Source organism: Hordeum vulgare, chromosome 6H (assembly GCF_904849725.1).
Source record: "Hordeum vulgare subsp. vulgare chromosome 6H, MorexV3_pseudomolecules_assembly, whole genome shotgun sequence".
NCBI lineage: Eukaryota > Viridiplantae > Streptophyta > Magnoliopsida > Poales > Poaceae > Hordeum > Hordeum vulgare.
The window spans coordinates 385295063-385439241 of NC_058523.1; positions in this window are offsets into that span (position 1 = coordinate 385295063).

Sequence of the window (144179 nt, forward strand, 5' to 3'; positions counted from 1 at the left end):
GTTTTGTCTATGTATCCACACATGTATCTATGTTTTCATTCAATACAATTATAGCATGGATAATAAACGATTATCTTGAAACAGGAAATATAATAACAACTATTTTATCATTGCCTCTAGGGAATATTTCAAACATCCAAAAGTCCAGCAGCATTGAGTTTCTTCATGCCCTTTACACCAATATGACCTAAGCGTAACTGGCACAAGAAAGTGGTGTTATTATTGTTAACTGTACATCTTTTGGTCTCTATGTTATGCACATGAGTGTCATCACAATCAAGATTCAATATGAACAAACCCCTCACATTGGATGCATGACCATAAAAGATATTACTCATATAAATAGAACAACCATTATTCTCTCACTTAAATGAGTAACCGTCTCGCAATAAACAAGATCGAGATATAATGTTCATGCATAATGCAGGCACTAAATAACAATTATTTAAGTTCATCACTAATCCCTATGGTAACTGAAGGGAGAGCGTGCCGATGGCGATCACATCAACCTTGGAACCATTTCCCACGCCCATGTTCACTTCATCCTTCACCAACCTTCGTTTATTCCGCAGTTCCTGTTTCGAGTAGCAAATGTGAGCAACAGAACCGGTATCAAATAATTAGGCATTACTACGAGAGCTGGTGAGGTACACATCAATAACATGTATATCAAATATGCCTTGTTTAGTGCTGGCCGCCTTCTTATCAGCAAGATAGTTGGGGCAGTTTCGCTTCCAGTGACCAGTTCCCTTGCAACAATAACACTCAGTATCTGGCTTAGGTCCAGCCGTGGGTTTCTTAGTCGGAGGGGCAACAGATTTGCCACTCTTCTTGGAGTTACCCTTTTTTCCTTTGCCGTTTTTCTTGAAACTAGTGGTCTTATTGACCATCAACACTGGATGCTCTTTCTGGATTTCTGACTCTGCGACTTTCAGCATTGCAAACAGCTTAGCGAGTGACTTATTCATCCCTTGCATGTTATAGTTCGACACGAAGCTCTTATAGCTAGGTGCCAGTGATTGAAGAACTCTGTCAGTGATAGCCTCTGGCAGGAGTTCAATCCCCAATGCAGCTATACGGTTAGAGTACCCAGACATTCTGAGTATATGTTCACTGACGGACCCATTCTCCTCCATTTTGCAACCATAGAACTTATCAGAGGTATCATACCTCTTGATCCGGGCATTCTTCTCAAAGATAAACTTCAAGTCCTGGAACATCTCATATGCTCCATGACATTCAAAACGTCTTTGAAGTCCCGGTTCTAAGCGATACAAAACTGCACATTGAACCAATGAGTAGTCATCCTTACGCAACTGCCAAGCGTTCAAAACATCTTGGGTCGCTGTAGCGGGTGGTGCATCACCTTGCGTAGCATCAAGGACATATTTCTTTTGGCCAGCCATGAGGATAAGCCTCAGATTACGAGCCCAGTCACCAAAGTTGCTTCCATCATCTTTCAACTTAGCTTTCTCTAGGAACATATTAAAATTCAGGGTTGCTATTGCGCGAGTCATTGATCTACAACATAACATTTTGTAAAGATTACTTAGACTATGTTCAAGACAATTGAGTTTAGCTAATCATATTACTAATAAACTCCCACTCAAATAGACACCCCTCTAGTCATTCGAGTGCCGCATGATCGAAATCCACTAACTCAAGTCCGATCATCACGTGAGTTGAGATTAGTTTCAATGGTGAACATCTCCATGTTGATCATATCAACCATATGATTCATGCTTGACCTTTAGGTCTCTTGTGTTCCGAGGCCATGTATGTACATACTAGGCTCGTCAAGTTTACCCCAAGTATTCCGCGTGTGCAACTGTTTTGCACCCATTGTATGTGAACGTTGAGTCTATCACACCCGATCATGACGTGGTGTCTCGAAAAGACGAACTGTCGCAAAGGTGCGTAGTCGGGGAGAACACAATTTTATCTTGAAATTTTAGTGAGGGATCACCTCATAACGCTACCGTCGTCCAAAGCAAAATAAGGTGCATGAAAGGATTAACATCAGATGCAAATAAAAAGTGACATGATATGGCCATGAACTTGTTCTTCTTGTTCTCCATCACGAAAGCATCGGCATGATCTCCATCATCACCGGCACCACACCATGATCTCCATCATTGTGCTGCCATCGAGGTTGTCGCGCTAACTATGTTGTTACTTGATACGTCCCCGTCGTATCTACGTTTCCGAACTCTTTTGCCCTTGTTTTGGACTCTAATTTGCATGATTTGAATGGAACTAACCCGGACTAACGTTGTTTTCAGCAGAATTGCCATGGTGTTGTTTTTGTGCAGAAATAAAAGTTCTCGTAATGTCCTGAAAATTTACAAAGATTTTTTCTGGAATAAAAGAAAAATACATGCGCAAAGATCCGCCGTAGGGGCTGTGCCGGTGGGCTACAAGCCCATAGGCCGTGGCCACCCCCTATGGCCGCGCCGTGCAGGCTTGTGGGGCCCACGTGGCACCACCACCCCCAATCTCTGCTCTATATCTTCCGTTTTGCCTGGAAAAAAATCAGAGAGAAGGTTTCATCGTGTTTTGCGATACGGAGGCGCCGCCACATCCTGTTCTTCATCTGGAGGGCAGATCTGGAGTCCGTTCCGGGCTCCGGAGTGGGGAAATCGTCGCCATCGTCATCATCAACCTTTCTCCATCGACAATTCCATGATGCTCTTCGTCGTTCATGAGTAATCTCATCGTAGGCTTGCTGGACGGTGATAAGTTGGATGAGATCTATCATGTAATCGAGTTAGTTCTCGACGGGGATTGATCCCTAGTATCCACTATGTTCTAGATTGTTGTTGCTACTACTTGGCTATCCTTAATGCTTGTCACTAGGGCCCGAGTGCCATGATTTCAGATCTGAACCTATTATGTTGTCGCCAATATTTGTGTGTTTTAGATCCTATCTTGCAAGTTGTAGTCACCTACTATGTGTTATGACCCGACAACCCCGGAGTGACAATAGCCGGAACCACTCCCGGAGATGACCATAGTATGAGGAGTTCATGTATTCACCGAGTGTTAATGTGTTGGTCCAGTTCTTTATTAAAAGGAGAACCTTAATATCCCATAGTTTCCATTAGGACCCCGCTGCTACGGGAGGGATGGACAATAGATGTCATGCAAGTTCTTTTCCCTAAGCAAGTATGACTACATACGGAATACATGCCTACATTAGATTGACGAACGGGAGCTAGTTACTTATCTCTCCGTGTTATAGCTGTTACATGATGAATCACATCCGTTATACTCATCCATCACTGATCCACTTCCTACGAGTCTTTTACTACTGGTTCTCGCTAGGTTACTTTGTCTAGGCTTGTCCCTTGCTACAAAAGGGATTGGGCCACTTTGCTGCTATTGTTACTTGTTACTTTGCTGCTGCTGCTACTGTTGTTCCTTGCTACTTCTCTGTTTCTTGTTGCTAGACTTTTGTTGGAGCCGTAGCTGGGGAAGCATTCTTCTCAAGAATAATCCCCCGTCAACGTGCTAGCGCCATTGATACAATAGTTAGGAATAGTCTGCCTTGTCAACAGATCGTTTCTCGCACCGTTGCTATCATACTACCTTGCTACTGATACTTTGCTTGTGGGCACTAATCTTTCAGGTGTGGTTGAATCTGACACATTCAGCTGCTAATACTTGAGAATATTCTTTCGCTTCCCGTCTTGGCGAATCAACAAATTTGGGTTGAATACTCTACCCTCAAAAACTGCTGCGATCCCATACGCTTGTGGGACATCAAGGCTTTTTCTGGCGCCATTGCCGGGGAGGCACACCTATATTCTCTGAGTCACTTGGGATTGACGTCTGCTGATCACTATGAGGAATCCAAAAGATCCAAGAACTAAAATCCCGCCTTCCACTACGAGGAGAGCTAAGGAACTGCCATCTAGCTCTGCACTTGATTCACCTTCAGTTTTGAGTAAGTTTGCGACTTCGCCTCCTGCTAGAAATCTTGATATGTCGCATGTGCTTGATGATGCTACTTCTGCTACTCATGATGCTATGCTTGATACTATGCCTGATGATGCTATGCTTGATACTATGCCTGATGATGCCATGCTTGATACTGCTTTGCCACTTGGTGCCCTTGATGCACGTATTGCTAGAGTTGCTGCTAGATGTGATGATACTTCTAAAACTGCTGATACTATCGAAGTAGAACCTGCTACTATGCCTGAATTGCATGTTATGCCTGATATGCGCTATGTTATGGAGGGAGAGATAGCTGAGGACTTTATTGCGTGTAAGGATAGCTATGATGCTGAGAAACTTCCGGCAAGTGGAAATAAAAATCTTTGAATGCTAGGATGAAATACGACCCGAAGTTTGCCACTTCGCCTATCTATGTGACCGATAAGGATTATGAATTCTCTGTCGACCCTGAGTTAATCACTCTAGTCGAATCTGATCCGTTTCACAGTTATGAGTCTGAAACGGTTGTAGCCCATCTTACCAAACTGCACGATATAGCCACCCTATTCACTAGTGAGGAAAAGATTGCCACCACTATATGCTCAAGCTGTTTCCTTTCTCGCTAAAGGATGATGCTAAGACCTTGTTCACTTCTCTTGCTCCTGGTTGTGTTCGTAGCCCCCAGGATATGGTCTACTACTTCTCTGAAAAATATTTCCATGCCCATAAGAAGCAAGCTGCCTTGCAGCAAATATACAACTTTGCTCAAGTTGAGGAAGAGAGTCTCCCACAAGCTTGGGGGAGGCTCATCCAGCTACTGAATGCTTTGCGTGATCACCCTCTTGAGAAGAATGAAATACTTGATATCTTCTATAATGGACTTACCAATGCTTCAAAAGACCACCTAGATAGTTGTGCTGGTAGTGTTTTTTAGGCAATGAACTGTAGAACAAGCTGAGATTCTACTGAATAACATCTTGTGCAATGAGAATGCTTGGACTATTCCCGAACCACCTCCTAAGCCAACTCCGAAGAAAAGAGGTATTCTATTTCTCAGTCCTGAAGATATGCTAGAAGCCATGAAACCTATGCGAGAGAAAGGCATTAAATCTGAAGATGTCAAAAATCTACCACCTATCGAAGAGATCCATGGTCTCGATAACCCAATACAGGTAGTAGAAGTAAATTCTCTACGTAGGTTTGATGAGAGTGATATTCCTTTTGATAAACCTGCTAGCTTATGCATGGATGAATTTGATAACTTTGTTGCCAAACAACAAAGTTTCAATGATTATGTTAGCAGACAATTGGAAAAGAATGCTGGTATGCTTAGTCACTTAAGTGCTTGTGTGGACAGAAATGTTAATGATCTTAAACTTCTGAGTAAACATGCTTCTATGGTTACTACTCAGGTAGAACAAGTACTTAAAGCTCAAAATGATTTGCTCAATGAGTTGACTGACAATGCTGTCAGAGTCGTTACTAGAGGTGGTAGAATGACCCAGGAACCTCTGTATCCTGAGGGTCATCCGAAGAGAGTTGAACAAGATTCGCAAGGAATTAGCACTGATGCACCTAGTCATCCTAGAATGAAGAAGAAAGATGATAGGAACCTGCACGCTAGCAACCCTGTTGCTGCTACCCCTGAGAGTCCAAACGATGCCTCTATCTCTGATGCTGAAACACAATCTCGTGATGAACATGAGCCTAATGATAATATCAATACTGATGTTCATGAAGATGCTCAACCTAGCAACGATAAGGATGTGGAGATTGAACCTGTTGATCTTGATAACCCATAGCCTAAGAATAGAAGATACGGTAAGAATGACTTCACTGCTAGGAAGCATGGTAAAGAAAGGGAACCATGGGTTCAGAAGCCCATGCCCTTTCCTCCCAAACCATCCAAGAAAAAGGATGATGAGGATTTTGAGCGCTTTGTTGAGATAATCAAACCTGTCTTTCTACAAATGCGTTTGACAGATATGCTCAAGATGTCTCCGTATGCTAAGTACATGAAAGGTATTGTGACTAATAAGAGGAGGATACCTGATCTTGAGATCTCCGCCATGCTTGCCAATTACACTTTCAAGGGTGGAACTCCTAAGAAACTAGGTGATCCCGGTGTGCCCACTGTACCTTGCTCCATTAAAGGCAACTACGTTAGAACTGCATTGTGCGACCTTGGAGCCGGTGTTAGTGTTATGCCTCTCTCTCTTTATCGTAGACTTGAACTGGATAAGTGGACACCCACTGAAATCTCTCTGCAAATGGCCGACAAATCAACTGCTTTCCCTATCGGCATTAGCGTGGATGTGCCTGTTGTGGTTGCTAACACCACTATCTTAACATACTTTGTGATCTTGGATATTCCCGAGGACGATGCCATGGCTGTCATCCTCGGAAGACCCTTTTTAAACACTTCAGGGGCTGTTATAGATTGCAACAAAGGCAATGTCACTTTCCATGTCAACGGTAATGAGCATACGATGCACTTTTCGAAGAAACAATATCGAGTACATTGCATCAATGCTATCGAAAAAACTTCATCGATTCTTATTGGGAGCTTTGAATGCCCTATTCCTCGTGTCAAGATGAAGTATGATTTGCTTGTTTGGGAGATACACATCCCCATTGAGGTAACTAGTGACTATTCAAAAATTCTCCGTTCTCTTTTGCGATTCGAAAAGGTTTGTCAAAGAGGCTTGATCAACCTCACTGACGGATTTCTTTCAATGACCATGAGATGGATGAATCGAGGAGTCACAAACCTCTGTTCCAAGCTTTCACTTTAGGTTGCTTAGAAGAAAAATGATAGATTTAGTTTAGTTTTCCCTGTTTTCTGTTTTAGCGTCCGGTAGAAAAGTACCCCGAAAATAGAAGTTCTCCGAACGTCCTGAAAATCAAGTATGATTTTTTCTAGATTTTTTGAAAAATACTGGGACAAAGAGTCTGTCTGGGGGCAACACCAGTGGGCCACTAGCCCTAGGGGCGCGGGCACCCCCCTGGCCGCGCCACCCAGGCTTGTGGGGCCCACAGGTACCCCCTCCACTCATTCTTGCTCTCATCCGCTTCTCCTCCCTCCAGAAAAATTTGTTTCGCAGCCCAAACTCGTGTTCTTGCTCCTCTTGCTGGGATTTTCAATCTCTTTGCTCAAATCACCGTTCTCCGAACTGTTTTGGGGAAATTACTCCTTGGTAATTGACTCCTCCATTGGTCCAATTAGTTTTTGCTCTAGTGCCTTATACTCCGCGTATTTTTGCTGCCTTGGTGACCATGTTCTTGAGCTTTGCATGCTGATTCTAGCTGGTCCCAAGTAGTTTTGATGCGTAATATGGTCTCTAGGCACTTGTGTGAGTAGTTGCTACGAGTTTAGTTGAACCTTGTTCACCCTTCCTTTGGGTCACTGAAAATTTCAGAAAAGGAAGATGTTCAGGAGAAACTTTCATGGTGGTTCCTCAAGCAAGAGAGGTCCCCGTCTTGCGATTCGGGAGCCTGATCCTTACCAACCAAGGGACGCGCAGGTACAACCATGTGAATGGCCTTCTGATGAATTTATGATTGAGGCAGGTTTCAAAGATGAGTTTGATGCACTTGTTCACAATGTCGGACTCGAAGAATTCATCTCCGATAAATGTGAACAGTATGTTGCTCTCACTGCCTCTTTTGTTCGTAGATACAAATTTTCAGTTGGCCGTGAGCCATCGGTACTATTTGATCTCTATGATAAATCGTATACCATGGATTTAGAGGATTTCAGTAGAATTTGCAAAATACCTATTTGGGGTAACCTCAATGATCCTCCTAAATCTTCGGTTAGAGATTTTTGCGTTGGTATTACGGTTGGAGAAACTAGAGACATTACGCAAGCTACCATGGGGACTATTCATTTTCCTGCCTTGCATTACTTTGCCCTCTTCAGAGGCAGATGCATTAATGTCAAGATTGAGCATTGTCAACTCTGCGGACCCGACCTTAGTATCCTTAAGAGTGCAGTGACGGGTGACAAAAGCTTCAACATGGGAGCTATTATAGCAAGGAGGCTGAATAAGAATGCTATTGAAGGGGATTTCTTTGGTGGGATCTATGCCAGTCGCATAGCAAATTTCCTTGGAGTACCCATCCGCGAAGGAGATCCCCCGCTTCATACAGCTTTCCTTGACCGCGTCGCTTTGACACGCTACCAGTTCCTTGAGAGGGATGATGAATCCCTCCTATACCGGTTGATATTTAACCGGCAACATGTTTTCCATATTACCCTTCCTACTCCTGCTCTCTTTGACTTTTAGGTAAAACAGAGATATTACATAACTAGAGGAGAGGCAGAGGAGTATGAGAGGGAGGTGAAGGCTGGTCGTCTCCGTGAGGCAGCTATTCAGGCAGTGGCTGCAGCGCTCCCGTATAACCTCGATTATGATTTTGGGTTTCGCCCGGACCATCCTTGGGAGTAGACCAAGTTAGGCCAAAAGCCTAAGCTTGGGGGAGTACGTGTTCTCACCGACTTTACATTCTTGCTTATGCTTTCACTTTGTTAGCCGGTGTTCACACTTTGCCAGTGTATCATCCATGCTAGTTTATTTTCTTTTTCTCGTTTTCTTTTTGTGTGTCTGTCTAGTTTGAGAAAACCCAAAAATATTTTCTTTTTCTTCTTTAGCTTGTTGGGAGCTTTCCCGTGTAGATAATTTTCTTTTTCTTTGGGTCAAGGTAGAAGATCATGGTTACAATGTTTAGTGGCTCTTGCATGCATACCTGTTTAGCTTTCAAAGAGCCATATTACTTTGTCTTCTCCTTTTTGTTTGTCTGCAGATTCCAGCTTCAGTCCATTGCACGAGCAGTCTTATTATTGTTCACATCGTTCGGTCGTGCAAGTGAAAGGCAGTAATGACGATATATGATGAAGTGACTGAGCCTGGAAAAGCTGGTATGAACTCGATCTATTTTGTTTTTGTAAATATGACTAGCTCATCATGCCTGATTCAGCTTTATTGTGAGAGAAACATGTTTGCAATGACAACTTAGAGATCATAGTTGCTTATGCCATGCTTACTTAGCTAGGATCCTATAATGGTTTGTCTTGGATGCCCACATGAATGTTGAGATGACTGTGCCATAGTATTATACGATAGTATCCTCCTTTGAATGTTTCAAGTGGCTTGACTTGGCGCATGTTCACGTATGTAGTTCAAAAAAAATGAACATAGCATCTATGATGTTCATGTTCATGGTGATTTATGTCCTACTCATGATTGCACTCAATGTTAGTTACTCTCAATGCATTTTGATGACTATTGTCGCTCTCTAGTTGGTCGCTTCCCAGTCTTTTGCTAGCCTTCACTCTTACTAAGCAGGAATACTGCTTGTGCATCCACTTCCATAAACCCAAAGTTGTTCCATATGAGTCCACCATACCTACCTATGTGCGGTATCTACCTGCCGTTCCAAGTAAATTTGCATGTGCCACTCTCTAAATCTTCAAGAAATAATTTGTTTTGCATGCCCGAACCGCTCATGTGGTGACATGGGGCTATTGGTATCTCCATGCTAGGCGTGTTATCCTCGATATGTGTTTATTCACTATCATTCACGAGAAAGGGGCCGGTAATTGGAATTCCCAGTTCCATGCTCAAATCGAAAAGATAATTGCAAACAAAACTCCCCCAAGATTGATGTTGGTATGGACGGTGCCCAAGGATTCGGCTAGCTGTGGAGTGTGATTGTTTTGTGGTGGGGGAGTCAAAACTTTACTTTTCTGTTTGGGATCAGCCTATAGCATGTGTAGCATGGAAGATGTTGAGAACTCCTAGTCATTGCATTGATAATGAAAGCATGCCACCGAAAATTATTATATCTATTTTCAAAGCTTGAGCTCTGGCACCTCTGCAAATCAATGCTTCCCTCTGCGAAGGGCCTGTCTATTTATGTTCCTGTTGAGTCATCCTCCTCTTACAAAAGCACCAATTAGAGAGCACCTCTGTCATTTTCATGTTTTGCTTTTAACTATGTTGAGTATGACTATGACTGGATCTTCATTGCCTTGAATTACAATTTTTAGTCAGCCCTTGGTCTTTTAAGGTGCTGTGAATTTATGTTTTGCGGTCTCAGAAAGAGCTAGCGAGATACCATCTATTCGTATTGCTTCATGTTCTTTTAATTGAAGTGTTGACATTTGAGGCTTATTATTATTTGCTCGCTAGTTGATTATGCCATTGATATGAGTTTACCGTGAGACCTAGATGTCATTTGCTTTTATGGTTTGCTTGTGATGTTGCTGAAATTATGGTTATGAGTTAGACATAGTTGCAACAACAAGATCAAACAAAGTTCGTCAAAGTTTTTCTTTTGTCTCTCTTAGTTTGTCAACTGAGTTGCTTGAGGACAAGCAAGGTTTAAGCTTGGGGGAGTTGATACGTCTCTGTCATATCTACTTTTCCGAACTCTTTTGCCCTTGTTTTGGACTCTAATTTGGATGATTTGAATGGAGCTAACCCGGACTAACGTTGTTTTCAGCAGAATTGCCGTGGTGTTGTTTTTGTGCAGAAATAAAAGTTCTCGGAATGTCCTGAAAATTTGCGGAGATTTTTTCTGGAATAAAAGAAAAATACCTGCGCAAAGATCCACCGGAGGGGGCGTGCCGGTGGGCCCCAAGCCCACAGGCCGCAGCCACCCCCTATGGTCGTGCCGTGCAGGCTTGTGGGGCCCACGTGGCACCACCGCCCCCAATCTCAGCTCTATATCTTCCGTTTCACCTAGAAAAAAATTCAGAGAGAATGTTTCATCGCGTTTTGCGATACGGAGGCGCCACCACATCCTGTTCTTCATCTGGAGGGAAGATCTAGAGTCCGTTTCGGGCTCCAGAGAGGGGAAATCGTCGCCATCGTCATAATCAACCTTTCTCCATCGACAATTTGATGATGCTCTTCATCGTTCATGAGTAATCTCATCGTAGGCTTGCTGGATGATGATGAGTTGGATGAGATCTATCATGTAATCAAGTTAGTTCTTGACGGGGCCCGAGTGCCATGATTTCAGATCTGAACCTATTATGTTGTCGCCAATATATGTGTGTTTTAGATCCTATATTGCAAGTTGTAGTCACCTACTATGTGTTATGACCCGGCAACCCCGGAGTGACAATAACCGGAACCACTCCCGGAGATGACCATAGTATGAGGAGTTCATGTATTCACCGCGTGTTAATGCGTTGGTCCGGTTCTTTATTAAAAGGAGAACCTTAATATCCCGTAGATTCCATTAGGACCCCGCTGCCATGGGAGGGATGGACAATATATGTCATGCAAGTTCTTTTCCCTAAGCACGTATGACTACATACGGAATACATGCCTACATTAGATTGACGAACGGGAACTAGTTACTTATCTCTCTGTGTTATAGCTGTTACATGATGAATCACATCCGTAATACTCATCCATCACCGATCCACTGCCTACGAGTCTTTTACTACTGGTCCTCGCTACGTTACTTTGTCTAGGCTTGTCCCTTGCTACAAAAGGGATTGGGCCACTTTGTTGTTGTTGTTACTTCTTACTTTGCTGCTGCTGCTACTGTTGTTCCTTGCTACTTCTTTGTTACTTGTTGCAAGACTTTTGTTGGAGCCATAGCCAGGGAAGCATTCTTATCAATAATAATCCCCCGTCAACGTGCTGGTGCCATTGATACAACAGTTAGGAATAGTCTGGCTTGTCAACAGATCGTTTCTGGCACCATTGCTATCATACTACATTGCTACTGATACTTTGCTTGCAGACACTAATCTTTCAGGTGTGGTTGAATCTGACACATTCAGCTGCTAATACTTGAGAATATTCTTTCGCTTCCCGTCTTGGCGAATCAACAAATTTGGGTTGAATACTCTACCCTCGAAAACTGTTGTGATCCCATACGCTTGTGGGACATCATTACTACTAAAGCTACTGCCTAGCGATATAGCAAGAGCATATGCAAGTGCAAAATAAATTTAAAGACAACCCTATGGCTCCTACTGGTTGCCGTAGCATTGACATGCAATTCGATATTTAACTACTACAACATGATCATCTTATACATTTAGTATATCATATCATGTCATTGTCCATATCACATCACAAGCATACCCTGCAAAAACAAGTTAGACATCCTCTAATTTGTTGTTGCATGTTTTACGTGGCTGCTATGGGTATCTAGTATGATCGCATCTTACTTGCACAAAGCCACAACGGTGATATGCAAATTGCTATTTCACCTTCTCCAAGGACCTCCTTGGTCAAATCCGATTCAACTAAAGTTGAAGAAACAACACATGCCGGTCATCTTTATGCAACAAGTTGCATGTTAGTCGATGAAACCGATCTCTCATAAGCGTACGAGTAAAGTTAGTCTGGGCCGCTTCAATCCAACAATGCCGCCGAATCAAGAAAAGACTACGGAAGGCAGCAAATTGAACATCAACACCCATTAACTCTTTGGTGTTCTACTCGAGATATCATCTACGCATGAACCTAGCTCTCATACCACTGTTGGGGAATGTTGCATGGGAAACAAAAAATTACCTACGCACATGAAGACCTATCATGGTGATGATCATCTACGAGAGGGAGATCAGATCCACATACCCTTTAAGACCACTAAGAGGGAAGCGTTTAAGAAACACGGTTGATGTAGTGGAACGTCCTCGCGATCCAAATCATCGTCGTTCCATGATCTGTCCCAATCTAGCGCCGAACGGACAACACCTCCGCGTTCAGCACACGTACAGCTCGATGATGATCTCCACCTTCTTGATCCAACAAGAGGGGGCAGAGAGGTAGATGAGTTCTCTGGCAGCGCGACGGCGTGACGGCGATGGTGGTGGAGCTATTCTAGCTGGGCTTCGCCTAAGCACTGCTGAAACTAGACTAGAGGAGAAACGGATCTAGAGAGAGGGCAGCACGTGGCTGATTGTTGTGTCAAAAACCCTGAAAAACCTCTAGTATATATAGGAGGAGAGGAGGCAGCCTTGACCCCTACTCCAAGGAGAAGGGGTCGTCCGAACCAAAGGAAGAGTCCACCTTCCCTTGTGGGAAGGTGGACTACTTTGGGTGGACTCTTCCTTCCCTTCCTTTTAAAAGTCATTTACCTTTCATCTCGTCTCCTAGCCACATGGGACTTTGAGAGAGGCTTTGGCTAGCCCACCAGGGGCTCCTCCACCTCTTATCACAACCCACAATGCTCTTGGGTCGTCACACCCCTCCCGGTGGTCCCCCGACACCCTCCCGGCACTCCCGGTACACTACCGATGAGCCCGAAACTTTTCCGGTGACCAAAAGAGGACTTCCTATATATCAATCTTTACCTCCGGACCATTTCGAGCTTTTCGTGATGTCTAGGATCTCATCCGGGAATCCGAACAACCTTCGGTCACCAACACCTATAACTCAACTATACTGAAACGTCATCGAACCTTAAGTGTGCACACCCTGCGGGTTCGAGAACTATGTAGACATGACCGAGACACTTTCCGGTCAATATCCTATAGCAGGACCTGGACATCCATATTGGATCCTACATATTCTACGAAGATCTTACTGGTGAACCTCTATGTCAAGGATTCATACAATCCCGTATGTCATTCCCTTTGTGCTTTGGTATGTTACTTGCCTGAGATTCGATCGTCGGTATCGACATACCTATTTCAATCTCGTTATCGGCAAGTCTCTTTACTCGTTGCGTAATACAAGATCCCGTGGTTAACTCTTTAGTCACATTGCTTGCAAGGCTTATTTGTGATGTTGTATTACCGACTCGGCCTGGAGATACCTCTCCATCACACGGAGTGACAAATCCCAGTCTTGATCCATGCTAACTCAACGTACACCTTCGGAGATACCTGTAGAGCACCTTTATAGTCACCCAGTAACATTGCGATGTTTGATACACACAAGGCATTCCTCCGATGTTAGTGAGTTACATGATCTCATGGTCATAGGAATGTATACTTGACATGCAGAAAACAATAGCAACAAAATAACACGATCATATGCTACGTTTATAGTTTGGGTCTTGTCCATCACATAATTCTCCTAATGATGCGATCCTGTCATCAAGTGACAACACTTGTCTATGGCCAGGAAACCTTAACCATCCTTGATCAACGAGCTAGTCAACTAGAGGATCACTAGGGACATTGTTTTGTCTATATATCCACACATGCATTTATGTTTCCATTCAATACAATTATAGCATCGATTATAAACGATTATCTCGAAACAGGAAATATAATAATAACTATTTTGTTATTGGCTCTAGGGAATATTTCCAACAAGGCCTCCTCCCTAGGAACCTCCTAAACCACTCCTGGTCGTCAGCGGCCTGCGCGTAGTAGTAGGCACCATAGGGGATAGGAGTCGTCATCGGCGTGATACGCCATCTCCTGGGCTCCATCATCTGGTCGCAACAACGTATCAGGGGAAAAGGAGGAGCAAAGCAACGGTGAGTACTCATCCAAAGTACTCGCAAGACTGACATCAGAACTATGCTAAGTATGCAGAAGTATCAAAGGAAAGGGTATTATGTGGAATGACTGCAGCAATGTGAGAATACAGAGAGGGGACTAGTCCTATCGAAGACTAGCATCTTCAGTGTCTTGCAGCAATAGACGCGAGTAGAGCAAGTAGCACAATAATAGTCATATTGTTGCAGCAATATTAATATGAGGTCACGCTTAAAGATTCTTCCCCGACTCTCTCGAGGAAGCAACCTCGGAGCAAACATTCAAGTTAAGTAACAGTTCTAGTTGACTCCCTCGAGGAAGCAATCATCGAGAGGCAAGGATAGTATTTCTCATCATGCATTCGATTGATACCCTGAAGGAGCTCAGAATGCTGATGATCATGATCATGACACATTTGTCGAGAAGTTTAATGAAGATGTAATCGTTTAGCGACGACATCAAGAAGGGAATGATGCAGCAAAAGGTTGTCGAAATCATAGATAAGACCGCTAGCTCCGAATCAAGATTTAGTTTCTAGACAACCAACATGATATTGGAAACCCGATGTAAGCTTTATGCACAGTCGGAAATGTGTTCTAGAGATGGAGGACACAGATAGCATGGTCATGCTCGAACGTGACGATGATGATGTAGCTTAACAGCTTGGAATGACATGATCGAGTACAAACTTGTAAGCAAAGAATATTATTAAGAGTTGTTGGATCTCAATTTCTACTCGGTTTAGTTATCGGTATCCTTGAGTGTCCAATAACTCAAAACACAAGGAAAACTGGAATTAATGAAAACATCATAGTTGATGAGGAGCTCACAAGAAGTTATGTAGCTCTGTGATATCCTCGAGCTACAAGGGATAATACTCGGAGGTAGATCAACATTAAGGCTTTGGCCGATGTATTGATCTGAAGAAGGCAAGTACTTTAACTCGTCTGAGAATGAAATCTAGGTAGGACAACATGGTCAGAACCATGATTGCAAAGTACCAAAACACAGATACCAGATCACATCATATAATGAATGCTTATTGATATGAGAATCTTCTATGATAGGATCAACATCGTTTCCATGGGCATGAACACAAAGTTCAAGGTCAATTCCCACTTCATCAATTCATCACCTTCCATTTACTCCTCGCCTTTGATCAGGTTGTAGCTTTGAAAGAATATCTGGCAAAACAATAGAAGAGTAAGACTCATGAAAACTCGTTGGATCATATTGTTTTAGGAAGGCATAGGTTCAACGCATCGGGGCATCTTAGGAACATATACTGCAAACTTCAAGAGTAATTAACACATGCTTGAAGAGCATGCTGACAAGTGCATAGTATACAACTCATCAGAAGGAGAAGACACAATTTACTAATAGCATTATGTATGAGGGGAACAATATCACAAGATTTTTTTTGAATGTAAAGGATGTCGTCGGATAATAACCCAGCAATGGGTCTGGCAATCCACAAAGGACCTGGTGTGAATATCGGTACTCAATCAGAGGAAGATAGGATGCAATGCATCGGGTTATAGAACATCTGAAAAATATAAATACTTAATTGCCAAAGGAATTTATGATTTCTAGGTTGGTGTATCAGATTCAGACGCTCTGATCAAATACAAGTAAGTTGAATCGACTTACATGGACAACCAACCAAAGTTGATTTGTCGAGAACTAGCTCATGTATGGAAGGACGTATGAGCCGGAAAAATAATTTATGAGCATCAACAGATGATTGTGTGCATTCACACAAAGGTTGAATCAACAGGATCAAATGAAAATCACAAAGTATTTCAAAGAATGCGGCTAGACATATGGATTTAACCATAATGCAAGCAGGTGACAAAGCTCATGAACAATAGGCTACTGAGGATTCCGGAAGATCGAATAGTAATTCGAAGAACTTTTGAAACCCATGACAACTGAGGATGAACGAATCCCCGGTGAGATAATTTGATGCACCTTGTAATAACAGGAGCACTTGGAAAAGTAAGTATGACCGACATTTGTATGCAGTCATCCATAAGGGTTGACGAGGAAGGGAAATCGCAGAAGAAGTGAGCACCAGCTCTTGAGAGAACATCTTTGAGTATCTTTGGAGTCTTTTGAGGAATCAAGCCATCTTCTGGAATTGCAGGGTTCTCCGGGAGGAAGTATTTACGAGAACCTAGAGTTAGAGTTCGCAAAATCTTTAACCCGAAAGAGAAGAGAGAGTAGAACCCAAAGTATAGGAAAGGAGTAAAAGATACTAATACCACCCAACTGAGATGTGGGCCCATAAGCCACAACATCAAAGTTACTGAGTTTTTCAAGTACTACACTCAACTTCGGCCAAGGAGTTGGAATGGGGGCTAAATACAGCTAGTCGGCTCTGATACGAACTTGTGACGCCCTCGATTTGACCATACGCTAATCATACACGCAAATGCGTACGAGCAAGCTCAAGGACTCACGGGAAGATATAACAACACAACTCTAGACACAAATAAAACATACAAGCTTCATATTACAAGCCAGGGGCCTCGAGGGCTAGAACACATAAGCTCGATAAGCACACGAGTTAGCGGAAGCAACAAATATCTGGGTACAGACATTAAGCATGAGGTGACTTAGAGAAGGCTAGCACAAAAGATACAATGATCGAAACAAGCGAGGCCTCCTGCCTGGGAGCCTCCTAACAACTCCTCGTCTTCAGCAGCCTCCACGTAGTAGTAGTAGGCACCGTTGGGGTAGCAGTCGTCATCGGTGGGATACTCCATCTCCTGGGCTCCATCATCTGGCCGCAGCAACGGATCAAGGGGACAAAGGGGGAGCAATGCAATGATGAGTACTCATCAAAAGTACTCGCAAGACTGACATCAGAACTATGCTAAGTATGTATCAGTATCAAAGGAATGAGTTTATATATGTGGACTGACTGCAGCAATGCAAGAATTGAGAGAGAAGGCCTAGTCCTACCGAAGACTACCATCTTCACGGGTCTTGCAGCAATAGACGAGAGTAGAACAGGTAACACAATTAATAGTCATATTGTTGAAGCAATAATTAATATGAGGTCACGCCCAGAGATTCTCCCTCAACTCCCTGCGAGGAAACAATCCCGGAGCAAACAATCCAGTTAAGTAAGAGTTGTAGTTGTATAAGATCGGGGCACAACTCCAAGTCGTCCTATAACCATGGACACGGCTATCCGAATAGTTAATTTTCATCCCTGCAGGGTGCACAAAGTTTGCCATCATGCTCGATAACACTCTGGCCGGACACACTTTTCTGGGTCATGCCCGGCCTTGGAATATCGACACGTCGCAGCCCCACCTAGACTCAACAAAGAGGCCAGCCCGCCAGTCTAAATCCTAAGCACGCATGGGTCATGGGCCCATCACCCTTTGCACTCCTGAATGATGCGAGAGCGGCCGATGTCAGTCCTAGCACCCCTTATTACAAGCACGATGCATATCGGGACCACTCGAGCATGCGCCGCTCCATTGCTGACGTCTGAAGAGCTTCGGCTGGTACCACGACGCCGAGTACCCATAACTTCTCCTGCGTAGACGGTTAGTGCGAAAAGGTCTCACACCAACCTAGCTCAAATATCCAAATCCATTAACATTTTAATTAACTCATCGACACATCCACGTGGGAAACCACCTGCCTAACATTTATTCATCAAAGATCCCAGTAACATGGTCAAGTAACTGTGTGGTTGTAACATCTGGGGGATCCAAGGTATCACCCTCATTGGATCCCGAACAATGTAAACGTCAAGGTGGACTTAGAGGAATCACCCTCGAGGGTATCACACTTGAGGGATTGCACGACAGAGTCGTCGTCGGGAGTGGTGAAGGAGGAATCACCCTCGATAACCATGACCGACTAGCTGCACTATAGAGATATCATCATGAGTACTTGGCAACGTGTCACCCTCTGTACCCGATAGTAGCTCTGCAGCATCATGCAAATAAGGGGGGTATAAGTGCTATGTCGGGTATTGGCTCGTTGATCAGGTACCGAGACTCGACAATAAAGCGGGGCAACTGGACTAAGGGGTCAGAGGGGATGACTGCTCCACCTATACTAAACAGTTTTAAAGTGCAATACTGAAAGTAGTAGTTCATCAAAATTAAGCTATGCATTAGATATAGGAGCTAACTACAAGAGTAGCAAAATTCTAATGCAAGCATGAGGGAGAAAGAAATGGGCGATATAAGAATGATCAAGGGGGGTTTGCTTGCCTTGTTGCTCTACAGCAAATGGCTGGTCGTCGGGAGGGTAGGTTTACCCGACAGCAGTGCTACTTCTCAAACAACAGCGCGAGAAATTGACACATTGACGGAGACTTGCTTGCGTTGGTTTTTCCCTTGAAGAGGAAAGGGTGATGCAGCACAGGAACAGTAAGTATTTCCCTCAGTTTGAGAACCAAGGTACTCAATCCAGTAGGAGAATCTCGTCAAGTCGAGAGTACCTGCGCAAACACAAAAGAGCTTGCACCCAACGCTATAAAGGGTTGTCAATCCCTTCAAGATTGATTGCAAAGTCAGATCTGAAGGCGGAAAGTGCAACGAAGTAAAAGAGTAAGGCTGGAAATATGGTGTGAAGTAGACCCGGGGGCCATAGTGTTCACTAGAGGCTTCTCCCAAAATAGCAAATATTATGGTGGGTGAAGAAATTACTGTCGAGCAATTGATAGAACATCGCAAAGTCATGACGATATCTAAGGCGATGATCATACATATAGGCATCACGTCCGAGACAAGTAGACCGATACTTTCTTCATCTACTACTATTACTCCACACATCAACCGCTATCCAGCATGCATCTAGTGTATTGAGTTCATGACGAACAGAGTAACACCTTAAGCAAGATGACATGATGTAGAGGGATAATCTCAAACCAATGATCAACACCCCATATTTTTACCCTTGATGGAAACACCACGATGCGTGCCTCGCTAACCCTTCTGTCACTTGGTGAGGTCACCACACGGTATGAACCCAAAACCAAGCACTTCTCCCATTGCAAGAATCATAGATCAAGCTGGCCAAACAAAACCCACAACTCGAAGAGAATTACAAGGATAGGAAATCATGCATATAAGAGATCAGAAGAAACTCAAATAAGATTCATAGATAATCTGATCATAAATCCACAATTCATCGTATCTCGACAAACACACCGCAAAAGAAGATTACATCGGATAGATCTCCATGAAGATCATGGAGAACTTTGTATTGAAGATCCAAGAGAGAGAAGAAGCCATCTAGCTACTAGCTATGGACTCGTAGGTCTATGGTGAACTACTCACGCATCATCGGAGAGGTCATGGTGTTGATGAATAAGCCCTCCGTATCCGAATCCCTCCTTTGGCAGGGCACCCGAACGTGCCCCAGATGGGATCTGGCGGAGACAGAAGATTGCGGCGACGGAAAAGTACTTTCAATGATCTCCTGATTTTTTCTGGAATTTTTGGGAATATATAGGCGAAAGACCTAGGGCAGAGGTGGCCCAGGGAGCCCACAAGCCTGGGAGGCACGATCCCCTTGGCCGCGGCTAGGGGGCTTGTGGGGTCCCTCGCGGCCCCCTGATAACCCACAAGTATAGGGGATCGCAACAGTTTTCGAGGGTAGAGTATTCAACCCAAATTTCTTGATTCGACTCAAGGGGAAGCCAAAGAATATTCTCATGTATTAGCAGTTGAGTTGTCAATTCAACCACACCTGAAAGACTTAGTGTCTGCAGCAAAGTATCAGTAGCAAATTAGTATGATAGCAGCAGTAGCAACAGTAACCAGTAGCAGCAAAGTGACAACACTAGCAGCAAAGTAACAACAGTAGCAACAGAGTAACAGTACCAGCAGTAGAGGCAAAGTAACATAGCAAGGACCAGTAGGAAAAGACTCGTAGGCATTGGATCGGTGATGGATAATTATGCCAGATGACATTCATCATGCAACAGTTATAAGACGGAGAGATATGTAACTAGCTCCGGTTCGTCAATCTAATGTAGGCATGTATTCCGTATGTAGTCATACGTGCTTAGGGAAAAGAACTTGCATGACATCTATTGTCCATCCCTCCCGTGGCAGCGGGGTCCTAATGGAAACTATGGGATATTAAGGTTCTCCTTTTAATAAAGAATCGGACCAACGCATTAACACTTGGTGAATACATGAACTCCTCATACTATGGTCATCTTCGGGAGTGGTTCCGGCTATTGTCACTCAGGGGTTGCCGGGTCATAACGCATAGTAGGTGACTACAACTTGCAAGATAGGATCAAGAACACACATATATTGGCGACACAATAATAGGTTCAGATCTGAAATCATGGCACTCGGGCCCTAGTGACAAGCATTAAGCATGGCAAAGTAGTACCAACATCAATCTCAGAACATAGTGGATACTAGGGATCAATCCTCGTCAAAACTAACTCGATTAGATGATAGATCTCATCCAACCCATCACCGTCCAGCAAGCCTACGATGAGATTACTCATGAATGGTGAAGAGCATCATGGAATTGGCGATGAAGGAAGGTTGGTGATGACGATGGCGACGATCTCCCCTCTCCAGAGCCTAGAACAGACTCTAGATATGCTCTCCAGAGGAAGAACACGAGATGGCGGCGCCTCCGTATCGTAAAACGCGATGAACTCTTCTCCTTGATTTTTTTCCGGACGAAATGGACTAAATAGAGCTAGATTTGGAGGCAGTGGAGCATTGTGGGCCCCACAAGCCTGCGAGGCGCGGCCAGGGGGCCCGTGCCTGGTGGGCTTGTGGGCTCCACGCTCCACTTCCTCGGCTGATTCTTACGCCAATATTTATTAAATATTCCACAAATAGTCTCCATGAATTTTCAGGTTATTCCGAGAACTTTTATTTCTGCGCAAAAACAACACCATGGCAATTGTGCTGAAAACAACGTTAGTCCGGGTTAGTTCCATTCAAATCATGCAAATTAGAGTCCAAAACAAGGGCAAAAGAGTTTGGAAAAGTAGATACAATGGAGACGTATCAACTCCCCAAAGGTTAAAACCTTGCTTGTCCTCAAGCAATTTAGTTGACAAACTGAAAGAGACAAAAGAAAAACTTTTACGAACTCTGTTTGATCTTGTTGTTGCAACTATGTCTAACTCATATCCAGAATTTCAGCAAGATCACAAGCAAACCACATAAGCAAATGACATCTAGGTCTCACGGTAAACTCATATCAATGGCATAATCAACTAGCGAGCAAATAATAAAAAGTCTCAAACATTAACACTTCAATCAAAACAATCATGAAGCAGTACGAACAGATGGTATCTCGCTAGCTCATTCTGATACCACAAAACATTGTAATTCATGGCAAAGAAGATCCAGTCACAGTCATACTCAACATAGTTAAAAGCAAAGCATAAAAATGACAGAGGTGCTCCGTAATTGGTGCTTTTATAAGAGGAGGATGACTCAACAGGAACATAAATAGATAGGCCCTTCGCAGGGGGAAGCATTGATTTGTAGAGGTGCCAGAGCTCAAGCTTTGAAAACAGAGATAATAATTTTGGGTGGCAAGCTTTAATTTTCAACACAGTGACCAAGAGTTTTCACCATCTTCCACGCTACACATGCTATAGGCGGTTCCCAAACAGAAAAGTAAAATTTTGACTCCCCCACCACTGATCAATCACACTCCACGACTAGCGAAATACTCGGGTGCCGTCCATACCAACATCAATCTAGGGGGAGTTTTGTTTGCAATTATCTTTTCGACTTGAGCATGGAACTGGGAATTCCAATTACCGGCCCCTTTCTCGTGAATGATAGTGAATAAACACATATCGAGGATAACACGCGTAGCATGGAAGATACTGATAGCCCCCTTTCACCACATGAGCGGTTCGGGTGTGCAAAACAGATTATTTCTTGAAGGTTTAGAGAGTGGCACATGAAAATTTACTTGGAATGGCAGGTAGATACCACATATAGGTAGGTATGGTGGACTCATATGGAACAACTTTGGGTTTATGGAAGTGGATGCACAAGCAGTATTCCCTCTTAGTACAAGTGAAGGCTAGCAAAAGACTAGGAAGCGACTAACTAGAGAGCGACAACAGGCATCAAAATGCATTGAGATTAACCAACATTGAATGCAAGCATGAGTAGGACATAAATCACCATGAACATTAATATCATATAGGCTATGTTGATTTTGTTTCAACTACATGCATGAACATGTGCCAAGTCAAGCCACTTGAATTGTTCAAAGGAGGATACCATCCTATCATACCACATCATAGTCATCTCAAAATTCATGTTGGCATCCAAGATAAACCATTATAAGCTCCTAGATAATTAAGCATGGCATCAGAAACTATGATCTCTAAGTTGTCATTGCAAACATGTTTCTCTCACAACAAAGCTGAATCAGGAACAATGAGCTAGTCATATTTACAAAAACAAAATAGATCGAGTTCATACCAGCTTTTCCAGGCTCAGTCACTTCATCATATAACTTCACTATTGCCTTTCACTTGCACGACCGAACGATGTGAACAATAATAAGAGTGCTCGTGCATTGGAATAAGCTAGAATTTGCAGGCAAACACAAAGGAGAAGACAAAGTAATACGGCTCTTTAACAGATAAACATATATGCATGTGAGAGCCACTAAACATTATAACCACTAGTCGTCAAACCGTGCATTCGCACGGCCTAGCCTACAATGATGAGTGAGAGTGAGAATTTTATGTCCTCAGAAATTTAATTCATTAAGTTGCGTGCTTGTAGGGCCTAGTTTTTATACTTCCGCTGTTTCAATTTACATTCATATTAGATTTTTCCTAAGTCAAAAATTTATACAGAACAATCTGAATGTTTTAAAAAGATATGTATAGATGATTTGAAATTATATTCAATGAGGAATCTAAATATTGATATGGTATTGCAGATGATATTATTATTTATATTCTTTGATAAATATTCTAGCAATAGTACAAATACATAATTGTGTGGTAATATTAAAAATTATACAAAGAAATTAATATTCAAAATTTGATAATAATAATAATAACATACTTTGTTAAATACGGAAACTGTACAATTTAGCTTTCTAGAAATTTTCAATTGCAAAATCTGTTTTTCTTCTCCAACCCTATGCAAGTTGTGGTGCACATCACTTCGCTCTGCTTTGTATATATAAAAAATATTTATACATGCAACAAAATAAGAAAGGTGACTGCAATTGTAATGAATACATAACATCTATTTTGGATTTCCAAGGTTCGAGGGATGTCCAAATTCCTCATTAACATGAAAAAATTAAAATCATCTTAAATGATACTATACATGGTATATTTTTCTACCATCGACAATTAATGTTCATCTACCGAAATTGTGACAAAATCTTCACCAAATTGGTTAGTCTAATCTTCTCCGTACAAAAGATTCAAAACTTAATGCCTCAAATCATGTAAATTCCATGACTTATAATTGAAGATTTGTTAATCTATTACCAAAGGTGTAAATCATGTTGAAAATTATAATGTATGAATTTTCACCATCCGAAGAACCATGATGCTTACCTCAAACTTTGACCGCCAACCAAAATATGTAGTATGCATTCACTTTTGAACAGAAAGAAAGTAGTTGCCAATAAAATCAAAATATTTTCAATCATGTATACCATGCATTATTCGTGCACATTTGTCCTAAACATGTCTATCTTCTGCTTTTTAAAATGTCATATATTATATATATATAATGGTGTCTAGTACTCTTGTGATAGTCGTATGACGAACCAAGAATATATATGTTTAACTATATATACTAAAGTTTAGAAACCTTAAATAGACTACTTGTGGTGTAGTTGTCAAGTTGTGTTCTCACTTACCTTGTACAAAACATGAAATAGAAGAACACATAACTTCAATGGCGTACATCTATTTCACTGGTATCTTTTATTCATCTAGTTAAAAAATACATATGATTTTTTTTGTCAAAATGTAATACCCCCTGGATCAAATTTAGTGTATGCAATTGGACAAGCTCCTTATAGACTCTAACCCATGACTTGATGCACATTGGCTATGACCGGGCATTAGAACAGGATGCCTGAAACAACTGCTTGTGTGTCTGTCGGTCATGATCATAGAAGATCCGGTCATGATCATGCTAGCAAATCAATTGTATGGGGTAGTATCGTAGAAGACTGCATAAGAATTCTGCAAGGTTCAAACATTCGACATGAGAAGAGGAAATAACTTGCGGTAGATCGAATACCTTTTAATCATACCAAGTCCAAAGGAGAACATATCATGTTCAAATACTACTTTCCATATTTGGATTTTTGATTTAGACAATTATTTGTGGAAGGAGAAGTACTATGAAGGTAGATTATAGAGATTTTTTAGTTTGATGGAAAGATTGCGATAATTTAATCTGAAAATTGTACTGTATTTTTTTTAAATGTACCTATTGTAGCCTATCCTTCACAGATCAACCGATACATACTTCGGTGCATGCATACATACATGCTTGCAGAAGTGCATGTATGATTGCATACGTCGAAATTGATATGTACTTCGATCCATGCATACATACATGCTTGCAGAAGTGCGTGTATGATTGCATACCTCATGTGCATGTATGAAGTCCTGATTTTTCTGGTCTATTCAACTGGATGGCGACAATTGTGGCTTGAGAAACAACGCGTCTGACAACGCTGCCCTGAACAATCCCATGTTCTCTCACTCTACTGACGTCTAGACCGCTCGGTCTTCGATGCTATTGCTTTCTCGGGCTATAAATTTTTTTATAATGTATATACATTCTGTAAAAAAGGAAGAAATGAAACTACCACTAATTAAAACACGGAGAAAATAGAATAGTAAGCATGTGAAGTGAAACATCTCATACCATCTTGAGCGGTCTCAGTTTTCAAAGCAGTTTTTCTCCTCTCACACGATAGCATAGCTTGGACGTACAACTGTTTTGAGGATTTTTCTTTGGACTCCATCATAGGCTACTCCTGTCCATTACTGATGTGTAGAACGTAGAACCAAAGCATGCACACCTAGAAATTGGATTCCATAACATGCTCTGTTAGCCAACCATAACAGTGATCCTCTCGTTGAGTCATTCTGTCATGCAACGACATATAGGCTATAATCTAATCATGTGGACCTTAGCTAAGCCTCCGTCTATGTGTATGTGGTAATGGCCTGCTGTTGGGGCACTTCGACTGAGTTGAACATGTCCGTGTATGTTTGATTGATCATGGCCACTGGTATCGTCAATGCAATTCCGCGTTAGCCTCCCAGCCTCAATCTGATCAGCCATTTGTGTGCTCATGGAATAAATTTATAGAGGTAATGAATTCCCGTGTATTGCACATATAACTGATGAAACCAACTCGGTTCAATTACCTTGATTTTTTACAGATGAAGGAAAGTAAAGCACAACAACTTATCTCCCAGCAGCTCTCCTTAGATTAAGTTAAATACGTCATGCATGAATGCTTTTATCCATCTGATCATCATAGGGAGAGTAAGCTGGGTATAAAGGGGAGGTAAGGATGTGTGGGGGAGGAATTGAGGAAACCTTGCTCCTGCTGCCGGCAAACCATGGTGTCATGGGTCTGAACGTCCTCTATGTTGCGGCATGCAGAACACCATGACCCGCTAACATGGATTAGACAGGGAATAGCCGGCCGTCAGTGGACACGACGGCGTCATGCATGACGCTTGAGGCGAAGAGCATCTATATGAGGCCATCATCTCATATATAAATCATACATTGTAATAATACTTACTAATTAGTACAGACATGCGTATGGCATGATGCATACTACGTATTTATACCAGAACATATTTATACGATGTATCTGGCTGGCTAGCTAGCTAGATGAAAAAAGAAAGAAGATGTGCATCCATCCATGCCATGGTCTACCTTGATCGATCAATTTTGATGTGTACCTGGCTGGCTAGCTATCTAGATGAAAGAAGAAAGAAGATAGGAGGTAAAAGAAGGCTCATCCATCCATGCCATGGCCTACCCTTGACCGATCAAATTTGGTTGGCTGATTGAGATAGAAGGCTTGGGGCGGCCATGACCGCAGCGTACATGGGCGTGAGGAGGAGAAGAGCCCCTCTAGAACGATCTATTTCATTTGGCTGATTGATATAGAAAAGCTGCGTTGAAACTCAACATATCGTTTATGAGATTGGAATTGTTTTTTCTTTTCTTTTGGTGACATAGAGATATTCAGAAAGGGGAGTCGTGAGAGATTAGGAGATATTGAGTGAGAGATTAGGAGAGAAGGAGAGTGCATACTCAATTTTTATTAACATCATTTTGTAGGATTAATCTACACCGTAATAACTCGGCCCCACGAGATTAACGGCTCCTAATTACTGATTAATGTCAAAATTTGTAGGATTAATCTACACCGTAATAACTCGGCCCGACAAGATTAACGGTTCCTAATTACTGATTAATGTGAGAATTCCTAGAGAGTCCCTAATTAGTATAGTAATAGATGGTCTTCTGCCTTGACCCGAAGAAAAAGAAAACTATTTACACGGGAAAGCTCCCAACAAGCAAAAGAAGAACAAGAAAATATTTTTGGGTTTTCTCATACTAGACAGACACACAAAAAGAAAACGAGAAAAAGAAATAAACTAGCATGGATGATACAGTGGCAAAGCGTGAACACCGGCTAACAAAGTGAAAGCATAAGCAAGAATATAAAGTCGATGAGAAACACGTACTCCCCCAAGCTTAGGCTTTTGGCCTAAGTTGGTCTACTCCCAAGGAGGGAAATAACCAGCTCCGAGGTACTCCGGAGTGGACGGAGGATGCCACTGTCGTGTGAGCTCCTGTGTCTCCCACTGATAAACTGGCGTCTGGTACTCGATTGGTGGCTCGGGCACGGGCACCTGTGGTTGGGCTATGCCCCAATATGCATAGATGTCCGAGGGCATAATAATGTACTTGCCTGCATGAAGATTGAACATAGAAGGAGAAGGCAAAGTAATAGTCTGACGAGTACCCTGACTAAATACCAGGTTATAAATCATCCTTCTATTTATATCTCTATCAAGGAAGTCATGGCGAACCATGCTATCATAATCTAGATATATCTCGGGAAGAAGAATCTCTTCTTCCTCGTCCAGTCTAATGGGTATCTCAAAATGTCTAGCAAGACGAGTAGCATAGATACCTCCATAGACAACTCCTTTAGAACGGTTCATGTTCAACCGTTGAGCTACTATAGCGCCCAAGCTATAAGTTTTGTCATTATAAAGGGCTTCGCGCAAGACCGCAAGATCTGGGGAACTAAGGGACCCAGCTTTCCCACGGACAATCAAATATTTTCCCACAAATAATGAGAAATACCGAAGCACGGGAAAATGTATACTAGCAGCTCTAGCGCAAGACACTCCTCTCTCTCTTCTCCTACAACAATAGTATCGATGAAAGCTTCCAAGTCCCGTGGACGAGGTTCATGAACATCCCCAACATAAGGTAATTCGCAAACATTGCAAAAATCCTGGTGTGACATGCACTGGGGCATATCATATAATTTGAACTCAACCATAGGAGGATTCTTCCTTGGAAAGAAGTTAAAGCTTCGTATGAAGATATTAGTGAGGAGGAGGTATTGCGGACACTTATCTTCAACGAAGGCGGTAAGGCCTGCGTTCTCCACCAAGTAATAAAAGTCCTCATAAAGTCCGGCGACGCGTAAGAACACATTGCTTGGCCACTCGCATGCTCGAACTTCTGCAACTCGAGGTACCGGATACTTGGGCTTCTTCTCACTTCCATCATTCTTGGGGTCACGGCTTGAAGAGCCTCTTAAGAACCTCCTCATCTTTTCCCTTTTCTATCTCTGAAAATTTCTGAAATTTTAGTGATTCTAAGGAAAAGTGAACAAGGTTCAACGAAACTCGTAGCAATTACTCCCACAAGTGCCTAGAGGCCATATTACGCATCAAAACTACTTGGGACCAGCTAAAATTAGCATGCAAAGCTCAAGAACATGGTCACCAAGGGAGCAAAAATACGCGAAGTATAAGGCACTAGAGCAAAAACTAATTGGACCAATGGAGGAGCCACTTACTAAGGAGTAATTTCCCCAAAACAGTTCGGAGATTGGTGGTTTGAGCAAGGAGATCGAAAATCCCAGCAAGAAGAGCAAGAACACGGGTTTGAGCTGCGAAACGATTTTTTTCTGGAGGTAGGAGAAGGAGATGGGAGCTAGAATGAGTGGAGGGGGTGCACGTGGGCCCCACAAGCCTGGTAGGCGTGGCCAGGGAGGTGCCCGCGCCTCCAGGGCTTGTGGCCGACTGGTGCAGCCCACAGACTAGCTCTTTGTCTCAGTATTTTTCAAAAATTCTAGAAGAAATCATACTTGATTTTAAGGACGTTCGGAGAACTTTTATTTTCGGGGTACTTTTCTACGGGATGCTAAAACAGAAAACAGGGAAAACTAAACTAAACCTATCATTTTTCTTCTAAGCAACCGATGGTGAAAGCTTGGAACAGAGGTTTGGGACTCCTCGATTCATCCATCTCATGGTCATCGAAAGAATTCCGTCAATGAGGTTGATCAAGTCTCCTTGACAAACTTTTTGAATCGTAAAAGAAGACAGAGAATTTTCGAATAGTCACTAGGTCACCTCAATGGGGATATGTATCTCCCCAACAAGAAAATCATACTTCATTTTAACAGGAGGTATAGGGCATTCAAAGCTCCCATTAAGAATCGATGAAGTCTTTTCGATAGCATTGACGCAATGTACTCGATATTGTTTCTTCGGAAAGTGCATCGTATGCTCATTACTGTTGACATGGAAAGTGACATTGCAAACATTGCCTTTGTTGCAATCTATAACAGCCCCTGCAGTGTATAAAAAGGGTCTTCCGAGGATGACCGCCATGGCATCGTCCTCAGGAATATCCAGGATAGCAAAGTCTGTTAATATAGTGACGTTCGCAACCACAACAGGGACATCCTCGCAAATGCCGATAGGGAAAGCAGTTGATTTCTCGGCCATTTGCAGAGAGATTTCAGTGGGTGTCAACTTATCGAGTTGAAGTCTACGATAAGGAGAGAGAGGCATGACACTAACACCGGCTCCATGGCCGCATAAAGCAGTTCTAACGTAGTTGCCTTTAATGGAGCAAGATATAGTGGGCACTCCGGGATCACCTAGTTTCTTGGGAGTTCCACCCTTGAAGGTATAGTTAGCAAGCATGGTGGAAATCTCAACCTCAGGTATCCTCCTCTTATTTGTCACAATATCCTTCATGTACTTAGCATACAGAGACATTTTGAGCATATCTGTCAAACGCATTTGCAGAAATACAGATCTAATCATTTCAACAAACCGCTCAAAATCCTCATCATCCTTTTTCTTGGATGGTTTGGGAGGAAAGGGCATGGGTTTCTGAACCCATGGTTCCCTTTCTTTACCATGCTTCCTAGCAGTGAAGTCATTCTTATCGTATCTTCTATTCTTAGGCTGTGGGTTATCAAGATCAATAGGTTCAATCTCCACATCCTTATCATTTCTAGGTTGAGCATCTTCATGAACATCACTATTGATATTATCATTAGGCTCATGTTCATCACCAGATTGTGTTTCAGCATGAGAGACAGAGACATCGTTTGGACTCTCAGGTGTAGCAGCAATAGGGTTGCTAGCGTGCATATTCCTATCATCTTTCTTCTTCTTTGTAGGATGACTAGGTGCATTAGTGCTAACTCCTTGAGAATCTTGTTCAATTCTCTTAGGATGACCCTTAGGATACAAAGGTTCCTGGGTCATTCTACCGCCTCTAGTCACGACTCTAACGGAATTGTCATTCAGCTCATTGAACAAGTCATTCTAAGCCTTAAGTACTTGTTCTACGTGAGTAGTAACCATAGAGGCATGTTTACTTAGAAGCTTAAGATCATTGACATTTCTGTCCACACAAGTACTTAAATGACTAAGCATACGAGCATTCTATTCCAATTGTCTGCTAACATAATCAGTGAAACTTTGTTTTTTGGCAACAACGTTATCAAATTCATCTAAGCATAGGCTAGCAGGTTTATCAAAAGGAATATCACTCTCATCAAACTTACGCAGAGAATTTACTTCTACTACCTGTATTGGGTTATCAAGACCATGGATCTCTTCGATAGGTGGTAGATTTTTGACATCTTCAGATTTAATGCCTTTCTCTCGCATAGATTTCTTAGCTTCTTGCATATCTTCAGGACTGAGGAATAGAATACCTATTTTCTTTAGAGTTGGCTTAGGAGGTGGTTCAGGTGCACAAGATGTTATTCAATAGTATCTCAGCTTGTTGTACGGTTCGTTCCCTAAAAACACAACCATCACAACTATCTAGGTAGTCTCTAGAAGTATCGGTAAGTCCATTATAGAAGATATCAAGTATTTCATTCTTCTCAAGAGGGTGATCAGGCAAAGCATTCAGTAGCTCGACGATCCTCCCCCAAGCTTGTGGGAGACTCTCTTCTTCAACTTTTACAAAGTTGTATATTTCCTGCAAGGTAGCTTGGGTGCAGGGAAGTATTTTTCAGAGAAGTAGTAGGCCATATCTTGGGGGCTACGCACACAACCAGGAGGAAGAGAAGTGAACCAAGTCTTAGCATCATCCTTTAGCGAGAAAGGAAACAACTTGAGGATATAGTAGTGGCGGATCTTTTCCCCACTCGTGAATAGGGTGGCTATATCGTGCAGTTTGGTACGATGGGCTACAACCGTTTCAAACTCATAACCGTGAAAAGGATCAGATTCGACCAGAGTGATTAACTCAGGGTCGACAGAGAATTCATAATCCTTATCGGTCACAAAGTTAGGCGAAGTAGCAAACTTCGGGTCGTATTTCATCTTAGCGTTAAAAGATTTTTCTTTCCACTTGAGCAGTAAGTTCTCAACATCATAGCTATCCTTACAAGCAAGAAAGTCCTCAGCTATCTCTCCCTCCATAACATAACACTTAGGCATATCAGGCAATTCATATCTAGGAGAGCTAGTTCTAGCAGGCAAAATAGCAGGTTGTACTTCAATAGTATCAGCAGTTTCAGAAGTATCATCACATCTAGCAGCAACTCTAGCAATTTGTGCATCAAGGAATGCACCAAGTGGCAAAGCAGTATCAAGCATAGCATCATCATAAGCATCATGGGAAGCAGAAGTAGCATCATCAAGCACAGGCGACATATCAAGATTTCTAGCAGGAGGCAGTTCCTTACCTGTCCTCGTAGTTGAGGGCAAGACTTTGGTTTTTGGATCTATCGGATTCCTCATAGTGACCAGCAGACGTAAATCTCAAGTGGCTCAGAGAATATAGCTGTGCTTCCCCGGCAACGGCGCCAGAAAAAGGTCTTGATAACCCACAAGTATAGGGGATCACAACAGTTTTCGAGGGTAGAGTATTCAACCCAAATTTATTGATTCGACTCAAGGGGAAGCCAAAGAATATTCTCAAGTATTAGCAGTTGAGTTGTAAATTCAACAACACCTGAAAGATTTAGTGTCTGTAGCAAACTATTAGTAGCAAAGTAGTATGATAGAAGCAGTAGCAACAGTAACCAGTAGCAGAAAAGTGACAGCAGTAGCGGCACAATAACAACAGTCGCAACAGAGTAACAGTAGCAGTAGTGACAGCAGTAGCGGCGAAGTATCGTAGCAAGGACCAGTCGGAAAAGAGTCGTAGGCATTGGATCGATGATGGATGATTATGCCGGATGCTATTCATCATGCAACAGTTATAACACAGAGAGATATGTAACTAGCTCCAGTTCGTCAATCTAATGTAGGCATGTATTCCGTATGTAGTCATACATGCTTAGGGAAAAGAACTTGCATGAAATCTGTTGTCCATCCCTCCCATGGCAGCGGGGTCCTAATGGAAACTACGGGATATTAAGGTTCTCCTTTTAATAAAGAACCGGACCAACGCATTAACACTTGGTGAATACATGAACTCCTCATACTATGGTCATCTCCGGGAGTGGTTCCGGCTATTGTCACTCCAGCGTTGCCGGGTCATAACACATAGTAGGTGACTTCAACTTGCAAGATAGGATCAAGAACACACATATATTGGCGACAACATAATAGGTTCAGATCTGAAATCATGGCACTCGGGCCCTAGTGACAAGCATTAAGCATGGCAAAGTAGTACCAACATCAAGCTTCCATCAAAACTGACTCGATTACGTGATAGATCTCATTCAACCCATCACCTTCCAGCAAGCCTATGATGAGATTACTCACGAACGGTGAAGAGCATCATGGGATTGGCGATGAAGGAAGGTTGGTGATGACGATGGCGACGATCTCCCCTCTCTGGAGCGAGAACGGACTCCAAATCTGCCCTCCAGAGGAAGAACATGAGATGGCCGCGCCTCCGTATCGTAAAACGCGATGAACTCTTCTCCTTGATTTTGTTCCGGATGAAACGGACTAAATAGAGCTGGATTTGGAGGTGATGGAGCGTTGTGGGCCCCACAAGCCTGCCAGGCGCGGCCAGGGGGGCCCACGCCTGGTGGGCTTGTGGGATCCACGCACCACTTCCTCCGCTGATTTTTGCGCCAATATTGTTTATATATTCCACAAAAATTCTCTGTAAATTTTCAGGTCATTCCGAGAACTCTTATTTCTGCGCAAAAACAACACCATGGCAATTCTGCTGAAAACAACGTTAGTCCAGGTTAGTTCCATTCAAATGATGCAAATTAGAGTCGAAAACAAGGGAAAAGAGTTTGGAAAAGTAGATACGATGGAGACGTATCACCCCGTGCCTTGGTTCTCAAGTTCCCCGATCGTCTTCTGTTTCAGTAAAAATCTTTTTGGAAGTTTCGTTCCATTTGGACTCCGTTTAAAATCCTCCTCTGAAAAGGGTCAAAAACATGGAAAAACAGGATCTGGCACTTGGCACTGAGTTAATAAGTTAGTCCCAAAAACTATATAAAAGGCATACAAAACATCCAAAGTTTGACAAGATAATAGCATGAAACCATAAAAAATTATAGATACGTTGGAGACGTATCAAGCATCCCTAAGCTTAACTCCTGCTCGTCCTCGAGTAGGGAAGTGATAAAGACTGAATTTTTGATGTGGGATGCTACCTAGCATAGTTGTTCTTTGTAACTTTTTTCATGTGACATGAATGTTCAGATCCGTAAGATTCAAAACAATAGTCTGCTATTGACACGAAAACAATAATACTTCAAGCAAACTAGCAAGGTAACATGAACTTTCGAAATAACGAGGCCAAAGGAGGTTATCCCTACAAAATCATATAGTCTAGCTATGCTCCATCATCCGCACACAACTAATGTAAATCATGCACAACCCCGGTATTGGCCAAGTAATTGTTTTCACACTCTTACTTTCTCAAACTTTTTTTTGACCGGCTAGTGTAGGGAAACACTCCACAGTATTTTCTCTCTATTTATAAAGCAGTAATTATGTACAAAGGAGGGGAAGAATGTACAAGAGATGTAGGGTGTGGGGGTGTGGGGGGGATATAAAAACCTCGAGGAGGTAAAAATGCTATCCATCTAAGGAGATCATCCCTAAAACTAGGTTTAATCCTATGTGCTAGAAGTGACATATCCTGAATAAAACCAGCCCTCCATTTTCTGAACCTTGGTTGCTGATGATGAAAGACCTTTGCATTTCTGATAGTCCATATGTTCCAGCAAGCAATGAAGACCACTTCAGTGAAGAAAGGGTGGTGAAAGTCTCTTCTTGCAGCTACAGAAGTACTCCACATAGAATTCCCCTGCCATGAGATCTCGAGATAATTCCAGATCCTAGTATTGAAGAGACAGTTGAAAAACAAGTGGTCTCTGTCCTCCGTGATCCTGGCATGGCAAAGAACGCAAAGATTTGAATCAGATAGCTTCCAGTGACGCCTCTCAAGCATGTCTTGAGTGTTGTGTCTATCCATAATCATCAGCCAGGCAAACATCTTGATTTTCATGGTGCAGCAGCTCTTCCAGATCCAGGTAAGCAATGGGTTTGGTGTGATGGGTTGGTGGATATGGACATAATACTTCTTGGCAGTGTATGGTTTAGAGTTTTTACTCCAGAGCCAGATATCATCAGCATTCTAGTTTATATGAATATTCTGAAGCATAGAGTTTACACAAGCCAGCTTGTTGTAGACTTGTTCAGAGAGAGGTAAGTGGAACATGGATAGCATATTGTTGTCATGAAAAGCTTGGAAAACTTCCTCAGCAGTGCAAAAAGAATCCACCACGAAAGAGAATAGTCTCTGGAACCTAGCAGCCAGTGGTCTAATAGAATCTCCAATCATCCAAAAATCAGACCAAAACAAGAATGTATCACCTCTATTTGGTTGAACATAAGTCAGACCTCTGAACATATCCAGACGTTTGCAGATGTCCTTCCACAAAAATGAACCACAAAGTGAGGTACCTTGGGGAACTGTGTTATGATAATATGTGTTCCAAATCAGTTTGACCCAAGGAATATCAGCTATATTCAAAAACTTGTCTGCATGTTTTAGGAGCAGGGCCTCATTCTGGATAGCAAGATTCATAATCCCCAATCCACCTTCATCTTAGGTTTGCATACAAGGTCCCAGGCAGCAAGAGAGGGGGCATGATCTTAACCATTCTCTCTCCATAAACATTGACGTTGGATTCTTTCTAACTGCTTAAGGATCCCTGGAGGAACATCTAAACTGCAGAGAAAGAAGATAGGAACTGATGACAGAGCTGAGTTCAGATATTGTAAACGCCCCCCTGGGCCAGGAAGGAAGAACTGGCACTAAGTCTTCTTTCCATGTTATCCACTAATGGCATTAGATCAATTATCCTTGGTTTAGTTGTTCCCACAGGTAAACCAAGGTAGGTGAACGACAAGGAACCCACCTTGCAACCAATAGCATATGCCTATCTTTTCAGCTGATCTTGACATATATTGATGGGGAGCAGGGCAGACTTGTGATAGTTCACCTGGAGAGCAGTGGATTGAGAGAACAGAAGTAGCATACTTTTGAACTCAAGCAACTGAGATTCTTCTGCAGGTAGAATTATGAGAGTATCAGCAGCATATTATACTATGGGGAAGTCTCTGTCATGACAAAGAATTGGCAATTGAATGAGACCATCCTCTAATAGCCTGTTGACCAAAGTTTGCAACAAATATGCAGCAATTGCAAACAGGAGAGGGGACATAGGGTCTCCCTGTCTGACCCCTTTCCTGCACATGAATTTTCTAACAGGAACTCCATTGAGAAGAACAGAGGAGGAGCCAAAAGTGAGCAGCTGTTGCACCCATAGGATGCATCTATCATTAAACCCCTTATGTCTTAGAATCTTAAAGATGAAGTCATGTTCCACAGAGTCAAAAGCTTTTCCAAAATCTAGCTTGAGGATGACAATAGGTTTCTTGGACTGGTGACATTGATGTAAGTATTCTAGTGTCCATCCCACACAATCTTGGATGGTTCTCGATTTGATAAAGCCATACTGATTTTTGTGTATACATTTCATAACTTGTAGTTGCAGTCTATTGGCCACCATTTTAGACAAAAACTTAAGTCCCATTCCTGTGACAGAGATAGGCCTAAAGTCACCAACCTGCTCAGGGGAGCTCTTTTTGGGAATCAGAGTTATATATGATGAGTTCATGTTTTCTAGCTTGGCAATGCCACCATGGAAATCAGCTGCAAGTTGATAAAACTCAGGGAAGATAATAGACCAGCATTTCTTGAAGAAAATCCCATTGAAACCATCAAGACCAGGGGCCTTATCAGTGGGCATTTCCTTCACTGTCTGATCCATTTCAGCCTTAGTAAAAGGTTTTGTGAGCACATCGAGCCCCTCCACCTTATGAATTAGGGACTGTAGGTCAAATGCCATATTAATACCTTGGGAGGAGCCCATCCTATCCTTGAGACAGGTCTAGAAACAGCTAGCAATTTGCTCATGATCAAAGATAAGAGAACCATCATTCAACTTAAGAGATGAAATGGAATTTTTCCTATATCTTTCAGTTGCCATGGCATGGAAAAATTTTGTGTTCTCTTCTCCAACTTTGATGAAACGAATTGTAGCTCTTTTTCCAGTAAAGGAACTGTAGATGATCCAAATGCAACCTGACAATCACTCTGAAATTAGCTTCAGGCCTATACAGGGGTCTTAACTCCTCTAGATCATCAAGACAGAGAACAACCAGGTTGCACCTACCAATGAGAAGCTTGAGCTGAGAGAGGTTAGTTTGCCATTTCTTTAGGGCCTATATTAGGTGTTTGAACTTAACCACGATGATGGAAGTAATATGCCCTTTCCTGGATGGAATCTTCCAAGAGTCCTTGACACAATCCATGAAGCCATCCATTTCAACCCAATAGTTTTCAAAACGAAAGAGATTGCATTTAGGGATGGAAGTGTTAATATGACTACACAGGGGACATGATCAGATGCAGTTTTACCCAAAGGGAGGACTTGTGTGAGAGGATATGTTGAGATCCAAGAAGCAGATGTAAAAAACCAATCCAGTTGCTCTAGCAGGGGTGAATCTTGCATACTGGACCAGGTGAAAGATCTGCCCTTAATAGGCAATTCTAGTAGCCGAAGGTGGCCAATGATCTCATTGAAGATGAACATGTCATTTACATCAGCCCCAGGAAGGTTTCTATTTGATGGAGATCTAATAAAGTTAAAATCCCCAAGGAGTAACCAGTTGTCATCAGCAGGGATGTTGAGATTATATAACCAGCAGACAAAAAGGCCTCAAGCCTCACCCTGACAAGGTCCATATACATTGACCAGGGTCCAAGTTTCTACAGATTGATTGGTAGTAAAGGAGATGACAAGGCCAAAAGGCTGACACTCAATTAAGGTTCAAGTAAGAACAGAGGAGTTCCATAAAGTAATCAGACCCCCAGAGGTACCACGGGATGGCGAATATGCAAATTGATCAAATCTTTTAGGACAAAAACTTCTTACTGATCTAAAATCAATCTGTTGCATTTTTGTTTCCTGTAAGCATACTACAGCGGCCAAACTCTCATCTATTTTGTTGCGAACAGCTCTCTGACGATGATCAGAATTGAGGCCACGCAGATTCCAGCAGTGGACACGCCAACTTCGCGTAGATCTACTATCCATAATAACTAATAGATATTGGAAATGTGGAGTTACATAATAACTCACACAACCAAGGTTCAGAACACTTTAACAAAAGATAAGCAGTAGTCTGACAGACCGCAAAACCAGCAAAACAGGGCAATAACAACATAGTTTTAAACATCAGAAGATGGGGTCTTTGATTCGACAGGATCCTCCATAAGACGATCCACCGAGAGCTTCTCCGCAGCAATTCCAAGCTTCTGGCCAGTTGCTTGCAGAACCGGGATTGGTGTTGCTGGCGGAGCCTGTTCTTCCTCCCGATTGTCCATAGGTTTGGCCTTGGGCTTCCTATTCTTGGGAGCGTGCATTGGAAGTTCCTGCAACACTGGTTTGAAGCCGCACACTTGATTGAGCCTCTCGTGCAGCGGCGAACCGAGGAGTCGACAATGGGAGTGGCCTGCTTGCGAGAACCTTTCTTTCTAACAGTAGGTGATGTAAAACCGAACTCCCCTGATGCTGGAAGAGAGTCATCATGTGTTACCTCAGTAGTCGAAGCAGTGATGGTCTCGATGGGCACCAAGCTTGAACCCGCAGACTCAACATCAAAAGCATACGACCATGATCGCTTGGGGATCATGATCGGCAGCACTGGCGGTTTCTAGACATGGTGAGGGACATGCATAGTACATGTCGCGCCCATAAGAGATTCAAAAGACCTGGCCCAACATAGCACAGGTGGCAGTGGTGGACCGAAGAAAACCCTTGCTGCGCCAACCACCAGGTTTGATTGCTGCATCACAGTGTGATTGTATGGGCCGATCGCCAAGGGATTGAACAGAGGTGCCTCCTCAGCATGATCTGCTTCTGCGTGCTCTTCGTCAGCGAAAACTTCAGCGGCTGCAGCTGCAGCGGCATTGGGAGGTGCAGCTTCAGGAGCAGCCTCGTCAACCGCAAGTTGGACAATGGGCATGTCCATAACAACATCATTAGCAGCAGCCGACTGAGGGTCAAGAATCACCAACTCCTGAACAGAATCCGAGGATGTTGGTTGATCAATGACCATGGATTCCTGATTTTGTACATGTGCATCAGGTTGTGGCTCTGGTTCTGCTGCTTCTGGTTGCCAACCCCACCCTCCACTGACTGGTGCTTGTGGCTCTGGCTCTGGGGGAGGTTCTGGCACCGCGTTCCATCCCAAAGCTGGGTATGGTGGCAGTGCAAATAACAGATTATCATTGATCAGTTGACGAGGAAGAGGGTGCGGGTTGCCATTGAGGGGCATGGGATCCTCGTCATTAGGCATCTGTTCACCAAAATTTGCGCCCAAGATGTAAACTGGCGTAGACCAGGAGACCTTGGCCCCTCCCCATGCAGCATATTTAGAGAAAGTGACACTCCGTGGGACCAGATTATCTTCAGGAAAAGAAGCAAAAACAATGGAGCGAACCAAATATGGGTCATCGCTGACCCAATGATGGAACTCTCCAATAGTGTTAACGGCAGCCCGAAGATCATTAGTATTGCGGAAATCTAGCGGAACTCCAAGTAGCATCAGGCATCCTTGGCGGAAACCTGTTTGTCCTCTAAAACCTGCACCATCACTATGACACATGAAGCGAACAAAGGTATCATTCCCTATTGCTTGAGGAACCATCTGAAAGGTAGCAAAGCTTTCCGCAGCATCCCTAAGCTCGAACAGCCCAACCCCCTCAATCCACGGCTATGCCGAGCGAACATGAAAACCCCTATTGAGAAGTAGGGCGGTGACTTCCTGCCGTACCTCGGCCACCAACTTGGCAGGAGGGGCGGGCATAACTTCGGCGATGATGAACTATTCATGCCTGCGGTTGATGGGGTTGGTAGGCGTGATGAAGGTCCTTGGGAGGCGATCAGGGCCATCGTCAATGATGTTGTGACCCTGCGGAAGGAAGCGCTGGGGATCAAGCTCGAAGTTGGCCATTGCAGTCAAAGAAGGGGGAGGCAGTGGCGTCGATGGCTGCGTCTGAGAGGGAGTCCGGAGAGACGGTGGGCTTGACAAGACCGGGAGGAAGAACTGCTCGGCAGGCTTTGCGGTTTCCCCAAGAATAGCAGAGGTTCCCAAGATATCTGCAACAGGGGAGATGGTGGGGCTCTTGCGTTTCCAAGTAAGACAATTATCTCGCATAAAGGAAGTGTAGTCAGAATTGGCATGGCCCGCATTGCCGCACGCAGGTCAAATCAATGTGGTGGTGCAGTTGGAAGCGAGGTGCCCTTGAGACAAACAAATCATGCAAGAATAAATCTCTTTAACCATGCTATTAATCAATTCATCGAAGAGCTGGTGGGCCTCCTGCAAAGATGGAATATCAGGCTGATGACAAGATTCTGGCCCGACAGAAGATGTCGTTGCCGAAGACCCATTAATGGTTTGGGAGAGAGGCCCAGTGTCGGGGCAATCCATCGAAATAGATTCAAACTGATTTGAAACCCCGCCTAGCGGGGTGGGATTAGCCGATACTGCGCCATCGGAGGAGGAGATCGCATTAATTTCACCACCTTCCATTGGGGTACCGGATGATCCGGGACGAGAAACATGCTGATGAACTGAACCGAAAGTGATGTGCGGCGAGGCTGACGTCCACTGGAGCTCTGCCATAGGTGGAGCACTAATAATAACACGTTCCTGTGGAGGGATCGAATAACCCGCCTTGGATAGAGTAATAAGCTCATCTTGAGAAACAGGGCACCGATAACCTTTGCAAACATCATATTGTTGCAATGCAGCAAAGGTTAGTTTTTTGCGAGCAGAAGATCCCGACTTAAGAGATGACTTAAGAGGTCTGGAATGCATTGCCATCAGACCTAGGGTTGCTCTATGTTTGGTCGGGCTAACAATGATCCATTCAGCATCACATTGCTTCTTCCATAACTTAAATTCCCGCCGCCAATTAGGGCCACCATACCCCCAAAGATGAAAGTAACACTTAAAACTTGAGCATTTGTACGAGCGTAAATCAAGAATGTAAAAGCCAACTTGCTGGCAAGAGACTTTGAAAGAGAAAACCGAGTCCACAACTTGGGAAACCCTAAGTTCAATGGCGGAACCTCCAATAGCAGATTCAATCACAGCACCAACAGACTCTTCAGAGAGGCGGAAGGCATGACGGCCAAAAGAGGCTTCCATTGTGAAAGAGCGACGGTGTTTCAATGGATACACCGGAAAGCCAGAGATGCGATACACCTCATCCGCGAAGGACAAACCAGGAGAAAAATCCAGATCCAACGTAGAACCAGCCATGCAAGCCATGCAGAACCACATAAAGGTGGGGTGTTAAGGTTCACCTGAGATGATGAGCGGAGGACGAGGGTCAAACTTTGGCTAGAGGTCCAGATCGCCATGGGGTCGCCCAGGTGGGAGGTGGGAGGAGGTGGGAGTAGCCATGGTTTTTTGGAAAGATTGTTAAGATGCTAGTCTTCGATAGGACTAGTCCCCTCTCTATATCTTTCTCAAACTTTTTATAACTATCACGCAATACATGAGCGTGAGCCATGGATATAGCACTAGGTGGAATAGAGTGTGGTGGTGGTTGTGAGACAAAAAATAGGAGATGGTAACATTGACTCGGCGTATCAAAGGGCTATGGAGATGCCCATTAATAGATATCAATGTGAATGAGTAGGGATTGCCATACATAGGATGCACTAGAGCTATAAGTATGTGAAAGCTCAAAAGGAGAACTAGTGGGTGTGCATCCAACTTGCTTGCTCACGAAGACCTAGGGCAATTTTGAGGAAGCCCATCATTGGAATATACAAGACAAGTTATATAATAAATATTCCCACTAGTATATGGTGGTGAAAAAAGGAGAAGCTCTCAATCATGAAGAACATGGTGCTATTATGAAGCACAAGTGTGGAAAAAGATAGTAGCATTGTCTCTTCTCTCTTTTTCTCTCTTTTTTTATTTGGGCTCATGGGCCTCTTCTTTTCTCTCCTTTTTTTTATTTGATCTCTTTGGCCTCTTATTTTTATTTCCTCACATGGGACAGTGCTCTAATAATGATGATCATCACACTTTTATTTACTCACAGCTCAAAGCTCAGAACGATGATGACTCTATAGGAAATGCCTCTGGCAGTGTATCGGGATGTGCAACGATCTAGCTTGGCGTATGACGTTGAAACATCTCGCTAGCTATCTTACGATCATGCAATGGCAATATGAGAGTGACGTCACAAGTCATGAGACGGAACGGTGGGAGTTGCATGGCAATATATCTAGGAATGGCTATGAAAATGGCATAGTAGGTAGGTATGGTGGCTGTTTTGAGGAAGGCATATGGTGAGTTTGTGCACCAGCGAAAATTGCACGGCACTAGAGAGGTTAACAATGGTGGAAGGTGAAAGTGCATCTATACCATGGACTAACATTAGTCATCAAGAACTCACATACTTGTTGCGAAAGTTTTTATTAGTAATCGAAACAAAGTGCTAAACGCATACTTCTAGGGGAAGGGTTGGTAGGTGTTAACCATCGCGCGATCCCGACCGCAACACAAAGGATGATAATCAATAGATAAATTATGCTCTGACTTCCTAACATAGCGGTTCACCATACGTGCATGCTACGGGAATCACTAATTTCAACACAAGTATTTCTAGATTCACAACACCCTACTAACATAACTCTTAATATTACCAAATCCACGTCTCAAAACTAATTGAGAGGAATCAAAAGTTCTCTCTCTACTCAATGCACATGAAGATGGAGGTTTTTGTATCCTCTTTGGGTACCTATCACCTTTTTTGACTACTTTCATAGCACAAGACAACTACCAGGTCACGCACCGCCGTGCTCTAAAAGATCTAAGTGAAGCACATAGAGCAAAATTATCTAGCTCAAAAGATATAAGTGAAGTATGATGAGCATTCTAGCAAAATCACGATGAGTGCATGTCTCTCTCAAAAGGTGTGCAACAAGGATGATTGTGACACATCAAAAAGAAAAGACTTCTACGATACAAGACGCTCCAAGAAAACACATATCATGTGGTGAATAAAAATATAGCTCCAACTAAGGCTATCGATGGATTGAAGACAAAAGAGGGCATGCCTTCCCGGTGCATCCCCAAGCTTAGGCTTTTTGGTGTCCTTGGCTTGGGATGCCTTGGGCATCCCCAAGCTTGAGCTCTTTCCACTCCTTATATCTTTGTCCATGAGAACATCACCCAAAACTTGAAAACTTCACAACACAAGACTTAAACAGAAACTCGTGATATCATTAGCACAAGAAAACAAACTAACACCTCTTTAGGTACCATAGCAATCTTGATTTATATTTATATTGGTGTTAGATTACTGTATTCTCACTTTTACATGGCTAGTACCCCCCGATACTATCCATAGTTTCATTAAAGCAAGAAACCAACTCAACAAAAACAGAATCTGTCAAATACAGACCAGCCTGTAGCAATTTGTATACTTCGTATACTTCTGGTACCTCAAAAATTCTGAAACATTACGAATCCGTGGGGAAAAGGCATATCAACCAGCAGCAAAAAGAATCAACTCAAAATCTCTTTCTGAATAAAAATTAAAAATAATCTCGTGAGCGAAAAGTTTCTGTCTTTTTCCAGCTGCATCAAACAACCATCACCAAGACTAGTCATAAAGGTTTTGCTTGGCTCAAACACAAAAAGAAACACAAAATACACTATCGTAAAAGAATTACGATGGTGTGGACGCAACAAAACAGAAAGAAAAAGATAAATTCATTGGGTTGCCTCCCAACAAGCGCTATTGTTTAACGCCCTTAGCTAGGCATAAAGCGATAGAATCATGTATCGTCGTCTTTGGTGCTCAAACCATAAGTAGCCCTCATCATGGATTCATAAGGAAATCTTATTTTTTTTCTAGGAAAGTGCTCCATGCCCTTTTTAAAGGAAATTGAAATCTAATATTCCCTTCCTTCATATCGATGATAGAACCGATAGTCCTTAGGAAAGGTCTACCAAGAATAATAGGGCATGTAGGATTGCAATCAATGTCAAGCACAATGAAATCCACGGGTACATAGTTCCTATTCGCAATAATAAGAACATCATTGATCCTTCCCATGGGTTTCTTGACAGTAGAATCCGCAAGATGCAAATTAAGAGAACACTCCTCAATCTCATTAAAATCCAGAACATCACATAAAGACTTTGGAATCGCGGAAACACTAGCACCCAAATCACACAAAGCATTGCATTTATAGTTTTTGATTTTGATTTTGATAGTAGGTTCCCACTCATCATGAAGCTTTCTAGGGACAGAGACTTCCAATTCAAGTTTCTCTTCAAACGATTTCATCATAGCATCGACGATATGATCGGTAAAGGCCTTGTTTTGGCTATAAGTGTGTGGAGAGTTTAGCATGGATTGCATCAAGGAAATGCATTTAATCAAGGAGCAACTATCATAATTGAATTCCTTGGAATCCAAGGTAGTAATTTCATTACTACTCAAAGTTTTAATATCTTCTACTCCACTTTCAATGCTTTTAGCATCAAGATAGATGGACTCCGAATCATTGGGGTGTTTTTCAACCAAAGTGGATTCATATCCAGCCCCATCATCATTAGGTTTGACACAAGAGAAAAAAAGATTCAATGGGAGTCACACCAAGCACTTTAAGATCTTCGTGATTCTTATCACGAGAACATGCCTTTTTAAGCCTTTCATGTCTAGCACGAATTTGGCCGGTTCTTTCTTTGCTCTCATTCATGGAAACACGCATAGATTTCAAAGTTTCATCCATGTTGATCTTGGGAGGAGCACATCTAACTTTCAAAGCATCAATATCACTACACATTCTATCAACGCTCCTAGCCAAATCGACAATTTTGAGTAGTTTTTCCTCTATGGACGCATTGAAAATATTTTGTGAGTTGATAAACTCTTTGATATTACTCTCTAGATCAGAGGGTAATCTATTGTAATTTCCATGAGTATTGTTGTAGGAGTTGCCAAAGTTATTAGAGGGGCTACTAGGAAAAGGCCTAGGAACGTAGTTTCCTCTAAAAGCATTGTTGTTGCCAAAATTATTCCTACCAACAAAATTAACGTCCAAGCTAGCGTTGCTACTCTCAGTCAAGGAAGACAAGAGCATATCATTAGGATCTAAAGGAGCACTTGTACTAGCAACCAAATTCATTAACTCATCGATCTTAGCACTCAACGAGTTAATTTCTTCTATAGCGTGTACCTTCTTACTAGTAGGTGACCTTTCAGTGTTCCACTGAGAGTAGTTCGTCATGATATTGTCTAGGAGTTTTGTGGCTTCTCCTAACGTGATTTCCATGAACGTTCCACCTGAGGCGGAGTCCAATATATTTCTAGAAGCGAAATTCAAGCCAGCGTAGAAGATTTGTATAATCATCCAAAGATTCAAGCCATGAGCGGGACAATTTCTAATCATCAATTTCATTCTCTCCCAAGATTGTGCAACATGTTCATGATCAAGTTGCTAAAAATTCATGATATCATTACGGAGAGAGATAATCTTAGCCGGCGGAAAATACTTGGATATGTAAGCATCTTTGCACTTATTCCAAGAATCAATACTATTTTTGGGCAAAGACGAAAACCAAGTTTTTGCTCGATCTCGCAACAAGAAAGGAAAAAGCTTCAACTTAATCACATCATTATCCACATCTTTCTTCTTTTGCATATCGCAAAGCTCAATGAAGGTGTTAAGATGGGATGCGGCATCTTCACTAGGAAGGCCGGAGAATTGCTCTTTCATAACAAGATTCAGCAAAGCAGCATTCATTTTGTATGATTCCGCACTAGTGGCGGGAGTAATCGGAGTTCTAATAAAATCATTTTTATTAGTATTCGAGAAGTCACAAAGTTTGGTGTTTTCAGTCATGGTGACTTCAGCAAGCAAGCAAGCAAGCACACAAGCGAACAAAGAGCAAGCGAGAGAAAAGGGCGAACGAAAAAGGCAAATATTTTTGTAAATTTTTGTTTTTTCAGAAGTGGGGGAGAGGAAAACGAGAGGCAAAAAAGTAAATGGAAGAGATGAGTTTGCGACACTTACTTGGATGAGTTCTTGACTTGATCCTCCGCGGCAATGGCGCCAGAAATCCTTCTGGTACTTCTCAAACAACAGCACCAGAAATTGACACATTGACGGAGACTTGCTTGTGTTGGTTTTTCCCTTGAAGAGGAAAGGGTGATGAAGCACAGGAGGAGTAAGTATTTCCCTCAGTTTGAGAACAAAGGTATCAATCCAGTAGGAGAATCTCCTCAAGTCCAGAGTACCTGCGCAAACTCAAAAGAGCTTGCACCCAACGCTATAAAGGGGTTGTCAATCCCTTCAATATTGATCGCAAAGTGAGATCTGAAGGCGGAAAGTGCAAAGAAGTAAAAGATTAAGGCCGAAAATATGGTGTGAAGTAGTCCCCGGGGCCATAGTGTTCACTAGAGGCTTCTCTCAAAATAGCAAATATTATGGTGGGTGAACAAATTACTGTCGAGCAATTGATAGAACCTCGCAAAGTCATGACGATATCTAAGGCAATAATCATACATATAGGCATCACGTCCAAGACAAGTACACCGATACTTTCTGCATCTACTACTATTACTCCACACATCAACCGCTATCCAGCATGAATCTAGTGTATTGAGTTCATGACGAACAGAGTAACGCCTTAAGCAAGATGACATGATGTAGAGGGATAATCTCAAACCAAAGATGAAAACCCCAGCTTTTTACCCTTGATGGCAACAACACGATGCGTGCGTTGCTACCCCTTCTGTCACTGGGTGAGGTCACTACACGGTATGAACCCAAAACCAAGCACTTCTCCCATTGCAAGAATCATAGATCAAGCTGGCCAAACAAAACCCACAACTCGAAAAGAATTACAAGGATATGAAATCATGCTTATAAGAGATCAGATGAAACTCAAATAAGATTCATAGATAATATGATCATAAATCCACAATTCATCGGATCTCGACAAACACACCGCAAAAGAAGATTACATTGGATAGATCTCCATGAAGATCATGGAGAACTTTGTATTGAATATCCAAGAGAGAGAAGAAGTCATCTACCTACTAGCTATGGACCCGTAGGTCTATGGTGAACTACTCACGCATCCTCGGAGAGGTCGTGGTGTTGATGAAGAAGCCATTCGTATCCGAATCCCTCCTTTGGCAGGGCACCAGATAGTGCCCCTGTTTGTATCTTGCGGAGACAGAAGCTTGCGGTGGAGGAAAAGTACTTTCGATGATCTCCTGATTTTTTTTGGAATTTTTGGGAATATATAGGGGAAATACCTAGGGCAGAGGTGGCCCAGGGAGCCCACAAGCCTGGGAGGCGCGGGCCACAAATCTTTTTGGAAGTTTCGTTCCATTTGGACTCCGTTTAAAATCCTCCTCTGAAAAGGGTCTAAAACACGGAAAAGGCAGGAACTAGCACTCGGCACTGAGTTAATAAGCTAGTCCCAAAAAAGATATAAAAGGCATACAAAACATCCAAAGAGTGACAAGATAATAGCATGAAAGCATCAAAAATTATAGATACGTTGGAGACGTATCAAGCAACGTCAGTCTTAGGGTCTACCGGTAAGAAGAGGGGGGGAACCAATAAAGATAAACACAGATGAAACACTATGCATGACAAGTCAAAGAAGGGTTATGCATGAGCTAACGTAGTGATATCCGCCATTGACGGGTCGGAAGAATATCTCACGATATTTCCCGGGTCTTGGCTACTACCGGTCAGATGAAAAATGGTGGAAAGGTTCCATGTTTGCTATGCTAAGGACGCGTGACAAACGAGCGGATAGTGTACCCCGGTTCGTCTCGTTTTGCAGATGAACTTTCATGTTTAAAATATTTTCATGTGACTTACGGTTTATTTTATATTAATTTTTAAAGTTTTAATTCAATATTAGGTATTAAACACATTTAAACAATTTACATAATTAAATATGACAGTGTGGTGATGTCAGCATGACATCAGCAGTCAACACGGGTGGACTCGTCAAACATGACCATTGGGTCCGAGATGTCATAGGCACAATTATTATTAGAGTTAAATAATTATTTAATCAAATTAATTACTGGGGTGGCACCCAGCTATTATACACTACCTAGGATATTTTATTTATCTTAGTACACAGATTTAGCAAATAGTTTAAGTAATTAATCTACCTAATCTTACAAATTAGAATTAGCTAAATACTTATTTATCTATTATTATTTTTATTAGTAAATCCTAATTATCCAAAAGAGTAATTACTACTTAACTAATTAATTAACCCAATTAATTAATTTATTTATATTAAATATTTATGAAACTATTTTTACTTTTTATTTTGCATGTTTTTAGGAGGGACCCCACGTGTCATTTGGTGGGAGTTGTGGGGCCCAACTGTCATTTAGACAACAAAACATACCTACACTACGCACACACACTTTTGTACACACATTTTTATACCTACATACATATGTGCATAATTTCATACATATGCATCTTTGTACATCCATATATCTACACATATACATACATTCATTCATTTTTACATACACACATATCTTCGCTCACACATACACACACAAGCATATTTACCTACATACATAAATACATTGTTTTTTTAAACAAATCACATGGCTAATCCCCTCCTCCTCCTGCTAGCTCCTGCCTAGCAGGAGGGAAAACGAAGGCGTAGGGGCGGCGTGGAGGATGGAGCTGCTGCGGGTGACGGGGCGCGCGGGCCGATGGAGCAAGGGGAGAAGGGGGTGCCCGGAGCCCGGGGGAGGGCTCACCCATGTTGTAGTCGAGCAGCAGCTCGGGGAAGATCCGGTTGGGGCCGACATCGCCGTGGTGGGGAGGACACCGACGGATCTAGCGAGGAGGAGGTGCAGGGGCACCGGATACGGTGCGGGACGGCTCTGGTGCGGCCCTAGGCGGTGCGCGATGGCGCGGGGGCGGCGGATCGGACGCGCGATGGCGAGGGGGCGACGGATCGGAAGCGTGCCAGTGCGGTGGGACAGCATGGTGGCCGAGGTGCGCAGGTAGAGGAGGAGGAGGCCGGCGGGGCTGATGGCGCCAGTGGGGAGAGGCGGTGCGGGGCCGGCGCGGGGCTAGCCCGTGCGAGGCCAAAGGTGGTCGGACCAGAGATTCTTCGGTGGGTGACGATGGGATTGGTCGGTTTGACGGGAGAGGCTGTAGCGAGGGGAGTGGCTCGATGGGTGCGGCCTCGGTTGAGCTAGGGCGAGCGAGTGGTGAGGTGGAGGTGTACGAGGGAGTGAGGGGAGGGAACGAGGGAGCCTGGCCCGGTTCTCTCGTGGGTTTTCCTGGCGGCGGGGTTGGAATGGGGAGTAGGAGAGGTAGGAGTAAGGCTAGGGTTTAGTGGCAGGGGTTATATACCCATGGGGGGTGGGCCGGTTGGGGCTGGGCTCGCCGGCTGGGCTGGTTGGCCCAGTTGGCCAGGGGGGTTTTCTTTTTCTTTTTCTTTTTTTCTTTTCGTATTTTGTTTTATTTTATCTTTTATTCTAATTATTTATTTTCTATTTTGTTTTAGTTTCTTTCTAATTTTGTTTTATAAAATATGCAACTAGTTCCTAATGTAGTTTTAATAATTATGCCAGAACCCCAAAAAGTTTGGCACAAGAATAAATTAGTTTGTTTTATTTTGTTAATTAAAAGCATTTAATTAATTGTTTTAGCTGATGTTTTATTTATTTTAGGGTTTTTAACCACTTAATAAAAATGTGGTTTCAACATGACAAATATCTAGAGAATATTTGCCACACTTTGAACATTTTTTGTTTACAGGTTTGACAAAGTTGAATCTTGACTTTAAATTTGAAATTGAATTTGAATAGGGTTGGATTAATGCATGATTAACAAGAGTAACTCTGGTGACATGGCATCATTAGCATGGGATTACTATAGCTTATTTACAGAGATCACTATAGCAAAAGATGAGGATGTCATAGTGTCACACTTTAACTCTCAGTGCCCACTTCAACTCCTCGTCTCTAAGAAGTTGTTTGAGCTTTTGCTCCGCCTCCATTTTAGATGCCCTCTCATTTGCATCTAGGAGTGAGGATTCAGGTTTTACATCTAACTCGTTTGTAATGTTAAGAAGCCTTTTTCCACCTTATAAATTCCACTCCATTTCATTGCCCAACCCCTTAGGAACTGCCTCAACTGCCTAATCTTATTTTGTCATTTATCCACATTCGATCTCCCGCCAGTGGCCCTAGCCCATTCTCTAGCTATGATGTCTATAAAGCCTTCTCTCTCGAATGAGACTAATTCGAAAGAGAAAATTTCCTTGTTGCCCATGTGTGTTGCTTCCTCGGAGTCAACGAGTAGTGGGGTATGATCTGAGATCGCTCTTTGCAATGCTTGGACAGTCACGAGAGGGAATTCTTGTGCCCGTTCCACACTAGTGAGAACCCGATCCAATCAGTAGTTGGGTTGGGTAGCATGTTTTCCTGAGTAAAATTTCCGCTCCAGAGTTCAATCTCGCGCAAGTCCAAACTTTCAATGATAGTGTTAAACATAAATGACCGAATGGCATCAAAGTTATCATTATTTTTTTCATCTCTCCTTATGACATTAAATACCCCCCCTCACCTAAAACTGATAATCATTCATCTCCACAAACACTGACCATGTCAGCGAGGAAGTCCATCTTGAGCTCAGGTTGGGCGGCTCTGTAAAAGGCCACAAGCGCCCACTAAAACCCATCCCTCTTCGAGCGTACCCTAAACTTGACAGCGAAGTCCCCAAACGACAGGTTTCGGACTTCGAGAATCTCGCACTTAACCCGAAGTAAGATCCCAACAGACCTACCTCTTAGTGGTAAACAGTGCCAATCAAAATCAATTGTACATATAGGGCGCTAAGAAATTCTAAAGTAAAATTATCCCTACCGTTCTCCATTAGGGAAATACAATCAAGTTTGTCCTCCAAAGATGCTTTCGTGAGAAACCTTCTTATAGTCAAGTCCGCTAGACCTCGGATATTCCAAAAGATTCCTATCATCCTTCATCATAGAATTTGTTTTCGAGTTTTAAATCTTACACTTTTGCATGTCGTAGATATAGGAAAAACCTTCCTCTTCGAGGTTGGTTTCGGTTTATCCTAGCGAGCCGCCCGCTCCATACAACCGATCTTAGACTGAATGCCAGCCTATGGTTGTGTAGGGGCCATATACCCATCCGAACTAATGGAATCATCCTCATCTGATATCACAGACGGTGATACTAGCTCCTCACATAGGCTCTCTAATGCCTGTGTTGCAGGAGCATTAGTTTCATCATCATACATAGGTTTAGCTGCTGCGATATTCGTAACCATTCCCATTGCCCTCTCCGCCTCTAAGTCTAGCAGAGCATTCACAGATCTAGAGATTTCTTCCCATTATGACGCAACAATACTCCTAGCGTATTCGCATTTAAAATAATATCCTCCTCGGGGAAATGCAAAATAGAAAATCTAGTGTTGACCAACAAACCTGTACTTGCCTCGACGTCCTGAAGCTTAGCCACCCTCATGGCATGGCCCAACTGCATGTCATCGATGCCCGACTAGGCTTGGAGACGAAGGTTTGGCAGTCTATCTCCAGTCACCTGGTCCGAGATCCCTACGAAAGAAATGCCATCATTAGTGGTGCCTCTTGTAAGGTTTTGGCCGCATAGAATGTGTAGGATCCGTAGTATGTCTAGAGGGCAGTTATTGGACTACTTGACCAAATAAATATTTAGCCTTTTCTATATTTTTGTTATGGGCCAGTTTTAGCAATTATGACTAGTCAAGTTCACCCTACACATGCAGATATAAAAGTATAGTAGCAGAAAGTAAAGACATGCAAGTGTAAGTAGAGGGTAGGGAAAGAAGATCAAAGGCAAAGGCTGACCCGGAGATTTTTGGCGTGGATCCGATAGGTTGTGCTATCGTACGTCCACATTATTGGAGACTTCAACCCACAAAGGGTAATGGACGCGACAGTTCATGAAAGGCTCCACCCACAAGGGGTCCACAAAGAAGAGGACTTGTCTAGTACACCATGTCTTACGTCCATGCAAGACTAGCCTCACTCAAGGTAGATCTTCACAAAGTAGGCGATCTGCTTACCCGTACAAACTTATTGGTTTCAACTCCACAACACGAAGTAGGAGGATCCCAAGTGACACCTAACCAATCTATGAGGCACCACCCTCCAAGAAGTAATATTTGTTATAGAACGATGAAATCCTTGCTCTTGTGCTTCAAAAGGTAGTCTCCTAAACACTCAATCACTCTCTCATAGATTTTCCATGGGTAGGACAGATTGATTTGGTGGAAAGCAACTTGGGGGGGCTAGAGATCAAGTTTTAAATGGATGGATTGGAATCTCTTGATCTCAACATATGAGTAGGTGGCTATATCTTAGAAAAATGAATATGGCAAGTGGGTGTGTGTGTGTGTGTTCTCAGTGCTTCCTCTGTGAATGAGAGGTGGTGGAGGGGTATATATAGGCATCTCCCAAAATCCAACTGTTACAACATTATTGCCCAACTCGGTGACACCGAAATGAATATCGGTGGTACTGAGTTGCAATAATGTGGCAACTTTTGAATTCTCGGTGAGACCGATATATGAATGTTGGTGGTACTGATTCGGTGACCTATGGCAGTTTCCAATTCTCCGTGAGACTGATTGAAAAACTCACAATTTTAGATTCTTGAAATTGACATACCAGAAAATTGGTCACTGTCTTTCGGTGGCACCGATATGAAAGTTGGTGGTACTGAGAGGTTAGGGTTTGGGAAAGGTTTTGTCAATAGGAAAATCGGTAGGGCCGAAATGGAATTCTTGCTGGCACCGATTCTTATGTGTAGGCTTTGGACAAATATTTTTGTGAGAGAATTGCTGGGTATTTTTGGTGGCTATCTCTAAGCACTTAAGCAACCAAGTCATCATAAATACCTCACCCCTTTTAATAGTATTCCCTTTTCTATGGACTCAAAAGTGATTTCTCACAAATATAAAATTTAGAGTCATCTTGCTTGAAGCTTGGCCAATCCTATTTGTTTCATTGCATCAAGCGGTTTCTCCTCACAATCCTTTAGAAAATTAATCTTTGAACTTTTCTGAAATATACTCGGATAGAATGATTAGTTCAATGATACATATGTTATTATTATTTACCAAAACCACCTTTGGGAGCAATTGTGCTTTCAATCTCCCCCTTTTTGGTAATTGATGACAATATATAGATCAAAGCTTCGACAAAATATATAATCAATGATTAGCATCGTCGCTTTGAGGAGTATGTGAAAAGCAAGTGCTCCCCCTAAATTTGTGTGTTATTTTAAATTTGCGTTGGAATGCAAATGCATAATCGATTAGGATCACGGGTCACTCTTCCATGTTACATACATCTTGGTGGTGGGCATAAATGATATGAATGAATATTAATGCACATGACACCAAACAAATGAGTGAATGAGCATCATGTAGATAACTCAAAGGTATAACGTGGTAGCATCAACAATCAAAGTCTATGATCAAACACAAAAGTTTAAATCATCCATGTAAAACCAAACGAGAGCAAATAAAAAAGCAAAGCTCCCTCTCTCTCTCCAAGCTCTAATTGATCTATACACATCTCTCTCTTTGGCAACAACTTACCAAAAAGTTCATAGGTCTAGAACTAAGCTTCACTTTGGGCTCGATCTCCTCCATTAGCAGTCAATGGAGTAGACACGAGAGCGTTAGTGAAGGCTTCTGTGGATGTCCCTGGAGGAGGCGTAGACACTAGAGGTGCAGGAGGTAGAGCTGGAGCTGGAGTTGAAGGCATTGATGCTTGAGCTGATGAAGTTGGTCTTGAATCCGTCACTCACACACTTGTATACCTAGACTGGGTCCTAAACGGAGTAGTTGTTGTAAGAGGCGAATCTTCATGATCACTCCTAGAGCGAGGAATATGCACTACGTCAACCTCATGGTGGAGCCGCTCAATAGTTGCAGCCAACTCTATCACTTTGACATACAGGTCATGGAATTTAGCCTCCATGATCCTCTCAAAGCTGTTCTGGTTCAGCAAGATCTCCGAAATACTCTTCTCCATCCCTTGGATGGTGCTGACAAGAAATGACATTGGATCCTCTCTAGATCTGAGCCGTGGAACTGGAGCATCTCTGGTTGCCTCTGTCTCTGCTGCCTCTGCGTGCTGTCATGGTGTACCTAAGCTGGGATGGCTGGGGTCCATCACAACTTCATTGTCCTTGAACTCTGGTTGTAGTGGCAGGTGTGGATGATGAAGTTGATATGCATACTTGCCAATCTTGGCATTGATGAGCATCTGAATATATGGTGCATACCCACAAGATCTCTTCTGGTCTGAAGTAGTCCTCCTGATAGTCTCAACTATGAGATCCATCACGTTGATCCTGGTGTGGTTGTCTAAATGGTGCAACATGTTGATGGAATACCCTGTGATCATATTGTCATCTCCTGATTGAGGCACTAGGGTGTATCTCATAATGGTTTTCATAGTAGGTATTCTGGCTTGCAGAAAATAGACAGAGCCAAACTTCTGTGTCTTCCGATACTGATGGGGAACTCGATTGTACATGTTTTCCATACTGTTATGATTTATCTTGGACTCTCAATACAAATCCAAATCTCCCTCTTGAGTCTCAGGGGCACCAATGATAGTGGCCCATTCATCTATGGTAAACTCATACCGGTGACCTTCCAGCATCCACACTATCCTTCCATGTGGATAGAAATGAGCAGTTGAATGGAATTGCATAATCATTTCATCATTCCAAGCTGTCATCTATCTTCAAACAATATATTCAATGTCAATCAGCCTGAAGTTCTCTCTCACATGATCTAAGTAATCCTCATGTTCCTTGATGTAATCCGAGTCAACATATCTCATGTCACTCACTGCAGGACTCTTATCTAGCAACATTTTCTCATAAAAGCTTTGCTGCTCCTTAGTATGTAAACAAGGATCAATAGCAGTTCTCCTCCTGACAACATATGGATCAATAGACCTCCACTGTCTCAAACCTTCATCCCTCCTTTTCTTCTTATCTTCAGCAACAGGATAAGCAGCATTGTGCAATGGCAAGTGAAATCTCAATTTTCTCATCATAGATGCATCTTCTTCCTCTTGTGCAGCAGCATCTCTCGATGCAGAGCTCCTATTCTTCTATGTTGCAGGTATGTCCCTAGTAGTCTTCTTGGGAGCTACTATCTTATTGGGCTTGGGTGCTGAAGTTTGAGGTGCAGATCTGCTAGGCATAGCATCTGCCATGAGCTTCTTCTTCTTAGATGGAGGTGCATTAGCAGCAACCTCATCTTCATCTTCGTCAGCAGCTTCTGTTGGATCTTCATACATGGATGTATGCCTTCCACCAATGTGCACCACTCTATTCTTGGCTCTTTTCTGCCCTGGCTTCTTAGCCTGCTTGGAAGATGGGTTCTCAAGTGTAAGCTTCATTCCTTTCTGAGCAGCCTGCGGAACTCTAATAGAATCTCGTGTGGCATACTCTTTTCTCATAGTCTTCTTGACACTCACTCTCTCCTTTTGGTTTCAGGGGATGCGCTCCTCTAGTTTAAAATCATCATCCTCCTCATCAGAATTAAGCTTCTTCTTAGATCTGGTAGTTCCCTTTGGCAAATCAATGGAACTAGGAGTACCTAGGTCAGAAGCAGTCCTCATTGGACTAGTGCCTCAATCCATCTCAACACTTTGCTCTCTGAAGTCACTCTGACTGCTCTATGAACCTAACATGCTCATAATCAACCAAGCAAACAAGCTGACCTTGTGAAAAGAATTAGAAGAGCTGGAGTGGATGAACATCACAAAATTCAAAACTTTTTGCAAGTTTGAACTCTTGAAATCTTAAGTTTAACTTTGTGCAAAAAGGGATATCAGTTCGACCAAGACAAAAAATTCAGAGCCATCGATACTTTTCTCACTGGCCCAAAACGAAAATCAATTGGACCGATTTTTCTGACTCAGTGACACCAAGATTCGGTTTTGTGGAGAGTTAACCCTAAATTTTTCTTTATTCTCTAATCTACTCGAGGCGACTTCTGGATAGGAAGAGTGCACATGTGGACTAAAGATGGGAAATCCTAATTGTGCAAGATTCAGACTTGGGAGCGCAAGAAGGGGTCGAAACCTTACCAAATGTGGTGAAGGTCTCACTACAGCAACAACGGCAGCCATGATTCTCATCGGCGACGATTATTCTTGCGGCTAGGGTGCACTGTAGATAAAGTGGATGTCCTGAAGACTAGGGGTCGACACCGAGGAGGTTCGGGGAGGCGAAGTTTCAGTGGTTATTTCAAATGTCGCGTCCGCGAGGAATATATACCCCTGGCTCTCGGTGACACCGAGTTAGATTTTTCGGTGCCACCGAGTTCCGTAACTGTTAGGTGACAGTGAAACTCGGTGTGGCCGAAAACTTCCTATCGGTGGTACCGAGATTGAAAAACCACATCAACCCTAGGCTTTGTTGGGACCATGTTTTTTGAGGATGGTCACACCGAGATGCACTTAGGATGTTTTGGAAGTCATCCCTTGTCGAGAAGGATCTCCGAGTGCTCTTCACATAGAGTGTCCTTAAATTGCTTGCCCAAATTTTCTGTTGTAGCATGAATAGAATTTGAGACGAGAAAGAATAGATAGCTAGAGAGAGGTACTTAGGCATTCTAGTATATCCAATTGACCAAATAAAATAGAAAGCCAAATAACAACAATTGCATATCCTCGAATGAGAAATTATATGCATACCAACATGCTTACGCAATAAGATGTCAAATAAAAACATGGTGAAACATGCACAAACGCTCTAGTATCTACCAAGCACTTTGGCAATGATGAATTCATCTATATATGAGTATATTGACATAGGAGCCAAGCAAGAATACTTGATCATAGGTCATACTCATCGTTTAAGCACAAGTGGGGTTACCACTTTTACATAAAGCTTTCAATGTGTTTACATCTTAAGAGATGCTTATACTCAAGTCTTAGAGTAAAGATCCCCCTTAATGTGACATCCCCCCATACAGGGATAAACAAACCTAGGGTTTTGTCGTAAAAGACTTCATGTAGGTGTAGTAGTGATGGATGCTCATTATTGATGAAGATCATCTTGAGTTGGCAGCAATCCTTATTGTTTCTTACTCTTCTGCTACATGTGTTAGTACCAAAGCACAAGGAACATATACTAGGATATCTAGGGACATGGAGTGAAGTGTATGTGAGATGATGTCCAAAGATACATTAGTTACCTTGTCGATTGCTTACCTTTTAGGGAATGTGTGGCTCCTTGAACTAATGCATAAGGCTGGAGTTGGTTGCATATAGTTCTTGCCAAACTGAATAAGAGTGAATTTCATTGGAGGAGTCACCACTCAAGAACTTGTCTAGTTCTTCTTCTTAGGGAAACATATCAACTTGATGGGGATCCTTGGAGTTGTGGTAGCACTAGATACAGTAGAGCTAGTAGTGTCCATGGGAATCCACTTGACCTTGGCTTAGGGTTCTTCCTCAAATGAGTTAATCTCTTCTTGAAGCTTGCCCTTGCTCTTGTGGTCTTGTGGTAGAAGTTCATCTTGAGAGCTTGCTCCCTTGGGGAGAGTATGATCAAACTTCTCCTTTTGGGGAACAAACTTCGGGATGGGGTATTGACCTTCTTCCCATTCAACTCCGTTGGCATTCAAGTAGCCAACACATTGCTTCTTCCGATCTCCTCCTTGATTGGGTACAATTTTCTCGAATTGCTTAATTCGTGCAAAACTCTTGTAGACACCTCTCTCTATTATTCCTTTCAATAAATTGTTTTCTTGCTCAAGTATAACTTGGATAAGAGAATCATTAGTGGAATCAAGACATCTACTGGAAACAACATCATTTGATTTAACTTTAGAATTGTTGTTACTAGATGAAGAAACTTTCTTTCCTTTGTTACTAGGGTTTTTAGATTTAACTTGTGGAACAAAAGTATACAAGAGTAATTGTTTGGCTAGATAAGAAGAACTCTTCTTTCTAAGATCATCATTGATTGCTTTTAGAAACTCATGCTCTTGCTCCAAATTTAGCTTCTCGAAGCATAGCTTCTCATGAGTTCATGCAAGCTCTCTATGATCTTCTAGAGTAGTTTCATGAGCTAACTTAAGAGTGTTTAATTTTTTAGTTAGCAGTTCAATCTCTTACTTATCATCATCACTCGACTTCTCTTGACTAGCATGATTATTATCAAGTTCATTTTTATCATTGTCACTTGCTTTATCAAAGAGCAACTCATCTTCTCCTAACAAGTCATCCTCATCACTATCAAAGTCAAAGTACTCGGGATGTGATACCTTGGAGCCTTTTGCCATGAAGCAGTTTCCAATCCCTTCATTTGGTGAATCAAATATGACATAGGAGTTGGTGGAAACGAGCGCAAGACTGGAAACACCTTCATCTTGACTATAGTTGGAGTTGGAGTGGTCACTTCTTTCGGTTTGGTTGTCGGACTCGGAGCCGAATACCCATTCACCAACATGAGCTTGATGTCTTCTTCTTGAGTGGATATTGGTGTACTTGTCCTTCTTCTCTGATTCCTTACTTCTCCAGGAGTGTTTATTCCTTCTCTCTCTGCGAGGTGACTCGTCTCTTGAGCTTCGTCTTCTAGGTGACTCTTCTCTTCGTTTGTGGTGATCCGAGCACTCATTGGAATAGTGTCCAGGATTTCCACAATTGTAGGAGTTTCTGTAATGAATAGATGAATGCTTCTCTTCATATCTTGAGCTAGAGCTTGTCTCTTTGCCTTTATTCTTGTAGAACTTGTTCACTTTTGTGACCATGAGGCTTATCTCTTCATTATTAAGAAGGTTGTCATTTTTAGTAGGAGGAGTATCACTTGAAGCATTGTAAGCACCGCTTGACTTATTGTGCTACTCATATTTTTCCTTAAGTGACATTTCATGAGCGACAATCCTTCCAATGACTTCTGTTGGCTTGAGATCCTTGTAGTTTGTCATCATTTGGATAAATGTCTACACGGTGTCGTATCTTCCATCCAAGTCTCTAAGTATCTCCTTCACGATGAATTTTTTGGTCATCTCTTCACTTCCTAAGCCAACAATCTCATTTGTGATGAGAGCTATCCTAGAGTACATCTCAGCGACTCCTTCATCATCCTTCGTCTTGAACTTGTCAAGCTGACTTTATAGCACATCCAACTTAGATTCCCTGACAGATCCTACATATCATCAATGTATCACAAATTTCCTCTGCATTCTCAAGGAAGCTGATTTTGTTGAATTCTTTGGGACACATGCAATTGAATAGAATGTCACAGGCCTCAGCATTGTATTGCAACATCTTCAATTCTTCTGCAGTCGCATTGTGATCCGGTTGCCTTCCATCACCGAAGAAATCACCTTGCACACCAACACGAACAACAGCCCAAACGGCAGGGTTATGACCAAGAGTATGCATTTTCATCTTATGCTTCCAACTATCAAATTTTGTACCATTAAAATATGGACCTCTGATATTCCCCAAGTGCAAGGAATCATCGTAGCACTTTCCAAAGATGGAAGTGGTAAGTATCGAGCATCGAACCCATAAGGAGCTAAAGGTAAGGTCAATATTCTCTCAAGTCCTATCTGCCACCGATACGACTCTACGTACACCAAGTGTTTGCTTCTATCTAGTAACGAGGCATAAAATTGCGTTATGGATATAAATATGATAGCTTTGCCTGATATTGGAGAACTAAATGTCACACCCTGTTTTTACTATCACTTATCTGCATTGTGAAAATCTGAGCTTGTTAAAACTTTTTCAAGACTAAAGTTGTGAGTGCCATGATTGTCATTGTATGCTTGTGTGTTTGATCATGTGACGATAAATCCCCATTTCACAAACATTGGATTATTTTCAAAACTTTCTTTTTGTTTGTGATCAAGGAAAAACCCTACCTTGAGTTTCACTACATGCCCTTGATAGCAAGCAGTGCTTCTACTCAAACTTGGTGATATGATTTCAACCTATTCCCCGACAACCTCTCTGCATCGAGCAACCCTCAGGCCCCCTCCTCTCCCACACTAGAGCTCGTGCGACGCGTGCCCGCGCACACTAGAACCGGCCAAGGTTGCGTGGCCACGGATGCTCGACTCCTCCCTCTCTCCCTCTCTAGCAGATGGCTTTCGTAGTCCGAAACCATGTCGTGAGACCGTAGTTTTGGCCCCATCCCCTCTCTGCACCACCATATGTGCCACGGTGAGTCACCGGCGCTCCCGAAAGGCTCACTGTCGTGGGCCTATAAATAGCCCTCCCCCTCGGTCTACCACCCCTCATATAGGTTCACCACGATCACTAGTACCTCCCTAGCCACCCCAGGAACCCAGCAGAGCCCCGGTGCTCGAGATTGACTGAGGCCCCTCCGCCTCGGAGCTCTAGTCGATCTCCGGCTACACGACAGCTCTTGCGCCCCTCTACCCACCAAACTGATCCTCTCAACCCCAGGAATCTTTCCCCCAACTCGCCCGAGCATTTCCGTGTCTCTAGCCACCTCCTCGACCACCTCCCGAAACTCCTCCGCCACGGCCTCCTCGTCCCCGGCGAACCCCTGCCTCTCTGACGTTGTTCCGACCACCAACAGGTAGGCGACAGCAAGGCGAACCCATTCCAGTCCTTGTTGGGGCTTGAGAGCATCGGCAGCCTCGCCGACGTGCTCCCCTTATCTCTGGCCAGAGGTAGTAGACGACCCTGACAGGTGTACCCCACCTGTTGTTGGCCCAACCTCCTCCCCCGCGCTGTCCACAGCCACTGACCGCAGGGCCCCGCTCGTCAGGTTCAAACCTGACGGCGCATGCGCCTGGGCAGGCTGTCGGATGGCCATGGGCTGGCCCAGCTCCAGACCGAGCCCGACCAGGAGTTAGCTATTTTTTATTTTTATTTTAAAAATGTGGTTTCTAAGATTTTTATAAAAACATTTAACCAGTGTAAAAATATAATTTTTCCACTATTATTTTTCTAACAATATGTAGTATTTAATAATATGATTGGATGAATTTTTCTACAAATATTCTGTTTTACAATAATAAAAAGTACTAAATTGGAATAGTTTTGCTTCTGTTTAGTTCATTTCAAAATGTTCCTTCAAGGAAAATTAAGCAAATATTTTTCAAAATGATAACTTAGAATTATCAGTAATAAAGGACATTTTTAAAATGACTTTGTGATATGTTTCTGTGTGAGCTATTTCTTATTTATTGTTTTATCGATGATAGAAAACCCGTGTGACGAGGGAATCGGAGCGGAAGACCTCGAAGACCCCGGATACCTAGCTCACCAAGGCAAGCAGCCCTTTGACCATGACTGAACATATGTTACTTTGCATGATTAAAATAGCAAGTATTTTCGTTGCATATGATCATAAGTGCCGGTAATCATTTGATATTATTTTACCGATGGCTCCCCCAGAGCACCTGGATTGAGCTTGATCCTACCCCTTGAGGGTCATGCTAATATCATGTTGACAAGTAAAGGTAGAAGGTAAAGGTAGAAGTAGCATTATCATGAGCATGCTGATCACATAAAGCAAGAGTTTATGAAAACCCCGTCTGGTGCCACTAATGCCCGAGTGTGATGATGAGATAGGTGGTCACTTTTGGTGAAGTGATGCACCCGGTATTTGTGTGAGTATGGTTTCGGAAATGGGATTATATTTATGATGTGTCGACCGCCACAACCTTACCAGTACGACCACGTTACCGCTTATGGACGGGGCTATGTTTATTACTCTGGTGGGTGGTAGCAAAGAGCCACATTACTAGTGGCGGGAATGATGTGTGGTCACTCTTGTGATGGGGTCGTGCCAGGTAGGACGACTATGCCATTTTTATGAGTTCCAGTCACACCATTGGTCCCCGCATGGTTGGTACTATCCAGAGTCGATGCTCGTAAGACGTACAACATGTGGGCTGGGTACCAATCGAGTGGACCTCTTTGTCTAGTATCATCAGGGGAAAGGCATTGATCGGGTACTTACCTCGGGTATGTTATATACCGCGAGCCGTGGATGACATAGAAGTTTCCGGATCTCATGGGTCCAACGTACTACCTCTGCAGAGTGTAGAACTATTCGAATAGCCATGTCCCCGGTCAAGGATAGTTTGGTAATCCTGCTTAAACTATGTCCAGTTATTTCCGCATAAACCAAGTGTGTGTGTGTGTGAGGTGATGAAAAAGGTGTTGTTATGAAATTAATAATACGACCAAGTTTGGAGACTTGGCATATGCGGTGAGCCCGGATGGCTCAGCCCTCGGCAGATATATTTATATCTGTAACCTGTTCTTCAAAAGTAATTCTTTAACTTGATGCATATTCATGATCACTCCACCAAGATGAGTTACACCAAAGATGCATGATATTGTTATCCTCCACTTTCATTGTTCATATGATGGGCTGTTTGCGAGTACATTAAACGTACTCATTGTCTTGCCACTGGTTATGTCATTGACCATACATGGAAGGACCGGAGTTTGGAGATGAGTACGTCTTCGGAGATGCCCCTGCGAACTAGGACGCTTCCGAGTTAGAATGCCTGTCGGTGTAGGCTTGATGGCATGGGCGCCCGCTTAGCCCTATGATGTCCGCCACTAGTTGTATTAGAGTGATTTGGCCTTAGGCCCTGCTTTGTAAACTTGACTATGCGGTCATGTGATGTAATAATCGGTACTTGGATGTAAGACTCTTTTATTCGGTATCTGTGTTCGGTGAGCATTGATCTCTGGGATCACTGAGCACGGCGATCTCGACTTGTAATTCGGGGTCCCCACAATAAAATATGAAAATAGTTGCTACATTATATAGAGCTAGAATATATTAAAAATAGCGAGTGTGGAATAATTATGGTATGGTGTACGGAATCATTCTAGGAAATTGATGACGAGATCGGCAGTTTTATATGAGGGAGATGCATGAGCTAACATACTTTTTGTACTTGCATCAAACAAACTTATGATTGGACCTCTAGCAAGCGTCCGCAACTACTAGAAGTCATTAAGTTAAAATCCAACTATAGCCTTAACTACCAAGTCCTCTTTACTCCCATACGCGCATAACTCACTTACTCTGATGTAAATTTCTGTCACTCTCGCCACCCACTATAAGAGATTCATGAACATATTAAACACCCTCCAATGTGGATCTTTTACGTGTGCGCCTCATGGAAAGCACCTTAGGACAACACCAAAATAAAACATACACTCCAACCGATCAAGATCATCAATCAACCCAAAGGACAAAATTGATCTACTCAAACATCATAGGATAGCAATAAATCATTGATTAATACTATGTGTCATGAAACACCATGTTCGAGTAGGGGATTACAGCGGGGTGCGGGAGAGTGGACTGCCGAAAATACATGAGGAAGGCGATGAACACAATGATGTTGATGAAGCTGATCATCGTCGCGATGGTTCCCCCGGCGGCACTCTGGTGCCACCGGAAAATAGGGGGAGAGAGTCTCCTTCCTTAGGCCTCCTCCTCTATGGCCTCTCCCGAGATGGGGTGAGAGCCCCTCCGGGATTGGATTCCTCTCTCTGTCTATCTCTTGTTTTTGCTACTGTTTTCTCTCTGGATTGGTTTTTTGTCGATACAGAGAGCTACGGCAGAGGAACCTCATATCTAGGTTAATTTCTAGAGGTTTCTATATTTATAGGATTTCTGGGTGGTGAAATCACGTCAAGATGGGCAACGAGGTGCCCACTAGACATAAGCTCGCCAGAGGGGGCCTGGCGCGGCCTAGTGTCTAGTGGGCACCAGGCCCCCCTCTAGTAGTTATTTGCTCAAGTACTGCTCTTTTTCTCCAAAAAAAATCATCAAAAAGTTTCGTCCAATTCTGAGAACTTTTATTTCTGCAGAAAAAAGAACAACACGGTAGTTCTGCTGAAAACAACGTGAGTTCGAGTTAGTTCTAAATAAATCTTGTAAAGTGCAGTAAAACCATATAAAAAATTAAAACATTTTTTTGAAAGAAAAATATTTTAAACATAGGCAAACATGGCATGAATACTTCATAAATTATTGATACAATGGAGACGTATCAACATCCCAAAGCTTAATTCCTACTCGTCTTGGAGTAGGTATAAACAATAAAAGAAATAATATATGAAGTGTGAATGCTATCATAGTGGATAAGTTTGATCAATGATAATTTCAATGACTTCTCCTAGCATAATAACATCAACTTTTCTCAGAAAACTCATCATGATAAAGTAGCAACCAATTCACATGTTGTGGTTCAAACAATAAACTGTCTTAAAACTTAACACAACCCATGTTCTTAGTCACCAAACAATTGCAATTCAACTTATTCTTAAGAAATTCTAAGTAAGAGCTCTACATACTCAATCATCTTATAGTTTTCTATGATTGCTAGTACTCAACGCATATTTTTAGAACAAATGGCATCCATCAAACATAGCGAAAGATAGGGGCTTAATGTTTCGCCTCCCAACTCATTTATCATAGAGATAATTGTCAACAATAATAAGTCATCATCAAATATATTTGACTCGCCATATGTGCCTAGATCTTTCCCCACCACATGATGCTTGCCAACTAGAGAATAATTGAGGTTGAAATGAAAATGCATACTATTCAATCTTGCATAAAAGTAAATACTGAAAGGTAAAAGAGCTTGTCATGCGCTTTTTGGTTTTGTATGCACAATCCCTTAATGCAAAAGAACGTCACGTTATATTGCTCCTTATGATAGCAACCTTTATTATGCAGTCTGCCGCTTTTATTACTTTTCCATTACAAGTTTGTACAAAGCTCAATTTTCTCTTACACTAAATGATCACACACATTTAGAAGAAATTTTTATTTCCTTTTGCACCGATGTCAACTTACTTGAAGGATCTTATTCAATCCAAAGGTATGTATGGTATACAATCATGGGAGGAAACGGGGTTTAAGGATTTTTGGATGCACAAGTAGTATCTCTACTTTGAACAACTTTTTGGCTAACAAAAGATCCTAAGCAAACGCCACATGTTGGAGGATCCATAACAATATAATTTCTATGTAAATATACACAACCATAACTCATTACGTTATCTTCCTTGCCCAACTTCAACTAATTTGCTCAAGTTTGAAAATTATTATTGGGTATACAAAATCATAGAAAATGTCCAAGATAATATATTTATGTCTGAAAAATCTCTTCCTTATACCAATCATTCATGAATTGCTTGTATGACCAATATTGTGATTGTCAAGCTTCAAAAGATTTCATTTTCTAAACCCAGTGTGACGCTATTACAAGGCATGACATGCACATGTGATTGTCAAGCACAAGAGCAAACAATCAAACTACTATCAAAAGATATAAGTGAAGATCAATGAGTAGTTAAACAATCTAGTAGCTATGTGAGGAATCTCTCTCAATAAAGATTTTCAGATCTGCTAATTTTATTCAAACAACAAACGAAACAAATATGCATTTCAAGAATAGAACATATCATGTGTAAAAATAAAAACTTAGGCTCAACATAGGCTAACCGATAGTTGTTGATGAAGAGAGGTGGGATGCATAGCATCCCTAAACTTAGATGCTTAAGACTTACTGAAATAATTACTTGGGTGCCTTGGACATCCCTAAGCTTGAGATTTTTTGTCTCCTTAATTCCTCTCATGTCATAGTTTCACCTACGTCTCAAAAACTTCATTCACGCAAAACTTGAAAAGAACTCGTGAGATAGGTTAGTGCACATAAAAGTAAATTAACTCTTTATGTACTGCTAAGACAAGTTTCATAATAATTTTCGAACATTAGGTACTATATACTATCATTTCCACAATTTATATCTACCAATATAAGCCATGGAAACTATAGGATAAGTACATGACGAAACTATGAGAACAATCTGTCCAAACAGAATAGTCTGTAGTAATCTATATAAAATGTGTACTAGTTGATCTCCAACAATTCTGAAACTTTAGAAAGTTATAAATAAATTGTATGAAAGTACAGCATAAAAATTTCAGAAACTTTCCGTGTTCTAGTAAAATATGACAATTAAAATACTACATCGTAAGTTTCTATCTTTGTACCGCACATATCACTGATGGAATTTAAGCATTCTAAAGGCAATTCTTGGAACTTTTTATTGCAAAACATGACTATAAATAACATCCAATAGAGAACAACAAAACAAAATTATGCTCCAAGAAAAACACATACATGTGATGAATAAAAATATAACTCCAAGTAAGATATACTGATAATGTTGGAGATGAAAGATGGGATGCCTACCAGGCATCCCCAAGCTTAGACGCTTGAGTATTCCTTGGATATGACCTTAGGTGCCTTGGGGATCCCCAAGATTAGGTTATATATGCTCCTTATTCTTCTCATATTTGTATCTCACCCAAAACAAGAAACCTTCAATCACACGAAACTTAACGGAACTTCGTGAGATGGGTTAGTTTGATAAATATGGATCATTCACTTAGGTACTGCCAAGACAAGATTCATAATTGTTCTCACATAATACCTACTGTATTATATCATTCCCATAATTTATATCACTCAGTATAAGTGATGGAAACACTAATCCAAGCAAACTATGCACGCAAAAAATCTATCAAAAACAGAATAGTCTATGAAGATCTGCATTAGAACCATACTTCCCTCACACAATAGATCCTGAAAGATTAGAACAACGCATAGAATTCACATAGTAATTTTTTGTAAAAAATCCAGATTCATTTCACGCTCCAGTAAAATAACATGATTCATGTACTGGATGCAAAGTTTTTATTTTGCACGGAATCAAAAAAACAAATATCAACACTACCCCAAAGGCTAAAGCATGATTCTGAAATTATAAAACATTATTGAAATAAAAGTTATATAACAGGATAATGCATCAGATCAATCAAGTGAACACTCAAAAACTAAAAGCATAAATATTGGATTGTCTCCCAACAACCACTTTTCTTTAATGCCTTTTAGCTAGGCATGATGATTTCATTGATGCTCACATAAAGCTTGTAGACGAATCATGCAAAAGAGCATAATGAACATTATTTTTATGGTTCAGTGATATTTACAAAAAGATAATTATTTTTATGATAAAATTCCAAGAAAAGTTTTACATTTTTTCCATGAGATGAACACAAGTGTTCAAGGCCGACTCTCACTTCTCCAATGCATAACTTTCCAATCGCTTCTCTTAGGAAAGGCAAGTATTTTTTGTGTTTTTAATTCTTCAATTTTTTTGTTTGTTTCACCCACAAATAAAGGAATAAAACAAGAAATAAAAAACAAAACAAAAACAAAATGTACTCTGTTATAGAATCAAACAATCATACACTAAAATATTAACCCCACACTATTGCTCCCTCGCAACGGCGCGAGAAAAGAGCTTGATATTCCCCAAGTGCAAGGAATCATCATAGCACTTTCCAAAGATGGAAGCGGTAAGTATGGAGTGTAGAACCCACAAGGAGCTAAACATAAGGTCAATATTTTCTCAAGTCATATCTGCCACCGATACGACTCTACGTACACCAAGTAACGAGAAATAAAATTGTGGTGTGGGTATAAAAAGGATAGCTTTGCAAGATATTGAAGAACTAAAATAAGAAAATAGTTGCTGAATTATATAGAATTAGAATATATTACAATATATTACAAATAGCGAGTGTGTAATAATGATGGTATGGTGTGTGGACTCATCCTAGGAAACTGATGACCAGATTGGTAATCATTCTTGCAGTTTTATATGAGGGAGAGGCATGAGCTAACATACTTTCCGTACTTGTATCATATGAACTTATGATTGGACCTCTAGAAAGCATTCACAACTACTATAAGTCATTAAGGTAAAAGCCAACAATAGCCTTAAGTATCAAGTCCTCTTTACTCCCATACTCGCACAACTCTCTTACTCGGGTGTAAGTTTCTGTCACTCTCGCCACCCATTATAAGAGATTAACGAACATATTGCAACAACCTCCAGTGTGGATCTTTCATGTGTGTGCCTCTCAGAAAGCACCTTAGGACAACACCAAAATGAAACATACATTCAAACCGATCAAGATCATCAATCAACCCAAAGGACAACATCGATCTACTCAAACATCATAGGATAGTAATCAATCATTGATTAATACTATGTGGCATGGAACACCATGTTCAAGTAGCAGATTATAGCGGGCTGCAGGAGAGTGGAGCTCTGAAAATACATGAGGAAGCGATGAAGATGGTGATGTTGATGAAGATGATCACCTCGGCGATTGTTCCCCCCGCGGTACCCGGCACCACCAAAAGAGAGGGGGAGAGAGTCTCCCCCATTAGGCTTCCTACTCCATGGCTTCTACCAAGATGAGGAGAGATTCTCCCCTCTGGTCCTTGGCCTCCATGGCTCCCGGAGGGGCGAGAGCCCTTCCGGGATTGGATACCTTTCTGTGTTTCTCTCCTATTTTTGCTACTATTTTCTCTCCAGATTGGTTTTTCGTCGATACAAAGAGATGAGGTGGAGGAACTTATGATCTAGAGTAATTTCTGGAGGTTTCTATATTTATAGAATTTTTGTGCGTTGGAATCACACCAAGATGGGCCACGAGATGCCCACTAGACATCAGCCCACCAAATGGGGGCGGGGGGCTGGCACGGCCTGGTGACTAGTGGGCACCAGGGGGACCCTCTAGTGGTTCTTTGCTCGAGTACTTCTATTTTCCTCAGAAAAGTCTTCAAAAAGTTTCGTCGAATTCCGAGAACTTTTATTTCTGCACAAAAAACAACACCACAGTAGTTATGCTAAAAACATCGTCAGTCCGGGTTAGTTCTAAATAATTCATATAAAGTGTAGAAAAACATATAAAAGTATTGTAAACATAGGCAAACATGGCATGAATGCTTCATAAATTATCGATACGTTGGAGACATATCAAGCTCTACGGTTGTAATTTCCCTCACTAGACGCCATACTCTCCTAGGTTGTAAGACCAATGCAATGGAGACCAAAGCTCTGATAGTACTTGTAGGATCCGAAGTATGTCTAGAGAGGGGTGATTAGACTATTTGAACAAATAAAAGCTTAGCATTTTTGAAATTTTAATTGTGGGCCAGTTTTAGTAATTATGACTAGTCAAGTTAACCCTACACGTGCATATCTAAGAGTATAGTAGCAGAAAGTAATGACATGCAAGTGTAAGTAGAGGGTAGGGAAGGAAGATCAAATGCAAAGTTCATGCGATGATTTCTGGCATGGTTCTGATACATGGTGCTATCGTAAGTCCATATTAGTGGAGATTCCAACCACAGAGGGTAATGACTGCAAGAGTCCATGGAGGCCAACGCCCACAAAGGGTCCACGAAGAAGCGGCCTTGTTACATCCACCATGGCTTACATCCACACAGGACTAGCCTAACTCACGTTAGATCTTCCCGAAGTAGACAATCTCCTTGCCCGTACGAACTTCTTGGTTTAACTCCACAACATGAAGTAGGAGGCTCCCAAGCGACACCTAACCGATCTAGGAGGCACCACCCTCCAAAAGGTAATAGATGCGGTAGAACGATGAAATCCTTGCTCTTATGCTTCAAAAGATAGTCTCTTCAACATCCAATCACACTCTCACAGATTTTTGATGAGTAGAAGAGATTGATTTAGTGGAAAGCTACTTAGGGAGTGTAGATATCAAGTTTCAAATGGATGGATTGGAATCTCTTGATCTCAACACATGAGTAGGTGGCTCTCTCTAAGAAAAATGTTTATGGCAAGTGGATGTGTGTTCTGAGTGCTTCCTCCGCGAATGAGAGGTGTTGGAGCAGTATATATATGGATCTGCCAAAATCCAACTGTTACAACTTTATAGCCCAACTCGGTGACACCAAAATGAATCTCGATGGTACCGAGTTGCACTAAATGTGGCAACTTTTGAATTATCGGTGAGACCGATATACAAATCTCGGTGGTACCGATTTGATGACCTATGGAAGTTTCCAATTCTCGGTGAGACCGATTGCAAAACTTGGAATTGACGATTCTTGAAATCAACACACCACAAAGTTGGTCGCTGTCTTTCGGTGGCACCGATATGAAAGTTGGTGCTACCGAGAGATTAGGGTTTGGCAAATGTTGTGTCACTCTGAAAATCGGTAGGGCCGAAATGGAATTCTTGGTGGCACTGATTTTTATGTGTAGGCTTTGGACAAAGATTTTTGAGAGAGAATTGCTAAGTATTTTTGGTGTATCTCTAAGAACTTGAGCAACCAATTCATCGTAAATACCTCACCCCCTTTTAATAGGATTGGCTTTCTTATATACTCAAAAGTGATTTCTCACAAATACAAAATGTGGAGTCTTCTTGCTTGAAGTTTGGCCAATCCTATTCCTTTCCTTGCATCAAGGGTTTTCTCCTCATAATCCTTTAGCCAATGCATCTTTGAACTTTTCTTGAAATATACTTGGGTAGAATCATTAGGTCAAGGGACAATTCCATTTCTGCACTTAACTGGATCCCGCTACTCAAATTTGCCTCTAATTCCAAAGTCTGCTCAAATTTTCCCCCCTTCCATTAAGTGTGGTTATATAAATGTCCTTCCATACATTTTCCATAATGTCAAAGGCCTTTGACCATTAGATTTTTCTATGTGCGCACATAACGGTCAAAGGCCTTTGACTGTACCGAAAATGTACGAAAGAGCATTTCTATAACCACACTTAACGGAAGAGGGGAAAGTTTCAGCACACTTTGGGATTAGTGGGAAAATTTGAGTAGTGGGATCCAGTTAAGGGCAGAAATGAAGTTGTCCCTTAGTTCAATGATACATATGTTGTTATTAATTACCAAAAGCACCTGATGGAGCCATTGTGCTTTCACCATGTGCCATGCTGGATCCCCCACCATGGTGTTCGATGGTTCGTGTGCACCCAACTTGGGTCCGGTTGATTGCACCTCACCTCATGTTGTGTGCCCAACTGGAGTGAAGTCGGCCTGAGAAGCTCCCACTAGTTATATATGGCCGCCTACCACGCGCTCATCGATGTGCACCATCTCAGAAAAAGTTGGGATGTGTTTGTCTGCCATTGCCCCAACAAATCCCCCATCATCCTCCATGGGGTCGGCGCCTACTGGATCGGCCTGCTAGCAGCATGCATAGACTCTAGTAGCATCACCTAACTCTGAGCCTCAGACTGAATGGGAGTTCCTAGTGGGCTCAATGAGTCAACCATCCCCATGGAGTGCACGACCAAAGAAACTGGGGCAAGCGGTTGGAGCGCCTGCTCCATCGGCTCACCCTCTTCCGTTGTGAATCCCTAGAGGCGGCTGGGGGCAACCGGGAATCAAAGGAGCCAAACCTCAGGTGGTTCGTGGGGGTGGAAGCTGGGGGTGCCTCCTTGATATATGTAGCCCAGTTGGCTTATCGAGGTGTGTTGTCCATCTGATAGCACCATCCACCGGTCTGAACCCCTATCCTGAAAAATGTTGTCCTCGTGACTATCCTCAGTGTCCATATATGTATGCTGAGCCAACTCCTGGAAGTGAGCACTCTCCTCTATCTCTATATCGAGATCATAATTCCTACCATCGTAAGTCCATCTAACAATGTTCGAAATGTGCTCAATGCTTACCACACTGAGAAGTAGGCGAGCACACCTTGCGCCCGTGTAAAGGACATGTCGACCTGTTCTGTCTTCCCTAACAAATATCCAAGACTCCAGGTAACTAGAAAATTATCCAATGGCATACGCGGCGCTCCTATCAACCGGACCCAGGGCTGGATAGAGGGGTCTCCTAAGGCTCCTGGTTAGTCCACTCATCGAACTGTAGGATGCAAGAACTATTCAGAACCCTTCTCATCCTGGACTTCAAAAGTCTAGCAAGATCCTCCTTAGAGGGGAAGTCGACCTTGAAGACCTAATTATTGAGTCACACTGGGCCCCACTAATAGCTGGCACAAACTAACTCATGCAGCCGCTAAATAACCTGTTCCATTGTCATCGACCGTTGAGTAACCTTGATGACACCGGGTCCAAGATCCCTCTGAAAGCAATGACGCCATTAGTGGTGGGTCTTGAAAGGTTCTAGCCTCCTTCAATGTGTAGGATGCATAGTAAGTCTAGAAGGGGGTTATTAGACTACTTGACCAAAAAAACTTAGCCTTTTCCCAATTTCAGTTATGGGCCAATTTTAGAAATTATAACTAGTCAAATTCACCCTACACAGGCAGATCTAAGAGTATAGCAACGGAAAGTAAATACATGCAAGTGTAAGTAAAGGGTAGGGAAGGATGATCAAACGCAAAGGTTGGACAAGATGATTTTTGGCATGGTTCCCATAGGTGGTGCTATTGTATGTCCACGTTTGTGGAGACTTCAACCCATGGAGGGTAACGTCTTCGAGAGTCCACGAAGGGCTCCACCCACAATGGGTCCACGAAGAAGAGGCCTTGTCTATTCCAGCATGGCTTATGTACACGCGCGACTGGCCTCACTTAGGGTAGATCTTCACGAAGTAGACGATCTCCATAAAAGGTTCTTGGTTCAACGTCACAACATGAAGTAGGAGGCTCCCAAGTGACACCTAACAAATATATGAGGCACCACCCGCCAAATGGTAATAAATGTGGTAGAACGATGAACTTCTTGCTCTTGTACTTCAAAAGATAGTCTCTTCAACACTCAATCACTCTCTCATCGATTTGGCATGGGTAGGACGGACTGATTTGGTGGAAAGCAGATTGGGGAGCCTAGATATCAAGTTTCAAATGGATGGATTTGAATCTCTAGATATAAACATATGAGTAGGTAGCTCTCTCTCAGAAAAATGAATATGGCAAGTGTGTGTGTTCTGAGTGCTTCCTGTGCGAATGAGAGGTGGTGGAGGGGTATCTATAGGCATCTCCCAAAATCTAACTATTACAACATTATTACCCAACTCATGGACACCAATACTAATCTCGGTGGTACCGAGTTGCACTAAATGTGAAAACTTTTGAATTCTCGGTGAGACCGATATATGAACCTCGGTGTGGTACCAATTCGATGACCTATGGCAGTTTCCAATTCTCAGTGAGACCGATTGCAAAACTCGCAATTTCCGTTTCTTGAAATCAACATACTAGAAAGTTGGTCACTTTCATTTGGTGGCACCGATATGAAAGTTTGTGGTACCGAGAGGATAGGGTTTGGCAAAGGTTCTGTCGATGGGAAAATTGGTAGGGCCGAAATGCAATTCTTGGTGGTATCGATTCTAATGTGTAGGCTATGTACACAAATTTTTGTGAGAGAATTGGTGAGTGTTTTTGGTGGATATCTCTAAGCACTTGAGCAACCTATTCATCATAAGTACCTCACCCCCTTTTAATACTATTGGCTTTTCTATGGACTCAAAAGTGATTTCTCAGAAACATAAAATGTAGAGTCTTCTTGCTTGAAGCTTGGCCAATCTGATTCCTTTCCTTGCATCAAGGGGTTTCTCCTCACAATCCTTTATAGAATTCATGTTTGAACTTTTCTAGAATATACTTGGATAGAATCGTTAGTTCAATGATACACATGTTTTTATTAAATACCAAAACCACCTTATGGATCAATTGTGCTTTCATCATGTGCCCTGCTGGATCCCCCACTGTGGCATTGGATGGTGCGTGGGCACCCGACTTGGGTATTGTTGATTGCATCTGGCCTCCTATCGTGTTCCCAGCTCGAGCGAAGATGCCCACAGATGCGCCCACTAGTGATATATGGTTGCCTATCAAGTGCTCACTGATGTGCACCATCTCACATAAAGCTGGGGAGTGGTCGTCTGCCATTACCACAACAAATCCCCCATCATCCTCAGTTGGGTGGTCGCGTGCTGGCTTGGCCTGCTGGCAGCATGCAGAGACTCTAGTAGCATCTCCTAACTCTGAGCCTCAGACTAAGTGGGAGTTCCTAGCGCTCTCAGCGAGTCACCCATCCCCACAGAGTGCGCGGCCGAAGAAACTGAAGCAAGCGATGGGAGCTCGCGCTCCACCGGATCATCCCCCTTCGATGTGACCCTTGAGAGGCGGCTGGGGGCAGATCGAGAATCAAAGGAGCCAAACCCCAGATGGTTTGTGTGGGTGGAAGCTGAGGGTGCCTCATTTCTATATGTAGCCTCAGTTGTCTTATCTAGTTGTGTCTCCCATCTAATAGCACCATCCCGCCGGTGTGAACCCCTATCATGAAAACCGTCGTGCTCGTGACTATCCTTCGTGTCCATATCCATATGCTGAGCCAACTCCTGGAAGTGTGCATTCTCCTCTCTCTCTATCTCGAGCTCATAATTCCTACCATCATAAGTCCATATAACAATGTCTGGAATGTGCTCAATGCTTACCACGCTGAGAAGCAGGCGAGCACTCCTTGCGCATGTGTAAATGGCATATCGACCTTTTCCATCTTCCCTGTCAAAGATCCAGGACTCTAGGTAACCAAAAAATCATCCAACGGCGTACGTGGCGCTCCTACGAACCGGACCCAGAGCTGTAATAGAGTTGTCCCCTCAGGCTCCTTGTTATTTCACTCGTCCAACTCAGGGATAGAGGAACTGTTCGGAACCCTGGTCATCCCTAACTTCAAAAGTCTAGCAAGATCCTCCTTATAGTGGAAGTCGACCTTGAAGACCTGCTCATCGAGTCTCACTGGGCCCACTAATAGTTGGTAGAAACTAACTCTTGCAGCCACTGCATAACCTGTTCCATCGTCATCGACCCATGAGTCACCTTGACGACACCAGGTAGGGAGCTCTCCAGACTCGGTGCCGATGAGGTAGAGCGAGGCGACTCAACGAACATCAACACCGAGCAACACACCCCATAGATAGTCACCACAGGCTCCGACCCCAAGATTAAAGGGCACTCTCCCGACTCATGCTTCGGCTTGCGGCAAATATCACATAATTCAACCCAACATTCCGTGACAAAATGACCTGGTTCGCCGCACCAGTAGCAACTCATCTTTTCTCTCTTGCGAGCCCATTTTGAGGCTCTATGAACATCTGGCTACTTAGTAGCCCTCGCATGGTCGGCAACGGGTTTGGCCGGCACCTTAACCGCAACCATACCACTTAAGATCTCCAAATCCGCCTCCTTCATAACCGCCTCAGTCGCAATGGGCTCCTTGCCCATGGGTCGTCCCGCCTCCACCGAAGGGTCCTACTCTAGTGCCAACATGGGAGAAGGTGGAGGTCTCGGAGGAGGTGGCTACCTCACGCCCCCTCTGCCTCCTCAGTTCATGCAATAGGGGTCGTGCTACCAGTATGGCGGCCCCGACGTGCCCTTGACGAAGCTGCCCGAAGGACCACTAAGGCCTCTCACCGGCACAATCTCATTGCTCCAAGCATGACCACATCCGCAGCCCGTCGATGATGACCAAAGGTGCTAACTCGAGTCATATGCATCATAGTCGTCGTCCCCCCATTGGCCCCGTGGTGGCACCCGTCCATCTTCCCAGAATCGAGGGCCTACACCCGCAACACCGCGGCCTTGGGCCGACGCTGGCCCTACACTGACCGTCTGAGGATACTCGTCGTTGTTCTATGGCGGGTGACCCTAGCCACCACTAGCACTGCCACGACCGCGAGCATTAGCGGTGACGCCGCCCTCCGCCCTGCGACCCACACCACCCCTGGCCGCAGTCTTAGTCCTAGCCGTCGGGATGACTGGTTTCTATGGCAGCGGAAGATCCCATGGCCTGTCGTACCCTCCGATACTGGGTGGCGAAGAACCCTGGTAGCCTTCCGGATCTCAGCATCGGGAATCCAGGCGTGTTCCTCTGTTGGCCAACCCTCGACGGAGATCATGTTAGTTTTGTTTCGGTGAGCACGTCAACTATGGGCGAGCGAGACTCAATGACATGCGATACTTTAGCTTGGGCTGAGGGCTGGGCCAAATACCCAGCACCTACCAAGCCCATCACTGTCAAGTCCTGATCTATCCCATCAAGTACCAATAGATTTTTCAAATGCTTCAATCGGTGCATCCAGATCTTGCCGACGACCTCATCACCGGTGCAGCTACCTCGGGCGTTGGCCGCCGCCGATGCTTTTTGTTTTGGACAACTTTCCATGATGATGAATCAAAGAAATCACGCAAGTTAACTTTGGAAGACGTACCTCGGGTAGCGGTCCAACACAAGGTCGGACAGCTTTCTTCGTCTTCCTGCAATATGCCATTGGCCCTCCTGTGTCGATCAAATCTCCCCGCGCCACCACAGCAATCAATGTCGATGAGAGCGATGAAGAGTCCGGTGTGAATCTCGACATTAGCACACACGAGGGCAACACCTCATGTACGTGATCGTCGTCTTCATCATCAACGATCACCCAGAACCTGCCCCCCGAACTTCCGTTTCTCTGAACGCACAGCTGGCAGGTTATTGGTTAGATCGACAAACTCCGTCGGGGAGCCCGACTCTTGCTCCATGATGATCGAGCCCCATACCATGATGGTGTAGATGTCGATCTCCATGTGGCCCCCTTCTTCGATCCTCTCATCGTCCTATAAATACTTGGCCGCAAGGATATCACCATCCATGTCCGAAGGGTGATCCATGTTGACGGAGAAGAGAGCTAGATGTATCCATCACACCAAATGTCCCGAAGAACCTCATGGGCGAACGGGAACCACGCAGTCCAAAGCCTCGCCATGGTCATCACCGGCAACGCCTCAGTCGTCCCCGACACTGGCTCAGACGAATCCGGCCCGATCTAAGACATGGAAGCCGAAGGCACACCAGCCGGCGGTGGTTGGGGTAGGAGAGGTGGCTGTGCTTGGGCCACATCCTCCTTTGCCTCCTCAGTCGCCTCCATGCCGGGTTGGAGGACCGGTGGCGCCAGGGCCCCAGTTGCCTCCGTGCTAGGCGGGAGGACCAACCGCGCAAGGTCCACCTCCCTCGTCCTGTCCTCGGCAGAGTCGGGCGGGAGGGATGCTGGTGCGAGGGCCGCCGCCCATCCTCTCCTGATCTGCCCTAGGCGGGATGGCTGCCCCTCTCATCCTCTTCTTATCCATGCTGGGCACGATGGCCGACGGTTCAAAGGCTGCCCCTCCTGTGACATCCTTGGTCGCCTATCTCATTGATGTCTACTGCACAAGTTTATTCTTGTACACTATGGTGGCCTTCAAGCACAGTGTTTTTTAGGACAATAGCAATTTTCCCTCCAGTGAATGACCAAAGGTTTATCAATACGTCGGAGGTGTAGGATCAAGATGGTCTCTCTCAAACAACCCTACAATCAAATACAAAATATCTCTTATGTCCCCAACATGCCCAATACAATGGCAAATTGTATAGATGCACTAGCTCGGTGAAGAGATGGTGATACAAGTGTAGTATGGATTGTAGATATAAGTTTTTGTAATCTGAAAATATAAAAATAGCAAGGTAGCAAGTGTAAAACAGTGAACCAAATGTTGTGTAAATGCTTGTCAATAAGGCCTAGGGTTCATACTTTCACTAGTGCAATCTCTCAACATGCTAACATAGTAGAATCATATGATGATTCCTGAACGTGCAACAAAGAATCACTCCAAAGTTCCTATCTAGCACAGAACACTAATACAAAATTTGTGTAGGTAGTAGAACCACCTCAAAGTTATTCTTTCTGATCAATCTTAGAGTTCGTACTAGAATAACACCCATGACACATATCAATCCTAGAGTGTCACAAACAATCCTAGAGTTCGTACTAGAATAACACCCATGACACATATCAATCAACCCTAATTCCACCTAGATACTCCAATGTCACCTCAAGTATCCTGGGGTAAATTCTGCGACATGCATCAAACAATTTCAGATGTACCATATTCAATCCAACACAAAGAACTTCAAGGAGTACCCCCAAGATTTCTATTACAGAACGTATTATGAAAACGTGCAATCAACCCACATGCATAGATCCCCAAGGTCACCGGAATCCGCAAGTTGATGCCATAACATATATAAAGTGAATCACTTGAATATCCCAATGTCATTGTGGATATCCGCATGCAAGACATACATCAAGTGTTCTCAAACCAAAATATTCAATCCAACATAACGAGATCTTAAAGGGAAATATTCAATTGATCACAACAAGGTAGAAAGGTTATAACATCATATGATCCAACTAGATTAACAAGGCTCGTGATACATCAATATCATGCCTTCTCAGGAAGACAAGAGAGAGAGATTGAACACATAGCTACTGGTACATACCCTCAAGCCCGAGGGTGAACTACTCCCTCCTCGTCATGGCCTCCGTCGGGATGATGAAGATGGCCACCGAAGATGATTTACCCTCTTCGACAGGGTACTGGAAAGGTTCGATATGGGTTTTGCATCGATACACAGAGTTGCGACGGTGTAGCGGAAGTTCCTTGTTTTTTTCTAGGGTTTCTGATATACATAGGATTTTCCAGTATTCGAATCACGCCAAATGGAGCCATGTGGGTTCCACAAGCCATCAGGACACGGCCTGGGGGTGCGCCATGTTGGCATGTGCCCCAAAGGTGGCTCCCCTCCACTGATTGTTCCCCCCAATATTGTTTATTTCCTCCAGAAAAAGATTTTAAAAAGTTTCGGGCGACTCCGAGAACTTAAATTTTCCGCACAAAAACAACACCATGGTAATTCTGCTGAAAAAATGTTAGTTCAGGTTAGTTATAAATAAATCATATAAGGTGCATCAAAACAATATGAAAGTATTGTAAACATAGGTGAATATGGCATGAATACTTCATAAACTATTGATACGTTGGAGACGTATCACTCATCTAAACATATAAACATAAAACTAGCTCAACACACACAAGCGCGTACCTTTATGATCTTTAGTATTTGCGGTTGCTTGATAGAGTTTCAATAATAAGCTCATGCCTCACGCTCATATAAAACTGCACTAGTGATTACCAATATTTTTACCAATTGCCTAGCACAATCTCACAAATCCTACGACCACTTTTCCATAGTCGCTATAGTTACATTATTGTTCTTTAACTAATACAACACCTAACTTTTATTTCCACGTCCTTTATTATCTTGCAAAACTACATTTTCACACCTACAAACAATTCCTAGTTTTATTCGACTAAGTAGTTTATTTCTTGTACTAGGTAAAGTGAACATTGTTGCACATAGAGTTGTACCCATAGTCGATAGAACTTGAGAAAATACTAATTCTATCTTTAGACTTAGCTCCTCGTTGGTTTCGACATTCTTACTTATTGAATAAGGCAACAAACAATGCCATATACTTGTGGGTTATTAGCCGGCAATCCATCTCGCTTGATGTGTCAACCATGGCAACCAACACCGATCTGCCCACAAGCTAGCAGAGATCGACCACCACCGCCGACCACCATGGTCGCGAGGAGAGTACGAGCACCACCCGCAAGCACCCCCTCGGCCAAGCCCGACCCCTCCTACCTCAAGCACAACCTTCAATCCACCCCGAGCCGATATCTATCCCACCCGAGTATGAACCCTAGATCTGTACCTACAGGCAGGTACACATCCAGGAGAAGGAGGACTCCACCACCACCCCGCGCCACCCAGAACCACATAGCCGCTCCACTACCATAGCCCTCCGAAACAAACATCACCACCCCGCCTAATCATATCCTCGCCAAGAACACATAGATCACACCGACACTAGGAATATGCATGCAAAAGGATTGGGCATGGCCACTAGCCAAAGCAACTTTGGTTTGTGTCGCATGTCAGCCAGCCGATCGCCGCGACAAGGCACATAGCTCCAACATCTCTACACATGCACCGATGTCTACTATGCAACTTTATTCTTGTAGATGTTGTTGGGCCTCCAGGAGTAGTGTTTTGTAGGACAACAACAAATTTCCCTCAAGTGGATGACCTAAGGTTAATAAATTCATGAGAGGTTTAGGATGAAGATGGTCTCTGTCAAACAACCCTGCAATCAAATACAAGAAATCTCTTGTGTCCCCAACACACCCAATACAATGGCAAATTGTATAGGTGCACTAGTTTGGCGGAGAGATGGTGATACAATATGGATAGTTGAAATAGATTTTGATAATCTGGAAATATAAAAGAAGCAAGGTAGCAAGTGAAAACAACTAGGAAAATATTGTATAAATGCTTGGAAATAAATCCTAGGGTTCATACTAGCACTAGTGTAATCTCCCGGCAATGTTAACATCGTTGAATAATATGATCATCCCTCAACGTGCAACATAGAATAACTCCAATGTTCATACCAAGAAGAGAACATAGGATGAAATTGTTGTAGTTAATAAAAGCACCTCAAAGTTATTATTTTTGATCAATCTTTTGGGCTATTCCTATAAGTGTCACAAACAACCCAAGAGTTCATAATAGAATAACACCCATGATACATATCAATCAACCCTAATGTCACCTAGATACTCCAATGTCACCTCAAGTATCCATGGGTAAATTATACAACATGCATCAAACAATTTAAGATTTATCACATTACATCCAACACAAAGAACTTCAAAGAGTACCCCAAGATTTGTATGAGAGAACGTAGAATGAAAAAATGCAATCAACCCATATGCGTAGATCCCCAAGGTCACCGGAATCCGCAAGTTGATGTTATAACATATATCAAGTGAATCAACAGAATACCCCCAATGTCACTACGTGTATCCACATGCAAGACATACATCAAGTGTTCTCAAATCCAATATTCAATCCGACATAACAAAATCTCGATGGAAAAGATTGAATTCATCACAATAAGATAGCAAGGGAAGAACACCATATGATCCCACTATATTAGCAAAGCCAGTGATACATCAAAATCGTGACATCTCAAGAACACTAGAGATGGAGATCAAACACATAGCTACTGGCACATACCCTCAATCCCGAGGGTTAACTACTCCCTTCACATCATAGCCTCTGCCGGGATGCTGAGGATGGCCAAAGGAGATGATTTTCCCCCTCCGCGGGGTACTACAAAGGCTCCAGTTGGGTTTTTCTTTGATACAAAGAGTTGTGGTGGTAGAGTAGAAGTTATACGCTAACATTCAAGGATTCTGTATATATGGGAATTTCCCATGTTGTAATCACGTCAACCGGAACCATGTGGGCCCTACCACACAACAGGGAGCCCGTAGGGGGTGGGCGCACCTTGTTGACATGTGGCCCACAAGTGGCTCCCCTCTGGTGGATCTTTGCTCTGGTATATATTATTTTCTCCAAAAAAATTATTTAAAAGTTTTGGGAGATTCCGTGAACTTCTATTTTCTGCACGAAAACAACACCACGGTAATTCTGCTAGAAAAAACAATGTCACTTTGGGTTAGTTCTAAATAAATCACATGAAGTGCATCAAAACGATATGGAAGTATTGTAAACATAGGTAAATATGGCATGAATACTTCATAAGTTATCCATATGTTGGAGAGTATCAACATCCCCAAGCGTAATTCCTACTCGTCCTCAAGTAGGTAAATGGTAAAAGAAATAATTTATGAATTGTGAATGCTATCTTGGTGAATGGTATTGATCACTGATAATTTCATTCACTTCTCTAGCATCATAACTATCAACTTTTCTCATAAAGATCATCATGATAGAGTAGCTATCAATTCACATGTTAGTGTTCAAATTATGCATTCTCTTCAAACTTAACAACATATGTTCTTAGTCATCAAACAATATCAATGCATCATCAAGTCTAAGTAAGAGTTTGATGTACTCAATTATCATATATTCTTCTATGGTTTATAATACTCAAAGCATATTTTTAGAAAAAACACATCCATCAAACACACAGAAATATAGGGGCTTAAAGTTTCGCCTCCCAACGTACTTATCGTGAAGATAATTGTCATCAATAATGAATCATGATCAAATATATTTGACTGGATATATGTGTTTGGATCTTTCTGCACCACATGGTGATTGCCAACTAATAGATTGAGGTTGGAATATGTGACATCCTCGACTTTTGCTACAGTAATGATTGTAATTAAGCGACACTGATCCCGCGCTAATGATGCCACGTCATCGGAAGTGATATCAATGATCTCGTGTTGGTTGAAACCGAATCAAATTCGAAGCTTTAAAATAAAGTCAGCCGAGAAAAGATTTTGGTGTTGTTGAAATAAAAACGTCGGGGAGTTATCAAAAAAAAATTCCCTAACGGATTATAATATCGAATCGGGCACTTTAGGGATTATCGGTAAACACTATATATTTAAATGTGGATATTGAGTAAGATGAATAAAGGAAATATAGTAAATAAAAATAAATAAATAAAAGAAAGAATTGAAAGTATGTATAATAAATTGTAATAAAAAAGTATAATAAAAGAAAGTATTTAAAAAGAAAATTCAGTTAGTAAAATAAATAGGAAAGAAAGAAATAATAAAGAAGGAAAACAAAATAAAACAAAACAAAACAACAAAAAAAAGAAAAGAAAAAGCAACCCCCACCCCCTGGCCCAACTGGGCCAAGAGGCCCAACCGGCCAGGCCCCCGCGCCCCCTCCCGCTCAACCCTAGCGCCTCCCCCCCTGGCGAGGGAGCCCCCCTCGCTCCCTCCCCTCCTGCCGCCGCCACCTCTCCCTCCCCCTCTCGGTCTCTCTTCCCCCCCCCCCCCACGACAGACCCCACCCCACCGAGACCCCCCACACTCCCAAGTCCCGTAACTCCCTCCCCCACGAGAGCCCCCACCCCCCAGATCCCTCCCCACCTCGCCTCCCACCTCGGCTCCCCTCCCGTCGGCCCCCTGCCTCCCGCCGGCGGCCCCCTGCCGCCTCTCTCCCTGCTCGCCCGAGCCCCATCTTGCCGGTCTCCTTTTCCCTCGTACTCCCAGGAACCGAGGCCCCCCTGGCCACCCCACTTCGGCCGACCTCCCCATCTCCGAGGGGCCCGTCTCCGGCGGCCCTCACCTCTCCGGTGGCCGCCCCTCCCCGCCGGCGCATCGGCCGGGATCCCCACCGACCGCGGCGGCCCCGTCATCGGGCCCCTCCCGCTAGTTCTTCTCCGATCCACCGCGACCCCGCGCCGGCCGGAGCCCCCGTCGATGGCTCCATCCCGGGGGCCCTCCTCGCCGGGGCCCCTCTCGGCGAACCTCCGGCCGGCTCCTCCTCGCCGGCACGCCCGTCTTTACCGGAACTGCGTGACCGTCGTCACCTTCACCTTCGTGCGAACTCCGGCTTCATCGGGCCGTCCCGTCAACGTTGGTGAGCCCCTCCTCGGGCTCCTTTCACCGTCGCGTTCCCCTCACCGCCCCGGTTCCGTTCCGGCAAGCGGGACCCCGATCCGTCAACGGTAGACTCCGGTAGGTAGGATTGAAGTTTATGTTCTTGTATGTTGAGTTGGAGCAGAGAGTTGTTCTCTGTCTGTTAACAGAGAGAGAGATGAGTGTTGAGAGTTAAAAGAAAATAAAAAATAAACAAATGTTGTATTCCGTATGTATGTATGTATGTATTTGATACCCGTATTTATGTATGTATTGCGTATATAGATATTGGAGGAATACGGCATTTGTATGGTTATGTATTTGCGATTAAAAATGTGTTTTTGGCCTAGGGTCACTTACCGGTGGGGCCAATGCACCCGCTGTCTATGACAGGGAGGCCCCACGCGATAGTTAAAATAAAAATAGAAATAATGTTTTTATTAAAAAATAAATAAATAGATATATTAGTAAAATTAATTAATTAGAATAATTAGAGTATGACACGTGGGTCCCTCATTAAATTAATCTGATAAATCAATATTTAATCGATATTAAAACTTGTGCCTATGACGTTCGGGACCCGCTGGTCAGTTGACCAGTCAACTGCTGATGTCAGCATGACATCGCGATGATGTCATAATGGGATTTTATTAAAATAGCTAAATCTGTTTTTAATTCCTAATTAAGTAATAAAACTTTAAAAATTAATATAAAATAATCCGTAAGTCAGATCAAAATATTTTCAACATGAAAGTTGATCAGTAGGACGAGACGAACCCGGATACACGGTCCGTTCGTCTGTCACGCGTCCCTAGCATAGCAAACATGGAACTTTTCCATCGTTTCCAGTATTACCGGTAGTAGCCCGAGACCCGGAAAATATCGTCAGATATTCTTCTGACCCGTCTATGACGGATGTTGCTGCGTTAGCTCATGTCTAGCCTGCATCTTGCCATGTCATGCTTTGTGTTGCATCGGTGCTATTATTTATTGTTTCTTCCCCCTCTTCTTACCGGTAGACCCCGAGACTGACGCTGTTGCCGGGTACATCTATGACCCTGCCGATCAGTCCTTTGCCGCAGAGCAGCAAGGCAAGCAAACCCCCCCTTGATCATTCCTATATCGCCTATGTATTTCTTCCTACTGCTTGCATTAGTATTTTTGCTACTGTTGTAGTTAGCTCCTATATCTGATGCATAGCCTATTTTTGATGAACTGCTAATTTCAGTCCTGTACTTTAAACCTGCTTAGTATAGGTGGAGCAGTCATCCCCTCTGACCCCGTGGATCAGCTGCCCCGCTTGTTTTCAAATCTCGATCTCTGATCGACGAGCCAGACCCGACACAGCACATTCACCCCCTTTGTTGTACGACGCTACAGAGATACTATCTGGTACCGAGGGTGACACCTCACTAAGTACTCCTGATGATATCTCTGTAGTATAGCTAGTCGGTCGTGGTTATCGAGGGTGATTCCTCTTTCACCATTCCCGATGACGCCTCTGTCGTGCAACACCGCGAGTGTGGGACCCTCGAGGGTGATTCCTCTAAGCCCACCTTGACGGGTACATCGTTGGGATCCAACGAGGGTGATACCTCGGATTCCCCCCGATGTTGCAACCACACAGTTACTCGACCATGTTACTGGGATCATTGGTGATTAGTTGTAAGACGGGTGGATTCCCGTGAGACTGTGTTGCTGGCCTAATTAAAATGTTAATGGATTTCGGTATTTGATCTGGGTTGGTCGGAGACCTTTTCGCACTAACCGGCTACGCGGGAAGAATTATGGGTACTCGGCGTCGCAGTATCAGCCGAAGCTTTTCAGATGCCAGCAATGTAGCGGCACGCGCCCGAGTGGTCCCGAGATGCATCGCGCTTGTGATTAAGGGATGCTAGGACTGACGTCGGCCGCCCACGCCACGTGCAGGAGCGTGAAGCGGAACTGGGCCCATGAACCCTTTGTGCTTAGGATTTAGACCGGCGGGCTGGCCTCTCTGATTAGTCTTAGGTGGGGCTGCGACGTGTCGATATTCCGAGAACGGGCAGGACCCAGAAAAGTATGCCCGGCCAGAGTGTTATCGAGCGTGACGGGACATGTGGTGCACCCCTGCAGGGATGAAAATTAACTATTCGGATAGCCGTGTCCACGGTTACAGGACGACTTGGAGTTGTGCCCCGATCTTATACAACTACAATTGTTACTTAACTGGAATTAGTTTGCCTCGGGATTGCTTCCTCGCAGGGAGTCGAGGGAGGATCCTTAGGCGTGACCTCACTTTAGTATTGCTGCAACAATATGACTATTAATGTTACCCCTGTTCTACTCTCGTCTATTGCTGCAAGACCCTGAAGATGCTAGTCTTCGATAGGTCTAGGCCTTTCTCTCTCTGTTCCCGCATTGCTGCAGTCAGTCCACATATAAACCCCCTTCTTTGATACTGATGCATAATTAGAATAGTTCTGATCTAAGACTTGCGAGTACTTTGGATGAGTACTCACCGCTGCTTTGCTCCCCCCTTGTTCCCTTGATACGTTTGCTGCGACCAGATGATGGAGCCCAGGAGATGGAGGTCCCCGCCGCCGACGACTGCTACCCCGACGGTGCCTACTACTACGTGGAGGCCGCTGATGATCAGGAGTAGTTAGGAGGTTCCCAGGCAGGAGGCCTCGCCTCTTTCGATCGTTGTATCTTTTGTGCTAGCCTTCTCTAAGGCACCCCATGTTTTATGTCTGTACTCAGATATTTGTTGCTTCCGCTGACTCGTGTGTTTATCGAGCTTTCGTATTCTAGCCCTCGAGGCCCCTGGCTTGTAATATGAAGCTGATGTTAATTTTATTTTTGTCTAGAGTTGTGTTGTGATATCCTCCCGTGAGTCCTTGGGTTTGATCGTACGCACTTGCGTGTATGGTTAGCGTACGATTAAATCGAGGGCGTCACAGAATAAGAAGTTGACTCGACATGAAAAGTAAATAACATGAAAGTAAATAGATTGTCCCATCACACAGGGAAGCAGGGGTATGCAGAGGTGCGAGAGCTCGTTGTTTAAAAAAATGAATATATTCTGGGTGGTGTGCCTTTCCTATCGTGGTTACAACAAGGGATTTCAATATCTTTCATGCTAATCACATTATTGGCGGTTCCCAAACAGAATTGAAATGTTACTCCCCCTCAACCATTCAATCACATTAAATGGCTAGTCGTATCCACTCGTGCCCTCCAAACAATCAACTTTCTAAGGGGAGTTCCTGTTTATTTAATTTTGTATTATGCACGACGGGGAATCCTTTTTACCATCCTCTCTCGTGCAATGAGAAGTGAATAAACACTCATCGTGAGAGTAACTCTCTTAGCATGGAAGATATTGACCATCCCGATCGGTACATGGGTGCTACGGGCACACAAAACATATGTTTATTTGAAGGTTTTACACATGACACATTCAAAATTACTTGGAATGGCAGTGAAATACCATATATAGGTATCTATGGTCAACTTTCATGTAGGAAAGTTGGCTCAAGGATTGATGAACAAGTAGTATCTCTGCTTAGTACGAAGGTTTGGCTAGCAAAAGGATCTAAACAAGCACCACATATTGTGGGATCCATAACGATATAACTTCTATGCAAATATACCCAAATATAACCATTATGTTGTCTTCCTTGTCCAACTTCAACAATTTGATCAAGGTTGATAATAACTAATGGGTATTCACAATCGTAAATGATGTCCAATATAATATATTTGTATGTGGAAATTCTCTTTCTTATACTAAGAATTCATGAATTGCTTGTATGACCAATATTGCGATTGCCAAACTTCAATAGATTTGACTTTCTAATCCAAATGTGCAACTACTGCTAAGAATATAGCACATTTATAATTTCCTATTTATGACATTACATTCATTCCCAATTCACTCTAATTAGGATATAAGTGAAGCACAAGAGTAAACATCAAACTACTCTCAAAGGATATAAGTGAAGATCAATGAGTAATTAAAAAATTAAGTAGTTGTGTGAGGACTCTCTCTAAATTAAGATTTTTCAAATCTGAGAATTTTATTCACACATAAAACTAAACAAAAATGCACTCAAAAAATAATACATATCATGTGGACAAATAAAAATTTGGGCTCAACATAGACTAACCGATAATTGTTGACCGAGAGAGGTGGGATGCATAGCGTCCCCAAGCTTAGATGCTTGATACTTCTTGTAGTATTGTCGGGACCGCGATCCTAAGCCATAGGAATCCAGCCTATAACACATCACATACCTTTGCGGTTTCACGCACAGTTAACCCCATGGCTACCACCTTACCTTAGCCGGGACCGTTTGCGCCTTTTGACTCACGTATGCAATTGTGTCGCTAGCATTCCAATGTCATAGTACCCGGGTCGACATAACTGGTCATAAAGTCAAGTGGCTCAACTGTATAGAGACAGGCATACATAACCCAGCAAAGCAGGTGTCGGTCATCAGCGAGTGTAGACGAGTCGTAGCAAGCTACAAGGATTCCATTACATCGCGTGACATTTCCCCGTTGGGACATACACAACAACTAAGAAGGATACATGCCGGTCAACCAATGTCTCCGGAGCAGTAGCGAACTACCAAGGCTCGGTGGAAGCACAAAGGGGAATTTCTATGTATAGAGAGCTACTAAGGGCATACGACTAGGTTTCGAACCCCATACATATCACGGTACATCACACATACGCATGACATACTAGATATGCATAGATACAACAATGTGATCACAACATAACCATACAACATCATAACATTTATTTAGAAGGCTCGGAAGAGTCTTGCATAATAAGTTCATACAGGTAGGGGTCACATGACCCGACACTCAAGTCATACAAACAAAGTCATACAAGCCAAGAGGAAGCATTAAAGTTGTCTGAGTATAGACAGTTGACAGGAAAAGGCATAAAGCCTGACTATCTACAAATCCCTTCTGAAAAGGGCCAGGTCGTAGCTGGGACACCAGCTACTCTTCATCATCGAGGTCTAGATAGAACCCGCCTGTTGGTTTGTGGGTGTCTTCTGCAACATTTATTAAATAAAGATGAGTACAAAGGTACTCAGCAAGACTTTAGAACAGATCTATCTACTCATGCACATGTATCAAATAAGGGGGTTGTGGGGTTTCATGCAGCAAGCCAGCTTTGACTCTTGGCTAGACTATACTAGAATTTTAAATAGTTTTAAACAACTTTGATAAGTCGTACACGAGTCCACTACCACCACAACAATACACTATCATGGATTCCTTCCCGTCTTCCTACGGGAATGCCATACATCATCCTCACACTTATCTTGATACTTTTATGAGTAGCCATTAAAGTTATCTATGAACAACATATGTCTCCAAGTAGTCCATATCCGCGGACGCGGCTATTCGAATAGATTGTGACCCTGCAAGGGTGTAATTATTCACACACGCTCTCGCCAACTATCGCCATGTGCACGTCATGCACCTCGACAACCTTCAAGCGGAAGCCCAATGAGGGAGTCGGCCACGACCGTTAACCATGCTAATACCTAGTCCAGGTTTATCGCCTATTTGAGAGTGAACCTGCACGGAAGTGTGGCCGAAGTTTCCGCTACAGCCCCCAAACGATGTGCGCAGGGTTCTCAAGCCCACCATCCGGGTGCCACTTGGTACACCGTGCCACTGCCTACCGCGTCACAACCCACCTCTAAGGTCAGCACTATGAACGGCCTCCAGCATGACTATAAACACTAGAAACTACTTGCAACTCCTGGACCGAGTACTAGACGATTAATAAGTCGAGCGGGATCATATTTCAAGGCCCAGGATGTGGTAGTAACTAGTCTTGGATTAGATACACGGAACTCAGTTCCTAAGGACGGTTCCAATGAAAGAACTCGCCATCTACTCCTGCATAGCCTTTCATCGGTACCTTTACCAAATCAGGTTCTACACTTAATGTTTGTCATCACAACACATTCATTCATTCATGTTCATCACCCAGATGAAACAGACCTGACACAACTCTAGGCATAGCTGAAAGTGCGTTATATCGACTAGAGGGGGTGTGAATAGGAGATTTTTAGAATTTCATCACCGAGGAAATTCCTTTTGAGGAAATTCCTCATAGATGACTAACTTACAGCAGAAACAGTAAAGGATCAGAAGTGCAAAGTTTCACAACAGCAGTTTTTCAGAGTGAGGAATGTGAAAACAGATTGCACAGTGAGCAGGTACGCAGAAAACAGATGATGATTAACTAGCGTGAAGAATTTGGGGTTGAGGAATTTCAGAGAAAGTCTTCAACAAATTCTTTAGACAGTAGCACTGAAAGTCATCAACACATAATCTGAGGAAAGTAAGGAGTTGAGGAATTAGAACCCGTTTCATAGCGAAGACAGTAGTTGATGACCCAGTTCCAACTGCTGTGATAGTCGTACATCTGGTTTGGAGCCGCTTGGTATTGAAACCAAAGGACACACAGTCCCGAGAGACACAGTCCCTACTGTGTTCTCCTTGGGCTAAGAACACACAGTCCTCGCCCAACACTCGTGTTAAGTCTTCAGGGCAGACTTCCAAACTCTCAATACCGTGTCACCCGGCGATCCACAATTGACTGCTCGAAAGCTCTAGACCATGACGCCTAACCGTCTAGAGGATGCACAATCCTCAAAGTTAAAAGGCTTCAGTCCCACACAGGAACAACTTCTTAAGTGATGCTCAATCACTAGGTTTGGTTTGTGGTTTCGGTGTATGGGGTATTTCCTCACTGATGAATTACTCTCGAGGACTTCTGAGGAATTTGGGTTGCTCTTATGACAAGTGTCAGTTCCTAACGGAGCAGCCCACCAGCTAATGGTTGTGGGGGGCGGCTATTTATAGCCTGGGAGCATCCCGACATGATTTGACACTAATGCCCTTAAATAATATAACCGTTGGTGTGGATAAGACCTATGACTTGGTGTGGCTATCGAAAGGGTCGGAACCCTCAACTGTGAGAGTCCTCATGTCACTCGTATTCCTCACTTTGAGGCTTTTGGTAGGATTAGGCTTGGATTGAGCATCATGAGGAAATTCATTCCAAAGTGTAACTTCGACCCCTTTAACTGTACGGTGTTCCTATTACTCAAATGTGAAGAAAATAAAACAGAAAGAGTAAATCTTCATGCTTCAAAGTCTTCAAAATGATTTTCTTCAGGACACACCAAATTCCTCAATTTCAGTATCTTCATGAGGAATATCAATTTCATCGCAGATTCTTCGCGGTTCAATTCTTCAGCTTCGGACCAAGTTCTTCAACCGAAGAAATATATTTTTAGGGGTCAATATTAATCAAATATCTCAAACTCCTCAGTGACTTATAGATCATGTGTACACTGATAAACACATTAGATACTTAACATATAAGTCTTCAAACCACCAAAATCACTAAGGGGCACTAGATGCACTTACAATCTGCCCCTTTTTGGTGGTTGATGACAATTAGGTTAAGTCTTCAACAGGGATCAAAAATATGAAGTGTAAATACTCATTTGAGGAATTTGAAATCAAGATTCAGAGAGACTCCCCCTGAAGATGTGCATATCTTGAGGATTTTTCTTTCACAGAAGATGCACATTGATGATATATATCATGGAGATCTCCCCCTGAGTCTTGTAAATCATGCATACATGTAAGATATCGTATGAAGAAAATGGAGATCCATGATGACAAATGGTATCTAACGAATTCCAGCATGCGTGCATTAAAACTTGAGGAATAAGCATGCGAAGAAAAACGTTCAAAAGCGTCAAAGTACCATCGGGCTTAAGTTACAAGTCATTACATAAAAACTTTAGAAGAGCCAAGAGTTTGTAACTTGAATATAGTTCATAAGCCCCAAAATATCCCGCTTGAAGACTAACTCTCAAGTTTCTCCCCCTTTGTCATCAAGTGACAAAAAAGGGACAAACTGAGGACTAACGCCCGTGAAGACTTCACTTCTTGGCGGTTGATGAAGAGGCGTGATGCTTCTTGGGAGTAGTCTTCTTCCTTGGACCGGTAGCAGTGTCGAGCTGTTCTTCATCAGTTTCAGCAGTGCGGAATGAAGAAAAGGAACTGTCTTCAAGGTCTAGAACTAGAATGGGCCTGAATTCTTCTTGGGAGGCCACGACCAGTCAAAGTCTCGCTCAAAGTCCATTTCTTCAAGCTCTGTCTGAGTCTTCATATGTGCAAGTGTAGCCCAGGTGCAATCAAAAACCTCATGCAGATAGTGATGGTTAAGCTTCACAAAGTTCTGTGTTTCAGTGAGGGTTTTCACAATGGCGCCAAACTGGCGTTTGACCCACTTGTGATTGCGATCCACCTTCTGGTGAAGACTGAGGAGGAGCTCTCTTGTATTCATCACGCGAGGAGGAACGGGGCTTGCCAGGCGAGTCTCAGTATCATCCCATGAAGAATAAGCTTCTGGCTCTCTGAACTGGCCATCAAGGGGCCTACTCCCTTCATCAATCACTGACTTGCCTTTTCCTTCAACTGGATCGAAAGTCTTCTTGTTGATCCGGATAGGAGGCATATTACCAACATGGTTTTGGAAACCAGCATGGAAGTTGATGCCTGTCCTTTTCCTGATGAATCTCATGATCCATGGGGCATATATCTTGTGATCAAATGGACACATAGCATTGTCGGCGATAGTCCTCAAGAAGAAATCATGGATGTTGATAGGAATACCATGGATGATGTTGAAGAGGATATTCTTCATGATGCCTACAACATCTTCTTCATCATCATGGCCTTTGATCGGCGCGAGCACACTGCCGAGGATTCTGTAGACAGACCTTGGTGTATATTTGAGCTCTTGGATGAGGAAGGTTTTTCTCGGTGATTTTCCTTCAGCCAAAGGCTTCATGAGGACTTCCATCATCCCGTTGGGCATCTCACGCTCACCTTAAAGCTTCACAACCTCCTATGAGGGAATTTATATAGGCAGTTCTCGGAGGAGCTCAGTAGCAGGAGCCTTGTAGTGAGTGTTTTGTGTCATCCAGTCAAACACCGAGGTGTTAATGTCTTCAGGGTCGCCAGATATGTGAAGAGTGGCATAAAACTGAAGAATGAGCTCACTGTTCCAATCAGAGATGTCGGAGCACATTGGCAGCAGACCAGCTTCATGGAGGACATTGAGGACTCGAGCTAGGCACGGTATTGCTTCAACTTCAACGGGAGGAATATGCCTGTGCTGGAATATCTTGTTTCTTCCACACAACACAGAGGCATAGTAATTCAGTTGTGTCCTCGTCCAAAACTTCAGATGCCTCATTTGAGGCTTGTCATAGGGATTCTCTCCAATGAAGTACATGCGCTCTTCAAAGAAATTCTCCTTTTGAAACTGTGGTCTCTTGGAGAATGGCTGACGCTGAACTGGCTGAAGATTTTGCTGGGGAACAGGAGGGGAGACAACAATTGCAGTCTCGGGGTTGAGCACGACGAAGGCATTGTCTTGATCAGGTGCATTTTCCTCAGCATTGTCCTCAGGGTGAGGAATTTCATCAGCTAGGGCTTCAGGCTGAGGAGCTTGCTCTGGCTGGGCATGAGGCTGAGGAATAGGTTCATCTTTCTCAGGTGGAGGAGTTGGGTCAGCCTATTCCTCATCTTGAGGATTTCGCTCGGGACTTTGAATTTTATCAGCATGAGGAATTTCACTTTGCTCTTCCTCGGTTGGCTTCGTGACAGAGGCAGTTTCATCAGCTGGTGCAGCTGATCCTTGTGCAGTGTCTTTCTGAGGAATGGAGGGCTGAGGACTGTCGTCAATACGAATTTCTTCGTCAGTGTGTTCCTCAGATGTGGTATCCTTCATTTCCTCATCTGCCCCTTTCGCTTGGTCATCAAGGATGACCATTTCATAAGACGGAGCGACATTGAGGGGCATAGGGTCCAGTGGAGCATTATCTTCAAGCGCTTTGAGGCGCTTGGCCTCAGTTTATTCTTCTGCTGAGGAGGCCTTTCTCTTTTTGGCTTCCTTCTCAGCAGCCCTGGTTTTCTTCACGTTTGATGCAGACGGAGTCATCTTCTTCACCTTTGAAGCTTTTGGTGAAGGGGTTCTCTCGACCGATTCTTTAGCTGGCTTTGAGGAACCAGCTAGAGCAGAGTCATCAGCTTGCTTTGATGAAGCAGCTGGGTCAGGGGCAGTCCCACCAGCTACAGCAGGTTCATCAGCATGGTGATTGCTTCAATAACCGGTACATCCACACGGCTTTCTTGGGGTATTTCCTCAGCTTGAGGAGTTTCCTCAGCTTGAGGAGATTCATTAGCTGGTTCTTCAATCAAGGGCTGGGGAGTTGGTGCTGGAGGTGCAGCCTTCTTGTTGTAGTCATCAACAACTTTAGTGACCAGCTTGATGAAATTGCTCTTGAGACTCTGACGATCTAATAGCTTGGAGTACTTATCGTCAAATTCTTCAACTCAGCCTGTGTTGACACGAGTGTATCAGGCGTCAAGCTGAGGAGATTCTGCTTGAGGAATTTCTCCTTTTTAAACTTCGCAACCTTGGCCTGCTTGGCTTGCTGTTCTTTCCACTAGGCTTCACTGATGAATGTGGCCACCATGTGGCTTATGCCAGGGGGAAGTTTCAAATCATCAAGCGGAGTGTTTGGGTCCTCATACCAGATGTTTATGTAGTCTAGGAGGACCTTGGGGTCCATGGCCAGATGAATGGCGCTTCCTGATGCTTGAGCTACCCTTTCCTGCTTGTTTCTGATTATCGCTTGTAGGGTTTGATCATCATATTCATCACTGCCCTCTGATGCAGACGGGACTGTGATGATTTTGTTGGGGCTTGGCAGAGTTTCTCTTTCAGCAGACACCTGAGTCTTCACAGGAGGTGGTGAAGACTTTGTCTCCGAGCTACTTGCAGCCGGGAGTGAGGAGCTAGAGGTGGTGGTCAGTGGCTTCATGACGGGCTTTTGTACTGGTATCTCTTGAGGCTTTGGTGGTGGTGCTGAGGATTTTGGAGCTGAGGGTTTTGGCGCTGAGGGTTTTGTTACTGATGCCTGAGCAGACTTCTCTTGAGGGTTTGGAGCCCTTGGTTTTGACGGCATAGACTGTGGTTGAGGAATTGCTGAACCAGAGGTCTCAGCGGCAGAGGAAGTAGCTACGGTTGAGGCAGCAGCTGAGGATTCATTGAATTTCCTCACTACAGCATCTGCCTGCTTCTTGAGCTTAGCCAAATGCTTGTCCTTCTCATCCGGATAATCATCAATGGTCTTGAGGCTTGAGGGATGTGCTACTTGATGAGCCTCAAGTGGGGCCCGTTTGCCAGGAGGCTTCAGGGCGAATTTCTTCGCATACTTGGCAGTTACAAACCTCTATTCCTTCCATTCCTTAGCCCATCGGTGTTCTATCTTCTGCAGCTGAATCTTACTCTTGGCCATTGTTTCATTTTCATCAGGTGTGCAATAGTGCAAGTAAATATCCTCAGGTATATCCAAAGTTGTGTTCTGCTCAAGTTTCTTTCCTCCCTTCTGCTTTCTGTCATCCTCCATTTTCTCCAGCTGAGGATTTTGCTGATGAGATTGAACTCTTGAGGATTCTGATGAGACTTGAAGATTTTCTTCAAGAAACGCTGCAAATGAGTTAATGTGATGACAACAGAGAGATTCATCAGCTGACATGTGTGTACCTGTGAATAAAGTATAGTTCCGAGGAATTTGGAAAGGTCCTATGCGTTCTCAGATTTGAAGAAAATGAAAAAGTTTGACAGTTGAGGAATTTAACCACTGGTTGAGGAATTTTCCTAAGCATACTGTTCTTGGGTTCCAGAGTTGTACAGATCCGAAAGTTCGCACAATTGAGGAATCTCGTGAAAATCTTAGATGCTTAGTGAAGTTCATCAATGGTGTGGTGATAGGCAGTGTGTGAGGAATCAAGTGCATATCGATTCTTGAGGAGAAACAGATTTCACATAGGAGATGTAAAATAGTAGATCTATCTTGCTGTAAAAATGGGATTTTTATTTACCCTTGAAGGCGCGCATGAAGAAAACACACAAGTTGTGTAGAGAAGCTCTTCGGTCGCGTGTCCAATGCCCCCTAAACAGCGGCAGAGGACGTCTACGGCGGCAGCGAACGAAGATGGTCCGACTCCGGCGTGGTTCCGGCGACGGAGAAGTCGAGGCAGTGAAGCTCTTCTTCACCGGCGACAAGACTTCCAGCGGTGGCGCTAGGGTTCCGTGCTTTTTGCTGTAGCAGGAGAGCGATGGGGCGAAGAAGTGTTTGCCGAGGGGGATAAGGACATATTTATAGCCAGACAGTTACTGTTGGCGCGAAGAATTCGAACCAAACAGCCTGTGCCTCTACGTCTCCGCAAGACACGTGTAGTTCCTGAGCAAGGCAGTGGAGATAGTGGAGATCGTGGTGATCCGAACGTGGGAAGTGGGGTTCAGTTACTGTGGATTAAAGAAACAATTTTTGAAGATTTGAGGATTTTTGTTACAAAATCATCAGCTGACAAGGACGCGGTGAGGATTTTGAACAAAGTTTCAAGTAGAACGCATATGAAGAATCGAATAGACTGGATGAGAATAGCATAGAGGGAAAGTAGGGTCCGATCACATTCACTTAGAAGAAATATCAACTTGAAGAAATAGCTATAAGTGAATGTTGTTGAGGACTTGAAATAACAGTCTATCTAGTCAAATGAAAGTCATCAAGTGTTTTTGAAGATTTGAGTAACTTGAGGATTTTCTTATAAATCGTCACAATGAAGAACAACTATTTTGAAGAAAAACACATTTTTAGGAAATGGAACATTTGAAGAAAATAAACTTGAGGAATTTCACGTTGGGCGGTGGCGTGACCCACCATATAAGAATGTTGATTACAGACGCCGTGTACAATTGTCGTAGGGCCTTGAGAATCAATTTCTTCGTTGATTTCTTCACATTCAGAGTGATATTCTTCATCAGTTGAAGAAAATCGATTCATCCTGTGTTGCACATCTAAGTCATCAATTTTGGATAAGTGTTAGGATGTGTGCACGTTTTTACAACACATTTGAAGATTCTAAGATATTTAGCTCAGACCGCAACTTGCAAAACATTTTCTCATCCAAGGGCATAGTGAAGATATCTGCCAGTTGATCATCAGTCTTCACATGGTCGATGAGGATATTGTCCTTGAGGACATGGTCCCGAAGAAAATGATGACGAATCTGGATGTGCTTAGTCTTTGAGTGCTGTACTGGGTTGTATGCAATCTTGATTGCACTCTCATTGTCGCAGTAGAGAGGCACATTCTTCATGTTGATGACGTAGTACTTGAGGGTTTGCTTCATCTATAGTAATTGAGCACAGCATGAACCAACAACAATGTACTCAGCTTGGGCAGTGGAGAGTGATAGGCATTTCTGCTTCTTTGAGGACCCGCAGACTAGTGATCTTCCGAGGAAATGACATGTACCAGAAGTTGACTTGCGGTCCACACGATCACCAGCATAGTCAGAATCAGAATATCCTACCAGATGAAGATTGGAGCCCTTGGGATACCATAATCCTAGTGTTGGTGTGTGAGCTAAGTATCGAAGAATATGCTTCACAGCCTTATGGTGTGATTCCTTCGGTTTTGCTGGAAAACGTGCACACATGCAAACACCAAGCATTATATCTGGCCTAGATGCACTTAGATACAATAAAGAGCCAATCATAGAGCGATATACCTGCTGATCAAATTCTTTACCATATTCATCAGTGCCGAGATGGCCGTTGGTAGGCATTGGAGTCTTGGCACCTTTGCATTCATGCATGTCGAATTTCCTCAGAACATCCTTGAGGTATTTCTCCTGTGATATGAAGATTCCATTGCGTTGTTGACGAATTTGAAGACCTAAGAAGAATTTCAGCTCCCCCATCATAGACATCTGATATTCTTCACTCATCATGTAAGCAAATTCATCACTGTATCGTCTGTCAGTACAGCCAAATATGATATCATCGACATATATTTGACACACAAATAGCTCATTATCATAGGATTTAGTGAAAAGAGTTGGATCGAGTGAACCAGGTTTGAAGCCTTTCTTCATGAGGAATTCCTTCAATGTATCATACCATGCCCGAGGGGCTTGCTTGAGACCATAGAGAGCCTTTTTGACTCTGAAGACTTTGTCTGGATTCTTTGGATCCTCAAAACCTGGCGGTTGAGCAACATATACTTCTTCCTCAAGCTTACCATTGAGGAATGCACTTTTCACATCCAGTTGATATAATATGATGTTATGATGATTAGCATAAGAAAGTAGTATTCGAATAGCTTCAAGTCTAGCAACAGGTGCAAAAGTTTCATCGAAATCTATTCTTTCAACCTGGGTGTAGCCTTGCGCTACAAGTCGTGCCTTGTTCCTCACCACTTGACCGTCCTCATCTTGCTTGTTTCGGAAAATCCACTTGGTGCCGATGATGTTGTGCTTGCGAGGATCTGGTCGTTTGACGAGCTCCCATGCGTCATTCAGCTTCAATTGAAGAAGTTTGTCTTGCATAGCTTGGATCCACTCCGGTTCCAGAAAAGCCTCACCAACTTTTGAGGGTTTTGTGATGGATACAAAGAAAAAATGCCCACAAAAGTTAAATAAGTGTGAAGCTTTTGAGCGAGTGAGAGGACCTGGCGCGTTGATGTCGTTGAGGATTTTGTCAAGTTCTACTTCATTTGCAATCATCGGATGAGCTGGTTGAGGATTTCGTCTAGGCTGAGGAAGTGGTTCTGGTCCAATTTCCTCAGGAGCATCTTCTTGATTTTCATCAGTGATGGGGATCGTTTCTTCACCAATTTCCTCAGTGGGGACATTGTCTTCAGTAGGTTTGAGCTTTATTGCTTCCTCAGGAGACAACTTATCTGGATCAGAAGGCAATTGCTCTCTTTGCGAGCCATTAGTTTCATCGAACCGCACATCTACAGTCTCAACAACTTTGTTGTGATAGTTGTTGAAGACTCTGTAGGTGTGCGAGTCCTTTCCATAACCGATCATAAAACCTTCATGTGCCTTAGGTGAAAATTTTGAGCTCTGGTGAGGATCTCTAATCCAACATTTTGCACCGAAGACTTTGAAATAACTTACATTGGGTTTCTTATTAGTGAGGAGTTCATATCAGGTTTTCTTGAGGAATTTGCGAAGATATACCCTATTGATGATATGGCATGCAGTGTTGATTGCTTCAGGCCAAAAGCGACGAGGAGTCTGATATTCTTCAAGCATAGTTCTTGCCATCTCAACCAGAGTCCTGTTCTTCCTTTCGACGACACCATTCTACTGAGGAGTATAAGGAGCAGATAATTCGTGAGTAATACCAAGTTCATCAAGATAATCATCAAGACCAGTGTTTTTGAACTCTGTTCCATTATCACTCCTGATATGTTTGATCTTGATGCCAAAGTTCGTCGAGGCCCTTGAAGAAAATCGTTTGAAGATTTCCTGCACTTCAGTTTTATACACTATGATATGCACCCATGTATATTTGGAATAATCATCAACTATGACGAAGCCATGTAAAGACGCTGCATTGGTTAGTGTGGCATAGTGAGTAGGTCCAAATAGATCCATATGAAGCAATTCGAATGGACGTGTAGTGGTCATGATAGTCTTCGAGGGATGCTTGGATCTGGTCATTTTCCCAGATTCACATGCACCGCAGAGATGATCTTTGAGGAATTTGACTGATTCGATGCCGATGACATGCTTCTTCTTCGCAAGCGTGTGCAAATTCCTCATGCCTGCATCACCTACTCTTCGGTGCCACAGCCATCCTTTCGAGATTTTTGCTAGTAAGCAAGTGGCTGGTTGAGGACCTGTAGAGAAATCAACAATGTACAAATCCCCTCTTCTTACACCTTCGAAGACTTTGGATCTGTCAGATTCCATGATGACTACACATCTATATCTACCAAAGATAACAATCATATCAAGATCACAAAGCATCGAGACTGACATGAGGTTAAAACCAAGGGATTCAACAAGCATCACTTTGTCCATATGCCTATCCTTGGAAATAGCCACTTTGTCAAGTCCCAATACCTTGCTTTTACCTTTGTCAGCATATGTGATTTGCTTCAGAGGTGATGGAGTTAGTGGCATATTCATCAGCAAGCTTTTATCACCAGTCATGTGATGTGTGCAGCCACTATCAAGAACCCACTCAGTATTCTTGGGTTTATCATCCTGCAGATGAATTAGTACAACTTACCATCTCATATGCTTCAAGTTTGAAGAATATGATATCAATTTCATCAGATAAGAATTTATCACAACAGAATTATAAGGATGTGTGAAATATTTCTATTTCATCAATATTAGCTTGCGTCCTATCAAGCATTTCCTCAGGTCTCCAGCAAATTCTTCAGATGATGATTTTCATCTGGAGACCTGTCCCGTAGAAGTGATTAGTTCGATTTCTTCACCACCCACATCTGAAGGGGTGGTAAAGCATTCATCATCCTGCGAGCACCATATGAGAAAGGTGGCATTGAAGCTAATGCACTTCTCTTAACAGTAGGGGGGTAAAAGTACTCATATGAATATGCAGAGAACTGGTTTGAGAATTTATGAACATAATGATTTGAAGAGTAACGCTCATATTCATATTCCTTGTAGTTTCCATGCATGTTAGACACATTAGCATGGGTACGAGCATAATTTTGACCAGTTGAGGATTTTGATCCTCTTGAAGACTTTGGTCCTCCTGAGGAATTTGATCTGGGGTTCAGATTCTTCATCGGTGGTGTCATGAGGACATTTACCTGAAGATTTTCAAGACAACTTTTGGGGACCCAGATTTTCCTCAAGGGAGGACCATTCCTGCAGTCAGTTCCAACATATCGAGCAAATACTTCACCATGAATTTCTTCAAATGACTCATCTGAGGAGTAGGATAATTCACATGAAAAGCCAGTTAGATTGGATGGATCAAAAGGAGGCCCAGTAGCAGCAACCCATTAGGTTTTGGGATACTGCTCAGGTTTCCAATAAGATCCATCAGGATTTAATTTCCTCTTAAAGGCAATTCCTTCTTTCCTCGGGTTCCTATTCAAGATCTGCTTTTTGAGCACATCACAAAGGGTTTGATGTCCTTTGAGACTTTTGTATATGCCTGTCACATACAATTCCTTCAACCCCGCATTTTCATCAGTAACATTTGTGTTTTCCTCAAGTGAGGAAATAGACACTACAGGTGCAGTTGAAGAATTTGTAGCAATAGAAGCATTTGATGATTCTGGTGAAGAATTAGCAGTTTCGCGTTCAATGCATTTAAGACATGGAGGAATGAATTCAACTTGACCAGCGCTGATCTGTTGAGCTAGTAATGAATCATTTTCCGTACGAAGATCATCATGAGACATCCTCAGCTTCTCTAAATCAAGCTTCCTTTGAAGAAATTCATAGAAAGCTTCTCATGATCAGCGAGGAGTGTATCATAACGATCTTGAAGATTATCAAATCTAGATTGAAGACTTTTCACATCTTCAGTGAGGATTTGGGTAAGGTTCATTTCATCATTCAACAGATCATCACTTCTATCTAGCAGTTTCTGAAGCTTTTCCAGGGCAATTTGTTGTTTAGTGGCAATGATAGCAAGTTTACTGTAACTGGGTTTTTTATAATCATCAGGTTCACAGTCACTTGAATCAGAGGAGGACGCATCATTTGGTACCTTGATCCTTTTGCCATGAAGCAATAGGTTGGAGCGAAGTCATCAGTGTGGATGGTGTTATCATCTTCTTCAAGATTGAAGATTGACTTGCTAACGAAAGTGGTTGCCAGTGCAAGACTAGCCTGTCCGGATTCTGAGTCTTCATCAGAACCCTCTTCTTCATCACATTCTTCTGATTCTGCCTCGGAGTCCATTTTCTTGCCAATAAGTGCCCGAGTCTTTCTGAAACTAGTCTTCTTGTGCGATGAGGGCATTCAAGCTGAGGATTTTGAAGATTTCTTCTTGTTCTTCGAGTCATCAGAACTGTCATCTTTGTATTTCTTCTTCTTTGATTCCTTTCCCCAACGGGGACAATCAGCAATGTAATGACCTGATTTCTTGCATTTGTGGCAGGTTCTTTTCTTGTAGTCCTTAGATGAAGATTCGGATTTCCTCATGTCTGTTCTTGAAGATTTACCGAACTGGCCACGTCGTGTAAACCTCTGGAATTTCCTCACGAGCATTGCAAGCTCCTGTCCAAACTCTTCAGGGTCCCAATGCTGTCATCTGAGTCTTCTTCTTCAGATGAGGAAATTGCTCTAGCCTTCAGTGCACGTGGTCTGGAATAGCTTGGTCCATATAGATCTTTCTTTTCTTCTAGCTAGAATTCATGAGTATTGAGTCTTTCGAGTATATCAGCTGGGTCAAGCATCTTGTAGTCTGGTCTTTCTTGAATCATCTGAACTAAAGTATCAAATGAAAAGTCCAAAGATCTCAGCAGTTTCTTCACAACTTCGTTATCAGTAATGTCTCGAGCTCCTAGTGCTTCAGTTCATTTGATATGTCAGTGAGGCGATCAAAGGTGTCTTAGCAGCTTTCATTGTCATGCCTCTTGAAGCGATTGAAGAGATTGTGAAGAATATCAACACGAGAGTCACGCTGGGTTGATACTCCTTCATTTACTTTGCACAGTCTCTCCCAGATTAGTGTTGTAGAGCCCAAAGCACTCACTCTTCCAAACTGGCCTGGGCTCAGATGGCCACAGATGATATTCTTCGCTTGAGAATCGAGTTGTTTGAATTTCTTCACATCAGCAGCAGAGACACTAGCAGAGATGATGGGGACGCCATGTTCCACAATATACCAGAGATCATTATCAATAGCTTGTAGATGCATTTCAATTTGTTCTTCCAGAAGGGAAGTTCTTTCCTTCGAAGGTAGGACATGCTGCAGTCATCTTAAACATGCCTGCAGTCGACATAACTAAAACTCCAGGTGGTTAAACCAAAATCACACAGAACAAAAGGAGTTCCTCGCTCTGATACCAATTGAAAGTGCGTTATATCGACTAGAGGGGGATGAATAGGAGATTTTTAGAATTTCATCACTGAGAACATTCCTTTTGAGGAAATTCCTCACTGATGCCTAACTTACAGCGGAAACAGTAAAGGATCAGAAGTGCAAAGTTTCACAACAACAGTTTTTCAGAGTGAGGAATGTGAAAACAGATTGCACAGTGAGCAGGTACGCAGAAAACAGATGAGGATTAACTAGCGTGAAGAATTTGGGGTTGAGGAATTTCAGAGAAAGTCTTCAGCAAATTCTTCAGACAGTAGCAGTGAAAGTCATCAACACATAATCTGAGGAAAGTAAGGAGTTGACGAATTACAACCCGTTTCACAGCGAAGACATTAGTTGATGACCCAGTTCCAACTGCTGTGACAGTCGTACATATGGTTTGGAGCGGCTTGGTATTGAAACCAAAGGACACACAATCCCTACCGTGTTCTCCTTGGGCTAAGAACACACAGTCCTCGCCCAATACTCGTGGTAAGTCTTCATGGCAGACTTCCAAACCCTCACAAACTTGGTCACCCGGTGATCCACAATTGACTGCTGGAAAGCTCTAGACCATGACGCATAACCGTCTGGAGCATGCACAGTCCTCAAAGGTAAAAGGCTTCAGTCCCACACAGGAACAACTTCTTTAGTGATGCTCAATCACTATGTTTGGTTTGTGGTTTCGGTGTATGGAGTATTGCCTCACTAATGAATTACTCTCGAGGACTTATGAGGAATTTGGGTTGCTCTTATGACAAGTGTTAGTTCCTAACGGAGCAGCCCACCAGCTAATGGTTGTGGGGGGCGGCTATTTATAGCCTGGGAGCATCCCGACATGATTTGACACTAATGCCCTTAAATAATATGATCGTTGGTGTGGATAAGACCAATGACTTAGCGTGGCTATCGAAACGGTCAGAACCCTCAAATGTGAGAGTCCTCATGTCACTCGTATTCCTCACTTTGAGGCTTTTGGTAGGATTAGGCCTGGGTTGAGCATCATGAGGAAATTCATTCCAAAGTGTAACTTTGACCCCCTTTAACAGTACGGTGTTCCTATTACTCAAATGTGAAGAAAATAAAACAGAAAGAGTAAATCTTCATGCTTCAAAGTCTTCAAAATGATTTTCTTCAGGACACACCGAATTCCTCAATTTCAGTATCTTCATGAGGAATATCAATTTCATTGCAGATTCTTCGCGATTCAGTTCTTCAGCTTCAGACCAATTTCTTCAACCGAAGATATATATTTTTAGGGTTCGATATTCATCAAATATCTCAAACTCCTCAGTGACTTATAGATCCTATGTACACTCATAAACACATTAGATACTTAACATATAAGTCTTCAAACCACCAAAATCACTAAGGGGCACTAGATGCACTTACAATAGCAAGCATAGCAGGATAAGACACATCATGGCTAAAGCAAGTACCAGGTATGCCAGGTTTCAAAGTTTGCATATTTACTGTGACAATGATAGGTCATGCAAAGGAATGGGTTCAGTTACCGAGGTAAAGCATTTTAAATATTTTGTCCTAATGCAATAAGTAGGAGCAGGAGCAGGAACATGGGATTTTATCGGGATGATCAAAAATGGTGCTTGCCTTGTTGATCAGTGGAAGGATTAAATCCGTCAGTCGGATATTCGGATGTATATGGAGGGGCAGAGCCTACCGAAATAATAGGGACAACCAATATCATTCAAATGCAACAATATGATGCATCATGAGGCATGAAATGAAATGTAGTATGGTTTAATGTGGATAACAACACCTTAGTATGATTCTGATTTGAATTCAAAATTCAAATATTATTTGAAATAGGATAATTATCAAATTCATTTAATTGATTTGACCTGATGTTGTTTCATAACTTTGTTTGTCATGCATGAAAGTAGCACCATTGTGTTCATTGAAATCACACACTTTTTATTTTGGTTGAGCAAGGTGAGGTGCTAGGGTTTCTTTCATTCCTATTTTCATTTTTAATGCAAGAATTAAAACATGAGCACAATCTTGCTAAACACCAAATGGAAATCTTGGGATGTGAAAAATATTTACTTGGGGTGCCTTGGGCATCCCCAAGCATGAGATTTTTTACCTCATTCAATCCTCTTATATCCCACTTTCACCTAAATCTCAAAGACTTCATCCACACAAAACTTGAAAAGAACTTGTGAGATAGGTTAGTACACATAAGAATAAATCAACACTTCATGTGTTGCCAAGAAAAGTTTATTATAATTTTCAAACATTAGGTACTATATACTACCGTTTCACAATTTATATCTACCAATATAAGGCATGAAAATTTGAGGATAAGTAGATAACAAAACTATGGCAACAATTTGTCCAAACAAAATTGTGTGTAACAATCTACTTAACCAGTGTACTTCTGTAACTCCAAAACTTCTTAAAACTTAGGACATTATAAAAAATTCATATGAAAGTACTTTATAAAATATTCAAAAACTTTCCACATTCGAGTAAAATCTCATAATTCAAATACTACAACAAATATTTCTGTTTTTGTACAACACACATCACACATGCAATTCAAGCATTCTAAAGGTAGTTCTTGGAACTCTTTGTTGAAAAATGAGATTATAAATAACATATAACATAGAAAAAATAAAATATAATGGTGCTCCATGCATGCAATACAAATATCATGTGAAGAATAGAAATATAGCTCCAAGCTTAACGAAGAGGGGATGCCTTCCACGACATCTCCAAGCTTAGACGCTTGAGCCTTCCTTGGATATTACCATGGGTGTGCATTGGTCATCTCCAACCTTAGGTTCTTGATGCTCCTTATTCACCTCATATCAGTTTCTCACCCAAAATTTGAAAACTTCAAGCACACAAAACTTAACGAAACTTCTTGAGATGGGTTAGTGTAATAAAGATAGATCATTCACTTACGTACTGTGAAGAAGAATATGTGGAAAAAAAATAGTTTGTGAAGATATGAATGAACACCATACTTCCCTGGCTCTAAAAATTCTGAAAAATAGGAAAACAAAGAGAATTTTCATAGAAAAACTGTGCAAACATTACATAATTTTTTGACAGTCAAGTAAAATCAGAGAAATTCTCCACTCGGCATAAAAGTTTGTATTTTCGCACAGAATCAAAAAGCAAGTATCAACACTACCCGGAAGGCTTTACTTGGCACCTTATTGGAATAAAATACACAAAACATGATTAATAAAGTAGCTTAATCATGTGAACACACAAAAATATAAACTAAAAGTGTTGGGTTGTCTCCCAACAAGCGCTTTTCTTTTCTGCCTTTTAGCTAGGCATGATGATTTCAATGATGCTCACATAAAAGGAATAAATTGAAACACAATGGGAGCATCATGAAACATATGACAAGCACAATTAAGTCAAAATCTCCTCCTATGCATAGGTATTTTGTGAGCAATCAATTCATGGAAGCAACAATCATCTGGCATACGAAGGCAAAACAAGCATAACTTCAAGATTCTCAACAAATAGAGAGGAAACTTGATATTATTGCAATTCCTACAAGTATATGTTCCTACCTCATAATAATTTTCAGTAGCATCATGGAGGAATTAAATAATATAACTATCACATAAAGCATTCTTTTCATGATACATAAGCAGAGAATTTTTATTACTTACCCAACAATAGAACTTCTCATACATAATAGTTGGAGTATCAACTGAACCTTGAATACTATAAATTGGTTCACATTAAAAGAGTAATGTTCAAAAAAGGGTATTCTTAATTATGACAATTTTTATAATAATAATAATCTCTCCTTTTTATAACATAAGTATTATCACAATAATCATCATAAGTAGCAACTTTGTTCTCATCATAATCAATTGAAACCTCTTCCGAGATAGTGGAATTATTACTAAATAAAGCCATGGCCCCTCCAAATTTAGTTTTATCATTATAGTATGATTCAACACCCTACAAAGTAGTGGGATAATAATCACCTAAAGTTTACACTCTTCCAAACCACTTTTATAATAATTGCAACCATCATAAATAGGAGGCATGCAATCATCATAACAAATTTGATCATTCGAAGTAGGGGGACTATAAAGATCATCTTCATTAAGCATAACACCCCAATCTTGTTGGTTTGAATATCATTAGCGTAATCACTCTTATGATCAATATTAAGGATGGAACCAATAGTATAACAAGTATTATCATCATAATTTTTTAAGTTGTTGCCAAAAAAATCAATATTATAAGGAGTATCATTATCTTCCCAATTATCATCATCACAACAAGTAGTAGGTATAACAAAAAAATCATCGAGTGTATCATCGCCCATACTACTTTTGTATTCATTCTCAACAATGATAGGAGAACAATCATTTAAGAAGGATAACTTTTTATCTTTACCTTTTCTTCTCTTCTTCCCCTTATTTACCACATTTTATGTGGGTTTATGTAATGTTTTTAGCTTCTTATTGAAGAGATTGGTTCGATCGGAAGCTCCTCATTGCAACCTAGTTCACTAAAAGAAACAATAGGACGGTAGTGGGAGACCTTTAATCTTTCATTAGTATTCCTTTTACATTCTATTGGTATTCCCGACACTCTATAATTAGCACTATAAGCATTCTCATTGCAATTTACTACGCAAAACATATAGATTTATTGTAGATTAGTTTCATTATCATTAGTGATAAGTAGTATATCAAACCAATCATTTTTACGTGAAAATTACTCACACCCCAAAAATAAAAAAAGTTCATTATAGAGCTCACCGTAAATTAAATTATCACAATGTTTGGAAATAGTATGATCATAAAACTACATGCATTAGAAATTAAGATGACCAACCCTGTTGCAAAGTTCATAAGTAATGGGACGAAGAGCTCATAATCTTGTAGAAAATTCATCTATCACTTCGAGCCACCAATTAGTTTGATCTTTTTTAGGACTCTTACAAAATCTATCATCCCTATATGACATGTCTTTACAAATTTTATTCACTCCACAAAATTGACATGTTTATAGGAAATCTTTTTTATGACTCGTGCAATCATTATTAGCATCACGGATATTCACAGAATTCATACTAATAATATTACTATCATTTTAATCATTCAAGAAAGTAACATTAAGCTTTTTATAAATTCTTCCTCTCATAATTGAGCTCAATTTTGTAACATCCCAATTTTCCTAATTGGGAATGTTTTACATTGTAGCTAAGCTTCTATGCATATTGATTGAAATAAATTTAGCACGTGAATTCCTTCGTCTTTTTGATTTGCATTTCCATTTTTTTCCTCGCACGAGAAATGCCCGGGGAAATACTCTCTTGCACGCAAGAGAGAGAGCGGAGGAAAATGACCCTCCAAAGTGCGGGCAATATCTGAAATATTGGAGCCAAGAAAATCCAAAGATCATTTGCAAAAATAATTGCAAACAAGAAATAAAGCACTTTGAGGAATTTCTGAAAAAAAAACTTTTTTTTTAAGGTTTTTATTTTTTCTTTGGAAAAATGTTATTCGGGTAGAGGATATTTTTCTGATTTTTTTCGTATATAATACCCTATATTAATATTTTGATTTACTTCCTCTTTATTCGCTTTTATTTTCTGTTTCGGAAAAAGGTTTGAAAATAGGATAGCATATTTTCCTTTGGAAGCCGCCGCCCGAGCGCATTATAAGGCCCTGGGCCGAATCCCAGCCGCCAGGGATCAAATCCCCTAATAGCCGGCCGACCGCCCCCTTCCTTCCCCGCCTCCACTCGCTGCCAGTGGGACCCGCTGGCCGACCCGTTCCCTCCCGCGGTCATCTCTCTCCTCCCCCTTCCTAATTCCTGCCCGACACCGAGCCCTCCCAGGAACTCGGGATTCCTTCCCCGATCCACCTCTCTCCTTCCTTTCCTCTCCCCTCCTCGCCTATATAAAAGCCCCAGCCGCCGCAGCCCCGTTCCTCCCATCGCCTCGCCGAACCACCGCCGCCCCGAGCCCCTGCCGCAACCTCGCCGGCGAGCCCGAGCTCCTCCACTTCGGCCCCCTGGAGCAGCACCCCGGCGCCCCTCTTCGCTCCGCCCGACGCCCCCCTTCGCCGGAGGACCACCGCCGCTACCCCCCCCGTCCTCTCCACCGCCCCCAGAGCCCTCCCCTCGCCGGCGACCACCTCTCCCCCGCCGGAGTGCCAGCCCAGCCACGGTAGCTCCCCATCTCTCTGTTATTTCTCTTTCCTTGTTTTGTAGCCCTTAGATCTTTATACAATGGTTTAGATTAGATCTTAAGAATACCCCTTCGGTTTAGAGTAGAAAAGCGGCGGTTTTAATTCACTTATTCTTTTAACCAGTAAGTTTTTGTTAGCCTCGGCCGTTTGCTTATAACGTTGCAACAGACACCCCCGCAACCTATCACAACACGCCACGTCTACCCCCCCATTAGTTAGCTAGTTATTTTCTTTTTTCTGTCTATTTGCAAAAACAGAAAAGTTTCTGTTTTGTTTTGGCCACAACTTTTGATCCCGAAGTCCAATGACATTGATTATTGTTCCAGTAGACTCCAATTTTTCTGTAGTTTTTAAAAACATATAATGTGTCTATGTTTGAAATTTGCAAATATAAGTTAGATCATATTTAGTTTAAACCTTGTTTTGCCTATTCCAGGAGTTTAAAAAATGATTTTGAGTTGATTCTTTTTGCTACTGCTTCCTAGTGATTATATCTTACTGTGGTAGAATTTTAAAATTTTGTTAATGTTTTTTACTGGTGTTGTCAACAGAAACAAGTTTCTGCCATACCGGCGCGTGATGAATTCTTTTACTTAGGCTTTAGCAAATCCTTACTTGTGATGTTATTTTTACTTGTTGCATGATCGAAGTGCTTATGGTGTGTTTTGTGTTTGTATCGGTAGATCATCCGGAGTGCGAAGCGTGTTACTTCGAAGCGCTCGAGAAAGACAACTATCATCAAGGCAAGTCATTTTGATCATGTTATTTTACCTATGTTTTCGATGCATGGTAGATCACCTTTCTTTGCCCAATTTGCATGCTGCCTAGGTACTTGGAAACTTTAGTATAAGTTGTAGTATCATGTGGTAGGAACACAACAACCCCAATACTTGGCCCCGGGACGACAATTTCTTAATGCTATGCTTGAGTAGACGGGTTATCGGTTGAGTGTATATCACGAGTGATGCGAGGTTGATTAAATAATCAAACCGGTTAAGACAAGATTTTCAAGACCTCAGACGCAAATGCAACTCTGGGTGAAGGACAGTTGATCGGCTCCCTGGAGAACCCAGTGGATGACCCGGGATGCTGGAGAGGCCATGTCATCTTGCGGAAAGCTTCACCCAGGCTCGAAGAGACGGACGGAGATTTCAAGACCCAAGGCTTACCTGCACAGCGACAAGTCATTATGGGTTGTGGCTTGGTTGGACAACGCGGCGACTCTGGACAGGCGGTGCTAGCAGATGAAGAAGAACGGTAGGAATGGATGGGCACCGACACGGATTTAGAGGGACCCGTTGAAAGACCATGTTTTGATCATCCGGTCATCAAACACCCTGAAGTGCGAGGACAAACCCGGAGGCGATCAAATCTTGTTGGGAACGTGTGCGAAACTCTGCAGAGTGCCCAACCTAATCGATTAGTCGTGTCCACGGTCATGGACAACTTGAGCCGAAGGCATTGAATTTCCTCTGAACTCTCGACACAACTTAATAATGATGTGGGTGTTAACAACTATTCGGGTACGAGAATTGGTTGGCGGAACCATCTCGTTAACAACAAACAATGTAGTAAATTTTTTGCTTCTAACCCCTCTTGTTGTAGGATAAAACTGGCTTTATGGAAAACATAGCCCCACCGGCCAAATATGCATGTAGAGATAGTTGATTATTATTTTACTCCTCTCTTTGATGACTTGTCGGCATATTCAATATGCTGACCTACACGGCTGCAACGTATCATGTTGCAGAGTACTTTTCCGACCAGGAGTGAGGCTATGATCTATGCTCAGCGACATGCCCATGGAGTCGGATGGACTCGTCTACCTGATGCTTCCGCTAGTCTTCGTTAGATATCTCATGAGTTGGCCTTCAGCCACTTTATTGTAATCCTTTATTGTAACAAAGTACTCTTCATGAGTTTCGATTAATAAAGCTGTGTGATTGAACTCTTGAATATATACATTATGTACTGAGTGTGTACCAGCATGATCTTTGGATGGTACGGAAACACCAGAGGCTTGACTCGTCTTGAGTCGGGTCGCTACAGAAATGGTATTCAGAGCACACGCTGACCATAGGACGTCTCTAGGAATGGAAAAGCCTTAGGAAGAAAAAAAAATTCTCTTATGTCTATAAATCTTCTATTTCCTCTTCTGATCATTTCTGACTCCTCTCCGATTTTCCAATGTTTTAGATGGCCACCTTCGTCCCTGTTAAGTTCACGGAGTTTTGCCAGCCCGACGCCACTATGCCGTTCGGAAAGGAACTGGTGCAGATCACCAAGGACTTGAGGATTGCTCTACCGACTATCACAGGGAAGCCAACTTCGTCTTACCCGGAGGATTCACGCTACAGGATCGAGGTGCACGTTCCCCGAAGGACATTCCAGCCGCGCACTGAGCCGGTGGATTTCAAGTTCATCGCACCCAACTGGATTCTCGGAAGGGACATGGCGATCCATTGTGCCCTCGGACGTATCAAGGAAGAATACAAAGGCTGCCCTATCTCTCCAGACCTATTCACCGTATCCCGGAGAAATGAAGACGGAGAAATCATCTCAAGCAATACCAAGGACGCTCTCTTGTCTTATGCCCAGACCTTGGAGAAGCACAACGGGACTCTGGAGCATCGTGTGATCAAGGACGCCAGGCAGATCAAGCAGCTGTCACTCCACGAGCTTGAACTCGAAGAAGCAGCTCGGGAAGCCCACTATGAGCACGAACTGGAGGCGAAGGACTTTCTGGAGCGGATCGAGAAGCTGAAGGCTCGAGTTGCATACTTGGAGGAGGAACTGGACATGGGCGAGAACCTTCACCCCGAAGGAGACGTAGCCCCCTTGATCAGCAACGACGAGGACTATGAAGAAAGCTCCACCGAAGGACCCGTCACCATGCTTTTCTGAGGAGGACACTTAGACTAGACCACCAAATTTACTTTATCGTTATACGTTTTAGGCCGATGTTTAGGATTATCGAATTTTGTATCCCCATGTGAACCTTTGTGATGATATTGAATAAAATGTGTGGTGTGATACTTGTGTGTTGCATTCATATGGGTAGTGTAATTACTCTTAGACCATTGTTCTATGCTAATCTCACCCCTCCACAAACATGAGATGCCTCCGGGACGCGCCCCTGAGTCCAACTTTCCGCCGGAACTCACCTAGTTGATCCAGCAACAAAACACCCTAATGCAGCTGATCATCCAGAACCAGAACAATAACAACAACCGTCACCCACCCCAGGCCGACAATCTCACCCGTTTCTTGAGGTTGAACCCTCCAACTTTATCCAGCAGCATTGAGCCCATTGTGGCAGATGATTGGCTCCGCAAGATGGAGCGTGAACTTATCACTGCTGGTTGTACTGAAGCTGAGAAGGTGCGTTTTGCCGCGCATCAACTTGAAGGCCCTGCAGCTGCTTGGTGGGAGAACTACACCACCACTTATCCCATTGCTGGAGTCACTTGGGAGCAATTCAAGCAAGCCTTCCGCACCGCACATGTCTCAGCTGGTGCAATGAGTCTGAAGAAGTGTGACTTTCGCAACTTACGACAGGGGAATCGCTCTATGGCCCAGTACGTTGATGAATTCAGCATGCTCGCCCGTTATGCACCTGGAGATGTGGCCGATGATGCGGCCAAGCAGGAAAAGTTCTTGGAGGGACTCAATGATGAGCTGAGCATTCAGTTGACTGTAGCCACCTTCAACAACTACCAGGAGCTGGTTGATAAGGCCGTCATCTTGGAGGGGAAACACCAGCAGATGGAGAACCGCAAGCGAAAGTATGGGGTTGGAAAGTTCAACTCCGACACTCAGCAGAAGCCTCGCTACACCCCCTATTCAGGGAATACCGGGACTGGATCCGGTAAGTTTCGAGAACACGTTCAGCATAACCACCCAGTGCACAACCATGGAGGCCACAACCATGGAGGAAATGGGAACCACCGCAACAACAACAACTTCAAGAATGGCGGTACTGGCACTCAGCCGCATTCAGCTCCAGCTCAGAAGGACCTGACTCACATCACCTGCTTCAAGTGTCAGAAGACGGGACACTATGCCACTGAATGTCCCCAGAACAAGCAGGGAAACGGCAGCGGCAACGGCAACTCTGCAGCAAAGAAGCCCAATCCTTTTCCTCGAGCTCAGGTGAACCACATTGATGTGGAAGAGGTCTATGATCACCCCGATACTGTGGTTGGTAAGTTTTTGCTAAATTCACGTCCAATATTGGTACTTTTTGATTCTGGTGCAACACATTCATTCATATCAAGGGTAGTTGTGGAAAAGTATAGTTTGCCAACTAGAACCCTCAGCCAGCCTATTAAGGTCAGTTCCCCAGGAGGCATGATGACAGCCGGGATAGGATGTCATGCTTTGAGTGTCAACATCGGGAACCATAATTTTCCCACCGACCTCATCGTATTAGAGTCCCAGGGATTGGATGTAATCCTAGGCATGGATTGGTTCGCCAAGTATGAAGGGAATATCGATTGTGCCCTTATGTCTATTTTGCTCACCACCCCCGAGCAGAAGCGGATTAAGTACGTGTCTCAGCACCCGACCCGGAGTAAGCGAGTAAACTCTCTCACGGGAGTAGTCCAGGAGGAAGTACCGATTGTACAGGAGTACCCAGATGTATTTCCGGAGGAATTGCCGGGCATGCCACCCGATAGAGAGATTGAGTTCTTGATTGAGCTATTACCCAGAACAGCCCCGATATCCAAGAGACCCTATCGAATGCCCGCAAATGACTTGATAGAAATCAAGAAGCAAATTAAGGAGTTATTGGACAAAGAGTATATTCACCCAAGTTCTTCACCTTGGGGAGCCCCAGTGCTCTTGGTTGAAAAGAAGGACAAGTCCTTGAGAATGGTTGTCGATTATCGTGCATTGAACGATGTGACCATCAAGAACAAGTACCCCTTGCCGATGATCAATGATCTGTTTGACCAGTTAGTTGGAGCTCGCGTATTCTCAAAGATCGATCTTCGATCCGGGTATCATCAGTTGAAGATTCGTGAACATGATATACCCAAGACAGCCTTCACCACTCGGTACGGCTTGTATGAATACACGGTCATGTCATTTGGACTGACTAATGCCCCGGTATATTTTATGACTCTGATGAACAAGGTATTTATGGAATACTTGGACAAGTTTGTCGTGGTGTTCATCGATGACATACTGATATTCTCCAAGAACGAAGAGGAACACAAGGAACATCTGCGTCTAGTTCTGGAGAAACTTCGAGAGCATAAGCTATATGCAAAGTTTAGCAAATGTGAGTTTTGGTTGAAGGAAGTCGGATTCCTCGGACACGTCATCTCAGGAGAAGGAATAGCAGTGGACCCTGCCAAGGTCGCAGCAGTCACCGAATGGGTAGCACCCACTTCAGTCAAGGAGATCCGCAGTTTCCTCGGACTTGCCGGATATTACCGGAGGTTCATTGAGAATTTGTCAAAGATTGCCAAGCCCATGACAGAGTTATTGAATAAGGAATCCAAGTATATTTGGACTGAGGAATGTGAAACCAGTTTTCAAGAGCTGAAGAAACGTCTTGTTACAGCCCCAGTGTTGATATTGCCGAACATTCGGAAGGATTTTCAGGTTTACTGTGACGCTTCTCGTCAAGGACTCGGAGGAGTGCTCATGCAAGAAGGAAAAGTTGTAGCATATGCATCCAGACAACTCAGACCTCATGAGTTGAATTATGCCACACATGACATGGAACTAGCAGCCGTAGTGCACACTCTCAAGACCTGGAGACATTTCCCGATCAGAAATAGTTGTGATGTTTACACTGATCACGAGAGCCTGAAATATATCTTCACGCAGAAGGAGTTGAACCTCAGACAGAGGCAATGGCTAGAGTTGATAAAGGACAATGACATGAGATTACATTATCACCCAGGCAAGGCAAATGTTGTAGCCGATGCGTTGAGCCGCAAGAGTTATGTGAACACACTCACAGCTGGAGGATTACCCCAGGAGTTAGTCGATGACCTCCGAGAGCTCAAATTGGAAATAATACCAAGAGGATTTGTTGCCACACTGGAAATTCAGTCCACTTTGACAGAAAAGATCCGCGAAGCATAGAAATCAGACAAGGAGATAGCTGAGATTAAGCAGAAAATGGAAGACGGGAAGGCTAAAGGTTTTCATGAGGATGAACACGGAACTTTATGGTTTGAGGATCGCATCTATGTGCCCAATGATCCCGAACTCAGGAAGTTGATACTTCAGGTGGCCCATGATTCGCCGTACTCGATACACCCCGGCAACACCAAGATGTATCTGGATCTGAAAGAAAGTTTCTGGTGGACAGGATTGAAGAAAGACATTGCCGAGTTCGTAGCAATATGCGATGTTTGTCAGCGAGTAAAAGCCGAGCATCAGAAGCCAGCAGGTTTGCTCCAACCTCTGCCTATACCCGAGTGGAAATGGGAAAAGCTTGGTATGGACTTCATCACAGGATTACCCAGGACCCGTTCTGGCTATGATTCTATTTGGGTTGTGGTCGATCGTTTGACCAAGGTAGCTCACTTCATCCCGGTGAAGACTACTTACACGAGTGCCAAGCTGGCCAAGATATATATGACGAGGATCGTATGTCTGCACGGAGTATCGAAGAGCATTGTGTCCGATAGAGGGACTCAGTTCACATCAAAATTTTGGCACCAACTGCATGAAACCTTGGGAACGAGATTGGAGTTCAGTACAGCTTTTCACCCACAGACAGATGGACAGACCGAGAGAGTTAATCAGATTCTGGAGGACATGTTGAGAGCTTGCGCACTAGACTATGGGTCTAGTTGGGATGACAATTTAGCTTATGTCGAGTTCTCATACAACAACAGCTACCAGACTAGTTTGAAGGTGGCCCCTTTCAAAGCTCTATACGGAAGGAGGTGCAGAATACCGTTGATGTGGGATGGAGTTGGAGACCGACAACTTTTTGGTCCCGACCTTATCCGAGATTCTGAAGAGAAGGTCAAACTAATTCGTGATCGACGCAAGATAGCTCAGTCCAGGCAGAAGAGTTATGCTGACAGCAAACGCAAGGAAGTAACGTACGAAGTGGGAGACCGAGCATATCTTCGGGTGTCTCCACTCCGAGGAATCGAGAGATTCGGTGTGAAAGGAAAATTAGCACCTCGTTTCATTGGCCCCTACAAAATTCTTGAACGTAGAGGTGAAGTTGCATATAAACTGGAACTGCCGGAAGGATTGTCCGGAGTTCATGATGTCTTTCATGTTTCCCAGTTGAAGAAATGCCACGCTGAGATGGCCGATGTTCCGTTGAGAGATACAGCTTGACAGTGATCTGACGTATGAGGAGAAACCCGTCAGGATTCGGAAATACTCTCTTGCACGCAAGAGAGAGAGCGGAGGAAAATGACCCTCCAAAGTGCGGGCAATATCTGAAATGTTGGAGCCAAGAAAATCCAAAGATCATTTGCAAAAATAATTGCAAAAAAGAAATAAAGCATTTTGAGGAATTTCTGAAAAAAAAACATTTTTTAAAGTTTTTATTTTTGCTTTGGAAAAATGTTATTCGGGTAGAGGATATTTTTCTGATTTTTTTCGTATATAATACCCTATATTAATATTTTGATTTACTTCCTCTTTATTCGCTTTTATTTTCTGTTTCGGAAAAAGGTTTAAAAATAGGAAATCATCTTTTCCTTTGGAAGCCGCCGCCCGAGCGCATTATAAGGCCCTGGGCCGAATCCCAGCCGCGAGGGATCAAATCCCCTAATAGCCGGCCGACCGCCCCCTTCCTTGCCCGCCTCCACTCGCTGCCAGTGGGACCCGCTGGCCGACCCGTTCCCTCCCGCGGTCATCTCTCTCCTCCCCCTTCCTAATTCCTGCCCGACACCGAGCCCTCCCAGGAACTCGGGATTCCTTCCCCGATCCACCTCTCTCCTTCCTTTCCTCTCCCCTCCTCGCCTATATAAAAGCCCCAGCCGCCGCAGCCCCGTTTCTCCCATCGCCACGCCGAACCGCCGCCGCCCCGAGCCCCTGCCGCGACCTCGCCGGCGAGCCCGAGCTCCTCCACTTCGGCCCCCTGGAGCAGCACCCCGGCGCCCCTCTTCGCTCCGCCCGACGCCCCCCTTCGCCGAAGGACCACCACCGCTACCCCCCGTCCTCTCCACCGCCCTCGGAGCCCTCCCCTCGCCGGCGACCACCTCTCCCCCGCCGGAGTGCCAGCCCAGCCACGGTAGCTCCCCATCTCTCTGTTATTTCTCTTTCCTTGTTTTGTAGCCCTTAGATCTTTATTCAATTGTTTAGATTAGATCTTAAGAACACCCCTTCGGTTTAGAGTAGAAAACCGGCGGTTTTAATTCACTTATTCTTTTAACCAGCAAGTTTTTGTTAGCCTCGGCCGTTTGCTTATAACGTTGCAATAAACGCCCCCGCAACCTATCACAACACGCGACGTCTACCCCCCACCATTAGTTAGCTAGTTATTTTCTTTTTTCTGTCTATTTGCAGAAACAGAAAAGTTTCTGTTTTGTTTTGGCCACAACTTTTGACCCCATAGTCCAATGACATTGATTCTTGTTCCAGTAGACTCCAATTTTTCTGTAGTTCTGAAAAACATATAATTTGTCTATGTTTGAAATTTGCAAATATAAGTTAGATCATATTTAGTTTAAACCTTGTTTTGCCTATTCCAGGAGTTTAAAAAATGATTTTGAGTTGATTCTTTTTGCTACTGCTTACTAGTGATTATATCTTACTGTGGTAGAAATTTCAAAATATGTTAATGTTTTTTACTGGTGTTGTCAACAGAAACAAGTTTCTGCCATACCGGCACGTGATGAATTCTTTTACTTAGGCTTTAGCAAATCCTTACTTGTGATGTTATTTTTACTTGTTGCATGATCGAAGTGCTTATGGTGTGTTTTGTGTTTGTATCGGTAGATCATCCGGAGTGCGAAGCGTGTTACTTAGAAGCGCTCGAGCAAGACAACTATCATCAAGGCAAGTCATTTTGATCATGTTATTTTACCTATGTTTTCGATGAATGGTAGATCACCTTTCTTTGCCCAATTTGCATGCTGCCTAGGTACTTGGAAACTTTAGTATAAGTTGTAGTATCATGTGGTAGGAACACAACAACCCCGATACTTGGCCCCGGGACGACAATTTCTTAATACTATGCTTGAGTAGACGGGTTATCGGTTGAGTGTATATCACGAGTGATGCGAGGTTGATTAAATAATCAAACCGGTTAAGACAAGATTTTCAAGACCTCGGACGCAAATGCAACTCTGGGTGAAGGACAGTTGATCGGCTCCCTGGAGAACCCAGTGGATGACCCGGGATGCTGGAGAGGCCATGTCATCCTGCGGAAAGCTTCACCCAGGCTCGAAGAGACGGACGGAGACTTCAAGACCCAAGGCTTACCTGCGCAGCCACAAGTCATTATGGGCTCTGGCTTGGTTGGACAACGCGGCGACTCTGGACAGGCGGTGCTAGCAGATGTAGAAGAACGGTAGGAATGGATGGGCACCGACACGGATTCAGAGGGACCCGTTGAAAGACCATGTTTTGATCATCATGTCTTCAAACACCCTGAAGTGCGAGGACAAACCCGGACGCGATCAAATATTGTGGGGAACGTGTGCAAAACTCTGCAGAGTGCCCAACCTAATCGATTAGCCGTGTCCACGGTCATGGACAACTTGAGCCGAAGGCATTGAATTTCCCCTGAACTCTCGACACAACTTAATAATGATGTGGGTGTTAACAACTATTCGGGTACGAGAATTGGTTGGCGGAACCATCTCGTTAACAACAAACAATGTAGTAATATTTTTGCTTCCAACCCCTCTTGTTGTAGGATAAAACTGGCTTTATGCAAAACTTAGCCCCACCGGCCAAATATGCATGTAGAGATAGTTGATTATTATTTTACTCCTCTCTTTGATGACTTGCCGGCATATTCAATATGCTGACCTACACGGCTGCAACGTATCATGTTGCAGAGTACTTTTCTGACCAGGAGTGAGGCTACGATCTACGCTCAGCGACATGCCCTTGGAGTCGGATGGACTCGTCTACCTGATGCTTCCGCTAGTCTTCATTAGATATCATATGAGTTGGCCTTCAGCCACTTTATTGTAATCCTTTATTGTAATAAAGTACTCTTTATGAGATTTCGATTAATAAAGCTGTGTGATTGAAATCTTGAATATATACATTATGTACTGAGTGTGTACCAGCATGATCTTGGGATGGTACGGAAACACCAGAGGCTTGACTCGTCTTGAGTCGGGTCGCTACAAATTTTCCGAACGATCATTTTTGGAAAGACATTTAAAAGGGGAAGCAATTGAGGCAACCTACTTCTATTTTTTGTAGTTTTATTTTTACAAACAGAACTAGTGAAAAACAAGAAACTAGAAGATTTAGTTACAAGATCTAAAGATATACCTTCAAGCACTCACTTCCCCAACAACGGCACCAGAAAAGAGCTTGATGTCTACCATGAAACTTTATTCTTGTCGACATTGTTGGGCAGAGTTTTGTATGGCAACTAAAAATTTCCCTCAAGTGGATGACCTAAGCTTTATCAGTATTTGGGAGGTCTATGATGAAGATGATATCTCTCAAACAAGCCTGATATCAAATACAAGAAATCTCTTGTGTCCCCAACACACCCAATACAATGAAAAATTATATAGGTGCAGTAGTTCGACGAAGAGATGGTGATACAAGTGTAGTATGGATAGTAGAAAGAGATTTTCGTAATCTAAAAATGTAGAAATAGCAAGGTAGCAAGTGGAAAATAGAGAGAAAAACGTTTTATAAATGCTTGGAAATAAGGCCTAGGGTTCATACTTTCACTAGTGTAATCTCTCAACAATGCTAACATAGAAGAATCATATGATCATCCCTCAACGTGCAACAAAGAATCACTCCAATGTTCATATCTAGCGGAGAACATAAGATGAAATTGTTGTAGGTAATAAAACCATCTCAAATTTATTCTTTCCAATCAATCTGTTGGTATATTCCTATAAGTGTCACAAACAGCCCTACAGTTCGTACTGGAATAACACCGATGATACATATCAATCAACCCTAATGTCACCTAGATACTCCAATGCCACATCAAGTATATGTGGGTTAATTATATGACATGCATAAAACAATTTTGGATTCATTATATTCAATCCAACACAAAGAACTTCAAAGAGTATCCCAAGATTTCTATCATAGAACGTAGTGTGAAAACGTGCAGTCAACCCCTATGCATAGATCTCCAAGGTCACTAGAACCCGCAAACTGATGCCATAACGTATATCAGGTGAATCAATAGAATACCCCAATATCACTATGGGTATCTGCATGCAAGACATACATAAATTGTTCTCAAATCAAATATTCAATCCAACATAACAAAATCTCAAAGGGAAAGATTCTATTCACCACAACAAGATGGCAAGGGAAGAACAACATATGATCCAACTATATTAACAAAGCCCGTGATACATCAAGATCATGACATCTCAAGGACATGGGAGAGATAGATAAAACACATACCTAATGGTACATACCCTTAGCCCCGAGGGTTAACTACTCCCTCCTCATGATGGCCTCACCCAGGATGATGAAGATGGCCACCGGAGATGATTTCCCCCCTTCGATGGGTTTTTCATTTATATACAGAATTGCGGAGGCGGAGCGTAAGTTCTAGGGTAACTTTGTGAGGTGTTCTTATATATAGAAATTTTCAGCATCGGAATCACGTCCACTGGAGCCAGGAGGGCCCCACTATACAACATGGCTCGCCGAGGGGGGTGGGCGTGCCATGTTGCCTCGTGGCCCATAGTTGACTCCTGTGTGGTGGTTCTTTGCCCTAGTAGTTCCTATTTTCTCTAGAAAAAACATAAAAAAGTTGTTGGTGATTCCGAGGACTTTTACTTTCTGCACAAAAACAACACCATGGTAATTCTGCTCAAAACACAGTCAGTCTGGGTTAGTTCTAAATAAATCAGATGAAGTGCATCAAAACCAAATAAAATTATCGTAAAAATAAGTAAATATGGCATGAATACTTCATAATTATTAATACGTTGGAGACATATCAGGCCCGCACCACGAGCAACCACTTACGGACGGGTCTGGCCAGACCATCCCTCCCACCACAGCCGCTCGAGGCAACCCGTCGACATCTCCGCCTCGGGAAGCGCAGTAGTTGCACCATAACCCTAGAGCGCCCCGTGCATCGCCATGCCATGATGCCCGTAGTATGCGCCACATCCAAGATAGAGGAGCTACGTACGCAATCCCCCGAGGTGAGGTGACGAGGAGGCCCCGTCGCCACCGGCTCCAGTCGGGCTTTACCCGGCCGAGCCCGTGGGCCACAGTGGAGGAAGCGAGGGACAGGGGGGAGGTGCTGGTGGTGGCGGATATAAGCTCCTGAAAGCACATATGATCCCTTGGTGATTTTGATAATTCATGACAACATACATTGCCTCTTGGACTAACACTTCTACCTAGATATTTCAGGTTTAGTCCATGAAGAGCTATGGCTTAAGGTTTATCTGGAGATGCCCCTAGATGCAAGAAAGGAATAATATTGGCTCAAGCTTCAAGCTAGAAGACTCTTAATTTTATATTTGTGATAAATTACTTTTGAGTCCATAGGAAAGCCAATACTATTAAAAGGGGTGAGGTAGTAAAATGAACTGATTGCTCAAATGCTCAAAGTTAGCCACCAAAACACTCAGTCATTTTTCCCACATATCCAGTCTGTGAAGTTCCACATTCACAAATTCGGTGTCACCAACATAACCACATCGGATCCACCGAGTTTGAACCTAAGACAGAACCCTCGCCATTCCCGCAAAATCGGTGCAACCGAAACAGCATCGGTGCAACCGTGTTTAGTGTGACCAACATTCTCTTGCCAAGATACACAAAATTTAGATACACAAAATCGGAATTTCCGAGTTTGAGTATCGGTGCCACTGAGTCTGTCGATCTGACCGTTAGTCACCTTTTCGGTGCCACCGAGTTCTATATATTGGTCTCACCGAGATTCAAAACTTCACCACTTTAGTGCTAATCGGTACCACCGAATTGTCCGCTTTGGTGTCACCAAGTTTTCTCTTTTGTGTGTAATGTTTGGATTTTGGTTGCTGCCTATATATACCCCTTCACCCACCTCTCAATCATGCGACAAGCATTGAGAACACGGACTTCATTTCCAGATCCATTTTCTGAGAAAAAACCACCTACTCATGTGTTGAGACCAAGATATTCTATTCCAATCATTTGAATCTTGATCTCTAGCCTCCCCAAACTGCTTTCCACCAATTCAACCTCTCCTACCCATGCATCTTCTGCGTGAGAGAGGTTTGTGTTGTCGAGACTATCTTTAGAAGCACAAGAGCAAGGATTTCATTGATCTACCACATCTATTACATTTTGGAGGGTGGTGCCTCCTAGATTGGTTAGGTGTTGCTTGGGAGCCTCCTACATCATGTTGTTGAGTTGAACCAAGATATTTGTAAGGGCAAGGACATCGCCTACTTCGTGAAGATCTATCATGAGTAAGGCTTGTCCTTCGTGAACGAAAGCCGTGGTGGGATAGACAAGGCCGCTTCTTTGTGGGCCCTCCGTGGGTGGAGCCCTCCATGGACTCTCGCAGCCGTTACCCTTCGTGGGTCGAAGTCTCAACTAACATGGACGTACGATAGAGCCACCTATCGGAACCATGCCAAAAATCTCCGTGTCAACCTCATGCGTTTGATCTCCCTTCCCTTCTCCTCTACTTTACACTTGCATGTTTTACTATACGCTGCTATACACTTAGAACTGCTTGTGTACGGTGCCTAGACTTGTTACAACTGTTTGTGTTGTGCCCTCCTAGAAATTAGGTTAGGCTAGAAATTTTATCTTGACAAGTAGTCTATTCACCCCCCTATACACATCTTCTATCGATCCCTTAATTGGTATCAAAGAAAGGTCTCCAAAACCATGGTTTAACAACCATTGGAGGAAGATGAATGTGACTAGTTCCCAGATTTTTAGTTGTGCCTATTCTTGATGAGGAGTACTTTAGACAACGGAAAGACGAAATGCTTCACATATTCGATGAGTTCCATTTGCGCAAGTATATTGAATATCCCTATGCACCTCCCATTGACCCCATATATCCTTCTCATGATGATGAAGTCAACATGCTTGGCAACCTTAACATTGTCAATCTAATCATTAGAGGTTTACTAAGAAACATGCTCAATCAATTGCACAACTTTGAGTGTGCTCATACCTTGTGGAAAGACTTAGAGAAAAGATGTCCAATTTATTCCTTCAAAAATCTTGATATCATTGTTCACAAATACATTGTTTTCCACAAAATCAAGCCAACCGATCCTAACTTTGATACATGCCTATTTGAGCTTCATGACCTCATGTGTGCCAAAGGAAATGTCATTACCATCAACAACATCATTGTTCAAGCTATTCGAATGCATAAACTTGAATGTTGTAATAGTCAAAAAATTTATGAAACATTTGTCTCTTACGACGAAACTTCACCCGATGATGACTATTCGGAACGTGGCTACTATGATGATGAGGAGGACTTTGACACTTAGTATAAGAAGACCATGAAGAATCTCAGTATTATGGGTATCCTTAAAGACTACATGGCTAGTGGAAAAGAGTGGGTTCTCGATAGTGGATGCACTGTTCACATGACCGGAGATAAAGACATGTTCCACGAAATCACACCGAATCATGGACCTCGAAGGTATGTAACTTTTGGAGACAATTCCAAAGGTAAGGTACTTGGTCTCGGTAAAGTGGCCATATCTCATGACAGTTCTATTCAGAATGTAATGCTAGTAGAATGTCTTGGCTACAATCTACTTTCCGTATCTAGACTAGCAAAATTCGGTTTCGATGTGCTATTTATGAAAGTTGAATGCCGAGTGTTTCGTAGCGACAATCATAACATCATATTTACTAGATTGCGTAGAGGTGATCTATACATTGTTGATTTCTCTAAGATATCCAAACCCCGTACATGCCTTGTTGCAAAATCTTCTAAAGGTTGGCTATGGCATAGAAGGCTTCGACATGTTGGTATGCGTAATCTTGACAAACTTATCAAAGGTGATCATATTATTGGTCTTAAAGATGTTATCTTTGACAAATATAGACTTTGTAGTTCCTGTCAAGCCGGAAAACAAGTTGGTGGTAGTCATCCCGTGAAGAACATCATGACCACAAGAAGACCCCTCAACCTGCTTCACATGGATCTCTTTGGTCCCAATGCTTACAAGAGCCTCGGTGAAAATTCTTATGGTCTAGTTATTGTTGATGATTTTTCAAGATTTACATGGGTGTTCTTTCTCAATGATAAGTCGTAGGTACAAATGATCTTAAAGAACTTCGTTCGAAAAGCTCAAAACCAGTTTGAAGTGAAGATCAAGAAGGTTCGGCGCAACAATGTTAACGGAGTTCGAGAACACTAATCTCAATACTTTTCTTGATGAAGAAGGTATCTCACATGAGTTCTCGGCAATGTACACACCTCAACAAAATGGGTTTGTTGAGAGGAACAACCGGACGCTTATAGAGATGGCAAGAACGATGCTTGACGAATACAAGACTACAAGACACTTTTGGGAAGAAGAAGTGGAAATAGCTTGCCATGCCATAAACCGACTCTACCTCCACAAGCTTGGTAAAACGACATATGAGCTACTCATCGGTAACAAACCCCAAGTTGGATACTTTCGAGTATTTGACTCTAAGTGCTATATTGTCGATAAGCATCGTCGATCTAAATTTGCACCTAAATCTTATGAAGGTTTCCTTATTGGTTACAGATCAAACTCTCACGCCTACCGTGTCTACAGCAACTTCACTCAAAAAGTTGAAGAGACGGTAGAGGTGAAGTTTGATGAGACTAACGGTTCGCATGTCTAACAATTGCCAATTGATATAGGAGATAAGGAACCTTCGGAACCTATAAAAGATTTGTACATTGGCAAGATTCGTCCCATGGAGGTGAAGGAAAGCACTTCATCAACTCAAGTGGAAGCTCCTACATCGCGTCAAGGCGAACCGCAAAATGACATGGAAGCATCCACAAGCGGAACATGACATGATGAAGAAGAGGAAGAAGTACATCGTGATGATCCACCTCAACCTTCCTCACCACCACCTCAAGGAGAAGATGACGCCAACGATAATGCTCAAGATGATGATGAAGAAGACGAAGCTCCTCTAACAAACAAGAAGAAGTTGTCAAGAGTTAGAGCAAGAGTGGACATAGATCATCCGCTGAAACAAATCTAAAGTGAGATAAATCTCAATTAGCTAACTTTTGTGAGCATTATTATTTCATATCTAGCATTGAACCCTTGAAGGTAGAATAAGCTCTCCAAGATCCAGATTAGGTGAATGCCATGCATGAAGATCTACACAACTTCAAGAGGAACCAAGTTTGGACAATTGTTGAAAAACCAAAAGGCGAGCAGAATATCATTGGTACAAGATGGGTGTTTTGGAACAAGAAAGATGAGAATGGACAAGTTGTACACAATAAAGCACGTCGTGTAGCCCAAGGATACACACAAGTCGAAGGTATGGACTATGGTGAGACTTATGCTCCCGTTGCTATACTTGAAGCAATTCATATTCTTCTAGCTTATGCAAATCAACATGATATAACTCTCTACCAAATGGATATTAAAAGTGCATTTATCAATGGAGAAATTGAAGAGGAAGTTTATGTTAAACAACCTCCTAGTTTTGTGAACCCTAAGAAACCTGATCATGTTTACAAACTTCGCAAAGCTTTATATGGCCTTAAACAAGCACCTAGAGCTTGGTGCAAATGCCTAATGAAGTTTCTCATTGAAAAGGGATTTGAGATTGACAAAATTGATACGGCCTTATTCACTAAAATAATAAATGGCGAACTATTTGTTTGTCAAATATATGTGGATGATATTATCTTTGGTTCTACTAACCTACATTTTAGTGAAAAAATTGGAAAGCTGGTGTTAGAGAAGTACGAGATGTCCATGATGAGTGAACTGAAGTTCTTCCTTGGATTACAACTCAAATAGTCGAGAGAAGGTACGTTCATCTCTTAAACCAAGTACACCAAGGAGTTGATCAAGAACTTCAACATGCAATAATGCAAAGGTATGAGAACCCCCATGCCTACTACTGGACATCTTGACTTCACTAAGGATGGTACACTCGTTGATCAAAAGGTTTATTGATCAATGATAAGATCATTGTTATATCTATGTGCCTCTCGTCCTGATATCATGCTAAGTGTTTGCATGTGTGCCCGCTATCAACCAGCACCTAAAGAATGTAATCTATTGGCATTTAAAAGGATAGTAAGATACCTTATACATACAACAAACTTTGGCATATTGTATCCCAAGGGATCTTATTTTCATCTTGATGGCTATTCCGACTCGGATTATGCTGGAGACAAGGTTGATAGAAAATCCACCTCGGGTACATGTCAATTTCTTGGGAGATCTGTTGTCTCTTGGACATCCAAGAAACAAAACTCGATATCCTTATCAACTGCCAAAGTTGAATACATTACCGCTGGATCATGTTGTGCTCAATTACTATGGATGTCTCAAACGCTTAAGGATTATGACATTTATGTTAGAAAATTCCATTGTTGTGTGACAATGAAAGTGCTATTAAGATTGCATATAATCTTGTGCAACATTCTAGAACTAAGCACATCCAAGTGCGACATCATTTCATCCATGATCATGTTGCCAAAGGAGATATTGATCTTAGGCATTTTCATACTGAACAACAACTGGCTGATATTTTCACCAAACCACTTGATGAGAAAGTGTTTTTTTCATTTGAGGAGTGAGTTGAACATCACTGATGCTTCAAACTTGAGCTAAACTCACTCGGATGCATGCAAGGGCATGAGATTGACTAACTATTCCTTGATGCCATTGATATGACCATCTTATGTCTTGGAAACTATGCTCCCTTTTATTGTATCTAACCTTTTGTAGGTACTTGGATGAAATAAACTCCACAAGATTGCAACAAACTCCAAATAAAAGCAATCTTGACATGGCCAAGTATCAACAACCTATTCCTTCGGAGGTGAAGGAAGAAGACAACAAAATCATATCCTTGACAACACTATGATTATGAATTTCACTCATTTCATTTGTATATATTATGTTCTTCCTTGCATGACTAACCATTGTAGGTGAAAAGTGAACCAAAACAACATGGATTGATCCCTACACAAGATGGTCTTCATCAACCTTGAGCATCCACAACAAGTTAACCTACATGCTACGTCAACAACATCATTCAAAGGTATGTACTCATATCCTTGATAAAGCTCTACACCAATTAATGAAGTAAAGCAACTCAAGTATTATGAAGACATCGAAATGCTTAATCGAAAAATGGTAACCCCATTTCACGCTTAACGATGAGTATGACCTATGATCAAGCATCCTTGCTTGACTCCTCAAGTCAAATACTCTAATATAGGTGACCTAGTCACCACCCCACATCTAGATGGAGAATATCGTATGGTTCACATTCGATCTTTCACATTCTTAGAACCATTCCACTCTCATCTATATGTGTATATTTTAAAAAAATCTTTTTATTCTTCTTACTTTTGTTTAACTATCTCAGTTGGAATTATCATTCTTTTTACTCTGTACTTTTGAAACAATACTTTCAATCGACCTAGTTTCTGTTTAAGAGTTAACTATCATTGCAACTCGGTTTCACCAAATTGGGAAACTCAGTCCAACCAATTTCTCCAAGAGGCCTGAATATCATTATCGGTTCTACCGAATCATTATGCCTCGGTGACTCCGATTTTTCTGACTTTGTTGCTCTGATAATTTCTTCCGGACTATTTTCTTAGGGGGAGACAACTTCTCTAGGGGGAGAAAAATCTCAGTGATCCCATACAATATAAGAGGGAGAATCATCTAGGATCCCTAACTTAGGGGAGATAATTCAAGGACCTCTTGTCAATACCAAAGGGGGAGAACATTCAATGAACCCTACAAAATGTCTAAGGGGGAGAAAAGCTAAATTGAAGGAAACCTTACAAACGAGAGAAGTATCTAGAATCCCTATCTCTCAATGAGCCCTTACCCTCTGTGTTTATTTTTGGTAATTATGCCAAAGGGGGAGAAATATCATGAAAGCTTCCATTCAATGAACATACTTATAGGGGAGACATATCATCAATAAGCTTATACAAAAAGAGGGAGAAACAACGTTAAGGGGAGATACTTGTACCAAACCTTACACACTAAGAGGGAGAGAGATAAACGTGGTTTTATTGGTGTGAACTTATTTTTTCCCTGCCTTCTCCCTGTATCTACATGCTATGATTCAGTGGGAGAGGAAAATTTACATATTTATCTTTAGGAGAGAAAAGTTCTTGTTCCTTGGAGACATATTCTTTCATCAAATCCTATCTTCAATATGTCTTCAATTTCTTGGTATCTTTGAAGTTCTTTGCATCTTTACAACAGGGTACTCATGGGTTATCTAAAATTTGTTTTCCCAAGTGTACTTCTATGTCAAGACACTCAATATTTTCAACATAAGTATATGCATCATATCCTTGTTCATGATGACCTCTTGTTTCTTGCACATATTGTTTGCAAGAGGGAGTCTTGAACATGGAAGTCCTTCATTCACATATGTTTGATGCATATAGCCAAGATCCATATGACTTGTCTTGTCCTTCTACCTTGTGTGTGCCCATGCATTCCAAATCAAATATCCTTTAAAAGGACTGCACACATTTAGGGGGAGCTTGTACTAGTCATATGTCTATCAAAAATGTCATACCCTTATGAGTATCGTTATTTGAAGCTTTGATTGTATGTTGTTATCAATTACCAAAAAGGGGGAGATTGAAAGCACACATGCTCCCTTGGTGATTTTGATAATTCATGAAAACATATATTGCCTCTTGGACTAACACTTTTACCTTGATATTTCATGCTTAGTCCATGAAGAGCTATGGCTTAAGGATTACGTGGATATACCCCTGGATGCAAGAAAGGAATAATATTGGCTCAAGCTTCAAGCTAGAAGACTCTTCATATTATATTTGTGAGAAATCACTTTTGAGTCCATAGGAAGGCCAATGCTATTGAAAGGGGGTGAGGTAGCAAAATGAATTCATTGCTCAAATGCTCAAAGTTAGCCACCAAAACACTCAGATATTTTTCCCACATATCCACTCTGTCAAGTTCCACATTCACAAATTCGGTGTCACCAATATTGCCACATTGTACCCATTGAGTTTGAACCTAAGACAAAACCCTAGCCATTCCCACCAAATCGATGCACTCGAAACTGCATCGGTCTACCGAGTTCAGTGTGACCAACATTTTGTTGCCAAGATACACAAAATCAGAATTTCCGAGTTTGAGTATCGGTGCCACCGAGTTTGGCCATCTGACCATTAGTCACATTTTCGGTGCCATCGATTTCTATATATCGGTCGCACTGAGATTCAAAAGTTCAAAACTTGAGTGCTAATCAGTACCACTTAGTTGTCTACTTCAGTGTCATCGAGTTTTCTCTTTTACGTGTAACAGTTGGATTTTGGCTGCTGCCTATATATACCCCTTCCCCCACCTCTCATTCGTGCGAGAAGCACTCAGAACACACACTTCATTTCCAGATCCATTTTATGAGAGAGAACCACCTACTCATGTGTTGAGACCGAGATATTCCAATCCAATCATTTGAATCTTGATCGCTAGTCTCCCTAAACTTCTTTCCACCAAACCAACCTCTCCTACCCATGCATATTTTGTGTGAGAGAGATTTGTGTTGAGGATACTATCTTTAGAAGTACAAGAGCAAGGAGTTCATTGATCTACCAGATCTATTACCTTTTGGAGGGTTGTGCCTCCTAGATTGGTTAAGTGTCGCTTGGGAGCCTCCTACTTCGTGTTGTGGAGTTGAACCAAGATGTTTGTAAGGGCAAGGAGATCGCCTACTTCGTCAAGATCTACCGTGATTAAAGCTAGTCCTCCATGGACGAAAGTCGTGGTGGGATAGACAAGGCCACTTCTTTGTGGACCCTTCGTGGGTGGAGCCCTCCATGGACTCTCACAGCCGTTACCCTCTCTCGGTTGAAGTCTCCACTAACATTGACGTACGATAGCACCACCTATCGGAACCATGCCAAAAATCACCGTGTCAACCTCATGTGTTTGATCTCCCTTCCCTTCTCCTCTACTTTACACTTGCATGTTTTACTTTACGCTTCTATACTCTTAGAAATGCTTGTGTAGGGTTGATACGTCTCAAACGTACCTATAATTTTTGATGGTTTCATGTTGTTATCTTGTCAACTTTGGTTGTTTTATATACCTTTTATATCTCTTTGGGACTAACTTATTAATTCAGTGCCAAGTGCCAGTTCCTTTTTTCTGTGTTTTTGACTCTTTTCAGATCTTATTTTGGAACGGAGTCCAAACGGAATAAAATCCCTGAAATAAATTTTTCCAGAACAAAAGAAGATCGGGGGACTTGAGGGCCAAGGCAGGAGAGCCACAGGTGGCCGACAAGCCTTGTAGCCGTCACCAGGGGGGCCGGCGGCTACTAGGCTTGTGGCCCCCCTGGAGCTCCCCTGCCCTAGCTCTTTCGCCTATATATTCCCTAAAATCCCAGAAAAAATCAGGGCATCCATGAAAACACATTTCTGCCGCCGCAAGCTTCCGTTTCCACGAGATCTCATCTGGAGACCCTTCCCGGTGCCCTGTCGGAGGGGAATTTGGAGTTGGAGGGCTTCTTCATGAACATCATCGCCTCTCCAATGACTTGTGAGTAGTCCACTTCAGACCTACGGGTCTGTAGTTAGTAGCTAGATGGTTTCTTCTCTATCTTGGATCTTCAATACAAAGTTCTCCATGATCCTCATGGAGATCTATCCGATGTAATCCTCTTTGGCGGTGTGTTTGTCGAGATCTGAGGAATTGTGGATTTGTGATCAGATTATCTATGAATTATATTTGAGTCTTTGCTGATTTCTTATATGCATGATTTGATATCCTTGTAAGTCTCTCTAAGTCTTGGGTTTTGTTTGGCCAACTAGATCTATGATTCTTGCAATGGGAGAAGTGGTTGGTTTTGGGTTCATACCGTGTGGTGACCTTTCCCAGTGACAGAAGGGGCAGCAAGGCACGCATCGTGTTGTTGCCATCAAGGGTAACAAGATGGTCTTTCATCATAGATTTGAGATTGTCCATCTACATCATGTCATCTTTCTTAAGGCGTTACTCTGTTCTTTTGAACTTAATACACTAGATGCATGCTGGATAGCGGTCGACGTGTGGAGTAATAGAGTAGATGTAGAAAGTATCGGTCTACTTGTTTGGGATGTGATGCCTATAGATATAATAATTGCCATAGATAACATCACGACTTTGCGCGGTTCTATCAATTGCTCGATAGTAATTCGTTCACCCACCGTCTACTTGCTTTCATGAGAGAAGCCACCAGTGAACACTACGGCCCCCGGGTCTATTCACAACTATCGTCTCCACTTTCACTTTTACTTTGCTTTGTTTACTTTTTGCTTTCAGTTCTCACTTTGCAAACAATCTATAAGGGATTAACAACCCCTTCATAGCGTTGGGTGCAAGCTCTTTGTGTTTGTGCAGGTACTTGTGACTTGACGCGATCCTCCCACTAGATCGATACCTTGGTTCTCAAACTTAGGGAAATAATTACCGCCGTTGTGCTACATCACCCTTTCCTCTTCAAGGGAACACCAAGGCAAGGCTCCAAGGCCGCGGGGAAATCCTATGCATATTTGCCAAGGAAGTCCCTACAAGTGTAGCCCGTGACAGAAGGATTCCTGGCGCCATTGCTAGGGAAGGTCTGTTGTCGCAGTAGCAGAAGGATTTCTGGCGCTGTTGTCGGGGAGGAGGATCGCTTGCCAGGGAAGATCAAGACAAGAATAATCTCTCGTCAACACGCCTATTTCTCGTGCGGGGAGGAAGATCAAGTCAAGAACACATCCAAGTAGGTGTCACAAACTCATCTCTTGCATTTACTTTCTTTGCCAGTTGCCTCTCGTTTTCCTCTCCCCCACTTCACAATTTGCCTTTTTCGTTCGCCCTTTTCTCTGGTTTGCCTTTTTGTTGCTTGTGTGCTATATGCCTTCAATATGCTTGCATCTTCGCTTGATGAAAATCTAGTGATATGGATCCTCATCCACTTGCTAATCCCTTTAAGAGATCCACTTATGTGGAACCAATTGCTAGTGAATTTAGTGCACTTGGCTATCTTTATGGAGTTTTGCTTGATATGCGTGAATCCGAAAATCGTGATGAAGAAACTTATGAAGTGATTCACGAGGGCTCCTCGAATGAAAAGCATGATTGCAATGGTTTCACTATAAATCCTATTAGTGACAATCATGCTAAAAATACGCAAAACCCTAAGCTTGGGGATGCTAGTTTTGCTATGTCCCCTACTTGTTGCAATAATCATGATTGGGGTGATGATCTTTCTTATGATCTTGAAAATTTGTTCAAGCCTCATGATGATTATGATATTTGCAACAATATTGAAAGTGGGATTGGAGAACTCATGACTTTAGTTGATGATAATCCCACTATTTTTGAAAAGCGTCAACTTTGCATGCATGTGGATCATGAAAAGAATATCCTATGTGATAGTTACATTGTTGAATTCGAATGTGATCCCACATGTAATTATTATGAGAGAGGAAAATATGGTGGTAGAAACTTTCATATCACTAAATCACCTCTCGTTATGTGGAGATTGCTATTGTCTCTTCCTTCTTCCTTGCATATGGCAACTATTGGTTGTCTTGACAATCTGTTTTCCTATAAAATGCCTATGCATAGGAAGTATGTTAGACTTAGATTTGATTTTCACATGCTTTATGATGCTCTCGTTGTGCTTCAACTCTTGTCTTTTGTGTGAGCATCATTGATGCCTAGCTAAACGGCGTTAAACAATAGCGTTGTTGGGAGGCAACCCAATGAATTTATCTTTTTCTTTCTGTTTTGTTGCGTCCACACTTTCACAATTCTGTTGTGATTGTGTTTTTTTATGTTTCCTTTTGTGTTTGAGCCAAGCAAAGCCTTTATGACTAGTCTTGGTAATGGTTGTTTGATCTTGCTGGAAAAAGACAGAAACTTTTCGCTCATGAGATGATTTTTCATTTTTATTCGGAAAGAGATTTTGAGTTGATTATTTTTGCTGCTGATTGACATGATGTTTCCCTAGACCGTCGTAATGTTTCAGATTTTTTGAAGTACCAGAAGTATATGAAGTATACAGATTACTACAGACTGGTCTGCTGTTAACAGATTTTGTTTTTATTGAGTTGGTTTCTTAATTTGATGAAACTATGGATAGTATCGGGGGTATTAGCCATGGAAGATTGAAAATACAGTAACCCAACATCAACATAAGTGGAATTTAAGCTTGCTACAGTACCTAAGGAAGTGGTGATTTGCTTTCTTATACTAATGTTATCACGAGTTTCTGTTTAAGTTTCGTGTTGTGAAGTTTTCAAGTTTTGGCTGAAGTTCTTATGGAAAAAGATATAAAGAGTGGCAAGAGATCAAGCTTGGGGATGCCCAAGGCACCCCAAGTTGATTCAAGGATGCCGAAAAAGCCTAAGATTGGGGATGCCCCGGGAAGGCATCCCCTCTTCCGTCTTCAATCCATCGGTAACGTTACTTGGGGCTATATTTTTATTCACCATATGTTATGTGTTTTGCTTGGAGCGTCTTGTATCGTAGGAGTCTTTTATTTTTGTTGTGTCACAATCTACCTTGCTGCACACCTAGAGAGAGAGACATGCACTCACCGTGATTTTGTCGAGCTTCACTTATATCCTTTGGTTAGACAATTCAGCTCACATGTGCTTCACTTATATCTTTTGAGCTAGTTGATTTTGCTCTACGTACTTCACTTATATCTTTTAGAGAACAGAAGCGCGTGGCTTGGTAGTTGATCTACGCTATGAAAGTAGTCTCAAAAGGGGTAGTTATCCAAAGGGATATGAAAACTTCCATCTCCATGTGCATTGAATAGTTAGAGAAGTTTGATTCATCTCAATTAGCTTTGAGTTTTGGTTGTGGTAATATCTAAGTTATGTTAGTATGGTGTCGTGGATCTAGAAATACTTGTGTTGAAGTTAGTGATTCCCGTAAAATGCACGTATGGTGAACCGCTATGTGATGAAGTCTGAGCATGATTAGTCTATTGATTGTCATCCTTTGTGTGGCGGTCGGGATCGCGCGATGGTTTATAACTACCAACCCTTCCCCTAGGAGTATGCGTTGAATGCTTTGTTTTGATTACTTCTAAAACTTTTGCAACAAGTATATGAGTTCTTCATGACTAATGTTGAGTCCATGGTTTAGATGCAATTTCACCTTCCACCATCACTATCTTCTTTAGTGCCGTGCAACTTTCGCCGGTGCACAAAACCCACCATATAGCCTTCCTCAAAACAGCCACCATACCTACCTACTATGGCTTTTTCAAAGCTATTCCGAGATATATTGCCATGCAACTACCACCATGACATGTACCATAGCTTCTAGCATGATGTTTCCATTAATGTCTATGCCATGTTAGATCATTGTCATGGTACACTACCGAAGGCATTCCATATAGAGTCATCATTGCTCTAAGTTTTGAGTTGTAAGTGTGATGATCATCGTTGATGGAGCATTGTCCCATGTGAGGAAATAAGAGAGGCCAGCGAAGCCAATTTACAAAAAGAGGCCAAAGATACCCACCAAAAAAAGAGAGGCCAAAGAGCCCACAAAAAAAATGAGAGAAAAAGAGAGAAGGGACAATGCTACTATCCTTCCACACTTGTGCTTATTAAGCACCATGATCTTCATGATTAAGAGTCTCTCGTTTTCTCACCACCATATATCTAGTGGGAAATTTTCATTATATAACTTGGCTTGTAGATTCCAATGATAGGCTTCCTCAAATTTGCCTTAGGTCTTCGTGAGCAAGCAAGTTGGATGCACACCCACTAGTTTTCTTTAAGAGCTTTCACATACTCTTAGCTCTAGTGCATCATTTGTATGGCAATCCCTACTCATTCACATTGATATCTATTGATGAGCATCTCCATAGCTCATTGATATGCCTAGTTAATGTGACCATCTTCTCCTCGTTTGTCTTGCAACCTCCACCACACTCCATTCTACTTATAGTGCTAAAACCAAGGCTCACGCTCATGTATTCCGTGAGAGTTGAAAAAGTTTGAGAAAGTAAAGGTGTGAAAACAATTACTTGGCCAATACCGAGGTTGTGCATGATTTAAATTTGTTGTGCAAGGATGATAGACATAGCGAGACTATATGATTTTGTAGGGTTAACTTTCTTTTGGCCTCGTTATTGTGAAAGTTCATGATTGCCTTGCTAGTTTGCTTGAAGTATTATTGTCTCCACATCAATAGCAAACTATTGTTTTGAATCTAATGGATCTGAACATTCACGTCACATAAGAGTAGTTACAAAGGACACCTATGCTAGGTAGCATGAAAGCATCAAAAATTCATTCTTTATCACTTCCCTACTCGAGGACAGCAGGAGTTAAGCTTGGGGATGCTTGATACGTCTCAAACGTATCTATAATTTTTTATGGTTTCATGTTGTTATCTTGTCAACTTTGGATGTTTTATATAACTTTTATATCTTTTTTGGGACTAACTTATTAATTCAGTGCCAAGTGCCATTTCCTGTTTTTTCTGTGTTTTTGACTCTTCAGATCTGATTTTGGAACGGAGTCCAACCGGAATAAAATCCCTGAAATAAATTTTTCCAGAACAGAAAAAGATCGGGGAACTTGAGGGCCTAGGCAGGAGAGCCACAGGGGGCCCACAAGCCCTGTAGTCGCCACCAAGGGGCGGTGGCTACCAAGCTTGTGCCCCCCCTGGAGCTCCCCTGCCCTAGATCTTTCGCCTATATATTCCCTAAAATCCCAGGAAAAAATCAGGGCATCCACGAAAACACTTTTCCGCCGCCGCAAGCTTCCGTTTCCCCGAGATCTCAATTGGAGACCCTTCCCGGTGCCCTGCCGGAGGGTACTTTGGAGTTGGAGGGCTTCATCAACATCATCGCCTCTCCAATGACTCGTGAGTAGTCCACTTCAGACCTACGGGTCCGTAGTTAGTAGCTAGATGGCTTCTTCTCTCTCTTGGATCATCAATACAAAGTTCTCCATGATCTTCATGGAGATCTATCCGATGTAATCCTATTTGGCGGTGTGTTTGTCGAGATCCGATGAATTGTGGATTTGTGATCAGATTATCTATGAATTATATTTGAGTCTTTGCTGATTTCTTATATGCATGATTTGATATCCTTGTAAGTCTCTCCGAGTCTTGGGTTTTGTTTGGCCAACTAGATCTATGATTCTTGCAATGGGACAAGTGCTTGGTTTTAGGTTCATACAGTGTGGTGACCTTTCCCAGTAACGGAAGGGGCAGCAAGGCACGCATCATGTTGTTACCATCAAGGGTAACAAGATGGGCTTTCATCATATATTTGAGATTGTCCATCTACATCATGTCATCTTGCTTAAGGCGTTACTCTGTTCTTTTGAACTTAACACACTAGATGCATGCTAGATAGTGGTCGACGTGTGGAGTAATAGTAGTAGATGCAGAAAGTATCGGTCTACTTGTTTTGGACGTGATGCCTATAGATATAATCATTGCCATAGATAACGTCACGACTTTGGACGGTTCACCCACCGTCTACTTGCTTTCATGAGAGAAGCCACTAGTGAACACTACGGCCCCTGGGTCTATTCACAACTATCGTCTCCACTTTCACTTTTACTTTGCTTTGTTTATGTTTTGCTTTCAGTTCTCACTTTGCAAACAATCTATAAGGGATTGACAACCCCTTCATAGCGTTGTGTGCAAGCCCTTTGTGTTTGTGTAGGTACTTGTGACTTGACACGATCCTCCCACTGGATCGATACCTTGGTTCTCAAACTAAGGGAAATACTTACCGCCGCTGTGCTACATCACCCTTTCCTCTTCAAGGGACCACCAAGGCAAGGCTCCAAGGCCGCGGGGAAATCCTATGCATATTTGCCAAGGAAGTCCCTACAAGTGTAGCCCGTGACAGAAGGATTCCTGGCGCCGTTGCCAGGGAAGGTGTGTTGTCGCAGTAGCAAGGGTGCGTGGACTTATTAGAACTGCTAGATTTCTGCCCTCCTCGAAATTAGGTTGGGCTAGAAATTTTATCTTGACGAGTAGTCTATTCAGCCCCCTCCCCCCTCTAGACACATCTTCTATCGATCCCTCAGCCCCCCACCCATGATCATTATGCGGGGGTGGCGCTGGAGGGGTGCGGGTCGGGTGTAGGAGGATCATGAGTGGGGCGAATGGGATCGTGCTTATACTTCCCAATAGTAACATCGGGTGTTAGCTTATTTTTGAACACCCACTACATCCCACAATTTTACAACTATAGGGTCATTTAGTTAGCTCCCAGGACCCATTAGAAAGAATCCAGTCCATATCATTATGGGTATCTTCTTTCCAATCATCTATATCTCGAAATGCATATGCCTCTACAATAGACTTGAGAGTGTTGTCCACAACATATACAATGAAATTGTTACCAAAAGGTTTTGTAGTCCTCTATCTCTTACCCCCACAGGGGTCATTGTTATCCTTCTCAAGGGCTTCATCATGTGGTTGTTATAAATACTCATTAGATGTACTTGATTCAGGAAATATGTCAGAAGAAAGTCTAGCACACCTATGAATATCTTTCATAGTAAACACATTCTCAAAACAATGTTGCATATCGAGATTCCATTATAGTATCAACATGCATATGAGGTACCTAGTATTTAACCGCTAAAAATATATATGCAAAGCTCCATTGAGAGTAACCTAGAAAGACATAATCCACAATCTTTGGTATGAGTTTGCATTTCTTAAATATTGAAACATTAACTTTTGCCAAGCATTCCAAGTGCGCAAATATGAAAGTGTTGGTTTTATCACAACTCATCTCTCATGAAGGGTCTTCTCTATATTGTTTCTAGGAACTACATTAGGGACATGACATGAAGTCAACAATCTCCTCCAACCATACCTTCGATAAACTAGTAATGTCTAACATTACATTCACCACGTAAAGTCAACATGTGGTTTTTCATGTGGGGAATCCCTTTCAAGAGAGGTGAACACGGAGGTGTCCTTCATGAACAATATCATGCACCTCGCAAAATTTGGCCTAACATGATTGATCTTTCTCTCTAACTTATTTTCAACTTTACCCTTATACATTCTAAAGTAGTATACTTCTTTCTTTGGCTTCCTAAAAAATAAACATAGAAAATCCTAGTAGCAGCATCAATCAACATCGGAAATATCTCTTTTCGAGCTCTCCCTCTCTCTTCTTATTCACTCCTCTGCTAGGGTTAGGGCTAGGATTTGAAGGTTGTTTGGTTTCTTCCATTTCCGTTCATATATGTGGATGTAGTTGATATGTGTGTGTTTGGTGCTGCGGCAAACTCCTGACATTATCATAAACCCAAGTTTCTGTGGGATGGTTGTTCAATCTAAGCCTAAGTGTATACTACACATGTATAGGCGAGGCAAATTTGTTGTGCTTGAAGGCACTAACACTTGGAGGAGATTTATTAGATGTGCTACTGAGGTAAGATGAAGTATTTTTTATGATTTGTTAGACAAAATTGGTGCTACATAGTTGAAATAGAACACTAAAACTGAAGTTGTTTTATTACTTGAAAACAAAAGTACACAGCTCAGGTTACTTTATTTTGTTAGCAACTGAATTTGGTTATAAATGGAATTATAGGTAACTAAGGTAACAAACCATGTATGAATTATTTTGAACATTTCTTTATTCTAACAACATTGCTCTTAATTTGAATGAATTGTTTGTTCTGAAGTTGTTTGTTACTGGAAAGAGGGCTAGGTTTTTTGATTGTAACATTTATATAGCTAGCTTGTCTAGCTGTGTATTTGACTAAATTTGTTATTCTGAATTTGTTTGTTACTGAAAAAGATAGCTTTTACTGAATTTTCAGGATGGTGTGAATTGTGGTTTGGTGTAGTGGGTGGATGCCCCCATGGCGAGTAATTCTGCAATGGTGTTTAACCAAGTTGTGGGATATGTATCATGAGCAGAACCTTGGTAGGGTCCACGGCAATGTGGCTTATCAAAGAGAGGTGGAAAAGTTGAAATAGTAACTTGATACATTGGGCAATCAGTACATCCAACTTTGGATGATCTATCCAATTTTTTATTATCGGGATGGAATGGAATCTCATGACATGTATTACACAAGCCAGGAAATCAATGAACTGAAGGATAATAACATGCAACTTGGGGAGCACGCAAAGAATTAGCTTAAAATGGAGATGCTTGATGCTTGTGATCTACGTTGGGTTTTTCCCACAAGAGGAGGGGATGATTAAGCACAATATAGATAAGTATTTCCCTCAGTGAGAACCAAGGTTATCAAACCAATGGAGGACCATGCAACTCCCATGTTCAGCGCATAAGCACAAAAGAGCAAACACTTGCACCCAACGTGGGCAAGAGGGTTGTCAATCAACTTGAATTCATTACTTGCAAGAAGATAAGTAGTGTAGATAGATAGTTTAAATATATTAAATATAAAAAGTAAATACACATTATAAAAGTTAGCGAGGTATTTAGAGTTTTTGTAAATTTATATGTGAATAGACCCGGGGGCCATAGTGTTCTCTAGTGGCATCTCTCTCGAAGAAGACATACGATGGGTAAACAAATTACTATTGGGCAATTAATAGAAAAGCGCATAGTGATGCAATATTTATTCACGGCAATGATCATGTGTATATAGGCATCACGCCCATAAACAAGTAAAATGACTCCTGCCTGCACGTACTACCATTACTCCACCCATCGTCCACTATCCTGCATGTATCTTGAGTATTAAGTAAAACAAAGTGATGTTTGGAGAATAATAACATGATGTAGACAAAGTAAACTCAATTAATATGAATGAACCGCATCATTTAATCCTAAGTAACAATAATACAAATACATCCCATGTCCCTTTCTGTCACTGGGATTGAGCACCACAATATTGAAGCCACCACAATGCAGCCCTCTCACTGAAGATAGATTAATCTAGTTAGACAAACCAAATCAATATATTGGAGAGACATACTAAGCTATAATAATCATGCACATAAGAATCTTATAATTCAGAGAAGACAAAAATATTTATCATGAATAATGTGAACATAAACCCACAATTCATCGGATCCCAACAAATGCACCGCACAAAGTGATTACATCAATAGATCATTGCAAATATGCGATGAACTTTGTACTGAACAACATAGCGAGAGAGAGCCATCAAGATACTAGCTATTGACCCATAGGTTTGTGGTAGACTACTCACACATCACCATGGGAGCAAGATGGGCACACGATGGAACAGAGACCTGTGACGGTGGAAAAAAGGTTTCGGGTGCTGCTCTAGAGTTTTTACAATATATGGGAATTTATACTCCAAAGAATGAGGTCGGGAGAAGAGGGGGTTGGCCCATAAGCTAACAAGACGTGACCAACCCCTGGCTGTGCCCCGTTGCCTTGTGGGGTCTCGTGTGGCCCCCGGCCTTCTCGTGAAGCTTCCACGTGTTCTTTTGGTCAAGAAAAAATCATCAAAAAGTTACATGGTATTTTGACTCCATTTGGTATTGTAAACCTGAAGAGCCAAAAACATGTTGAAAATAGCAACTCGCACTTGGCACTAGATTAATAAGTTAGTGCAAAAAAGTAATATGAATCAGCAAATAAATTCCCAAAAAGTATCCTAGAATGATAATGTTATAGCATGAAATAATCAAAAATTATAGATATGTTGGAGAGTGGTACTTGTGATATGCGTTGGATTTTGCATGAAAAGGAGTGGGTGATGCAGCATAGTATAGATAAGTATTTCCCTCAGTGAGAACCAAGGTTGTCAAACCAATAGGAGTAGCATGCAACCCTCGTCTTCAGCGACTGCACACAAAGAAGCAAACACTTGCAGCCAATGCGGGCAAGAGGGTTGTGAATCCCCTTGGACTCGTAACTTGCAAGAAAATGAAGTGTGCAGATGATAGTTGATAACTGCTAAATAAATAATAAATAAATAAATGCAGTGAGGAAATAAAGGTATTGTAAATATATAAGTGGATAGACCCGGAGCCATTGGTTCCTCTAGCGTCATCTCTCGTGTAGTAGGCATACAGTGGGTAAACAAATTACTGTTGGGCAGTTGATAGAAAAGCGCATAATTATGAAATCTTTATTCACAATAGTGATCATGTGTATATAGGCATCACATCCGTAAGAAAAGAGTTTGGCTCCTCTCTGCACCTATCACTATTAATCTACCCATCGACCACTATCATGCATGTATCTAGAGTATTAAGTAAACCAGAGTAATGCTTGGAGAACAATGACATAATGTAGCCAAAGATAACTAAATTAATATGAATCAACCCCATCGTATTATCCTCAGTGCAAAAAATACAAAGACATGTCTTGCCCCTTCTGTCATTGGGATATAGAGCACCACCTGATTGAACCCACTACAACGCACCCCACTCACTAAAGATAGATTAATATAGTTGGTCAAACTACATCAATAGATCGAAGAGATTTACAAAGATATAATAATCATGCAAATAAGAATCATATAAGTTAGAGGAGACTCATATATTTTGTCACGAATAATCTGAACATAAATCTACATTTCATTAGATACCAACAAACACATCACACAAATTGATTACATCAAATAGATCACCACGAAGATGCGTTAAACTTTGTATTGAAGATCAAGAGAGGGAGAGAGCCTTCTAGATACTAACTACGGACCTGCATGTCTGGGGTGACCTACTCACACATTACCATGGGAGAGGAAAGGTTGATGTAGAGGCCCTCCATGATCGATCTCTCCTCAAGCAGTGTACCAAAACAGGGATCCAGATGAGCTCACGGCGGAACATAGACTTGTGGCGGCACAAAAAGTGTTTCGGCATGCTCCCTAGGGTTTTTCGGCGCACCCTGATGTGTGCTACCTCCCTCGTGCGGCCTTTCATCTGCTCCCGAAGCTTCCAAGTCTTCTATTGGTCCAAAAAACATCATCAAAACTTTTCGTGGCAATTGGACTTCATTTGGTATTGTAAAGCTGAAAAGCCACAAACACGCAGAAAACACCAAGTGGTACTAGGCACTTGATTAATAGGTTATTGCTCAAAAATAATATGAGTCATCAAATAAATTCCCCAAAAGTATCCTAGAACGATAATATTATAGGATGGAACAATCAAAAATTATAGACACGTTGGAGACGTATCAACATCCCTAAGCTTAATTCCTGCTCGTCCTCGAGTAGGTAAACGATAAAAACAGATTTTATTGATGTGACATGCTACCCTACATGTAATCTGTTGTAGGTGTGATCATTGTGAATTAATGAATTAACAAACATCAACATAGCAATATCCGTGAACATAAGTAACATGATCATCAGTGTTCAAAATATACGATCCTTAAAGAATGTTTACCCCCAATTCATTTTATCATATTAGGATGGCATGGCTCCATCTTCACCACATAAATAAAGATATCAAGCACCAAGGTGTTAATCAAGACAACCAAATCATACTTTTTAACATGCTTCAGCTTTTTATTACTTACTCAATACATGAGCGTGAACCATGGACATAGAATATAGGTGGAATATAATACGATGGTAGGTTTCAAAGGGGTAAAAGTGGAGAATGAAGTCTTGCATCAACTTGGTGTATCAACGAGCTATGGAGCTTCCCATCAACAGATATCAATGCGAGGAGTAGGGATTTCCATGCAACAGATGCACTACAGCTATAAGTGTATGAAAGCTCGATTGAAGCTAAGGGGATGTGCATCCAACTTGCTTGATCATGAAGACCTCGGTCATTTGAGGAAGCCTCTCATCGGAATATACAAGCCAAATTATGTAACGAAAAATCCCACTAGCATATGAAAGTCCCAAAACTGGTGACTCTCTATATTAAAAACATAGTGCTCCTTTGAAGCACATGTGTGGGAAAAGTGGTAGTAGCACTGTCCCTTCCCTCTTTTCTCTCATTTTATTTTTATTTTTATCTTTTTTCCTTTTGTTTTCTTACTTTATTTTTTCTTTATTTCTTGTCTTATTATTTCTCTTTTTTATTTTATTTTTCGTCCGGGGTCTCATCCTAATTTGTAGGGGAATCTTTGTGTCCATCATCCTTTCCTCAGTGAGATAGTGCCCTAAATAACAAATAGCATCACACTTTTATTTACTTGCTACTCAATATGAAAAACTACTAAATAATATGACTCTATATGAATGCATTTGGCAGTGTATGAGGATGTGCAAAGATCTAGCATAACATGTATGATAATGATGAACGGTGGCTTTGCCACAAATACTATGTCGGCTACATGATCGTGCGAAGCAATATGACAATGCGAGTACTAGTCATATGATGTGTCCGTTGAAGTTGCAAGGAAATATATCTCGGAATGGCTATGGAAATGCCATGATAGGTAGGTATGGTGGCTGTTTTGAGTAAGATATAAGATGGCTTAGGTGCAACAGAGTGTATCATGTCGCAGGGTTTGAATGCACCGGCAAGTTGTGCACCGATCCTCGAGGTGAGGATGGGCAATGCACGGTACTGAAGAGGCTAGCAAATATTAGGTGGTGAGATTGCGTAAATACATGGATCCACATTAGTCGTAAAGAACTCAATAATTATCGCAAGGTTTTATTATCTCCCTCGAAGCAAAGTACTAGTCGCACGGACCTAGGGGGAGCTTGGTAGGAGCTAACCATCGTGCGCCCCCGACCTAAGCAGCAATGGATTTCAACGAGGAATAAGAATGCTCACGAATCCTCGGCTTGCCATCACTGATATTTAGATGAATAGAAAATTAACATCCTTCAACTATCAATATTTTTACTAACCAAGAATCATGCACTCATACCCTTTCATATGACCACATCGATATCGTTAACCCACAATTTCTCTTTTATATGCTACATGTGGTTTTGGTTATGCACTTCTTGAATACCAATTATTTTTGGACTTGTATTATAAACCATGCAAATTAACATCACTATTTGTTAACTATCAAAAAAATCAGTGAAGAAACAAAGTGCAATATTTCTACAAAATATATACGCCACTGTGCTCTAAAAGATATACCTGAAGTACTAGATCAACTGCTTAGCTCAAAAGATATAAGGGAAGCACAAATAGTATTCTATCAAATCATGGTGAACATATGTATCTATAAAGTGGGTGTGTCCAGAAAACAATGATTGTGGAAAACTAAAATAAAGGCAAACTAAAGCAAATAACACTCCAAAAAAACTCATATCATGTGATGAATAAAAATATAGCTCCCGGTGTCATACCGAAGGATTAAGACGAAAGAGGGGATGCCTTCTTTGGAATTCCAAGGTTAGACGCTTGAGTCTTCCTAGAATATTACCTTGGGGTACCTTGGGAATCTATAAGTTCAAGCTCTTGCTGCTCCTTATTCCTTCATCCATCGTGATAGCACCCAAAACTTGAAAACTTCAACACACAAAACTCAACAGAAAACTCGTGAGATCCGTTAGTAGGCTAGGCAAACCATAAAAAATAGATAATGTTGTAAATTGATTCATATTTTACTATGGCATAAGGTATTGTATTATAACTTCTCCATGAATTATACCCTCCGATATAGTCCATGGCATCATCAAAACAAGCAAACTATGCAAGAAAAAAACAGAATATGTCTAAAACACAAAAGTCTGTAGTGATCAGCAAAGCCACCCCACTTCTCTAAATCCAAAAAATTTGAAACATTAGGACAACCTAAGGGGTTTGTATAAAAATAATATGTAAAAAATCAGATCAAATAGACTTTCTGGTAAAATCAGAGAAAGTATGCACTAGACGCTAAGGTTTCTGTTTTTGCACCGTATCAATTCTACTTTTCATTCAAATCATCTCAAAGGCTTTTCTTCGCACAGACACTAATTTAAACATAAAAACACAATCATTACAGTAGAAATAACGTATCCAATGTATAT